This window comes from Papio anubis, chromosome 17 (assembly GCF_008728515.1).
Source record: "Papio anubis isolate 15944 chromosome 17, Panubis1.0, whole genome shotgun sequence".
Taxonomy (NCBI): domain Eukaryota; kingdom Metazoa; phylum Chordata; class Mammalia; order Primates; family Cercopithecidae; genus Papio; species Papio anubis.
In genome coordinates this window covers 42,539,270-42,678,588 of record NC_044992.1, presented here as the reverse complement: position 1 = coordinate 42,678,588, position 139,319 = coordinate 42,539,270, and the positions used below count along the sequence as shown (strand labels likewise).

At 53.3% G+C, this 139,319-nt stretch overlaps 4 protein-coding genes and 1 long non-coding RNA gene across 8 annotated transcripts; 2 read left to right on the top strand and 3 right to left on the bottom strand.

Annotated features, from left to right (window-relative positions):
- Positions 1-43,305: 43,305 nt before the first annotated feature.
- LOC116271056 (integrin alpha-3-like) lies at positions 43,306-68,473 on the top strand. 2 transcript variants are annotated; one of them, XM_031657566.1, is made up of 23 exons: positions 43,306-43,882; positions 51,175-51,302; positions 51,623-51,702; positions 55,149-55,398; positions 57,660-57,746; positions 58,143-58,350; positions 58,822-59,018; positions 60,715-60,803; positions 60,943-61,079; positions 61,247-61,333; positions 62,259-62,326; positions 62,399-62,535; positions 63,125-63,274; positions 63,379-63,476; positions 63,770-63,917; positions 64,175-64,243; positions 64,839-64,918; positions 65,000-65,077; positions 65,619-65,721; positions 65,871-66,053; positions 66,241-66,363; positions 67,069-67,182; positions 68,114-68,473. In XM_031657566.1, the coding sequence occupies exons 1-23, from the start codon at positions 43,683-43,685 to the stop codon at positions 68,231-68,233; spliced, it is 2,934 nt and encodes a 977-aa protein (XP_031513426.1). In that variant the 5' UTR covers positions 43,306-43,682; the 3' UTR covers positions 68,234-68,473. The 2 variants fall into 2 exon arrangements, with proteins under 2 accessions (XP_031513426.1, XP_031513427.1); XM_031657567.1 differs by lacking the exon at positions 43,306-43,882 and adding an exon at positions 43,957-45,331 and having other exon boundaries at positions 68,114-68,471.
- A 15,631-nt stretch (positions 68,474-84,104) lies between these two features.
- PDK2 (pyruvate dehydrogenase kinase 2) lies at positions 84,105-97,760 on the top strand. The gene is made up of 10 exons (XM_031657565.1): positions 84,105-84,277; positions 91,765-91,836; positions 92,281-92,465; positions 93,195-93,284; positions 93,477-93,554; positions 94,563-94,639; positions 94,726-94,824; positions 95,018-95,125; positions 95,695-95,808; positions 96,368-97,760. Exons 1-10 carry the CDS (start codon positions 84,210-84,212, stop codon positions 96,506-96,508), a joined length of 1,032 nt encoding a protein of 343 aa, XP_031513425.1. The 5' UTR covers positions 84,105-84,209; the 3' UTR covers positions 96,509-97,760.
- LOC103878762 lies at positions 84,775-88,669 on the bottom strand. Its single transcript, XR_639082.4, has 2 exons — positions 88,252-88,669; positions 84,775-85,110 (listed from the first exon to the last, which is right to left on the bottom strand). It is a non-coding gene; the product is annotated as an uncharacterized LOC103878762 (long non-coding RNA).
- Positions 97,709-116,193, bottom strand: SAMD14 (sterile alpha motif domain containing 14). Of its 3 annotated transcripts, none has more exons than XM_009190206.4 (10): positions 115,827-116,193; positions 111,249-111,303; positions 104,520-104,686; positions 103,775-104,066; positions 102,377-102,464; positions 102,204-102,278; positions 101,939-102,098; positions 100,572-100,691; positions 100,309-100,464; positions 97,709-99,428 (listed from the first exon to the last, which is right to left on the bottom strand). In XM_009190206.4, the coding sequence occupies exons 2-10, from the start codon at positions 111,289-111,291 to the stop codon at positions 99,273-99,275; spliced, it is 1,257 nt and encodes a 418-aa protein (XP_009188470.2). In that variant the 5' UTR covers positions 111,292-111,303; positions 115,827-116,193; the 3' UTR covers positions 97,709-99,272. The 3 variants fall into 3 exon arrangements, with proteins under 3 accessions (XP_009188470.2, XP_017806040.2, XP_017806039.2); XM_017950551.3 differs by lacking the exon at positions 115,827-116,193 and adding an exon at positions 111,423-112,722 and having other exon boundaries at positions 111,249-111,341; XM_017950550.3 differs by lacking the exon at positions 115,827-116,193 and adding an exon at positions 111,423-112,722.
- A 3,819-nt stretch (positions 116,194-120,012) lies between these two features.
- On the bottom strand, positions 120,013-137,935 carry PPP1R9B (protein phosphatase 1 regulatory subunit 9B). The gene is made up of 10 exons (XM_021928993.2): positions 136,052-137,935; positions 132,021-132,153; positions 130,523-130,643; positions 128,167-128,271; positions 126,994-127,129; positions 126,331-126,483; positions 126,165-126,218; positions 122,261-122,490; positions 121,841-121,937; positions 120,013-121,671 (listed from the first exon to the last, which is right to left on the bottom strand). The coding sequence occupies exons 1-10, from the start codon at positions 137,420-137,422 to the stop codon at positions 121,618-121,620; spliced, it is 2,454 nt and encodes an 817-aa protein (XP_021784685.2). The 5' UTR covers positions 137,423-137,935; the 3' UTR covers positions 120,013-121,617.
- Positions 137,936-139,319: the final 1,384 nt, after the last annotated feature.

Below are 139,319 nucleotides of genomic sequence, written 5' to 3'. Positions count from 1 at the left end.
CTCCCTCTTTTTTGAATTCTGGTTTCTTTCTGTCCTTCAGGCTGAATAATTCCAGTTGACTATTTTCAGGTTTGCTAATTCTTTTTCTTTCTTTCCTTTTTCTTTTCTTTTTCTTTTTCTTTTTTTTTTTTTTTTGAGATGGCGTCTCACTCTGTTGCCCAGGCTGGAGTGCAGTGGCACGATCTCAGCTCACTGTAACCTCCGCCTCCTGGGTTCAAGCGATTCTCCTGCCTCAGCCTCCTGAGTAGCTGGGATTACAGGCACATGCCACCACGCCTGGCTAATTTTTGTATTTTCAGTAGAGACAGGGTGTCACCATATTGGTCAGGCTGGTCTCAAACTCCTGACCTCATGATCCACCTGCCTCGGCCTCCCAAAGTGCTGGGATTACAGGCGTGAGCCACTGCACCTGGCAGTTTTGCTAATTCTTTATTCTGGCTGTTTAAATCTGCTGAGGAACACCGCTTGTAAGTTTTTCATTTCAGCGATTGTACTTTCCAGCTCTAGAACTTCTATTTGGTTTCTTTTTTAAAATATAAATTCTGTCTCTTTATTGATATTCTCTGTTTGTTTAAACATTATTCTCTTGGTTTCCTTTAGCTCTTTGGGTATATTTAAAACAGTTAACTTAAAGTTTTTGTCTAGTAAGTCCAATGTCTGCACTTTTATGGTATGGTTTCTATTGATTTCTTTTTCTCTTTTCTATAAATTGCCTTTCTTATTTCTTCATATGCCTTGTAATTATTTTCTTGAAAACTAGACACACTGAATATTATAAGATGGTAACTCTGAAATCAGATTCTGCACCCCATTTGCTGTTGTTGCTTACTTCAGGCTGCAGTCATCAATTTGTTTATTGACTTTTCCAAACTAGCTTTGTAAATACTACATTTCTTGTCATGTGTGGTCACTGAAGTGTTTTCTGTTATCTCAGTCATCAGCTAATGGCCTGACCTTAAATGCTGCTTTATTTAGCAGTCTCTTTCTTCATTCCATAGTACTTCGGTTACTATAGTTTTTTTTTTTTTTTCAATTCTAGAGATCCAAAAAGTTGATTCCGTTGGTTGCTTCAGTAAATAGACCAATTCTTGGAGCTTCCTACTCTACTATTTTCCATAATGTCATCCCTGCTTTGTTTTTAAAGTTCACTCTGTTCAAGATATATTGTTTTAGTTTGTTTTATTTTGTTTTGTTTTGCTTTGTTGAGACAAGATCTCACTCTGTCACCCAGGCTGGAATGCAGTGGCACAATCACAGCTCACTGTAGCCTCGACTTTCCAGGCTCAAGAGATCCTCTCACATCAGCCTCTCAAGTAAGTGGGACTACAAGCATGGGCCACCATGTCCGGCTGTTAAAAAAATATTGTTTTGGCCAGGCGCATGCCTGTAATCCCAGCACTTTGGGAGGCCAAGGTCGGCAGATCATGAGGTCAGGAAATAGAGACCATCCTGGCCAACATGGAGAAACCCCATCTCTACTTAAAATACAAAAATTAGCCAGGCATGATGGTGCACGTCTGTAGTCCCAGCTACTTGGGAGGCTGAGGCAGGAGAATCGCTTGAACCCAGGAGGTGGAGGTTGCAGTGAGCTGAGGTTGTGCCATTGCACTCCAGCCTGGTGACAGAGTGAGACTCTGTCTCATAAATAAATAAATAATAAGAGTAATAATAAAATTATTATTATTTTTGTAGAGACAGAATCTCCCTATATTTCCCAGGCTGGTCTCAAACTCTTGGACTCAAGCAATTTTCCGTGCCTTGTCCTCCCAAAGTGCTGAGATTACAGGTATGAGCCACCACACCTGGCTCGTGATACATTGTTTTTTTGTTGTTTTTTTTTTTTTTTTTTTTTGAGACAGAGTCTTGCTCTGTCGCCCAGGCTGGAGTGCAGTGGCCAGATCTCGGCTCACTGCAAGCTCTGCCTCCCAGGTTCACGCCATTCTCCTGCCTCAGCCTCCCGAGTAACTGGGACTACAGGCGCCCACCACCTTGCCCGGCTAGTTTTTTGTATTTTTTAGTAGAGACGGGGTTTCACCGTGTTAGCCAGGATGGTCTCGATCTCCTGACCTCGTGATCCGCCCGTCTCGGCCTCCCAAAGTGCTGGGATTACAGGCTTGAGCCACCGCGCCCGGCCGATACATTGTTAAGTGAAGAAAATCAAGGTGTAGATATGTGTGTACGGCATGCTACTATTTATCTAAAGGTGAGGGGGGTGGATATTGGCTTATAAATAGTGAATGTAAAACCACAAAACTTAAAAAGAACGATTATACACCTATCCCTGATGAGTATAGATGCGAAAAAAATCTTAACAAATTATTAGCAAGCAGAATTCAGTATTATATAATTAATTATACACCATGACCAGGTGGGATTTATTCCAGGAATGTAAAGATGGCTCAATGTTTGAAAATTAATCAGTGTAGTCCACCGTATTAGCAGGTTAACGAAGAAAAAAAATCACATGGTCATATAAATTGATGCAGAAAAAGTATTTGACAAACTTTTAACACCCATTCATTATGAAAATTCCCCCAAAACCAGGAGTAGAGGGGAATTTCCTCGACTTGATAAGAATATCTACAGAATATTTATAGGTAACATCATACTTAATGGTAAAAGACTGAATACCTCATCCCTAAGATCACAAACAAGGCAAAGATGTGCACTTCACCACTGCTATTCCTATTTGCAGATGACATGGTTTTCTACAAAGAAAATCCCAAGGAATATACAAAAAAATACCTTCCATGACTAATACGTGAATTTAGCAAGGTCAAAGGATATAAGATCAACATATAAAAATTAATTGTACTTCTATATATGGGCAATGAACATAGAAAAACTCAAGTTAGAAACACAATACTATTTACATTGCTTTAAAAAAGAGAGAAATATTTAGGTGTTAAGCTAACAAAAGATACAGGACTGCAGATGTCAACTGGGATATTTCATTTACAATAATGGATTGTCATTATTGCAATTCTCTAAGGGATGCAACTTAAGTGTACAACTTAAGTGGGTTGTAATCGGGGGCTTTAGCAGTCTGCCTTTGATTTTGCCTATGGATTGAGATAATGCTAGTTTAACTTTTAACACTGTGAATGTTGTGACCATGTTTTCTAGAGTTCAGATAATGAAAACAAGAATTACTATAATACCAGTGCCAATGATTACCATACAATATAATACCAATGACATCACTGACTGTATTATCTTCACAAAAGATGGAAGGACACATACATTGAATTGGGTACGTAAAGAACCAAAACAGAATTCTGCAATATGCAGAGAAGAATCTGAGTTTGGGCACAGTGAAGTTGGGCATATGAAAGCACACATGAAAACTAAATCTCACAAGTCCAGGATAAGACAGGCAAGTACTTCTACATCAATAAAAGGTTTTTTATTTTCCAAAAAGACACCAATCCTTGGCCAGAAGTGATATCTGCTGAATTGGCTTGTTCAGGACAGTTCTCCAGGTGGCCTTGGACAGAATTGATTTTCCCTTCTTTTTTACTTGTAGTTCTCAAGAATAATTGTGTAGAATGTACTGGGAGAGTAATATCCTGAGATAAGGAAGAATTGGCTGGACAGCTCAGGTTCTGTTCCAAGTCCTCTTCAAAACAAGATGACCTTCAATGCTTTGGCTCAGCAAGTACCATATCTCCAGAGTATAAAACCCAGGGCGGGCTGGTTTCCAGGTCCCTCTACTAGGGTGCAAGTGAGGCATGCACAGATGAGATTCTAGCCACCATATGGAGCTTTCCTGAGTTTTGGGGGACTGTGTTAGGCAGCTTTTATGCTACTATAAAGGAATACCTGAGATTGGGTAATTTATAAAGAAAAGAGGTTTAATTGGCTCATGGTTCTGCAGTCTGTGTAGGAAGCATGGTGCCAGCATCTGCTTCTGGTGAGGGACTCAGGAAGCTTACAATCATGGTGGAAGGCAAAGAGGGAGCAGATGAATTACATAGTGAGAGCAGGAGCAAGTCTGTGGGGGGCAGGGGAGGTGCCAGGCCCTTTAAACAACTAGATCTTGCATAAACTAACTTGAGTGAGAACTCACTCATTACCATGGGGATGACACAATTCATGAGGGATCCACTCCCATGATTGTATGAAAATACAATCATCTCTTCCCAAAGTCCCCCAAAGTCTTAACTTGTTCCAACATCAAGTCCAAAATCCAAAGTCCAAAGTCTCATCTGATACTCAAGCCCAAGTTCCTTCCACCTATAAGCCTGTAAAATCAAAAGCAAGTTATTTACTTCCAAGACACAATGGTGGTACAGGCATTGGGTAAACATTCCCATACCAAAAGGGAGAAATTGGCCAAAAGAAAGGGGTAATAGGCCCCATGGAAGTCTGAAACCTAGAGGGCAGACATTAAATGTTAAAGCTCCAACATAATCCTTGACTTCCTGTTCTACATCCTGGTGTGAGGGGGTGGGCTCCTAAAGCCTTGGGCAGCCCTGCCCGTGTGGCTTTGCAGGGTGCAGCCCACATGACTACTCTCATGGGTTGGACTTGAGTGCTTGCAGCTTTTCCAGGCAGAGGGTTCAAGCGCTGGTGAATCCACCATTCTGGGGTCTGCAAGGTGATGGCCCCCTTCCCGCAGCTCCACTAGGCAGTGCCCTGGTGGGGACTCTGCGGGGCTCCAACCCCAGATTTCCCCTCAGCATTGCCCTAGTAGAGTTTCTCTGAGGGAGCTCTGCCCCTGCAGCAAGCTTCTGTCTGGGCACCCAAGCTTTTCCATACATCCTGGAAATCTAGGTGGAAACTGTCAAGCCTCCCTCATGCTTGCATTCTGAGTAGTGGCCCAAGCTGTACCTGGAGCCCTCTTAGCCACAGCTGAAGCTGGAGCAGCCAGAATTTGAGGAGCAGTGGGACCCTGGGTCTGGCCCCTGAAACCATTTTTTCCTCCTAGGCCCTGTGATGGATGGGCTATCTCCAAGGTCTCTGAAATGCTTTCAAGGTCTTTTCCCTGTTGTCTTGGATATTAGCACTTGGCTCCTTTTAGTCATGCTAATCTCTCCAGCTAGTGGTTGCTCCACAGTCTGCTTGTATTCTTCTCCTGAACTTCCCCTTTCTCTGCCACATGGCCAAGCTGCAATTTTTCCAAACTTTTACACTCTGTTTCCTTTTTAAATATAAGCTCCAACTTTAAGTCATTTCCTTGCTTCCATATATGATCATTGGCTATTATAAGAAGTCATGCCACTTCCTGAATGCTTTACTGCTTAGAAGTTTCTTCCACCAGATTCCCTAGGTCATCACTCTTAAGTTCAAACTTCCACAGATCCCTAGGGCCTGGATAAGATACAGCCAAGTTCTTTGCTAAGGCATAACATGGGTGATCTTTACGCTAGTTCCCAACAACTTCCACATTTCCAAGACCTTGTCAGCCTGGCTTTTGCTGTTCACATGTTTATCAGCATTTGGGTCACAACCACTTAACAAGTCTCTGAGAAGTTCCAAACTTTCCTTCATCTTGCTGTCATCTTCTGAGCCCTCCAAACTCTTCCAACCTCTGCCCATTACCCAGTTCCAAAGCCACTTCCACATTTTCAGATATCTTTATAGTAACACCCCACTTCTCAGTGCCAATTTTCTGTGTTAGTCCATTTTTGGATTGCTATAAAGAAATACCTGAGGCTGGATAATTTATAAAGAAAAGAGGCTTAATTGGCTCATGATTCTGCATGTACAGGAAGTGTGGTGTCAGCATCTGCTTCTGGTGAGGGCCTCAGGAAACTTACAGTCAGGGTGGAAGGCGAAGAAGGAGCAGGCATGTGGGTGAAGAAGGAGCAGGCATGTCCCATGGTGAGAGCAAGAGAGAGAGGAGGGAGGTGCTAAGCTCTTTAAATAATCAGATCTCATGTGAATGACCAGAGTGAGAACTCACTGAACTCATGCAGCCCTTCAAGAGGGATCCACCTCCGTGATCCAATTACCTCCCACCAGGCCCCACCTCCAACGCTGGGAATCACATTTCAACATGAGATTTAGAGGGGATAAATATCCAAACCATATCAAGGACCAGCTCCAAATGAATTCTGTGCTTCTGCTCTCCCTCGCTGCCTATCTGTAAGTAACAAACCTGCATCAGTAACTTGTGTATGTGAGTGTTCTGTTTCACAGGACTTGGGTCTTTGGTAAAAGTCCAGCCCCAAATGCAATGAGCTGAAGTGGTAACCAGTGCACAGTGGACCTTCTTTGCAGCTTGGGCATGCCACGCAAATGAACAGGACTTATCATTTGTTCCCTTGATTGCTCTGAGACTGAGTTAAGTTACATTTCCTGATTCCAAGGTTGCAACTGAAATATCCTGTAGGGGCGAAAGAGTTCCGATTTTGCCGTATCATGCTTTCCACAACACATCAGGCAATCCATCCGATCACAGCAGCAACACCAAAAACGATCCCCTCCACTCTCAGGTACTGTAATTTGAAAAATGGAGTTTTGGCTGGCTGTGGTGCCTCATGCCTGTAATCCCAGCACTTTGGGAGGCTGAGGTGGGAAGATCATAACTTGAGCCCAGGAGTTTGAGACCAGCCTGAGCAACGTAGCAGGACCTTGTCTCCACACACAAAAATTAGCTGGGCATGATGGTGTACGCCTGTAATCCCAGCTACTCGGGAGGCTGAGGCAGGAGAATTGCTTGAACCCAGGAGGCAGAGGTTTCAGTGAGCCGAGATTGAGTCATTGCACTCTAGCCTGGGTGACAGAACAAGACTCTGCCTCAAAAACAAACAAACAAACAAACAAAAATTTAACTGTTCATCTTACTGTCTATGCAGATTTTCTAACAAATTCACAGAAAAACGTAAGACAAAAGATTGTTGATATCTTATCCAAATACAAACCAAACCTGGCCCATCTCATCTTGCATAGTCAGCCGACAGGGCAAACACAAATTCTAGCAAATATCATTCAGTCTATAAACTTCTTACTAAAAAATAAAAAAGATCCCACCTGCTAAATCCTGCACACCTGTACACAATATCATGAGATGAGGGATGATTTACTGACCTATGATATTGAGGCTTTCATAATGGAAGCCTTTTGTTTTTTGTTTTGTTTTGTTTTTGTTTTTGTTTTTGTTTTTGTCTGTCTGCTTTTTGAGACAGTCTCCCTCGGTTCACTGCAACCTCCACCTCCCAGGTTCAAGTGATTCTCCTGCCTCAACCTCCCGAGTAGCTGAGATTACAGGCACGTGCCACCATGCCTGGGTAATTTTTGTGCTTTTAGTAGAGAAGGGGTTTCATCATGTTGGCCAGGCTGGCCTCAAACTCCTGACCTCAGGTGATCTGCCCACCTCAGCCTCCCAAAGTGCTGCGATTATAGGCGTGAACCACCACACCTAGCCTCATAATGGAAGTTTGAGGTCACTTCTCAGTTTCTCCAAAATGTGCAGAAGCAATTTATTAAAAGTTTTTACTTTATGATTATTATTATTATTATTTGTGAGATGGAGTCTCGCTCTGTGGCCCAGGCTGGAGTGCAGTGGCAAGATCTCAACTCACTGAAACCTCTGCCTCCTAGGTTCAAGAGATTCTCCTGCCTTGGCCTCCAGAATAACTGGGATTACAGGTGCCTGCCACCACGCCTGGCTAGTTTTTGTATTTTTGGTAGAGATGGGGTTTCACCATGTTGGCCAGGCTGGTCTCAAACTCCTGACCTCAGGTGATCCGCCTGTCTTGGCCTCCCAGAGTGCTGGGATTACAGGTGTGAGCCACCGTGCCTGGCCAAATTTTTTACTTTATATAAATGCAAGGAGATAGCTTAGACATGTGCCTCCAAAATGCTTCTCATGGTTGCTATCCATAGCAAAGATGTTAAAATCTTGACCTGCTGTTAAATCACATTCTGAAAGGGCGAGATAAAAAGAGTGTTCTTTTCTAATTTGGAAATACATTAAGGATTAAGGATGAGAATGGAGAAAGGGATTACAGTAACGTAGAAATATGTTCTTTCTCCAAAACCTTCTGATGATCTGTGAAGAGGCTGTAAGGATGAACTGACTGCATCAGAGATGTTCCATGCCATGTGTAGGTTGTGACAGAATATTCATACAGTAAAACAAAGTGACTTATATTTTGGAAATAAGACTGCTTCAGAGTTTTGAAAAAAAAATCCACCAGAAAAACAGCCAAATTAAATAGGATTTCGTTAATTTCTTTACTAAAATTAAATAGGATTTCCTTTAATTTCTTTACTAAAAAAATGTTATTTTGAATCCAACTTTGATTTCACAAGTTTGAATTTTTTCTGGGCTTTAAAAGCATTTTCCCTTAGAAAGAAGAGTTAAACTTCTGATGATATCCAAGGTACTTCCAAGCATTTAAAAATGACAGACATTTTAGACATTGATAGTCTATAAGATAGATTTACACCTTATGGACATAAGATGCAAAGGGCCTGATTGATAAACACATTGCTGCTCCACCAAAACAAGCCTGTAGACGCAAAGTAGATGAGCATTTTTGGTCCAGGTGTGGTGCCTCACACCTGTAATCCCAGCACTTTGGGAGGCTGAGGCAGGTGGATCACCTGAGGTCAGGAGTTCAAGACCAGACTGGCCAACATGGTGAAACCCCATCTCTACTAAAAATACAAAAATTAGCTGGGCATAGTGACGCATGCCTGTTGTCCTAGCTACTCGGGAGGCTGAGGTAGGAGAATTGCTTGAACCTGGGAGGTAGAGGTTGCAGCGGGCTGAGATCACGCCACTTCACTCCAGCCTGGGCAATAGAGCAAGCCTCCATAAAAAATAAAAACTAAAAATAAATAAAAATAAAGTAGATGGACATTTTTGAAGAGCTATAAACTAATTTCTACAAGCCTAAACACCTGCTGTGGCTAGTTAGTATAAAATTCTAAGTATTCCAGGCTCAAATGTTTTCGTTGCGAGGATATTGAGTTTGATATCATCACATTGGAATGACAACAGGAATCGGTGTAATACAGGCTTGACAACAGCAGAACTGCAGGTCTAACTGGCTCTTACCTTTGATTGTCTACAGTTTTCCCACTATCTAAAAGAAATAAAACATGTCCCAAAGGCTGCAGGCAGTTAGGAGTGTTACCAGAATAGAAAACAGGAAGAGTCATATGATCTTACTATGGCATGGGACACAAAGAAACATGTCACTGATCAGGTACACAGTGGCTCACTGTAATCCCAGCACTTCGGGAGGCCAAGGCAGGAGGACTGCTTGAGCCCAGCAGTTCATGATCAGCCTAGGCAACATAATGAGACCTCATCTCTACTAAAAATCAAAAAAATTAGCTGGGGATTGTGGTCCATGCCTGTAGTACCAGGTACTCAGATGGCTGAAGTGGGAGGATTGCTTGAGCCTGGGAGGTAGGGGCTGCAGTGAGCCATGATCATGCCACAGCACTCCAGCCTGGGCAACAGAGCAAGACCCTGTCTCAAAACAAAACAAAACAAAACAAAACATGTCATTGCTGTTTTAAAAAAAATTAAATATGGGTAATATCTGTTTAATTAGTCCTATTATATTTGTGTTCTCCTTTTACAAAATCTTTCATGTATGTATCTTAAGACTACACAGTAGTGGCCAGGCACAGTGGCTCATGCCTATAATCCCAGCACTTTGGGAGGCCAAGGTGGGGGGATCACGAGGTCAGGAGATCAAGACCAACCTGGCCAACATGGTGAAACCCCATCTACACTAAAAATACAAATATTAGCTGGGCGTGGTGGCACGCACCTCTAGTCCCAGCTACTCGGGAGGCTCAGGCAGGAGAATTGTTTGAACCAGGGAGGCAGAGGTTGCAGTGAGCCGAGATCACGCCCCTAGTGGCACTCCAGCCTGGCGACAGAGCGAGACTTCGTCTCAAAAAAAAAAAAAAAAAAAGCACAGTAGTATAGACTATAGAATTTAAATACCTAGTAAAGAGTTATAAAAGAGTTAAAATAAGGCTGGCACAGTCGCTCACGCCTGTAATCCCAGCACTTTGGGAGGCCAAGGAGGGCAGATCACCTGAGGTCAGGAGTTCAAGACCAGCCTGGCCAACATGGTGAAATCCCATCTCTACAAAAATACAAAAATTAACCAGACATGATGGCAGGCACCTGTAGTCCTAGCTACTCGGGAGGCTGGGGCAGGAGAAACGCTTGAACCCCAGAGGAGGCGGTTGCGGTGAGCTGAGATCATGCCACTGCACTCCAACCTGGGTGACAGAGCAAGACTCCATCTCAAAATAAATAAATAAGTAAATGAACAGAAAGAGACTTTATAAAAAGTGTTTATTCACACATATCATTTGTTTAATTACCCCACTATTAATTAGTACTAATTGCCTCTTTTAACTTGTCCTATTGTTGTTTTGTTTAAATAACAGCATTTATGGATCAGAAAAGTAAATAATAAAGAATAATGTAGAATTTCAAATAAACACCTATTTTCATATTTTTACATTAAAGTAATAAAATGTGTATATATGACATATAATATTATTATGCTTTTTATGTTTTGTCTGGTATATCTGTGTCCCACCTGGCTCTCTAAAAAGTTGGTCATTAGAGAGTGAGGGGACTCACTGTCTCTGCCAGCCAGCACCAGGGTAGACCTCACTTTGAAGAGCTCAAGGAGTGTCACCAGGTCCACACTGTCTCTCTGGGCCCTTGGTTCGCCTCCCAGCCTGTGCTTGTATTATCCTCACCCAGCAAGCCTAGCAATGAAAGCGTTTCTGTCCCAGGCACAGGCTTGAGATAGAGTCTCATTGGGTGCCTTTGAGTCACACACCTGTCCCCAAACTACTTGCTGTCTCCAAAGGGAGTGGCAGAGCCTGGATCATGTGGGATCATTGCTTTCAGCGTGAGAGGGCAGCTAGAGGGAGGCACCCCCCTCACACCCATTCAGAGAGTGGAGAAGCAGTTCTCTACTGGGAAATCAAGGCGCCTTTCTCAGAAGAGGGAAGACAGGCTGTCCATTTCCCCTTCGGCAGGGAGCCAAAGTGCTTTCTGCTAAACCATTTTTGGCCAAATTCCTGGAGCCACACAAACATTCATCCATCTTCACACTTACAGTATTCTATGGAAATGATCTATTGATGTGCCTCGCTTGCTGACTGCACAGTGAGCTCTCAAGGACAGGGAGGGCATCTGGCTCCCGCTCTGTCCTCAGCACCCTGTCCTCAGCCAGGCACTTAACAGGTGCCCCAAGATATCCTTGGGTTCCTCTTCGTGTCTCTGTTCTCAACTCCCAGTTCACACGTTCCTTGCACAGTCTCTACAGATGTGCACAGCCTTCACATCTGTAGCGCAGCACACACCTTTCCTTTGAGTCCAGAGCTGTGAGTCTTGCCATCTTCAGGACTCTAAATTGAATGTCCCACAGGTGGCTCAAACTTCACCCGTGGGCAATTGAACTTGCTGTCTTCACCCTATTCTCCTCCTCCACTGTTCCCTTTGTCAGTGACAGCTCTATTGTTCATTCAACCAACTATACTGTCATCCTCCACAATTGGTCAATGCCCAGGTATCATTGGTCCTGCCTCCTGTATACCTTTCAAATCTTCCCTCCACCCCCATCCTCTTCATTCCACTGCCCTGCACTGCCCTGCCCCAGGCCTCAGCCTCTCTCCCTGGATGGCGTGCAGGTATCCTGTGCCAGAATCTCCCCTAGAGCAGCGATACAAGGTTCCAGCCCAAAGCCCCTTGGTGCCTCCCATTAACTTCACACTCAAGCCCAAACCAGTAGCACGTCAGCCTCCAGCCCCACAGTTCTGCCCAGCTCTGGGGCTCCAGCCCTTCCAGGAGCCTTGCATTTCCCTGGGAGCGCATATGCCTCCCTGTCTGATCCCTTTCTTCAGGTGGCTAACTCCCTTTTGTCCTGGGAGACCAGCCTTACTACCAAGAGGCCCCCCCATAATACACAACCTGGCCCCTCACACTGAGAGCCCTGCCTCTGAGCTCCTGCGGCCCTCTACTTTTCTCTTCCCTGCCTTTTCCCACATTTCATTCATTCGTTCACTCATTCATTCATTTATTCATTCATTCATCTTTTCAGTGGTGCATTGGATTGTGTGTCCACTGTTACACCCGACAATAATTTGACTTATGTGGTAAAGCTCCTGTGGTTAGACAGATGACCCCTACCTACCAGTCTCTCCCTCTGGAGTGTAAGGGCCAAGAGGGCAGGGATGACATCCCTTATCTCCGTGACTCCAGCCAAGGTTACTCCGGGCCTGGCACCTAGTAGGTGCTATCAATTGTTCAATGAATGGATCAGCAGACCAGCTACAGCAGAGATTAACAAACTTTGTAAAAAGCCAGATAGAAATTATTTTAGACTTTGCAGGCCATGTGATCTCTGTCTGAATAAGAAAGCAGCCATAAACAGTACATAAATACAATTTTGTTTACAAAAGCTGGATTTAACTCGTGGATTGTAGTTTGCTGACCTTTGAGCTACAGGAATGAACTTCCTGCAGCACTTGGGAATAGCTTCTGCCCCCCACCTTCCTCCCCAGTGAGACCTGCTCCTGCTTTCTGTCCCCTTCTCAGCCTAGCCCCCATGGCTCTTCCTCCCACTCTCCAATCTTACTTTCTGCCCATCCTCCACCCCCCATTCCCAGAGCACTGTCTTTGTCGTGTCTCCCTTTTCAGACTCAGAGCTCCTTGTGGACAAGAATTTAGCTGCTTTTCCCTGACCTCCTCCAGCCCAGCCACCTGGATTCTCCATCACTCCCACACTCACATGATGATCAGCCCTATGGACAAGGCAATGACAGGCAGATATTTACTATGAATAGCACTTCCTCAGCTGAACAGTTGGAAAGCACATTTTTCTGCATGTTTTCATTCCTTTGTCAGCCCCTGTCTCTTCTGCCTTTCTCTGGGTTCCCTGAGACCTTTCCCCTTGAGATTCAGCCCATCTCGTTCCTTCCCTGGCTAATGCATGGGGCATCTATGTACAGCCTTGGTTCCCAGGAAGATGGCGGGCTTGTCAGACTTAGTTGCTGTGATGAACTCTCTCTCTCTCTCTCTCTCTATATATATATATATATATATATAGAGAGAGAGAGAGAGAGATAAAGAGAGAGCCTAGCCCCCATGGCCCTTCCTCTCACCCTCCAATCTTACTTCCTGCCCACCCTCCATATATACATGAGAGAGAGAGAGAGAGAGAGAATATATACATATATATAGGAAAATAAGGCAGCATGGCTGGGAGGCAGGAAGAGGAACAGGGTGACCCTGGGATCCACCTTGGTGGTGGCAGCCCAGGCTTCTGCTGTGTGGGGACCCGTGATGCTGGCCCTGACCATGGCTGCAGTTAGCACAGTTGCCACCAGGTGGCAGGCATGCCCATTTCTAAAGGACAGGCTGCTGGAACTGGGATAACTCGTTGGTTGATGGGTTTGTTTATCCATCCATCATTTATTTATTAAATCGTTTTTGATTCCCCCAAGCATTTTTGACTCGTATGTGCCAGCAGGCATTGTGCTAAGTGTGAGGAGGAACCAAAATTGGCCCAGAAGAGGTGGCTGTTGTGGGCACTTCACAGGGCCCTCTCCCTGCTCAGCAGCACCGCGGGAGCGCCCGGACCAGAGTGGGCCATGGCGAGTGGGCCTGAGGGTCAGGCCTGCAGCTGGCGGGGCCTACTGCCTGGATCGGACCCCACGGCAGCCACTCGGGCTGGCGGCCCCTGCCCTCCGTTCTGCAGCGGAGCCAGCGGGCAGTGGGCCCTGAGAGAGGTTTGGCTGGCCTCCCGTGCTGGGCTCAGGCCGCCCGCAGTGGGGCTCAGGTGCAGCCGCACAGTGGTCCCTGGGGCTGAGGTTTTCTCCATCTCTGTTCTTCCTCCAACCAGGCTCAACCTCAAACCACGAGTCCACCCCTCTGCCCCCCTTTCTCCCTTCCTTCTGCTCTGTTCTGCAGCGTTTCTCAGACGTGTACATCTCCAGGGCAGAAAGTGGATCCTTGGAACAGGACTGGGTCTCGGGGCCTCGGGGTCACCTTCTGCTTTCCTTAAGCCTTGCTGCTGCCCCTCCCCTGCTTCCGGCTGTGGGGCCAGCGTTCAGCCAGAAGCATCCAGTCTTGGCTGTTGGCTCTGTCCCCACATGACGCATAGCCCCACGAGGGCAGGGACCTCAGCTGATTCACTGTTGAAGCCCCAGGACCTTGCACAGTGCCTGCCACAGAGCAAGCCTCAACAAAGGTGGGCTGCATCACTCAAGGAACGGGAGCGAATGCAGCTGGGCAAAGAGGAGGGCCACAAGCGTCTATGGGAGGGCGGGCAGGCGTGGATGCTGCAGGACACATCAGAGCGTGCCCACGCGCCCTGAGACTGCCCTGCATTGAATTGGAGGAGCTCCTGGACCCACTGCAGTGAGGACCATAGGAGCCCCAGTTTGCTACATGGGACTCTAAATCCAGCAGGGGTGGAGTCATTTTTTGGGGCCCCCAGAGGACTTCCTTGGCCAGCAGCTGCAGTACCCAGTCCTCCAGGAGAATGCCAACTGCCACTCTGTATTGCTTCCCTCCTCCCCTTTCCTGCTGCCCCAGCTTCCCTGGCAACTGGGAACACTGCCCCCCACCCCAACTACCAACCCAGGCCCCGTGCCTTCTGACTCACAGCAGCTCAGCAGGAAAGCATCTGGTCATGCCCACAACCCTGGCATCTGGCCCACATGAGTGGCACCCCTCCCCAGGACCTTCCACACAGTTTCTATATTAGGGTAATGTCATTGAAATCTCTCCCACCCCGCCCCCAAGAAACCCCCCTGTGATGCGTGGGGATGGCATGGCGCCCCGCCGCACGCCGTGCCAGGTGGAGTGGGAGTCCTGATCCTACCGGCTCATCACATTCCGCACATTCCCAGTGGGCAGGGTGGGGGAGGGGCTGGCCAGGCAGGAAGAATGCCGCTTGCCTCTGACATCCTGTGTCTGGGTTTGCTTCATCCCCACCCTCCCCACCTGGGCTCAGCTCCCCTTCATGTGCCTCCTGGGCCCTCACACCTTGGACCCCCTGTCTAGCTCCCGCCTCTCTGGGCTGTCTTCCCTTTTCTGACCTGTCCTTCTTCTCCATTTTCTCCTCCCTCGCTCGGCCCTCTCCTCTCTGTCATCCTGGAGTCTGTGGTGAGAAGTGGGGAGACCAGGCCAGCTTCTACACACAGGGCCACTCTCCCTGTCCTAGACAGCCAAGCACTCTGGGTTTGGTATGGCCGCAGCTCTGCGCCATCTCCTTGTGCATCCAGGACTTGCCCTCTCTGGCCATGGGCTCCCAGGGTCCCAGTCCTGATCTCTAAGCTCCGCCCAAGGACCTTAGTGGGGATGGAGCAAACCCCGATGGTCTAGGTCCCCATGCTGCCCTGGGGAGATTTCTCCCTAAATCCCCCTGCCAAATGGCGCAGGACTAGATTTGAGGGTCATCTGCTCACCTGCCTCCCACCCCACCTGGACCCTGCTCTTGCTGGAGGAGGGGCTGCCTACCTACCTTCTTTACACACATCTGTGGGCATTGGGTCCAGTACCTGGACAAAGTTGTCCCGTTCCTGAAATACCCACATGCCCCTCCCTCTGCCCTCCAGTCACCTCCCAGCTTCTGACCACAGTGCAGTGGCCGAAGTGGAGCTGGGCTCCAGGAACCTTGAGTTCCAGTTCTGGCTCTGCCACTTACTTGCTGTGGGACCTAAACTAGTCACCACCCTGCTGTGAGCCTCAGCGCTTGGGGGAATGACAGGAATATACCGGTAGCCTCATGCTCCAGAGCCAAAGGGGACACCCAGCAGCCGCAGACCAGACAGATGTTCTGACCAGGTTTTGATGGAGGACATAGAGGGAGTCGCCAGAGAAGTGGTCCCCTTTTGGAGACAACTCTGTTTTGTTTATTTCTTTTCTTTTTCTTTCTTTTTTTTTTAGACTGAGTCTCACTCTGTCACCCAGGCTGGAGGTAGTGGCATAATCTTGGCTCACTGCAACCTCTGCCTCCCAGATTCAAGCGATTCTCCTGCCTCAGCCTCCGGAGTAGCTGGGATAACAGGCACCTGCCACCACGCCCAGCTAGATTTTTGCATTTTTAGTAGAGACAGGGTTTCACTATGTTGGCCAGGCTGGTCTAGAACTCCTGACCTCATGATCTGCCCACCTTGGCCTCCCAAAGTGCTGGGATTACAGGCATGAGCCACCACCCCTGGCCTGTTTATTTCTATACTTATTTTTAAGAGATGGAGTCCCGCTCTGTCACCCAGGCTGGAATGCAGTGGTGCCATCATAGCTGACTGCAGCCCTGAACTACTGGGCTCAAGTGATCCTCCCACCTCGGCCTCCCAAAGTGTGCTGGGATTACAGGCAGGGTCCAGCTTCTGCTTTGCTTTTTTTTTTTTTTGAGATGGAGTGTCGCTCTGTTGCCCAGGTTGGAGTGCAGTGATGCAATCTCGGCTCACTGCAACCTCTGCCTCCCGGGCTTAAGTGATTCTTGTGCCTCAGACTCTGGAGTAGCTGGGACTACAAGTGTACCACGATGCCCGGCTAATTTTTGTATTTTTAGTAGAAACGGGTATTTGCAATGTTGGCCAGGATGGTCTCGAACTCCTGGCCTCAAGTGATTTGCTGTTCTTGGCCTCACAAAGTGTTGGGATTACAGGAGTGAGCCACCATGCCTGGCCCTGTTTTGCTTTTTAATTGAGCAAGGAGCAGGCCACTCCCAGGGGTTCCCCAACCTCAAACCAGTGCTCCCTACCCCAGCCCCTCAGACTCTTCTCTTATCAGCAAGGTATATCTGAAAAAGTAGTACTATGAAGAGTATCTGAAATACACACACACAGTCCATCAGGTTGAGTGGTGAAATACTCAAAGCTTTCTACTATGATGAGGAGGCAGCTGAGGAGCCCACTCTTACCACTCCATCCAGCACTGCACTACAAGGGAGGCCTCAGGCAGGGGAATAGGCATCGTAAGAATTGTAAAGGGAGAAAGAGAACTGCCAATATTTAGATGACATAATGGTCCATAGACAAAATCCCTCAAAATATACAGACAAGCTATTAGAATAAATAAGTAAATTGAGTAAGCTCACTAGATACAAAAATCAGTATAAAAAATCAAATGTTGCTGGGGTAGGCAAAGATTTCTTTTCTTTTCTTTTTTTTCCTTTAAATAGAGATGAGGTCTCACTATGTTGCCTGGGCTGGCCTCGGACTCCTGGGCTTAGGCAATTCTCCTGCCTCAGCCTCCTGAATAACAAGATTTCCTAAACAGGACACAGAAAATACTAACCATAAAGGAAAAAACTTGATAAATTTTTCTCCATTGAAATTAGAATTACTAAGCCGGATGTGGTAGTCCACTTCTGTGGTCCCAGTTAGTAGAGAGGCTGAGGCAGGAGGATCCCTTGAGCCTAAGAGTTTGAGTACAGCCTGGGCAACATAGTGAGACCCTATCTCCAAAAGTGAAAAAAAAAAAAAAAAAAAGGAACCAATCAAATGTTTTTCTACCAATGTACAATTAGGGAAAGGAATTAAAAGGACAACATCGTTTATACACCATAAAAATATCAAATACCTAAAAATAAATCTAACCCAAACAGTGAAAGCTCCCTCACTACACAGAAAACTTCAAAACATCTTTGATAAATACTTTAAAATACTTTAAAATCTAGGCCAGGCGTGGTGGCTCATGCCTGTAATCCTAACACTTTGGGAGGCGGAGGCAGGCAGATCACTTGAGCCCAGGAGTTCAAGACCAGCCTGTGCAACAGAGCAAAACCCCATCTCTACAAAAAATACAAAAATTCATCTGGTGTGGCGGCGTGTGCCTGTAAGAGGCTGAGGTGGGAGGATCACTTGAGCTCAGGAGGTAGAGGCTGCAGTGAGCCATGATTGTGCCACTACAGTCTAGCCTGGGTGACAGAGTAAGAACTTGCCTCAAAAAATAAAAAAAAATTAAAGATAATCTAAATTAATGTTCACGGATTGGAAGCCTCCACCTTGTAAATCCTCCCCAAATCAATCTATAGACTCAATGCAATTCCAATCAAAATCCTAGCAGGAGTGTGTGTGTGTGTGTGTGTGTATGCACACATGTAGAAATTGATACGCTAATTCTAAAATTTGTATGGAAATGGAAAGGACCAAGAATAGCCAAGACATTCTTCAAGAAGAGCACAGCTTTGAGACTTCCAGTACTAGATATTAAGACAACGTGGTATTAGTGCAAGGACAGAATAGAGAGCCTTGAAGTGAATCCACTCAGATGTGGTGATCTGATTTCCGACAAAGGTGATACTGCTCAGCTATACTGGGGAAAGGGTAGTCTTTTCAATAAATGGTGCTGGGCAATTGGATATTCATGTGGAAAAAAAGGTATACTGATCCCTATGTCACATCATACACAAACATAAAATTCTAGATGGAATATAGATCTAAATATAAAAGGTAAAGCCACTAGAAAAAAACAGAATATCTTCATGACCTTGGGTAGGCAAAGTTTTGTTGTTGTTGTTTGTTTGTTTGTTTGTTTGCTTTTTGAGACAGGGTCTTGCTCTCTCACCCAGGCTGGAGTGCAGTAGTATGATCCTAGCTCGCTGCAGCATCAACCTCCCGGGCTCAAGCAATCCTTCCACCTCCACCTCAGCCTCCTGAGTAGCTGAGACTATAGGCGCATGCCACCACACCAGGCTAATTTTTGTATTTTTTTGTAGAGACTGGATTTCACCACATTGCTCAGGCTGTCTCGAACTCCTAGGCTCAAGCGATCCTCCTGCCTCAGCCTCCTGGGTAACTAAATTTCCTAAACAGGGCACAAAAAGTTCTAGCCATAAAGAAAAAAAAAAACTTGATAAATTATTCTCCATGAAATTAAGAACTTCTAAGCCAGGCACTGTGATGTGTGCCTATAGTCCCAGCGACTCGGGAGATTGAGGCAGGAGGATTACCTGAGGCCAGGAGTTCAAGCTGCAGTGAGCTACGATTGTGCCACAGCACTTCAGCCTGGGTGAGAGAACAAGATCCTATCTTTATAATCAAAATAAAATAAAATTAGAACTTCTGTTGATTAAAAGTCACCATTAAGAAAGTGAAAAGGGGCTGGGCATGGTGGCTGACACGTGTAATCCCAGCACTTTGGGAGGCCAAGGCAGGTAGATCACCTGAGGTCAGGAGTTCGAGACCAGCCTGACCAACATGGTGAAACCCCGTCTCTACTAAAAATACAAAATTAGCCGGGCGTGGTGGCGCGTGCCTGTAATCCCAGCTACTTGGGAGGCTGAGGCAGGACCTCCCTGAACCTGGGAGGTTGCAGTTGACTGAGATCAAGCCATTGCACTCCAGCCTGGGCAACAAGAGCGAAACTCTGTCTCAAAAAAAAATAAATAAATAAAAAGAACGTCAAAAGGAAAGCTGCAGAGTTGCAGAAGAAATTTGCACCACAAAAGGCTTGTATCCAGAGCATATAAAGGACATTAACAGACCAATAGGAAAGAGAGAGATAACTCAATAGAAATGGGCAGGCAACATGAACAAGCCTGCCACAATAAGGCTTTCCAAATGCCCTGTAATCATATGGAAAGATGCTCAATATCGTAAGTCACTAGGGCAATGCAAAAGCTGCAATGAGCTAAAATGAAAAAGACTGACTTCTGAAGATTGGCAGGGGTGTGCAGCAAATAGGGCTCTTGTACCAGCCAGTGGGAGTGTGGGTTGGCACAACCGCTTTGGAAAACTTTATGATAGGATCAACTAAAGCTGAGCATACACAGCCCCTATGACCAGCAATTCCATATCTGGGCATGTATCCAACAGAAAAGTATTCATTGTGCCCCAAAAAACATGCACAAGAATGTTCACCACAGCACTACTGTCAACAGTCCTAAACTGAAAAAATCCAGATGTCCATCAGCAGTAGACTGAATAAATAAATGGCGGTGTATTCATACGAGGGTGTCCAGCAATGCAAAGAAACAAACTGTAACTACAAGAAACAAGATGGGCGAATGTCATAGGCTTAATGTTGAGCAAGAACCGCCAGACACAAAAGAACACATATTCTATGATTCTGCTGATCAAAAGTTCAAAAACCAGCAAAATGCACATATGGTGGTAGAAGTCAAGATGATTACTACCTTCTAGGAAGGAAGAAATTGGGAGGAGATTCAAGAGGGCTTGGGGGATACTGGAAATATTAAATTTCCCAACCTGGGTTCTGGTTACATAGGTGTGTCCATTTGGTGAAAATTCATCCACTTTTCTGTCTATGTGTTACACTTCAATAAAACATTTCCATTAAAATAAAATAAAATGGTGGCCCACAGAGACTCATGAACTTACCCAGAGTCACGCAGTTCTTACACAGGAAGTTAAAAGTCTTAAGTTCTTATTCCTTCTTTGTTCTTCACTCTGTAAGGTCCTGGGCAAGTGACCTTCTCTTTCTGGGGTTCACTTTCCCCAACTGTGTGGAATAGAAAACACACACACACACACGTTATTGCAAAAGCTGGCAGGAGAACTAGGAAATACCTTGCTGGGCTCTCTTGGGATGTGAAACAGAGAGAGAAAGAGAAAGGATCTAGCTAATAGCCTGGGAGAACTCTGGGTTTCAGAAGACCACTCAGGAGAGAATTCCTGAGGATAGATGTGGAGAGAGAGAGAGAGAGAGAGAGAGAGAGAGACAGACAGACAGACAGACAGAGATAGAGACAGAGAGAGACTGAAAACCAAGAAAATAAGGTGGTTGGCAACCAGAGGGAGGTGGAAACATGGGCTTGGGAGCTGGATATTCAGTGATGGGTGGAAAAGTAGCCCCTTCCTCCTCCATCACCCCCATCCCTCAGGAATGATCCCCCACCCTTGCTGTCTTGGGTGAAGAGTATTTAGGGAGGAATTAAAGGGAAGGGGGGCTGCATTCCACACCTGGGTTGACACAGTTCAGAGTGAATAGCCCACAGGTGAGAGGCAGAGGGCAGTGGGAGTGCAGCAAGGACAGGTCAGGGAAGCCAGGGTGAGGGTGACACTCACACCACTCGAGCGCGTGTTCCCTTTTTTTGAGCCAGACACTCACTCTGTCACCGAGGTTGGAGTGCAGTGGCGCGATCTCAGCTCACTGCAACCTCCACCTCCCTTGTTCAAGCGATTCTTCTGCCTCAGCCTCCCGAGTAGCTGGGACTACAGCCACCCGTCATCATGCCCGGCTAATTTTTGTGTTGTTAGTAGAGACGAGGTTTCGTCATGTTGGCCAGGCTAATCTCGAACTCCTGACCTCAAACTCCTGACCTCAAGTGATCCGCCTGCGTCGGCCTCCCAAAATGCTGGGATTCCCACTGCGCCTGGCCCGGGTGTGTCTTCTAAACGTGGGAGCGGAAGGAGAGCCTGGAGGTTTGGAGGACTCAGGTGCCCAGGTGGCGGAGCCTTGGTTTTCACATAAAAGCAGCAGGGGAAATTAGATGTGGTTTAGGGCCAACCCAGCCTAGTGAACTTTCTCCAAGCCCCTGCCCACACTCACTCAGGGCTGCAGAAGGTCAGCCCTGCTGGCCAGACATGAACACAGACTCTTGGAGAGTGTCGGAGGCCAAAGGCCAAAGTGGCTAGAAAAGGCGATGGCGGTTCTCCTCACTGACATCTGGAGGCTTGAAGGAGAGCTCTCCCCACCCCACCCATTCCCCACCCAGAACTGTCCTTGGAGGGAAGGATTCTGATCCCCAAAGAGGCAAGGGATTCCACGCAGGTCCCAGTCCCCAAGGAAGAATAATCTGGCCCCGAGCAGCCAGGAACTAGTGGCCTGCTGATTGCAACACATCAAGGAGCAACTGATACTGAAGGCCAGGGAGGTGACAGGGGAGAAAGAGGTTTACCCATAATATCATCTGCCTCTCACCGTTTGGAGGCTGCAAAGATTCTAAAGGCTTTGATTGGGCTGGGCCTCACCTGTGACTGAGCTGTCACCAGCATGACCACAGTCCACTAGCAGGAAAACCACTTTAGTGCCTGTACAGCATAGATGAGGCCTGGAGAGGCTTCACCACATACCCAAAGCTGCACAGTTGGAAGGTCATGGGCTGCGGGGAGAAGAGGCCAGCACCCTGGGGGAGCTGGCAGGAATGCTAGGAGCTGCTTTGCTCCTGGTGTTGAAGGAGGCTCCAGGCTGGGGGATGAACAGTGGTGAACATAGCCCCCAAGAGAGATGGGAGACTGCTTTGATGAAACCCTCCTCATCAAGGCTTATCTCCAAATGCCACCTCCTCCAGCCAGCCTTCTCAGATGTCCTCATCAAAGAGGCTGTCTCCTTCCTCATCCTCATCCTCATCCCCACCCCCCCAGCACACAGACCATACCAAGTCCTGTCTCCCAGCCTGAGTGGAGCCCTGCCCTGCCTGTCTCCCCGCAGCACTGACTGGCATCTGAGTAGCAGGGGTGGATGGGCTCCACTGGCTGTCCTCCTCAGGGAGCCTCACATGGACTTTGAGCAGGGTAGCTGCTCACCAGCACTTAGCCCTACCAGAAAAGAGCTCCAGGCACCTCTGCCCAGCCCCAAGCTCTCCTTGGGAAAGCTGCATGACAGGTGAGGTCCAGCCCAGCCCAAGGCTTCAGAATCTCTGCAGCCTCTAAACGGTGAGAGGCAAATGAGATTGTGTGGGTAAACTTTTCTCCCCGCTCATCTCCCTGGCCCACAGTATTGGCTCCCCAGCCTGCTGCCTCCTGGAAGACTTCCTGAGGGAGGGAAAGAGGGTGGCAGAGACCAGGAGCCAGCGAGAGACAGAGGATCTTCCGGAAGCTGGGAGAGGAAAAGGAAAACTTGGGGCTGGGCAGGGGTGTTTGGCTCTCCCATGATGGCCACACTGCCCTCCAAAGCCCTGATGCCAGGGTGGACCTGCCCTCGCTGCCCCGGCTCAGGACTTGCAAAAGGTGTGGAGGGACCAGCCAGTTGCCCCATCCTGGATGGGTAGGAATAGGGGACCCCCCTCTGCCTCGCAGTTCCCACCCTCCCCTGTGGTCCAGTCCCAGCCTGGAAAGTCCTGTCCAGGGGAGGAGAGGTGGTGAGTGAGCAGGGGTCCTGTCCTTTACAACAGCCTTTTGCCCCCAAGGGGCCTAGAGTCTCTCAGGCTGACAGCCCCTCCTGGGCTGGCCGGGAGGCAGAATGAGGGCTCCCCAGGGGGCAGATAAGACAGCGTCCCTCATTGTCCTCAGGGGCTGTATGGGGCAAGGGAGCAGGTGTTCACTGACTTAGGAGAGGCTTGGTTGAAATCCAGGTTTATCTGCTTAAACCACGTCGAGGGGGAGAGGGAGGCTGTTTGTTCCTATGTTTCCACCCCAAACCTCCCAGGGCAGGGCAGGGCAGGCTGAGGGCCTGGGCTCTTGACACTCCAAGGACGTCAGTCGCTGCTTCACCTGGCCGGGTTTCCTTCCTCCCACCAAACCTCTTTTGAGTGAGTGGCACCTGGATTCCTGTCCCAGCCTGTCTGTGCAGACATGAGAGATGAAGAGAGAAGGGGACAGAGAGACAGAGGGAGACAGGAACAGGAGGAGGAGGTGGGTCATGGAGGCAGCTCCAGTGAAGCAGGGGAGAAGACTCCAAGAGGGACTTGGGCAGGGTCCTGGGAGTGGGGCCCGGCTGCCCAGCTTGGGAGGGGCAACACAGGGCTGATTGTCCGGGGCCGCCGCAGCCTCCCCAAACCCTCCAGTAGTTTGGGTGTGGGATGTGGCTGTGTGCCCTGGGAGGTGGCCGGTGGGCCCAGGGCAGTGTCCCCACTCCTGTCAAGCTCCTTGAGTATTTTTTCCTGTCAGCTCTGCCTCTAGGGACCGCTTCCCGCCCAGGATGTAAGGCAGGCAGCAGCTTGTCTGACCCAGCCTGGGCCTGGGGGAGCCCCCATTCTTGGTGGCTGGATAATCTGAACCAAGGAGACAAGAGAGACTGCTCCCCGCCCCTCACTTCTCTACCTCTCCTTGGAGAGCCATAAGCATCTGGGGTGCAGCCAGATTCCTGCCAGGCGGGTGGGCTGGGGGAGGGATTGCGGCAGGCAGCGGGCTACCGTTCTCCTGCACCGCCTCCCAGGCTCTGGCCTCCTCTGGCCGCCCCTCCCTGTGTCCAAGGCCTGCTCGCCTGACTGAGACGTGAGTAATGGACACAGCACAGGGCCTGACCCAAGGGCTTTGGCTGCAGGCCCAGCACTAGGAACACTATAAATATTTGGGGGAATTAATGATGCTCCTTCTCCGCAGCCAACTCTCTCCTGCAACCCAGAAGGCTTATGGGAGGAGGCCACGGTGTCCATCCCTCTGCCTCCAAGCTGAGACAGCATCAAGGATATAGGGGTCCAGACTGCTGGGTCCTTGACTGGGTTTGGCCACAGACAGGAGAACCATCTTTGTAATGCAGCTGCACCATCTCAGCCATCCCCCTGGCCTCCAGGCCGGCCAGCATCTCCTCCAGCGTGGAGACCCCAAGCCTTCTCTCTCAGGCACAGAATCCCCTGTTAATGGATGTTCTTTCTGAAATCCAGCCTCTGCCCTTCCAGGATCCCCTTCCATGGCTCTGGGATGGCAATCAATGGGTCTGCCCTTTGGGTAGTTAACAGTGCTCCTCACCTGCTCTGCTGCACTCCCTCCTGGACAGCTTCTGCCTGCTGTCACCCTGTCCAAGGGCCCAACCCTGGTGGATACCCCTAAACTCCTTGGGGTCCCCTTCCCGCCTTAGTAGAAGCCTGGAGCGGGCATGGCCTCTCTACCTTTCCTGACATTTCCCCTTCTTCTGTGGCCTCAGATCGAGACAAGGATGTCGTTTGAAAGAAGCCTCTGGACACTTACCATACCAGGCAGCTGGGAATTTTGAGGTCATCTCAGGGCACTCCCTGTCCCCACTCCTAGGGCCCTGAGAGAGGCTGTGAGTGCGGGGCTGTACTGGGCTGGGCTGTGGAGCAGGAAAGCTGGAAGAAGGCAGTTGTATGTGCTTTTCCAATCTTACTCCCTTGTCCAGAACTCAATTTCTAATCTCGTTTCATGAGACTCCTTTGACCTACTTCCTTGGATAATATTGAGCAAGTTATTGAACTCCTCTAAGGCTCAGTTTCCTCATCTGTCTAATGGGGAAATGAGGATTTTTTTGAGCATCAGATAAGATATGCATGCAAAGCACTTAGCACAAGGTAGAATATGTAGTAAGTACTCAACAAATGGTGACCAGTATGACTCAGACTTTTAAGACTTAAAGGCCAATTTTCCTTCTCCAAGTTCCCTCAGCTCCAACCTCCAGGTGCGTTTCTCATGGCCTGGGAGAAAGAGAGCTGTTCTGGAAGAAGACACCTCGAAACGGGACAAGACACTCTGCTCCAGCCTGACTGGCCCTGATCGGGCCAACCTGCTTCACCCACTGTTGCCCCCACTGCCAGGATTATCATAGGCCCCCAGATCCGGTGCCTTCCTCCCACACCCACCAGCCTGACCAGGCTGGTGCCTATCCCACTTCCAGGAAGAGGGACATAAACACAGCTGGGGTGGACGAGGGCCCCCAGCATCCTCTCCGGAAGCAATGAAGCAGCCAGGGGTTCCAGGATGCATCAGGGAGAATCTGGGAACTCCTAGGACTCAGGTCAGGGAGTCCAGGGAGAGGAGAAGCTCCCCTTCCTCGAGCTGAAGAGAGAAGTGGCAGGGTAGTCTCCTCTGAACACTGTGTTTGGATCCCTACCACCCCCACCTCCACACCTGGTGGATGTGATGTGGTATCTCATTATGGTTTGAATTGCGTTTCCTCGATGACTAATGATATTGAGCATCTTTTTGTATGTCTATTGGCCATTTGTATATCTTCTTCTTCTTTAGATAAATGTCTATTCAGATCCTTTTTAACCACCTCACTGGCACAAAGCCACTAGACTGTCCTCCCACTTTCATGTCCCCACCACAGCCTGGCTTCCCTCTAGGTGCTTCCCTCTATCAGGGCCTTTTCCTGCTTGAACCTTCAATGGCTCCCCACTGCTAGCAGCCCAAAAGTGTGAAAAGTGGCGGGGTGCAATGGCTCAAGCCTGTAATCCCAGCACTTTGGGAGGCTGAGGTGGGCGGATCACGAGGTCAGGAGATGGAGAACATCCTGGCTAACATGGTGAAACCCCGTCTCTGCTAAAAATACAAAAAAATTAGCCAGGCGTGGTGGCGGGCGCCTGTAGTCCCAGCTACTCAGGAGGCTGAGGTAGGAGAATGGCATGAACCCAGGAGGCGGAGCTTGTGGTGAGCCGAGATTGCGCCACTGCACTCCAGCCTGGACGACAGAGCAAGACTCTGTCTCAAAAACAAAACAAAACAAAACAAAAAAGTGTGAAAAGCGTTTTGTGAGAGGTTAGAAGAGGTTCTTCTGAAGATGATTCCATGGTTAAACCATGGTCAGAGGTTTGGAAAACCTCTAACCCACTCCAGGACTTTGCCAATGCATATTAGCATCTAAAAGGCTCAGAGAAGTCCCAAAGCAAACAATCCTCTCTTTTTTACTTGTTTAGAGACAGGGTCTCGCTATTTTGCTAAGATGACGCTGGATTCAAACTCCTGGGCTCAAGGGATCCTCCTGCCTCAGCCTCCTGAGCAGCTGGGACTACAGGCACGGGTCACCACACCTAGCAACAATCCTCTCCTTAACCCAGCATTTCCCAAACTGGTCTGATGATAGATTCACACCCCCTACTTGTATTTATTTTTTACAGTTTTATGGAAATATAATTCACATGTCATACAACTCATTCATTTAAAGTGTACAGTTTGGCCAGGCATGGTGGCTCACACCTGTAAGCCTAGCATTTTGAGAGGCCAAGGCAGGAGGATCGCTTGAGACCAGGAGTTGGAGACCAGCCTGGGCAAAATAATGAGATGCCATCTCTACCAAAAACAGGTATTTAATTTTATTTTAAGTTCCGAGGTACATGTGCAGGTTTGTTACACAGGTAAACACGTGCCATGGTGGTTTGCTGCACCCGTCACCTAAGTATTAAGCCCTGCATTAGCTATTTTTCCTGATGCTCTCCCTCCCCTCGCCCTGTCTCCTGCCAAGCCCCAGTGTTTTCTCCCTCCCTGTGTCCATGTGTTCTCATTGTTCATCTCCCGCTTATGAGCAAGAACATGTTTGGTTTCCTATTCCTGCATTAGTTTGCTGAGGATAATGACTTCCAGCTCCATTCATGTCCCTGCAAAGGACATGATCTCATTCCTTTTTGTGGCTGCATAGTATTCCATGGTGTATATGCACCACATTTTCTTTATCCAGTCTATCACTGATGGGCATTTGGGTTGGTTCCATGTCTGCTATTGTGAATAGTTCTGCAGTGAACATACGTGTGCATGTATCTTTATAATATAATGATTTCTATTCCTTTGGGTATATACCCAGTAATGGGATTACTAGGTCAAATGGTATTTCTTGTTCTAGGTCTTTGAGGAATCGCCATACTGTCTTCCACAATGGTTGAAGTAATTTACATTCCCACCAACAATGTAAAAGCATTCCTATCTCTCTGGGGCCTCACCAGCATCTGTTGTTCCTGACTTAATAATTGCCATTCTGACTGGCATGAGATAGTATCTTGCTGTGGTTTTGCTTTGTATTTCTCTAATGCCAGTGGTAAGTTTTTTTTTGTTTTTTTTTTTTTTTGTTTTTTTTTTCTTGAGACGGAGTTTCGTTCTTGTTGCCCAGGCTGGAGTGCAATGGTGTGATCTCGGCTCACCTCAACCTCTGCCTTCCCGCAACCTCCGCCTCCCAGGTTCAAGCGATTCTCCTGACTCAGCCTCTGGAGTAGCTAGGATTACAGGCATGCACCACCATGCCCAGCTAATTTTGTATTTTTAGTAGAGACGGGGGTTTCTCCATGTTGGTCAGGCTGGTCTCGAACTCCCTACCTCAGGTGATCCACCTGCCTCGGCCTCCCAAAGTGCTGGGATTACAGGCATGAACCACAGCGCCCAGCCAATTTAATGGTTTTTAGAATATTCACAGATATGTGCAGCTATCATTACAATCAATTTTAGAACATTTTCATTACCCTGAAAAGAAACCCTACATACTTTAGTTATCACCCTCAAATCACCACCCTTCTTTCTCTGCTCTCAACCCTAGGCAACTACTAACCTGCTTTCTGTCTCTGTATTTGCCTGTTCTGAATAGTTTATGTAAATGAGGCCATACTATATGTGGCCTTTTGGACCTGGCTTCTCAAACCCAGGATCATGTTTTCAAGATTCATTCATGTTGTAGCACGTGTCAATACGCTACAATATGTGTCAGCACTTCATTCCTTACAGCCAAATAATAGTCCATTGTGTGACTGTGCCACATGCTGTTTACCCATGCACCAGTGGATGGGTACTTAGATTGTTTCCACTTGGGGGCTATTATAAATAATGTTGCTGTGGACATTCATGTACAGGATTTTTGTTTGTTTGTTTTTTGAGATGCAGTCTCACTCTATGACCCAGGCTGGAGTGCAGTGGCACAATCTCAGTTCACGGTAACTTTCACCTCCTGGGTTCCGGGTTCAAGTCATTCTCCTGCCTCAGCCTCCTGAATAGCTGGAATTACAGGTGTGTGCCCAGCTAATTTTTGTATTTTTAGTAGAGACGGGATGGGGCCAGGCTGGTCTCGAACTCCTGATCTCAGGTGATCCGCCTGCCTTGGCCTCCCAAAGTGCTGGGATTATAGGTGTGAGCCACCACACCTGGCCCCCATGTACAGGTTTTTGTGTAAACACATGTTTTCATTTGTCATGTGTATATACCTATGAGTGAAATTGCTGGGTCACATGGCAACTCTATGTTTAACCATTTCAGGAAATGCCAGACTATGTTTTGAATCAGTTGCACCATTCTACCTTTCCCCCAGCACCGCTGAGGGCTCCAATTTCTCCACATCTTCACTAACACTTTTTTTTTTCTTTTTCTTTTTCTTTTTTTTTCTTTTTTTTTTTTCTGAGATGGAGTCTCGTTCTGTCACCCAGGCTGGAGTGCAGTGGCACGATATTGGCTCACTGCAACCTCCGCTTCCTGGTGTAAGTAATTCTCCTACCTCAGCCTTCCGAGTAGCTGGGACTACAGGCATAAGCCACCACATCTGGCTAATTTTTGTGTTTTTAGTGGAGACGAGGTTTTGCCATGTTGGCCAGGCTGGTCTCGAACTACTGGCCCCAGGTGATTCGCCCACCTCAGCCTCCCTAATTGCTGGGATTACAGGCATGAGCCACTGCACCTGGCCATTGCTAACACCTTTTATCTAACTTTTTGCTTCTAGTCGTCCTTGTGAGTATGAGGTTGTATCTTATCATGGTTTTGTCTTGCATTTCCCTGATGGCTAATGGTATTGAGCATTTTTTTAGTGTGCTTATCGGCCATTTCTATATCTTCTCTGGAGAAAGGTCAGTCTATTCAGATCCTTTACCCATTTTTAAATTGGGTCGTCTTTTTACTACTGAGTTATAGGAGTTCTTTATTTTGATAGAGGTCAGTTTATCTATTTTTTTCCTTTGTTGCTTTTACTTTTGGTGTTATATTTAAGAAACCATTGCCAAATCCAAGATCACAAAGATTTACTCCAGTGTTTTCTTCTAAGAATTTTATAGGTTTAGGGCCCAGGGCAGTGGCTCATGCCTGTAATCTCAGCACTTTGGGAGGCCAAGGTGGGCAGATCACTTGAGGTCAGTAGTTCAAGACCTGCCTGGCCAACTTGGGGAAACCCCGTCTCTACTAAAAATACAAAAATTAGCTGAGTATGTTGGTACACGCCTGTAATCCCAGCTATTCAGGAGGCTGAGGCACGAGAATCTCATGAACCTGGGAGATGGAGGTTGTGGTAAGCCGAGATGGTGCCACTGCACTCCAGACTGGGCAACAGAGAGAGACTGCATCTCAAAAAGAAAAAAAAAAAACTTTATAGATTTAGCACTTATATTTAGGCTATATTAAAACATAGGCTTCCATTTTGAGTTAATTTTTGTATATGGCCTGAGGTAAGGTAACTTCATTCTTTTGCTTGTTGATATCCTCCTAGTATCTTTACAAAACATCCCTTAGCATCTTATGGGACTCTGGTGCTCCAGGAAACACTAACTGGAAAATGTTGATGAGGTCCAAGTTTCTTAGTCTGGCACAAGGCATCTCACCATCTGCCCCCAACTTGTCTTTTCCCAATTTCTCCAGGCTGGTCTCTTGCTATTCTCCAGATTTGCACTGGGCTTTCCTGTCTCTGCGCCTTAGTGTGTGCTGTTCTGTAGGTCACCCCCACCCCATGCACACATCTTTGCCTGCAGAAATTCATTCATCCTCCAAGGAAAAATAATAGCTAACATTTATTGAGTGTTCGACATGTACCTGACATTTTTTCTAAGAACATTATTTGTGTTACCTCATTTAATTCTTGCAGTGACTCTATGAAGCACATACTCCTGTTGTACCCGTTTTACAGATGAGGAAATCAGTGCTCAAGGTGGTCAGGTAACTTGCCCATGGTTATGCAGTTATCAAGTGATGGGGGAAGAATTTGAACCCAAGCAATCTGACTTGAGAGTCCCTGCTTTTAACAAATCATTACTCTCCTATCAGTCTTTGCTTATCCCTGCAACTCTGTCCACCACTTTATTTGTACTAAAGCATGTTTACTGAGCTTCACCCTGTATTTCACTGAAATAACAAGTTAGTGAGTGAGTAAAAGAATGAATAGAACTGGATTCTCAGAGTTGGAAGGGACCCAGGTAGTGGTATGCATTCCAGCATAACCACCCGACTTGATGGATGGGGAGGTCTCTGCAACTCTCCAGGGTCACAAGGTAGGGACAGAGGCCACATCAGGACCCAAGTCTCTGCCCCTCCTGCCAGGCAGTGTTGACACCATGCTGGCTGTGCCTCCATGCCGCACATTACTTGAGTATCTCCTTGAGACTCCAATCTGAACTCAGTCCGAAGCAAACAGGACAAGACCCCTGGGACTCTGCCCTGTCTCCCTCCTCCAGGGAAGGGGGGTTAGGCCTGGCAGAGCTGCTCCTGGGCTTCAAGACCCTGCTGGTTCCTCCCCCATGCAGGGCCATCCCTGGGGTCTCAACCTAGCTTTCTCTGTTTCCTTGGAGGGAGCATCGGGAATGAAAGGTGGCAGGCAGCCAGGGGCACAGGGTGGGGCGGGAGGAAGGGCCCCAGGTCCGGTTCATTTCCTGGCACCGTTGTTTGCTGCATGCCCCTGGCTTCTGGTGGCTGTTTCCACCACGCCCACAGCGTTCCTCCCTGGCTGAGTGGGCAGCTGGCCTGGGCTGGAATCTCCCACATCCTCGGCCCCCGTTGTCTCTCCGCTGGGACCGCTCTCGGAGCCCAGCAGATCTGGGGGAGAATTCTGCTCCTCACGCTGCACATGACCTTGGGCGTGCCACTTTGCCCGTCTGGGCCTTTGTTTCCTCTTCTGGAAAAGGGGAAAACGTGACTGATCTCACAGGCTTGTCATGAAGAATCAAGGATAATATACATGAAGGGCTGGCACAGTGAGATTCCCAATAAAAACGACTATCCCTTTTTCTCTGCCTACCTCTCCCCATTTCCCCCAGTCTTCCAGGATGCCCACTTCCGGCTGCCTCCCCATCCCTGTGTTGGAGTCTCAGTCTGAGCCCTAGGTAGAGCCTCTTCTGGAGCCCTCTGTGATGGGAACACCTTCCCCAGGTGCTGGGCCCTCTGCTCGCTCTTGGGTACCCATAGAAACACCCACGCCTCACAGCGATGGGACCTGGGGGGACCGACGGGGACATCGTGAGTGTTTCAATGGACCAGGGGAGGTTCAATTTGACATCATTCATCTCCATCCAAGCAGAACACTGTAGTAGCAGCCATTGGCAGGGTGGAGAAAGAGGATCTGAGCTGGCTTTCCTAGAGGTCAGAGTTCTTGGTGGAGAGACAGCCACTGCCATGCCATGCCACCATGACCGCCATCATCCCAGTAGGAAACAGGCAAATAGGACAAGATCCCTGGGACCCTGCCCTGTCTCCCTCCTCCAGGGAAGGGGTTTGTTTTGTATTTATTTTACTATGTGCTGGGCACTGTGTGAGATTCATTGACTCGCCACAGGGTTTCTATGATTAGGGTGCAATTATTAACTCCATTTTACAGATAGAGAAACTGAGGCATGGAGAGCTGAAGCAACTTCACCCAAGCTAACAGGTGACCTAATGTGGCGCATGCTCCATCAGAGGGAGAAACAGAGCTATGCTGAACTGGAAAGCATCTGCTGAAACTTGGGAAGCCTGGAAGGTGGTGGATTTCAGTTGGCCTTGAAGGAAGGGGAGCCGTCAACAAGCCGGAGGAAGCTAGAGTGTTGCAGGGAGAGGACAGGGAGAGGGCAAAAAGCTAGAGTGCTCCAGGGCCTGGAGAAAGCGGCAAGCAGATGTTTGGGGCACGAAGACCTGCCTCACAGGCCGGGGTTGTGTGGAGAGTGGAGGACAAGGGCTGAAGGTGAGCAGGGTGGTTTGCCAAGGACCTCAAACTCCAGGCTGGGGAGCTGGGCTTTGGGTTTTGTTCTGTAAGGTATCCAGGGTTGGGTTTTGAGTGGGGTCAGATCAGGGAATGAGATGGCCTCCTGGAGCCAGGTGACAGTTGACTTGAAGGGAAGGGAAGGGCGCCGTGTGCTGGGCCCAACGCCAGGTGCTTCCCATCGATGGCTCAGTTAACCCTCCCCACGGCCCTGAGAGTTGGGCATGGCTATTACTACCTCTTTGCAAATAAAGAAACTATGGCTCAGAGATGACCAGAGGCCAGTTAGAGGCTAACGTGCATTGGGGTGGGAGGGACCCCACGGCCTGGGAGTGGGGCCAGGACGCAGGCCACGATTGCACACTGGCAGGGACAGTGGGTGTGCAGTGCCATGAGGGCTTCTCAGGGCATCTGCAGGTGCAGAAAGGAGGGAGGGACACTCAGAGAATGAATGAAGTATGGACCCCTGGAGCTACAGCCAGGGTCACCAAGAAGCTAGAGCGAGAAGAGGGCTGGAAGGAAGCGCAGAGCTGAGGAGCTAGAGCCCACAGTGCAGGTGGTGAGAGGACTATAGAAACAGGGGATTAAGGCCAGGCGTGGTGGCTCACGCCTGTTATCCCAGCACTTTGGGAGGCTGTCTCTCCACCAAGAGCAATGGATCAATTGAGGTCAGCAGTTTGAGACCAGCCTGGCCAACATGGTGAAACCTCATTTCTACTAAAAAAATACAAAAATTAGCTGGGTGTAGTGGTGGGCGCCTGTAATCCCAGCTACTTGGGAGGCTGAGGCAGGAGAATCACTTCAACTCAGGATATGGAGGTTGCAGTGAGCCGAGATCACGCCACTGCACTGCAGCCTGGGTGACAGAGCGTCAGTCTCAAAAAAAGAAGAGAGAGAGAGAGAGGAGAGATGGAGGGAGGCAGGGAGGGAGGAAGGCAGAAAGAAAGAAGGAAGGAAGGAAGGAAAAAGAAAGAAAGAAAGAGAGAAAGAAAGAATTGGGGATTAGGAGGGTTATCTTGGGTGAGCCTCCTGTGGTCTCAGCCTGACCACACAAAGCCAGGCTGGCACAGCCTGGTCAACATCAAAGCCAAGGCCTCAGGGAAAGGCCTCTAAGAATTCTCCTGTGTTCACGGGTTTGGCATGGACCACCTTGTGGTCCCTCTGGGCTTCAGTCCCTCGTCTAGCTCCAACCCTAGCCCAGGGCCTTTGGCAACTTGCCAGCTCCACCTAGCAGGCCCTAGAGGTGCTAGAGATTTCCTGGCTGTCCTTGCTGCTGCCCTCTTCCCATGTCCCCTGCATCCCCCCTGCCACCAGCTCCTCCTCAGCGCCTCCCCTAAATGTCCCTCAAGCCTATCTACATCTCCACAGTCCCTTGCCCTGCAGTAGGATGGCCCCTTGCCCTTCCCATTTTCACCTCCACATTAGCCCCCAGATGGATCTCCTTAACTCCCGATCAGAGGGAGCATTGGGCCCACAAAGGCTGTCGGCTCATTCTCTTGTGTGAATCCATCAGCTCCCCTCAGTTCCAAGGCCAGCAAGCCAAAGCCTAAACTCGGGCAGGCACCACTGTTTCCCTGAGCATGTCCCTATGTCCCTCATGTTGCTGTGCTGTGGTTTCTGCCCCATTACCCTGCTCGTGTTGCATCTGGCTCCCCCTCCCTTCTCCCTGCCATGTGGTGGGCTGGGCTCTCACTCTGCCTCTGGGTCACACCTGCCAGAGACGCTGCCCAGGGCAGTTCTGCCATTGAGGGTGTGGCCCTGACACCCCCCAAGCCCCATCTGACTCCTCCACTCAGAGGGGTCTCTGACATCCATGACAAGGTGGGAAAGGGGTCCTCCACAGGAAGAAGGCCAAGGCCCTGGGCGATTGTTTTCCAAGGATGCGAAAGCCCCTTCATCATTGCCCTCATCCTGCTAACAGCCAGAGAAGCAGGTGCCACGGGCCCGGCTAGAACCCCTGCCCACCCCACCTGCCCCCACTAAATAATTATTTACCCCAGCTCTTCCCCATGCTCTGGCCCTCCTGACCCCTGACCACCTTAATAGTTGCCTGACTCATTTGTACCTCAGGGCCAGAGTCTCTGTGGGCGATGCTGTCACATCCTGCCCCTCCCTGCCTGGGAGCACTAGGGGTACTCTGCCAGGTAGGGCTCCTGCATTTAAACAGGAGCCTGCAGGAGGTAAGGCCCAAACCCATAGGAGGGCTGCCTAATAGTGAGCATGTCTGTGATCCTGGCAGGAAAGGAGAGAGCCATTGTGGGGATGGGGAACTTTTGCTGTCTCCCAGATCAAGCTCCCTAAGGGCACCTTGCCCTGGACATCAGACCTGGGGTCCCAAGAACAGGGTGTGTGCCTTCCCTCAGTCTGCCCTAGGAGAGCTAACTCCTTAGCTTGGCTGATACTTGCAAGCAGGTTTCAAACCAGCAGTAATTAGTCCCACAGGGGTGAGGTCAGCAGTGAGGGGCTTGTGGGAGCTGTGATGAGGGATGAGGGCTGGGAGGAGGCTTCAGCCTGACTTACTGAGGACCTTGGTCCATTCAGAGCAGGCAGGGAGGAGGAAGTGAGTCAGTGGGCACAGCGATTCATGCCTCAGAACTCTGACTTTCTTTTTCAACCCACTGAGCCAAGACGTTTGTCCCAACAGGATCCAAGGGTGGGGGAGGGGACGGGAACCAAGGGATATTAAAGAGACAGGGCCAGCCTCTTATTCGCCTGCACTGGGCTCCTGTTTTAGTGCCATAGAGTATGTGGTGATCGATCTCAGCTGGACACACCGTGGTTGAAGACCTGCCATATGATGGAGAAGCTGCCATGGGGGCTGGGAAACACAAGTGTCAACAACTGAACATAACCACCACCACTTAGGGGGAGAGCGGCTGACTTCTGGGCCCCAGTTCTTTTTCAACAAACCCATGAATTTGGCATCTTTATGTGGAATTTATAGATGAGGAAGCAGGTGAAGGGACTTGTCCAAGGTCACAGTCCCACTGGTCTAATCGTACTGCAAGGCCGAGTGAGAAGTCAGTGCGAGTCCTGGACAACTCAAGAGTGACTAGGGATGGTGGTTGGCGTGGGGGTGGGAAAAGGCTTTACTGAGAAAGTAGAAACTCATGAAAGATTTCGAAGAACAAGTGGAGATTTTCCAACTGAACAAGTGAGGAAAGGGCATTCCAACCAGAGGCACCGGCGTGTGCAGAGGTTGGGTGGCATGGCTGGCCTGGTGCTGTCATGCTGGACCTCTGCTGAATTTCAGTGGGGATGGCACCAGGTTCAAGAGGCCGAAGAAGAGACCCAGAGTCAGTGAACGAGATATAGGTTTATGGGGAGCTTACATGCAGGGACAGTCCAGTAGCAGTGGGCCAGACAGCACCACAACCGCTTGCAAAATGCATGGCATTTATATAGCTTTTTCACTTAGTACCCTGCCCCGGCAACCTCTAGCTGGCAACCCACACTTAACCCAAAACAAAAGACCTCAATCCCCAATCCCCTCCATGGCTCAAATTCCATGAGAGATGGGCCGGGGGCTTAGATGTTCCTCATAGATAAGAAATGAGTCTCTGGGTTGGCCACTCTGATTCCTTAGCTCCAAATTATGAATGCAGATTTTTCTTAAGTTATTGTTGTCAGATGCATCTGCCATGCAGGTGTGTTCGTGGAATCCTTCTGGGATTGGGGACCAGGCACCGAGACAGAGGCTGTGACAGGAGGAGCCCCTTGTTGAGGAAGAAGGGAAGATGCTAAGTACTTCTGGATACATGGAGTCCAAGGAGCCTGCGGCCAGCCGGAGGTGACTGGCAAGAGTTAAACATCAAGGCTGGAGCCTGGCGGGTATCATCAGCATGGAGGAGAATGTTAACGAACAAGGGGTCAACTGTGGAGACATGAGAGATGAGAATCACAAACAGACGCTCAAAGTGGACTGAGGAATCTTGCAAGGGGGAGAGAATTCTAGGAAGGAGAGGGTAGAGAGGAGTTTAAATAAAATACAGATGGAGAGGTCAACAGGTCGCTGCTGCCACCCTAGAAAGGTCAAAGGGAAAGGGGCCAAAGTTGTCCATAGCATTTGCCCATCAGAAGAGACTGGTGCCCGAGGAGAGAAGGAGGCTCCAGTGAGATGGAGGGGGATGAAGGCAGACTGGGGAGGTGGAAAGGGTCACGGTAAACCTAAGGGCAGGATCCCTACTCCAGGAGAGGGTGGACAGGTGACTCCACTCAAAGGATGTGACTTCTAGGCTGTGACCTCCTGGGAGAATAGAGGGTAGCCCAGATGACTGGGGGTGGAGAAACAGCAAAAGTCTGGAGGCAACAGCAAGACTGGCTCCATCAAGGAACTGCAAGGTGCTCTGTGGCTGGGGTGAAGAATTAGAACAGGTGAAGGGCAGTGGTGGGGAGGGGTGGAAAGATGAGCAGGGCCATCTCAGGGATGGTGTTGTATCCTGAGGGCAGCAGGGAACCATCAGACGTACCAAGTAGGAAAGAGACTCTGGTAGATTTGTAGGAACCCCACTCTGGCTGCCACGCAGGTGGTAGGGAGAGTTGGAGGCAGGGAGGGCAACAGGAAGCACTGGCAGTCATCCAGGGAGAAAGGACAGAAAGGAGCAGACACACTGGCAAGACAGCAAGAAGGCAGAATCAGGGGGACACAGTGATTGGCTGAGCTGGGTGAAGAGAAGGAGGAGCAGACATTCAAGCTTCCAGTGGGGATGAGCCCCTGGAGCAGAGCACTTGGGTGCCCCACGTGATGGTGCTTGAGGAACTTCCAATTAGGAACTTGGATTCAGGAACTGAATCCACGGGGCCAGAACTTGGGAGGGTGCTGATTTGGGAGTTATCACCGTATGATCTGAGTGATTCAGAGCCAATAAGATGGGCTGGGCATGGTGGCTCACACCTGTAATCCCAGTACTTTGGGAGGCTGAGGAGGAAGTTCGAGACCAGCCTGGCCAACATGGTGAAACCCTGTCTCTACTAAAAATACAAAAACTAGCCGGGCGTGGTTGTCCATGCCTGTAACCACAGCTACTCAAGAGGCTGAAGCAGAAGAATTGCTTGAAACCGGGCGGCAGAGTTCGCAGTAAGCCAAGACTGTGCCACTGCACTTCAGCCTGGGCAACAGTGAGACTCCCACTCAAAAAAAAAAAAAAAAAATAGCCAATAAGATCATTTTTACCTAAATATCAGTAAGGCACAATGGAGAGGATTTCCCACTTTGGTATTTTAGTCTTCATTTCTACCTGAGCAAATAACCATGTTTCATCTAGTGTACGGCAGCAGATATATTCCTGCATCCATTAGTATTGCATTACGAAGAAGGCAATGAAACTCAGCATTGATGAGCCATGAGGATGATGGCCCCGAATAGAGCAGGTCCAGGTTGGCCAGCCACATGGATTGACCCAGCCAGAAGTATGTGCCATGTCCAAGATGGACACTACCATCATCCATTCACCCAGCTACTCCCAAGGGCCTTACTGACCCTGTTTCCAACCACAGGACCAATCACAGCCGCTGGCGGAAGGATAAATACAGATACACTTCTCACTCCTGCCCCTGAGGAGCTGACTCTGGAGGAAAGTCCATCATTGTGGAGTCGGAGAACCCTAGGGGTGTTACCAGCCACACTGGGGAGGTGTTCATATCTCCTGCACCTTGAGCATGTCAGTATTTTCAACCATAGCCAGGGAGGCATCTATACCTCCTAGGGTTATTAGAAAGTAACATACATAAAAGGCTGCACACATAGTATGTGCTTAATACATATTTGTTCCCTATCTATATTCAAATATACATAAAACATTCAGACATGCAGTCACATAGGCAAACACCTGTGAATTCATAAGGGCATGTTTTGATCATCATACATGTAGGAACCCTCTACCCCCAGTGGAGTGTCTAGGGAGTTAGTGGGTGAAAGTAGATGAAGCCCTGCCCCCGATCTCCCCAGATTTCCCACCTGAGCACAGAACCCTGCCAGTAAAGAGGCTTCTCCACAGGAAATGGCAAAGCCCTTGGGGTCTGGTGACTCAGCCCTGACTCAGCCATGTGGCCTCCTGGGCACCAAAGGGCCACCTTGACTTGAGGTTGAGAATGCTGTAGGCACAGCAGAGTCCTAATCTCCCAGCCAGGAGAGAAGGGGACTCTGGGGGCCAGGGCAGGGCATGTGCAATAGGGCCAGGCCTTGGGCAGTAGGAAAGGAAGAGAGAGACAGAGAGGGCTGGCAGGCAGGAAGTCCCCGGATGTTTGGGTCCTACTCACCACGCCCTCATAGAGATCACTGCCTATTAATCCCCAAAAAGTCTCTGCGCTTTCCCTCCTTCACTCCCAGCATCCCTCTCGCCCCACACCTGTCCCTGAAGCCCCAGTCAAATCTTACCCCAGTCAAATCTTACCCAAGAAACCCCTGGGCCTTTCTTACCCATTCCCTCTCTCCCTCCCTCAGCCCCTGCTCCTGCTCAACCCACCCCTTGGCCAAATTATTACACCAGCTGCCTTCTCCCACAGCCCAGTATCTCCTGGCAAAGTCAACTTCATGCAGCAGCCAGAATGTTCTGACAGCCCCCTTTCTCCCACAAGCACCACCCCTAACATACAATGCAAAATGGGTTTAGCCTGTTTAAATGTGAGAGCATCCAGAACAGGCGGCCACATCCTGGCCTGTCAATGAATGCTTGAGCCTGGCGGATTCTGAGCCAGGGGAATCGCCTGGACTAGGCCTGCATCTGGGCCACAGGAGAAGGAAATCTGATAAGCCCATTCAAGCTTCAGCACTCCTCCCTCCCTCCCTCTTCAGTAATTTGCATTTTCAATTCAAGTCAGATAGACACCTGAGTCTCAGTCCAATAGCTGGGATTTGGTACACTTTGTTGAACAGATATTAGAAGGCTTGGGACACAATGAATGCAGATTGGGGAATAGTAAGAGATTTCTCTCCAGCCCTTTCATTTCATACATGGGGAAACTGAGGCCTGGAACAGGAAGGTAACTTGCCCAAGGTGAGAAGGCAGAAGAGAGCTTGCACTCAATTGAGGGGCACAGCATTACAATTCCTCATTATTTTTCCAGCAGCTGCCCGTGTGCTTCACGTCTCTGTGCTGATCTGCCCCAGAGAGGTGAGGGTGTCCCCTGGTGTGCTCCGTTGTTCTGGGAGAGTGAGATGAGGGCTGGGAGAGGGCAGGTAGAGGAAGACTTGTGGGAACACAGCAAGTGCTAAATAAACAGAAGCTGCCTTTGTGGAATATTGACACTGTCATTGTTCCAGCTGGGAAAACTTCACCTGAACCAGGACCCAATTCTTCTGCCTTTCTTCTGCAGCTCCTTTCTTTCCCTGTTGTCCGGATACTCCTCCTCCAGGGAGCTTCCTCCACCCTCCAGCAGAACCCACCGTTTGCACGTTGTTACGGTCACCTACAGAGGCAGATGGATCCCATCCAAGGTTTGGTTTGAATGAAGACTGATGACACCACCCAAACACCAAGAGACTATGAAAAGGTTTATTATTTACATAATGGAGGTCTCCAGGGGGAGCAGGGTCGGCCTTTCAAGCAGGCCCCAAATGCCTTGGGAGAGCCAGGAAGGAGACTGGCCTGGGTTTGTATTGTGGTTAAGGAGTAAGGGTTCCCTCAGGAAGGGGCTTGTGAATATTCCCCCCTCAAACACCAAAGGAGGGTGCACCCAGACTTTCTTATCAGCTTGTCCAGGTATAGGGCACAAAGAGGGAAGGGTGAGGCTTAAAAGCTGTCCGCAAACATCAACAAATGAACTTAGACTCCTCATTACACATATGATTCCGGTGCCCTTGTTTCTCTGTCTATGTTTCTAGGTGGGTCTCTTCACCATGGGGAAGGGTTGACAGATAAAGAGTTGACATGATAAAGTCAACTGAATGATGAGATGATCCTACAGATGACAGTGCCACTGAAACCAAAGGACCTCGAGATTTCTCTCTCTCCATCTCTCCAGCTGAGGTCCTTCTAGTCTCCAAGTCTCCCTCCACCCCCACTCCATCTCCCCACACTAGTCTGACACTCCCCCACATTCTTTGGCTTAGGCCCTCCCCCTACCAGTCGCCCCTGCTCTGCTTCACATTCCCTCTGGACACTCCCCTGGAGTGGAAAAACCATCCCTCATCCCTTTCCGGCTCCCAGTCCCAGGATCGGACATGCTGGTCATTCCTGTTTGGGATGTCCAAAGAGATAAGGCCTGGCATGGGGCCGATCTGTCATCGCAGGACTCTCAAAGCTGTTTCAGGCAGGATCCTCACCCACACGGCGTTTCCACCCTAAGCCCCTGCCCTTCTTGCCCTGGCTGGCTCCCCTTCTCCAGGAACATAGTAGAGGACTCAGGAGCCAGGCAGAAAGCAAAGATCACTGTTCAACTTCCATCCAGGTCAGCTTCCTGTTCCTTGACCCCACATGTCTTCTAATCCCTGGAGGCCCTGGGCCACAGAGCAGACCATGAGAGAGGCTGGGTGGCTCTGGAAGTCACAGGTCAGGAACAAATCCTGTTCTAAGGAACGTCAGAGACAAGTGTCTTCTTCCCAAACACCACAGAGAAAGCTGTTATCGCAGCTGCTTTTGTTTAGGCATGTCTAGCTGTCTGACATCCATCTGCCTGGAGTGTGTCTCTTAAAGACACAGCTGTGGTCAGCGGCTTCCAGTCCTAGCTCTGCCTCCCATAAAATTCAGATCTTGGACAGGCAGGTAACCTCCTGAGGCTCTGTTTTCTCCTAAGTCAAATGAATATGATAATCCCCACCTCACAGGGAGGCCGGGAGGATAAAATGAGCCTGCCTGTGAAATGATTTGCAAACTGTAGAGCTAGGCCGGGACCCTTTCCCAGACTCTGAATCTAATTTTGTACTCATAAGAATTATGAGTACAGAATAATTTTATTCTTAAAGAGAGCCCCAAATTGCACAAGCTTCAGACTTCACCAAACTTGGATGTGCCCAAAGTAGTGTATAAATATTAATTATTAGCATAAGTAGTTAAGGGCTCCAGGATCAGATACCACAGGATGAAAATCCTAGTTGTGTGACCTCTGCCAAATTGGCTAACCTCCCTGAGCCTCATTTTTCTCGTTTTAAAACAGAGATAATACTCCAAAGATTGTTGTGAGGATTTAACATTTGTGAAGCATTTAGCATAGTTCCTGCTGCATATGTGCTTAATACATGATGTTTTTTCTTATTAAGAATAGATGGAGAAAATAATGCTTGGGGAGGCCAGGCGGGGTGGCTCACCCCTGTAATCTCAGCATTTTGGGAGGCCGGGGGTGGGAGGGGGGTGGATCACAAGGTCAGGAATTCGAGACCAGCCTGACCAACATGGTGAAACCCCGTCTCTACTAAAAATACAAAAATTAGCCGGGCATGGTGGCAGGCGCCTGTAATCCCAGCTACTCAGGAGGCTGAGGCAGGAGAATCGCTTGAATCCGGGAGGCAGAGGTTGCAGTGAGTGGAGATCGCGCCACTGCACTCCAGCCTGGGAGACAGAGTGAGACTCCATCGTCTCAAAAACAAAAACAAAACAAAAAACAAAAACAAAACAAAACAAAATGCTCTGGGGAAAATGGGTCTCTGAGCTGCAGCAAGAGAAATGTGAGTTAGAAAGAAGGAACTAAATTACCCTCTTTTTTTTTTTTTGAGAGGAAGTCTTACTCTGTTGCCCAGGGTGGAGTGCAGTGGCGCGATCTCGGCTCACTGCAACCTGTGCCTCCCGGGTTCAAGCGATTCTCCTGCCCCAGGTAGCTGGGACTACAGGCATCCGCTACCACGCCCGGCTAATTTTTGTAATTTTTTAGTAGAGACAGTGTTTCACCATATTGGCCAGGCTGGTCTCGAACTCCTGATCTCGTGATCCGCCCGCCTCGGCTTCCCTAAGTGCTGGGATTACAGGCGTGAACCATCGCGCCTGGCCAGCGTAACCTCTTGAAGTTCCCTTTCAATTTGATTCCTTGGTGGAGGAGACCTTTAGGCTCCGCCCACCTACCGCCACCTGGCGCTACCCACCAAACACCTGATGGGGGCTGACGTCCAAGCCCAGTCTCCAAACACTCTGTTCAAGCTTGGGTAGGAAGAGGGAGCCTCTGGGATTCTCTGGGCTGGGCCCTGAAGGCAGGAGTGGACGAGAAATGGGTACGGTCTAGGCTCAGCTTCCTGGCCACGCAGTGCTTTCTGTGAAGGAGGGACTCATTTCTACATTGACAGTCTTATCCCTTGATACCAGAAGTCGCAGGGAAAAAAATGCTTTTTGATAATTACAATTAGAGACATTTGGTTGTTACCACTGCTAAATATGTCTGTCTTTGCTGAGGGGCCAATCTCAGCTCGGATCCGGATGAGTGGACAGGAGAAATAAATCTCTGCAAACACAGCGAGGAGCCTGGGTGAGAGGAAGAACTCCCAGGGACCGACAGCCACCTCTTGGGGACTCATAGCGCTACGGAGGCGAGTTCAGCATTCCAGCCAGCCGCGCGCTGAAGTCTGTTCCCAGATGCGCCAACGCCAGGTCTCTCCAGCGGGCTAGCCTTTTCAGCAGCAGCAGCAGCAGAGGCAGGAAAGCAGCCGGACAAATCCCACCCCCGGCTCCGCCGGTCACATCCATCTTGCTCCCGAGACGACTCTTTCCCAGAGAAGCGAGGGGCGGGGAGGGGAAATCTAAGCCTTTGGGTGTTGCCGACAGGTGTTTGGGGGAGAAGGCGGAGCTGGGGTAGGGAGGATGAGGAGGGAGGGGCGGTGCTGCCCCTTTAAGAGGCGGTGGCCGAGCCGGGACCTTTTTCTCTTTCCCCGGAAGGAAAGCGCAGCCCGGGCTGGGCTCGCAAGGTGGGGAGGTGCGGGACTGGGCGTGGAGAGGCGGGGCGCGCTCCGCAGGACCCCTCCCTCCTGTCCTCCTTGCGGTCGACCGGTGCGCTTGCCAGATCCGCCGCGAAGCCGGGATCGAAGGCAACAGCGCGGCCAAGGGGGCGCGGCCGGGACAAGCTGGGGGCCGGTTGCCCAGGGCAGGGACGGCGGCGACCCGGCCGCTGGGGAGGCGGGAAGATAGACCCACGGATCTTAAGAGGGGATCCGAGAGCGCAGCTGTGAAACTGGCTGAGGCTGGGGGCACGAAACCGATCAGCACTACGGAGCGCAGCGGCCGGCGGGTTCCAGTGTCCTCCGGCGGCGCGGGGAGCAGGTGAACAGGTCCTCACGCCCAGCTCCGCGCTCTCACGCGCTCTCGCCCGGACCCCGCTCCCGCTCGCAGCCATGGGCCCTGGCCCCAGCTGCGCGCCCCGCGCCCCACGCCTGATGCTTTGCGCGTTGATGGTGGCGGCCGGCGGCTGCGTCGTCTCCGCCTTCAACCTGGATACCCGATTCCTGGTAGTGAAGGAGGCCGGGAACCCGGGCAGCCTCTTCGGCTACTCGGTCGCCCTCCATCGGCAGACAGAGCGGCAGCAGCGCTACCTGTAAGTGAAGCTGGAGGCTGTGGGGTGGGAGCGAGAGTGTGCGTGCGGGGGATGCGGGTCCGGAGCGGAGTCGGAGTCCGGGGCAGCTGGCCCTTGGGAGCCAGGATTAAGGGGTCGGTACCCAGGCGGCCCACTGGCTGCTGGGGGTTGGCGGGAAGTGGAGGATTGGGTGTGAGGTCGGGCAGTAATCATTGGCAAGTGCTGACGGGGCCAGAACCTGTCTGGACGTCACCCCTCCGCCCTTTAGATCTCTCCTGAGAGCGGAAGTGGGGTCCCGGTGACTGAGTCCTCTCCCATTCTGTGAACCGAGTACCCAGCACTAGTCTCTTCTCTCCAGGGCTGGGAGCTGGGGTAAACTGCAAGATAAACACCCAGCGGACCCCCCTTCCCCTACGCTTGGGGGAAAAATGAGCATATGCATTTAAGCACCTCGCTGGTAGTCTGCGGCCACGCCAGCCACACCCTCTGCAGAGCCAGACTGGATGGCCTTCTCAACCGCTGGCTTGGCGGATGGAGGGTGAGGTGATGGGTGAGTCTGGGCGTTTGGAGCTGTCCATACGCTCCCTCTGACGCCTTGAGGATAGCGGCAGTGGAAGAGAGAGGAGGACTTGTCCCAGCTCTGGCTGCGTCTCCTCCTGCCCACCCCCAAGCAGTGGCACTCTCCCCACAGACATCCTCCCTGCATTCCACGGATTCGTGTTGGATCTTCAACCCTGAGTGTGTTTGTTTTGGTTTGAAGAGGGAAACAGTGTTTTTCTCTTTCTTCTGTTCTCCTTCCCCAACAGCTGCAAGGAGGAGGGGAAGAGCTATGCATAGGGGAGGAAGGAGGAGGAGGTTGCACCCAGCCGCCTGGATCCCCCTCACTCCACCAGACACACTCATGCCCAGTAGCATGTCCAGGATTCAGAGAGGTCTCTCTGCTGTGGCCTCAGAGCATGCCGAGGTTGGCGGCTGGGGAGGTGAAGCTGTCCAAAGAGGGATGGTGGTTAGGACAGGTTAAGCAGGTACCATCCACCTCTTTGGGCTGGGTGATCTGCCCCCTCCTAGCCTCTACCCCCACCTGGCCTCTGACCCCACTGAACAAGAAGATGTAGTCACATTCAGGGTACACTGAAATCTCTCCCTGCTCCTGTTGGGGCCTGCAGAGATTGAGGAAGTTTAGAATGTCCAAAGTCCAAACTCTGCCCCTGCCTTGGTTCTGCCCTCCTGACCTAGCCTGCCTACCTGGACTTAACCTCAACTCCATCTTGCTCTTGCAGAGGCTAGGGCTACCACACCCTTCCCAGCCTGGCCCCAGCAGCTGCCACCTGGCCTTAGCCAACCCTCTATCTTTTGGAGATCCTGAGCCACCAGGAGCACACGTTTCTACATCAGCACTCTCTCTGCCCTAACCAAGAAAAAGATTTTCAGACTTTCAATGCCAAATCTGCATGATATAAGATAACATAGGTAAAGAGATCAGACTGGAAAGAAAGAGTCGATAATGATTCCTCAACCCCTCCCCCTTTTGCCTGGTGACCTTGAGCAAGGTCCCCTCCCTGGGCCAGGTTCCCCTCCCTGGACCAGGTTTCCCCCAAAAGGGGTTGGACCTGGATCTAGTGCTCTTTCCCACTGCTGCTGGCCTGTGAGAGTCAACTTGATATGGTAGAGGGAGAAGAGGCTTGGAGGTCCCATGGCCAGTGTCCTGTCTCAGATCTGTTACCAATACCTGAACCTGAATTTCCTTACGTGTTGGAGGGAGGGGAACAGCATGCCTTCTTTTGGGATGTTAGTGGGGCTGTAACGAGATGAAGTGTGTAAAATCCTCTGCACATGTGCCTTTCTCCAAGGAACACCTGAAGGCTCTTGCGCTGAGGCCAGAACCTGGATGCATCCTCATTACCCATGAGCCCCCTCCAAGGTGGCTGAGCAAAGGGGTTCTACTTTTCTCTCTGGGAAACTGGAGCTGGCATTCAGCCTGCCAGGAGCCCAGAAGGTTCTAAAGCTAATGAACCTCTGAGGGGCAGGAGTTCTCTCCCTTGAGTATCCTCAGTCTTTCCTAATGGTGGTTCTGTGTCTTGGCCCTTCATCTCACTGAATTCAACCCCTCGGCCATTCAACCCCTCGGCCATTTGGGAGAGCCAGCTGGGCTTAGCTGCAGCCAGCTGTGTAGCCAGATGCAAACAGCTGCCTGAGTGCACAACTCAGAGGAACTAACTAGTAAGACGAGCTGCAGCCTCATATTCTGTTAGCCTGAAAGTCTCTTTGGAAAAGCGGGATCGTTCATGGTCTTGGATAGGCTCTTAAACTGGGGTTCACAGAAGGTTTTCAAGAGATGCAGGGACTCCCTGAAAGTATACCCCAAATCGTAGTATTTGTCCACTGCCCTGTGGGTGGGAGGAGGGGAGAGCACAGCTTTCTTGTTCTCCATTCAGAAGGCCTCAGAAATGGTTAGAAACCCAGGGTGGGACCTTCTTTGCTGCCCCATCACCTTCATCTCTGGACTGGGGTTCCTGGCCCACAAGATAGGGGGCTCGCCCTAACCCAGGGCCCAATCTGCTACTCTGTGGAAATGAGGGGTAAGGAGCAGGCAGAGGACCAAGTGCTCTGGGCTTCTTGGCAAAATGCATGAGGGGTTCCTTGGAGGGACAGGGACTGTTCTCTGGGAGGTGGTTACTGACACCATCTCTTCTCCAGCACCTGCTCTGACATTCCTTCCTGGGAATCCAGGCATTCTGGTCTGGTCTGACCCTGTGGGCCTATGGGGATACCGCCGGTCCTTCTCTTTCTTTCACTTTTGCTTGGAAATGAGGGTATCTGGGAAGCCCAGGGCAGGGTGGCTCCTAGAAATAAGGTCATGCCTGAGGTACACAGGATCCAGGCTCACCTGCCATGCTGTCCTAACCTCATGTTTCCCTGGGCAGGGTGGGTGCCTGGCAGCCTCCAAGGCTTGTGCCAGCAGAAATGGGCACAGCAGCTGTGGCTGGAGGCAGAAGGCCTGCACTTGTAGTAGGTTTTACCCAGTGACCAGTCTAGGCCAAGAGGCTTTCAACTGGGCAGGAGTGGGAGAAGCCGGATCTTGTCGAAAAAGAAGCAGCGAAGGGGGCTTGGTCAGAACTAAACAAAGAAGGAAGAGGATCCCCTTTGCCGTAAGAGGGATTGAGGTTAGATGACACTTAGAATGCCCTCGGGAGTCAAATATAGGAAAAGTACTGAAGAGCCAAGGAAAGGGAGAAGAACTGAGAAAAATGGCCTTGTTCTTTTTTTATCTGAGGCTTAGCCAAGGCTCTTTTTCCTGCCCTTTCTCGTTCTCTCTCTCCCTCCAGCTTGTTGCTCTGGTTCTAGGGCTGAGTCACCAGTGGGGAGGGGGGCTGGGTGGGCAGCAAAGGAAGAGTAGGGAAGGATGGGGAGGGCTGCAGTTTCAGCTCCACGGAGCGGCCTCTGGGGAGACGGCTAATTCGGGCAGCAAGGTTGGCATAGAGCTGGAATCCAGGCATCCCAGAGCCGCCCCTGCCCCCTCTCTGGGGCTCAGAGGTGGAGCAGGCACGCTCCCCACCTGCCTCCTGGCCTGGGGTGGGAGGGGAACACAGGAGGCTAGGTACCCAAGGAGTGAGGCCTTGCTGTGTTGGCCTGAGTGCTAGATCCTTTGGCCCCCTCTGGAATCCTCCCATGGAGCCACCAAGTGCCTTCCCGAGGTGACAGAATCTGGGAAGGTGAATCTTACAGGCTGCTTCTCTGAGCATTACCCCACCCCAGTGGGGGCCTTTCTCCTCTTTGAGGTGAGCCAACCTGGTACCTTGAATTCTCCTGGATACTATGCCCCGCCTTTCTTTGATTCTTCTGCTTTCTCCTTGGCTGTTCCATTAGCTTTGAACTGCCCCAAGGGGAGTGATAGGGCAGGGGTGAGGAAGGGCTTTTTCGGAACTTGGAGCTAAAGGCTCCACAGAGGCCAAGAGGGGCTGTTTGGCTGGAGCCAACGGGAGGGTGAGGAGGCAGCTGTTGGAAAGCCCTTGAGTAGTCACTTCACCCATCCCACTCCATCTGGGGGGCTGGGGGTCTCTGCTCCCCCGAGTCCAGCCTGACTCCAGGAGAGGGGCAGTCCTATCTCGTGTCTTCCTTGCTCTAAGAGCTGCATCTAGGCATCTCTCTACCTAGTCTCCCTCCTTCTGGCTGCAGCTGAGGGGATGGGCTCAGTACCGCTCTGGAAGGGGTCAGCTTTTGGATTTTGTGATCTGGACCAGACCCAAAAGTAGATGGCCGGCAGAACTGCTCATTTGCATAATTATTTGCATTTCATTTGCATGTCAGTAAGGTCCCGCTCACCTTCAGGATTCTCCAACCCTCACCACACACACCTGGGTATGTGTGGCTGCAGGAAGCTGGAACCACCCTCCGCATACCACCTTCCCCCATCCATGCGCAGGCCTCTGGCTGTAGACCCATTGGATCCTGGGCTGGGAGCCAGAGGGCCTTAAAGGGCCTCTGAGTGGGCCAAGTGGAAGCTAAAAATACTCTGGGGGGGTGAAGGGGGGCTCCCTCTGGAATCTCTGAGGAGGGAGGGGCCTGGGATGTGGGGCTGGGATTAGGGCACTAGCCCTGCCCCACCCTCTATCAGTAGGCATAAGACTGGTTCCAGGCAACAGGCAAGAGGGTATAGGTGGTAAGGGGAAGTATTTCAATCTCATTGACATGCGTGCCCAGCTCTGCCTGCTCAGTTCCTCGGGAAGTTCAGAGGAGGGGGTCCCTTAGCCCCTTACTGGCTCAGTTGAGGGGGCTGGGAGGGCATGGAGACCCTCCTGCTCAGCTGCCTCCTGTATGATAACATGCTCAGGGCCGTAGAGTGGCTCTAGCTGCCAGCACTCCTGTCCCCACCCCAGTGATCACCTGGTATCCTCAAGCCATGGAAGTCTTCTTATGTCTGTCCCCTGCTCTCTCTAAACCACCAAAGGAGTCTCTTCTTTTCCCTCTGATCCAGGTTCCCTAACATGCCAGGGCAGAAATTCCTGGGTCCAGCCAGGCACAGTGGTTCATGCTTGTAATCCCAGTACTTTGGGAGGCCGAGGCGGGTGGATTACCTGAGGTCAGGAGTTCGACATCAGCCTGGCCAATATGGCGAAACCCTGTCTCTAGTAAAAATACAAAAATTAGCTGGATGTGGTGGCGCGTGCCTGTAATCCCAGCTCCTTGGGAGGCTGAATCAGGAGAATCACTTGAACCCGGGAGGCGGAGGTTGCAGTGAGCGGAGATTGTGCCACTGCACTCCAGCCTGGGTGACAGAGCAATACCCTGTCTCAAAAAGGAAAAGAAAAAAAGAAATTCCTGGGTCCCTGGAGGGAGGGCTGGGGTCATGCTAGGGCCAGTCCTGATGCTACAACAAATCAGACCAACAATGCTCATACTAACTATGGCTTCATATCAGAACACCCTTTTGCAGAATAGACCTATCTGTTCCTCCAGCAACCCTGGAGGTCAGCGGGAGAGGGGCTGCCGGCATTTTACAGATGAGGCACTCAGGGCTCAGAGGAGGAAAGGAAATTGCCCCTTCAGGCAGAACAAACCCTAGACCCAGGTCCGTGGGTTCTCAGGCTGAGCTGCTCCTTTCCCGCAGGCTGTGGCTCCCTTCTCTCATCTGTCAGGCACGCCAGAGAGCGGACGTCCATGGGTGGTCAGGCAGAGGATTCATCGAGACCTTCCCAGCCCAGACAGAAGTGACTCTCCAGGCCTGGCTGCCACCCTGGCCTCCTGCCAGCTTCCCTGGCCAGGAAGCTTCACCCTTTCTCCCAGGAACACTTCCCCAGGGTGAGGTCTGAGCTGTAGTCTTAAAGTACAGGCAAGGTCCCACCCCCTTCCCAGCAGCCTCAGGCAGTACATTCCTAACTCCCAGTGGGTGGAGACACCCCAGGCCCCAGCATGCCCAGGCCCTACCCCGCCTACTCCCTGCAGCCCACACTCACAGGTCCCAGGCAGGAGCTACAGGCGTGGCTGTTGCTTGGCACTTCCAGACTGGCAGAAGGCCCAGAGCCCAAGTTCTTAGCTGGGAGCTGTAGAGTGATAGAGTTGCTGGGGCCAAATGGTGGGGCACCTGGGAGGTGTCTCCCACCTGAGAAGGCCAGGGCCATCAGGATTGAGCAGGGAGGGGCTCCTGGCAGAACATTTAGAGGCTGCAGGGAGGTGATGTGGGGAGAAGAAAGTCTGGTAAAACTGAGTTCTCAAACTGGGGTACACTAGATTCCACCAGATGGTATGTTGTGGGCAGAGGAATCTACCTTTTTAACAAAGATCCCTGGGGTTTCTGATGACCCAAGGCTTGTCCTCTAAGATGGTATTTCAGGGCCAACCCCTGCCTCTCTCTGCTCCAGCCACCCCTCTGGTATGGGACAGGTTGCCAGGGTCCTAAGCATCCTTGTAGGAACTTGCTGTCGGCATCCCCAAAGATGGAATCTGGGCAGGCTGGGGGCAAGGCAAGAGCCCTTGCCCACCCCACCTGCTGCCCGCCCACTGGGAACTCTGCTCTGGGGCCACATTGTCCAAAGTGTCAGGTACTCATCCCAACCCCTACCTGTGTGTCTGTCTTAAGGTCACTGGAGAAGGATATTGGACATCACCCAGGTCACTTAGGGGCCCAGGTCTCCAAGATCTGAGTCCCCAGATGGCTTCAGGAGGAAAAACCCAGGGCTCTGACAACCCAGCCCCCTAAGTTCTCCCCTCTGAGCCCACAGAATTTGAACTCTCTGCCAGGATTCCTCATCTTGCTGTCTTCTGGTCAACCTTCATCTCAAAAGCCAAAGCGTTGCTTCCAAAACTGAGATCTGGCCATGTCATGCCCCTGCCTAAAATCCCTCTGCGGTTTCCCCTAAGGCTGTTCCCAGCCTGCCTTTGTGTGCCTCCCCAGAGGCTCCTGGACTCCAGCTATGCTGAGGGCCTTGCAGGTCTCTGAATCACCCTGCTGGCTCTTGCTTCCTGGCCCTGCACATGTGTGCCTTTGCCCACGTGGCCTTCTCCCCTTCTTCACCTGGAGAACCCTGGTCATCGTTCCCAGACTCAGATTAGGTCACCTCTTCTGCTGGCCTCCGTGACTGCCCCCTCAGCCCTGAGCCTTAGCTGCTGTGCTCCCTGCTTCCCCCTCCCGGGGCACTTCCTTCCAGTGTCTTTTTTCCTTGCCTGCCTTCCCTTATGCTGGACACTTCTGGAGGGCAGGAGCTGGGGGTCTCCTGGCACCAACAATCTGTAAATGTATGTTGAATAAATAGCAAGTTGTTTGAAGTGGGGCTTGAGGAGTCTGAACCCAGACCCACCTCCCTCCCTATCCCCAGGCTCCTGGCTGGTGCCCCCCGGGAGCTCGCTGTGCCTGATGGCTACACCAACCGGACTGGTGCTGTGTACCTGTGCCCACTCACTGCCCACAAGGACGACTGTGAGCGGATGAACATCACAGTGAAAAGTGAGGGGAAGAGGCTGGGGAGGGGTGCCGGGTCAGAGGTCTGGCAGAGGGGTACCGCAGAGAGAATGGCCTAGAGGAGATAGAAGGCCTCACCCAGCTTCTAGTCACTTCTTGTCCAGCTGGGAAGAGGGTGCCCTAGAGGAGAGTGGGGCTGGATGGGATTGGTGGAGCTTAGAATAATGACGAGCTGGAGAAGGGGAATTGGGAGGGCTGTCCTGTGGGTGGAGGGCCCAAGCAGGACCCACCCCTGCCCTCTGGAGGCTTTGGGCACTGAAGTATGGGTGAGGTTCTCTGGTTCATGATCCCTCTGGTGCCCACAGGTGACCCTGGCCATCACATTATTGAGGACATGTGGCTTGGAGTGACTGTGGCCAGCCAGGGCCCTGCAGGCAGAGTCCTGGTAAGTGGATGCTCAGTGTCGGCTCCCCTACCTCTCCCTGGCTCTCTCCTCATCTCCTAGAGCTGGGAGGAAAGAAGAGGGCAGCAGGCGGGTCCACGGCGTGTGTGTGCTGGGGACTGCACACAAGTCCCTTCCTGTGGCTGTGCATCCCTCGCTCCCTGCACTCCTGGGGAGGGAGGGAGTATCCTGTGCTCTCCCAAAGCCAGGCACGGCCTGAGTTCTCTGACTCATCCACTTCCTCCCCATGCCCACACTGGGTGCTCAGCCTTCGTGGGAACAAGCCGAGGGAGCTGAGGGAACTGCGAGGAGGAGAAAGGGCAGAGAGGGCCCCAGGCGGCTCAGCACTGGCTGGCGCTCCTTCCTGGGAGGCTGACTGCCGGAAGAGGCGCAGCCCTGCTGACCCTGGCTCACCCAGCTCTGGTCTGGGGGCTAATCAAATGTGTCACCTCCTGCCCACATTCTACAGTGCCAGCCCCTGAGTTCTCCATTTCTGAGTCCCAGATAGACATTCCCCCCACCGCCCCATTTTTTTCTCTCTCTGTCTGTTTTTGTTGTTGTTATATTCAGAAAGGATTTTATTAGTTCACACACAGAAGAGTTCTGGTTAAGGCTTGCCTTGCTCCTGGTGCTAGTATGATGCCACCAGGATGTGAGGTATCTCAGGCACTTAACTCTGTGTTCTTCGTGTTGCCTCCATCTTTGATAGGCAGTCTTTTCGTGGTGCATGAATGCAACAGCTTCAGCTTTATCTTCTTTGACCTTCAAGTTCTGTAGTTCTGGTAGATATCTGATTACAACTCATTAGCTCTGACTATTTCAGGTGCTCTTCTCTGAAACAATTACTGTGGCCAAGAGAATGCAATACTTATGCTTTCTTCAGACATGAATTATCAGTATCCAGATAGGCACATAAACTCAGTCTTAGAATGTGCTTCTTTGATGTCAGGTTTTTCTCTTGCCTTGATAGTTTCACATGGCTGGGGAAGCCTATCACGGTGGAAGGCAAGGAGGAGCAAGTCCCATCTTATGCTGATGGCAGCAGGCAAAGAGAATGAGGCTCTCTCTCTCTCTTTCTCTCTCTTTTCTTTCTTCTTTCTTTCAAGATAGAAGACTCCTAGCTGTGTGCGGTGGTTCACACCTGTAATCCCAGCACTTTGGGAGGCTGAGGCTGGTGGATCACGAGGTCAGGAGTTCAAGACCAGCCTGGCCAATATGGCGAAACCCTGTCTCTACTAAAAATATAAAAAATAAACCAGGTGCAGTGGTGCCCACCTGTTGTCCCAGTTACTCGGGAGGCTGAGGCAGGAGAATTGCTTGAAACTGGGAGGTGGAGGTTGCAGTGAGCCAAGATCACATCACTGCACTCCAACCTGGGTGACAGAGCAAGACTCCATCTAAAAAAAAAAAAGAAGAAGACTTCATCTCTCAACCAGGCTGGAGTGTAGTGGTGCCATCTCAGCTCACTGCAGCCTTGACTTCCCAGACTCAAGTGACCCTCCAGCCTTAGCCTCCCAGGCTAATTTTTTAAGTTTTTATAGGGACAGGGTCTGACTGTGTTGCCCAGGCTGGTCTCAAACTCCTGGGCTCAAGTGATCCTCCCACCTTGGCCTCCCAAAGTGCTAGTGCTAGGATTTCAGGCATGAGCTACCATACCTGGCCCTATTTTTCTTTTTCTTTCTTTCTTTCTTTTTTTTTCTTTTATAGATGAGGTCTGGCTCTGTCACCCAGGCTGAAGTGCAGTGGCACGATCATAGCTCACTGTAGCCTTGAACTCCTGAGCTCAAGTGATCCTCCTGCCTCGGCCTCCCACGTAGCTGGGATTATAGGCAAGAGCAACAATGCCTGGATTTTTTCTCATTTTAAAAATTGATGTGGCCAGGCTAGGTGGCTCATTCCTTTAGAATGAGGCAGGAGGATCGTTTGAGCCTAGGAGTTTGAGACCAACCTGGGCAACATGGCAAAATTCCATCTCTACAAAAAATATATAAATTAGCCCGGCATGGTGGTGTGTGCCTGTAGTCCCAGCTAGCTGAGAGGCTGAGGTGGGAGGATCACTTGAACCCTGGAGAGAGAGGTTGGAGTGAGCTGAGACCATGCCACTGCACTCCAGCCTGGGTGACAAAGTCGGACCCTGTCTAAAAAAAACAAAACAAACAAACAAACAATGGAAAAAATTGATGTAATGTTTACATATAGTGAAATGTACAGATTTTAAACTTCAATGAATTTTTACAAATGTATATACCTGTATAACCAAAAATATATCTTAAAATCACTCCAGAAGGTGCCCTTGTAACCCCTTCTAATCATTTGCCACCCCATAAGCCATCGCTGCTGTGATTTCTGTCACCTTTGAACACTGTTAAAGCTCCAGGTTGGCATCAGTTCACTGAAATGCTTTTTTGAGACCCCTGTTATGGATGGCTGTGGTCTAGGAGCCCATTTAAAGTGATTCTGCACCCTGGATCCTTTAGCAGTTATTTACACCATTCATTCAACAAATATTTGGTGAGCCCCTACTGTGTTACCAAACACTGTGCTATTCCTAGAAGCTTAGCAGTGACTAAGGCAGGCTCAGGCATCGTGCTGGTAGAGCTCACAGCTAGAAGGGACCACAGAAAGCAAGTAAACAAGAACCAGGGCCTATTTTTGGACTTTGCCTGCCTCCAGGCTGTTTTAAGTCACCCTATTCTGGCCCATCAGTTTGCCCAATAAATATATACTGAGCAGCTAAAGTGCACTCAGAGAAGCTGTGCATAGATTCTCCCCTCTGTGAAGCAGCACAGCATGTGCTTAAGAGCTCAGATTTTGGAAGCAGACAGGCTTGGTTTGAATAGTCTCTGCTTCTCTCTAGATATGAGATCTTAGGCAGGTTAACTGAGCTCTCTGTGCCTCAGTTTATCTAAAATGGGGAAAATAATCATTCCTACACCATAGGGTCACTAGCAGGCTTAACACTTAATATGTGAGGAGCTTAGAATTGTGCCTGGCATATAGGAAGCACTCAGGAAGTGTTAGCTGCTGCTATTACTATTACCGTCATTGTAATTATCATTTTAATAACGGTCCTTTCATTAAGAGGACAGGGTTATCTGGAAACGGCAGAGCAGTAAGTTCCTTAATCTCTCTGTTACTAACCCCTTCTAGACCAAGAGCCTGAACCCCACAGTCTCTCATCCTTCCCTGCTTTCCCTTTGCTGAGATCTGCAAGCCACTCTCAAATCCACACTTTACAGCTTTCCAAAAAGTGTTCCTGACCCTCAGAGCAGATTTCTAAATTCTGGAAAGGAGATGCAGGTTTAAGTATCACTGGGAGAAGAAGGAGAAGCCAGGAGATCTCCTTTGACTCCTGTTCAGCAAAGCCAGAGGCTTACAGGGTAAAAGAGACAGCTGACCCGGGTCCCTGTGCCTGACTGAGGCTGCCTGTGTTTGGGGGGGGTCCCCAGGTCTGTGCCCACCGCTACACCCAGGTGCTGTGGTCGGGGTCAGAAGACCAGCGGCGCATGGTGGGCAAGTGCTACGTGCGAGGCAATGACCTAGAGCTGGACCCCAGTGACGACTGGCAGACCTACCACAACGAGATGTGCAACAGCAACACTGACTACCTGGAGACGGGCATGTGCCAGCTGGGCACCAGCGGTGGCTTCACCCAGAACACTGTGTACTTCGGCGCCCCCGGTGCCTACAACTGGAAAGGTGGGGACCATGGGGCATGGGGGAAGAAAGGAAGAGCAGAGACCACCCACCCCCAGTTAGCCACTGGGACAGCTGGCCTAGACCATCCACACTAGAAACATGACCTCGTGCCAATATCAGCAACCACCATGACTTCTACTGTTTTAAAGCACCTACTATGTGCCAGGGGCCTTATACATATGATGTCAATCAATCTTTTTCTTTTCTTTTTTGACATAGGGTCTCACTGTATCACCCAGGCTGGAGTGCAGTGGCACACTCATGGCTCACTGCAGCCTTGACCTCCCCAGGCTCAGGTGATCCTCCCACCTCAGCTTCTTGAGTAGCTATGACCACAGGCATGTGCCACTACTAGGCTAATTTCTGTATTTTTTGTAGAGTTGGGGTTTCACCATGTTGCTCAGGCTAGTCTCGAACTCCTGGGCTTAAGCAATCCACCCTCCTCGGCCTCCCAAAGTGCTGGGGTTATGGGCATGAGCCACCACGCCCAGCCTCAATCATTTTTAAAATACTCTTATGAGGCAAGTATTATTATATCCATTTTACAAAAACAAAAATGAAGACTTAGAGAAGTAAATTGCCCAAGGCCAACAAAGTTATGAAACCTGGATTGGAATACAGGTCCACCTGATTTCAGTTTAACCATTTACAAACTAATTCTAAAAATAAAACATGCTCCTGGTAGAACCACTACATAGTACAGTAGGATTTGGTAAAAATAAAGTGTAAAAGTGTTCTTCTTCCCCCACCCTTCTTTCTATTCCCTAATGTTAACAGTATATTGCGGGTCCTTCTAGATTTATTTTAGAATAATAGGTATTGACAGGTGCAGTGGCTCACGCCTGTAATCTCACCACTTTGGAAAACTGAGGTGGGGATCACTTGAGCCCAGGAGTTCAAGACTAACCTGGGCAACATAGGGAGACCCCGTCTCTACAAAAAATTAAAAAATTAGCCAGGCGTGGTGGCACACGCCTATCGTCCCAGCTACTCAGGAGGCTGAGGTGGGAGGATTGCTTGGGCCTAGGAGGTTGAGGCTGCAGTGAGCTGCGATTGTGCCATTCTCCTCCAGCCTGAGCAGCAGAGCAAGACTTTATCTCAAAAAACTAAATAAATAAATATCACTACTTTCTCTCTTTCACTTATCAAAAGTCATGGGCACTTTTTCATGTTGATATATGTAGGACCATCATTTTAGAGGGTACAGAGTATTTTCTTGTAAAAGACGATGCTTGTAAAAGACTACACTACACATGGTCTCACAGGGGGTGTCTGACTGCTTATACTCCCTCCATCTCTTTGCCTCCCTCCATCACACAGGTTGTAGCAATAGTGACCCCTTTTCCCTTACTGAACCTTTGTTGTTGCAGAATCAGCAGGCAGAGGAGCCTTGAATCTCCTCTTGACCAACAGGTAGCCCCAGGCATAGTCACAGCTCTGGGCTCACTGAAGGCTGAGGCCTCTGCCTCCTCTTCTGCTCCTGCCTCCCACCCCCTGGTCATGTCACACCTTGGCAGGGTCACAGATACTCTCCAGCAGCAGCCCTGGGTGCAGGGTCCAGCTAGGCAGCCCAAGTTTGGGGTCAGGACCAGAAAGAGGTAATGGTGTGGAGTCTGACCTCAGTGTCTAGAGAGTGGGGAAAGCCATCTAGCTTCTAATATCCAGGCGCCTGAATGATTAAGTTCTAGCCATGGCTGTAACAACCAGCTCCCCATGGGATTATGAGCAGGGTCAACTTGCCTCCCGAGTCTCACTTTTCTCATCTGCAAAACGGGGGTCATAATTTCACCTCGAAGAATTGTTAAAATAGGCCAGGTGCAGTGGCTCACACCTGTAATCCCAGCACTTTGGGAGGCTGAGGCAGACGGATTACTTGAGGCCAGGAGTTCGAGACCAGCCTGAACACTGTCTCTACTAAAAATACAAAAATTAGCCGGGCATGGTGGCACACGCCTGTAATCCCAGCTACTCAGAAGGCTGAGGTAGGAGAATCACTTGAATCTGGGAAGCTGAGGTTGCAGTGAGCCAAGATCACACCACTGCACTCCAGCCTGGGCAACAAGAGCGAGACTCTGTCTCAAAAAAAAAAAAGAGGAAAAAGTAATTGTTAAAGAGGATGTGATTTATAAATGGCAAAGTGCTCACCAATAAAAGGGGTTATTATTATCCTTGTTGGGTGGGGATGGGGGTGGGCTGGACATGGTAGAGGAAACCAGTGGTGACTTATACCCCCTACTCTCCCTCCCTCAATCCCTGTGAAGGAAACAGCTACATGATTCAGCGTAAGGAGTGGGACTTATCTGAGTATAGTTACAAGGACCCAGAGGACCAAGGAAACCTCTATATTGGTGAGTACAGTAGTGGTAGCCCATCGAGTGATAGAGGGGAAGGGGGCTTAGTCCGTGGTGGAAAGGTGAGGCCAGAGTGCAGTTGTGACTAATGGCATTTAGTTAAACTAGCACATGCAGATTGACCAGCACCTGTATGCCAGGCCCTGTTCCAAGCTCTCAAGATGCAAAGTTCTTGCCTTTAGGATACTCACAGTCCAGTGTCCAGGCAGAACCAGGGCTGGGATGGGGCATGGCTGCTGGCCATCTAGAGTCTACTTACTTGCCCTACTTGGAATAGTGGGATAGAACATCATGGTGGGGGGCAAACCAAAGGAGGGGATAGGGAGATGGGTCCAGAGTAGAAAGAGACAAAGTTGACTGGGACCTTGGTTGAACATCTTCCCTCTATCCCAGGGTACACGGTGCAGGTAGGCAGCGCCATCCTGCACCCCAAAAACATCACCATTGTGACAGGTGCCCCACGGCACCGACATATGGGCGCGGTCTTCTTGCTGAGCCAGGAGGCAGGCGGAGACCTGCGGAGGAGGCAGGTGCTGGAGGGCTCGCAGGTGGGCGCCTATTTTGGCAGCGCCATTGCCCTGGCAGACCTGAACAACGATGGGTGAGAATCTAGGGACATCCTCTGGGGCCAGGAGAGCGATGGGTGGGGGAAGGCTTACCTAAGCCAGGTCAGGGGAGTGGAGGATTTGCAGTTGTACAGCTGTCTGCATGTTGTTTGCAGGGGTTTGCAATCAGGCTTTATGGGAGTCTGGGCATTTGCACATGGCATTTGTGGGACACCTGCATATGCTTGTTTCTGCTTGGGATTTGTATGCTTCAGTGGATGTGGGTTGTTTGGGTTTGATCTGTGCCTGCATGGCATCGCCATGACATATGTCTTCTATCTGGGGAGTCATACTGGCATCTCCATGTCCTTCCCATGCACATGTCCTTCCCACCCATGACCTGTGGCCAAAAGAGCCATTTACAGAGCCCTGTGCCCTGGCACAGTCACGCCTGTCAAACAAGAGCTATGCTGCGTATTGGAGGCTGACCTCACACTCCCATTTCCCTCTCCTTCTCTCCTGTGCAGGTGGCAGGACCTCCTGGTGGGCGCCCCCTACTACTTTGAGAGGAAAGAGGAGGTAGGGGGTGCCGTCTATGTCTTCATGAACCAGGCGGGAACCTCCTTCCCTGCTCACCCCTCGCTCCTTCTTCATGGCCCCAGTGGCTCCGCCTTCGGCTTATCCGTGGCCAGCATTGGTGACATCAACCAGGATGGATTTCAGGGTATAAGCCAGCACCCCTCCCCCAGCACCCCTGCTGACTGAGCGCCAGCTGCACACCAGGCTTGACAGGGCCCACAGATGAGACAGGATTGGGCCGGACCTGGGGAGCTCGCAGCAGTACTAGAGAGAGGATGTGCAGGTGTGCAGAGGGAGCAACAGAGGCAAGCTCAGTGGCCTCCTGGAGGAGCTTGCATGCTGCTGTGCAGCCAAGGCTGGGCTGAGAGTGCACAGTAGAGAACTGATGGAACACAACATGGGCATGGAAACTGGCCTGGTATACTCAAATCTAGCGGGTGTGGAGTTTTCACATCAGAGAGGAGGCTGAAGAGGGAGTGGAGTGGGGTGGGGTGAGAGTGGATGCTTTGAAAGCCAGGCAGAGTATCTTAGGGATTTATATTTGGGTAATGGTGATGGTGGGGTGGTGGGGCATCCAGAGAGAGTTTTAGGGCACGGATGTGATATAATAACTTTGTACCCTGAAGGATGATTCTGGAAGGGGTATGGGATGAGTGAGTGCAGGGGTGGAGCAAGGCTAGGGGAGTGAAGATCAAGAATGTAATATCTCAGGTGAGGGATGATAAGGAATGGGACAAGGTGGGAGCTCTGGGTATAGGGGTCCTCATAAGTGTTCTGCAGGACTTGGGAACCAATCGGACCTGGGGTATCAGGGGCAGGGGCAGACCCAGGGCTGGAGTCAGTGCCACAGGGGCACCTGGCTTATCTGAAAGTCACTTTGCTGATAACCTCAGTTTCCCAGGACATAGCTGAGAATGAAGAGGAAGGCAAAGGAGCCTCTGAAGACCCAAACTAGGTGCCAGAAAGTTCAGTCAACAGAGGCCAAGCGTGCACTGTGGAAGTCATTTGGTTTCTGCCTGGGACCTGCTTCCGCTCTCTTTACAGGGCTTACTAACAAGCTTGGCTTGCTGATTCCCTAGGCCTTATCTGATCCAAAGCTGCAAACTGGGAAGAGTTCAGTTTAAGAAGATAACCCAACACTTGGGGTTTATTTGTGGAGATAATGATTAGAATGTTAAAAGCCTTGACACTTTCAGTGATGTTCGCTGTAGTGTTATGGTTAAAATCCCAGCCACTGCTGTGAGACGGACCTGGGCTCAAATTTCCTCTTCTCTACACTCACTGGTTGTGCAACTCTGGGTTTTTGGAGTGTCTCCTCATCTATAAAGTGGGGGGACAGTAGTACCCACCGCACAGTACTCTCGTGAAAATTAAATGAATAGCTGGGTGTGGTGGTGTGTGCCTATCCTAGCTACTCAGGAGGCTGAGGTGGGAGGATCACTTGAGTCCAGGAGGTTGAGGCTGCAGTGAGCTATGACTGTGCCACTGCACTCCAACCTGGGTTACAGAGAGAGACACTGTCTTTAAACACACACATGCAAACACACACACACACACACACACACACACACACTGAATGCTTGACAACTATCTGGTAGAGTCACCTCCCATCTCCTGAACCTACTTTCCTACCCATGATAGGAGGAAGCTGGGCTTCAGATGGTCCCAGTGTTCATCCTGAGCTGCAGAGCTCTGCTCTGTCCCTGATGCTCTGAGCATTGCCCATCCATCAATCAGGCCAAAATCAATTCTGTGCTGGGCTCCATGGCCTGGAGCACAGAGTTAGGGAGACGTGGGGCCTGGAGTACCTGGGTGACCCTGTCTTGCCTTTTCTTCTGCAGATATTGCCGTGGGAGCTCCATTTGAAGGCTTGGGCAAAGTGTACATCTATCATAGTAGCTCTAAGGGGCTCCCCAGACAGCCCCAGCAGGTACAGAGAGACGGGGATGGGTCTGCTGCCCCCACCAGCTGAGATGGGCCTTCCTTGCTTTCCTTCACCGACCCCTTCCCTGTAGCCCCCTGGGCCCTGCTTCCCAGAGCCTGCCCCCACCACTTTCCCCTGCCCCCAGGTAATCCATGGAGAGAAGCTGGGACTGCCTGGCTTGGCCACCTTCGGCTATTCCCTCAGTGGGCAGATGGATGTGGATGAGAACTTCTACCCAGACCTTCTAGTGGGAAGCCTGTCAGACCACATTGTGCTGCTGCGGTGAGCCAGGAGGCCAGTGAATAAGGGTCTTTCTCTTCCTCATCTTTGTCTGCACGGATTCCCATCTCTGTCCATGTTTGCGCCAGCTCCTTGGAAGCCTGGGCCCCAACTCTGGCCTGGGGCAGGCAGGAGGCACTGATATCTGTCTGGCGCTGTTGTCTCTGCAGGGCCCGTCCCGTCATCAACATCGTCCACAAGACCTTGGTGGCCAGGCCCGCTGTGCTGGACCCTGCACTTTGCACGGCCACCTCCTGGTGAGATTGCTCTGCCCACCCATTCCTCTTTTATTTATAGGCAGGCCAGGAGGGGCCCCAGCTCCCAAACCCCTCCCCTGGCCTCCTGACATCCCACCTTTAGAAATTTGATTCTTAGGGCCAGCATTTGCCCTCTCTACCCAACCTCATTAAAAAGCAAAATTCCTTGCAAGAGGTAATGAATGAATTAGGGGGCAGTAGAGTATAGTGGTTCAAGGTGGGAGCTCTGGACGGCCTGGTTCAAACACCAGCTATGCCAGTGCAGGGGTGGGGATGGGCTCTGGGAAGGGGGATGCATTTAAGTGCATGGATATGAAGGAGAGTCTCCTCAGGCGAATTATTAATCCCTCTTAGGCTCCGATTTCTTGCTTGTAGAACAGAATTGATAATAACTGATTCACAGGGTTGTTGTGATAATTAAATGAGACAATATACAAAAAGTCCTTAGCACAGCACTGTGTATACCCTAAGTGCTGAAAAAAACGTTAGTTGCTAAGAAAATGACAGTAATGATGGCAATGACCCCAAGGTCTTTATGTGAATGAGGATTTTGGATCAGAAGGCAAAGGCAGACAGAGCAGGGAAATGGGGTGGGTGGTACAAGGAGACCTGGACTGGGGATTGGTAGACCTGGGTTCAAGACTGGGATGGGCCACCTGCTGACTGAGGACTTTCAACAAGTTCTTCTGGGCCCTGGGCCTCAGTTTCCCCATTAGTGACCTCTAACCCTGTTTTCTTTGGCTCTAAGGGGAGTGGAAGGGAAGGGGCCAGGGATACCACAGACCTGCTTTGTGGACTCCCCAGTTTTGTCCCTGCCTCTCTCCAGAAGGGCCTCGGTTTCCTTTTGCCCAGTACAGAGGCGAGAGCTAGGGCCTGGACGTGTGTGTCCCACTGTGACCCGCCCTCCTGTACATCCCTCCAACAGTGTGCAAGTGGAGCTGTGCTTTGCTTACAACCAGAGTGCCGGGAACCCCAACTACAGGCGAAACATCAGTGAGTGCTGGGGTGCAGCATAAAAGGGGTACACTCCCCTGGCCCCTTGCTGACCACCCTGTCTACCTGTAGCCCTGGCCTACACTCTGGAGGCTGACAGGGACCGCCGCCCGCCCCGGCTCCGCTTTGCTGGCAGTGAGTCTGCTGTCTTCCACGGCTTCTTCTCCATGCCCGAGATGCGCTGCCAGAAGCTGGAGCTGCTCCTGATGGTGAGGGAGGAGCAAGGGGCAGGATGAGGGCTCCCAGGTCCCTGGAGGAGGTGGCCAGTGTCCCCCTAGATCAAGGGTGAGGGACAGGGGTCTCCCCAGAGACAGAGATTGGGGATGTCGGTTTGGAAGGCTATCAGTGTGTAGGAGTACAGTGTACAGCACCCACACATGAGGAGAGATGGATACCCTTGGGGTGGGGATGGGGCCAAAGGGCTTATTACCTCCAAGAAAAGTGAGGGGTGTGGGAGCTCTTGGCTCATCCCACCTCTGGGAAAAGGGGTCCCTGAGTAGGGAGCAAGCTCAGTCCGTCTCTGGGACATCAGGGTGGAAGGGGACAGCTCAATCTGGGGACCCTGTGAATGGGGAGGTGAAGGGACCTCTGAGGAGGAAAAGCCCTGTCTCTCCTCTTGGAGGGTCAGGATGGTAGGAAGTCGCAATTTGGCGACCGGACTAGAGGGAATTCAGCCTAACTGTCAGGTTTTCAGGGTGGAGGGGGGTCCAGCTCTTCTCTGGGGTTCAGGGTGGTGTGAGGATTCAGCTGAGGCAGGGAGCAGTGCAGGGCCGGGTTCAGCTCACCCTCTCTCCCCAGGACAACCTCCGTGACAAACTCCGGCCCATCATCATCTCCATGAACTACTCTTTACCTTTGCGGATGCCCGATCGCCCCCGGCTGGGGCTGAGGTCCCTGGACGCCTACCCGATCCTCAACCAGGCACAGGCTCTGGAGAACCACACTGAGGTGGGTGGGGCTGGGGCCTGGACTGGAAGACCAGGGGCCAGGAGGGCGGCGGGGCGAGAGGGCACTGGGGGTGGTACAACCCTCACACCTCCGGCCACCCCCAGGTCCAGTTCCAGAAGGAGTGCGGGCCTGACAACAAGTGTGAGAGCAACTTGCAGATGCGGGCAGCCTTCGTGTCTGAGCAGCAGCAGAAGCTGAGCAGGTAGCTGTGGGCCGCGGGCCGCGCTAATTGCCCAAGGGTGGGGCGGGGCCTCATTGACTGGCAGGGTGGGGGCGGGGCCTCATGGCACGACGAGCCTGAGGGACAGGGCTTTAGCGGGAACAGGTGGAATGGTCAGAAACGGGGCTTTCTTCTCTAGGTGCGACTAGAGGGCGGGGCCTGGCTATCCCAAGATGGGCTTTTCTCACCTAGGAGACCCCAGGAGTGGGGCCTAGTTGATCCACGAGGGCCCTGGGGGCGGAGCTCTTGGCTGAGTCCTGGGCTCCTACTCTTAGGCTCCAGTACAGCAGAGACGTCCGGAAACTGCTCCTGAGCATCAACGTGACGAACACCCGGACCTCGGAGCACACCGGAGAGGACGCCCATGAGGCACTGCTTACCCTGGTGGTGCCTCCCGCCCTGCTGCTGTCCTCAGTGCGCCCCGTGAGTGCCCGCCGGCCGGCCCAGAGCCCAAGCAAGGCTCCCTGCGTCTTTGCATCCCCATATGCGTGTCCTGTGCAGGTGTCGTCGTCTGCCACGTGTCCCCCTCCTCTGGTCTGGGCCTTCTCGGGGAACTTAGCGTCTCTGCTGCTTGGAGAACCCGGCTCTAAAGCTCTAGGGCTTCTGACCCTGCACCACGGAGGAGGGAGGAGAAGCCCTACTTTGACCTGACCCTGACGTTATTCGCCTTCTTTCCTCAGCCTGGGGCCTGCCAAGCTAATGAGACCATCTTTTGCGAGCTGGGGAACCCCTTCAAACGGAACCAGAGGGTGAGCACTGGCCACATCCTCCCAGTTCTCCTGGGTCCCAGGCTGCTCCTCTGATGAGCTCCTTGTCCTTCTAGCCTCTGCCTGCCTGCTTTCTGGGCTCCCTCGAAGCAGAGAGCCACAATGCAGGAGGGGAGACCCAGTAGAGGGTGAGAAGAGGCCCAGAAACTAAGACAAATGGGGCTGCTAGGGAGCTGTGCACAAAGCTAGAGCAGGTGGAGGGGAGGAAACCAGTCTGACCAAGCACCAACTGTGTGCCAGCCCCTGAGCCCAACACTGTGCTTCTTTGATATGATATAATTCTCACAGCCTTCTGAGGAGCAGATGCTCTTTTACAGAAGAGGAAACACACACTTAGAAAGTTTCAGTTACCTGCTCAAGGTTATGTAGCTCAAAAGTAGCAGAGATGTGACCCGCCGGACAAAAAGGGAAAGGGAGACAGAGGCGAGGTGGAGAGGTGGAGGCCCCTCGCCCAGAACAGGAGGAGGAGGAGAAGGCCAGAAAGCCAACTAGAATAGTGTGCAGCCCCTCCTTCCCCATGACGTCACCCCCGCTAGGCCTCAAATGCTACTCTCTGCCTCCCTGACCCTTGTGGTAGATGGAGCTGCTCATCGCCTTTGAGGTCATCGGGGTGACCCTGCACACAAGGGACCTTCAGGTGCAGCTGCAGCTCTCCACGTGAGTGACCTCGAGAAGCCAGTCTGGGTTGGGGCTGAGGTATCCTGGATCACCTTCCTACCCCCTGCATTTCTTCTGAAGGTCAAGTCACCAGGACAACCTGTGGCCCATGACCCTCACTCTGCTGGTGGACTATACACTCCAGACCTCGCTTAGCATGTGGGTACCGCTCTCCACCACCCCCACCCCAGCCTGCTGTGCCTGAGCTAGGGTTCCCTATCCCCAAGGTATCTCCCAAGCTCCTCTGACCCCTCCCTTGGCCCAGTGTCCTCAGGCCTCCACTTCCCCTAGGTCATCCTTTCCTTAACAACAACAATCACTGTCATTATTATTACTATTACTGTTCCAGCTGTAAAGCAGGCAGAGGTGGAGGAATCAGCAACAGGGCTAAGGTGTTGTCCCTGCCATTTTATAAGAGCTCATTGTGCTAAGGATTTTATATACATCATCTCAATGACTTCTCACAGCAGCCCTGTGATACAACAGCTGTGATTAAGGCCATTTTACAGATGAAGAGACTGAGGCTCAGAGAGGATAAATAGCTTGCTTGAGTCCATAAAGCTGGTAAATGCAGAGCTGGGGTTTCTATTGAGGTGCCTGATGTTGGAGGGGCTACAGTTAACCAGCTTTGTTGCCCACCACCTCTGCTGGGGCCCTGGTCTCCTGTCCCCTGTGACTCCAGGATCCTTCCTACCCCTAGGGTAAATCACCGGCTACAAAGCTTCTTTGGGGGGACAGTGATGGGCGAGTCTGGCATGAAAACTGTGGAGGATGTAGGAAGCCCCCTCAAGTACGAATTCCAGGTAAGGGGCTCGCCGGGGTCCTGGGCTGGGGACTTCTAGGAAGGATGATTTTTATTTTTTCTGGGGTCTGAAGGTGGGAGGGTTGGGGGTTGGTAAGATGGAGGTGGTTTTCCAGGAGATAATGACTATGACACATCTTTTGCCCACAGGTGGGCCCAATGGGGGAGGGGCTGGTGGGCCTGGGGACCCTGGTCCTAGGTCTGGAGTGGCCCTATGAAGTCAGCAATGGCAAGTGGCTGCTGTATCCCACGGAGATCACCATCCATGGCAATGGGTCCTGGCCCTGCCAACCACCTGGAGACCTTGTCAACCCTCTCAACCTCACTCTTTCTGTAAGGACACTATCAGGGATCTTTCATTTGCATCTCATTTGCTTGCTACCGGGCAGAAGGGCCAGTGTCTTCCCCTCCCTCCCCTCATACCTCTTTGGTAAGCTGTCTCTCCCGCCCTTTCCCCTCTGGCAACCCTGCTCCCAATTCTTCCTCTGCCCTGCCAGCAGATCTCCTATCTCCTCTCCAGGACCCTGGGGACAGGCTGTCATCCCCACAGCGCAGGCGGCGACAGCTGGATCCAGGGGGAGGCCAGGGTCCCCCACCTGTCACTCTGGCTGCTGCCAAAAAAGCCAAGTCTGAGACTGTGCTGGTGAGTGGCCAGGGCGAGGTTGGAGGGGATTGCACCCACCCCATCACAGGGTGCCTGGGCACCAGGGTCACACAAAGCAAGGGAGACCTCAGTGTGATGAGGTGATGAGGCCCCCGCTCTTGGAGCTTCCAGACAGAGCAGGGAGCCTCATCTGCCCTCAGAGGGTTCCCCACTCTGATGGGGGAGCATCGAAGACAAGGGACCAAAGGAGGAGACACTGGCTCTGCTCCAAGGAGCCCCAGCCTGTTGGGGGCGATAGAGCTGCTCAGAGCCTTGGTTGGCAGGAGGCAGTGTCGGGCAGGGCATGGTGGGTGGTGCGTGTGCCCTCTGCAGGAAGGGAGAGGAGAGCCGGCCTGGCAAGCTGGTTGAAGCCTAGCTGGGTGGAGAGTGGGAGGGAGGTGGTGTCCCAGAGGCAGGGAGCTGGCTGGGAAGCAGGTGTAGGAGGTTAGGCCCTGTTTACACAAGCAGGGGCCAGATTCCATGTTATCCATGCGCCTGGCATTATATGAGCTTGGCCCAAACAGTGTGTCTGAAATGCATAACTGTGAGGTGGCGGCGGGGGTGTGCATGAGTGAAAGGATGTCAGACCCCTTTGGGTCACCCAGGGGTGAGACAAAGCCTGGGAGGGGCAGGAGGTAAGAAGTAAGGCACGAAGAATCTGGAGACCTGGACTATGTCACATTTCGTGTTCCCTGCCCGCCTCAGACCTGTGCCACAGGGCGTGCCCGCTGTGTGTGGCTGGAGTGCCCCATCCCTGATGCCCCCGTTGTCACCAACGTGACTGTGAAGGCACGAGTGTGGAACAGCACCTTCATCGAGGTCAGTGCCTGGGTCTGAAGGTCTCTCCTACCATCCACCCTGGTGGGGAGAACCACAGGGAGAGGGCGAGGCCAGGGTCATAGCAGGGCTGTGTGTGTGCGTGTGTGTGTGTGTGTGTGTGTGTGTTATTTGCGTGTCTCTGCATGGATGTGTACGTGTTTGTCCCCAGCCAAAATGACCTCTCTTGTGTCCATTATTCTGTTGTGTATCCATTGCTTTCCCACCTCCATGCCTTTCCCCAGGGTGTTCCTTAACCCTGGAATGCTCGTTTCTCCCTCTTTTATCTCTGTGTGTAAACCCCTATTTAGTTTTCAAGGTCCCTGTCAGATGCTTCACCATCAGTGAGGTCTTTTCTGGCTTTTCCAGCTGAAAATGACCTCTCTTCCAACGGCCACCCACCTAACTTTCTCAGAAGCCACACACACCATTTATCACGCTCGACTCTGGGTTGCAGTGCCTCATGTGCCCACTTTCTCATGCCATCTAGACCAAACTTTTTCTGTACATGACTAGATTAGAAATCTTTTCAACTTGGCGGGCCACAGAGTTTCTGTTGCAACTACTCAGTATTGCCAGTGCACCACACAAACAGACATAGACAAATGAATGGGCGTGGCTGTGCGCCAGAAATACTTCATTTACAACAGCAGGTGCCAGGCCAGATTTAGCCCACGGGCCTGACCTAGACTGTGACCTTCATTGTTTCGGTTGTCCCCAGCATCCAGCACAGGACCTGACGCACAAATGAATGAACAAATAAATGAATGATGTGCGTTTGTGTGTGGAGGGGAGGCCTGGCTGACAGATCCTTTGGGGTTCTGTTTAAGGATGCTACCTGGTGGGAGGGTGATGGGGTGGGGATGCTTAGGGTTGGAGGGAGGCTCAGAGGAGTGTCAAATGTTCCTCTTGACCCACCCTACTCCCCATCCAGGATTACAGAGACTTTGACCGAGTCCGGGTAAATGGCTGGGCTACCCTGTTCCTCCGAACCAGTATCCCCACCATCAACATGGAGAATAAGACCACGTGGGTGAGTGCGCGTGTTCACTAGAACAGCAGGCTCCAGCCAGAGCTTGGGAGTACAGGGCATCTTTTAAGAGCACATTGACGCACTTCAGCCATGTGGTTCTCAATCTTGGCAGCACGATAAGAGTCATCTGGAGGAGTTCTGGTGTCTGGACTGCACCCAGAGCAATTAAACCTGAGTCCCTGGGAGTGGATTCCGGTATTGCTGTGTTTAAAGATCCCCCAAGTGATGCTAATGTGCAGCCAGGGCTGAGAACCACTGCATTAGCTTCTTTGATCTGCACATGTCTCCATGAAGAGTAGGGCTGGGATCGCTTCTCTATTTTATGGCTGAGAGACTGAGGCCTAGAGAGACTTGAGTGGCCTCCCCAAAGTGTCACAGCTTGTTGGGGGCTGGAACGTAGGCCTCCTGATTATCTCACCCATTGTCACATCCACTATGGACCTGTGAGCTTCTGGCCATAGGCAATATGTATATATAGAGAGAAAGGCAGGACATTTAGGCAGAACAGAGGGAAGTTCGACCGTGAGAATCTGGTCAGTATTAACAGATGATATCATCATCTACATGGCAGAAAAGATAATCAATGAAAAAGCTATTATTTTATTTTATTTTGCTTCAGAGACAGGGTGTCACTCTGTTGCCCCAGCTGGAATGCAGTGGTGTAGCCCCAAAATCCTGGGCTCAAGAAATCCTCCCACTTCAGCTTACTGAGTAGCTGAGACTACAGCCATGTGCCACGATGCCCAGCTAATTTTATTTATTTATTTAGAGACAGAGTCTCGCCCTGTGGCCAGGATGGAATGCAGTGTTGCAATCACTGCAAGCTCCACCTCCCTGGTTCATGCCATTCTCCTGCCTTAGCCTCCTGAGTAGTTGGGACTACAGGCGCCACCACCATGCCCGGCTAATTTTTGTATTTTTAGTAGAGATGGGGTTTCACCGTGTTAGCCAGGATGGTCTCAATCTCCTGACCTCATGATCCACCCGCCTCGGCCTCCCAAAGTGCTGGGATTACAGGCATGAACCACCGCGCCTGGCCTAATTTTTTATTTTTGGTAGAGATGAGGTCTCACTGTGTTGCCCAGGCTGGTCTTGAACTCCTGGTCTCAAGTAGTCCTCCCACCTCAGCCTCCCAAAACACTGGAATTACACCGGCCCAAAAAGCTATTAGACCCAATAAGAGAATTCAGGAAGTCCAAGAAGTCAAAAACAAGATCAAAATACCCAAACCCCTTAGGTTTCCTACATGCTATAGCAATAACCAATCAAAAGTATAGTTGAAAAGATCCCATTCAAATTCATCAGAAAAGTGATAGAGCATCTAGGAATAAATACAACAAGAAATGTGCAACAAAAACTTGAGTAATGGTTAGAAAAAAGTTAGTATTGTATTATCAAGTTGTCAGATCTTCCCACTCAAATTATTCCAGTCTCAGTAAGATTCAGGAAACTTAAAAAAGAAGTTCCCAAACTTGAATCTGAGTTGCATCTAGAAGAATAAATATAAAATTGCTAATAATTTGTTGTTAAAGGATGTAAGTGAAGATATGTGGGAGATACTTACAGGGAGATGAATACAGGGTTGGCTATGTACATTATTGTACATTTCCTAAGATAAATTATTGTAGTATAGAAGAGGTAGAAGAAGGGCCAGAAAGATCAGTGGAACAAAATAGAACTTTATGATACAGATGGCATTTTTAATCCATGGAGAAAGGTAGATTATTAAGTAGTGTTGGGAGAACCCATTTGGAAAATAAAGACAAACCTCTACCTCACACCATAAACAAAAATACAGAGTTAGATTAAAAAAAAAAAAAAAATATATATATATATATATATATATTTATATATATATATATATTTTTTTTTTTTTTTGGGATGGAGTCTCGCTCTGTCGCCCAGGCTGGAGTGCAGTGGCCGGATCTCAGCTCACTGCAAGCTCCACCTCCCGGGTTCATGCCATTCTCCTGCCTCAGCCTCCGGAGTAGCTGGGACTACAGGCGCCCGCCACCTCGCCCGGCTAGTTTTTTGTATTTTTTTAGTAGAGACGGGGTTTCACCAGGTTAGCCAGGATGGTCTCGATCTCCTGACCTCGTGATCCGCCTGTCTCAGCCTCCCAAAGTGCTGGGATTACAGGCTTGAGCCACCGCACCCGGCCTTAGATTAAGTATTTACATGTAGCAAATTAAAACCTAATATGCGAGGATACAATATAGAGAACACTTTAATATAACTTTTAATTACGGAAAGAGTGAGCTATAAACCCAGAAGTCACAGGAAAATTTTGATAAATTAGACTCTGTGAAAATTTAAATCTGTATATAGCAAAAAGATAGTAAAGAACTAAAAGGGGCTGGGCACGGTGGCTCATGCTTGTAATACCAGCACTTTGGAGACTGAGGCAGGCAGATTGCTTGAGCCCAGGAGTTCCACACCAGCCTGGGCAACACGGTGAGACCTTATCTCTACAAATAAAAACAAAAATTAGCTGGGTGTGGTGATGCGTACCTGTAGTCCCAGCTACTTGGGAGGTTGAGGCAGGAGAATCGCTTGAGCTCAGGAGGTTGAGGCTGCAGTGAGCCATGATCATGCCACTGTACTCCAGCCTGGGTGACAGAGTGAGACCTTGCCTCAAAAAAAAGTAAAAAAGAAACTAAATGGGCAAATGATATACTGCTTTTTAAAAATGTTTACAGCATATATGACAAAAAATTGATATGTATTTTTTAATATATAAAGGATATCAATAGGCGGCATACATGGGGTGAAATACAAATGTTCATCTTGCTCATAAAGAAATATAAATCATAACAACAAGATTTTTCTTGCCTATCAGATTGGGAAATATTTTTAAAATTAATGCTGGCCAGGCGCTGTGGCTCACACCTGTAATGCCAGCACTTTGGGAGGCTAAGGCGGGTGGATCATTTGAGGTCAGTTCGAGACTAGCCTGGGCAACATGGTGAAACCCCATCTCTATTAAAAATACAAAAATTAGCTGGGCGTGGTGGTGCATGCCTGTAATCCTAGCTACTCAGCAGGCTGAGGCAGAAGAGTCGCTTGAACCTAGGAGATAAATGTAGTGAGCCAAGATCTCTCCACTGCACTCCAGCCTGGGTGACAGAGTGAGACTGTCTCAACAACAACAAAAAAAGAATAATGCTGTCTGATGCTGATGAGGTGGAGGGAAATGCTATTGACTTGGATGATGAATTGGTAGATCCTTTTAGGAGATGAAGTTTTCAATGTCTATTAAAATTTAAAGTGCCCATTTCCTTAGATCCAGCACATGAGAATATATTGTAAGGAGCTAATAGGACGAGTATACAGAGATAAATATATGGGGATATTTTCGAGAATTATTTATAATGGCAGAAAACTGGAAACAATCTAAATGTCTTTCAGTAGGAGATTGGTTCAATAAATTATGGTACATTTCCTTCAATGACTATGCAGTCCTCAGAAGAGATTAGGCTGATCATTATCAATTGACCTGAAAAGATGATGCTATTAAGTGAAAAAAACAGGTCGCTGGCTAGGCATGGTGGCTCGTGCCTGTAATCCTAATACTTTGGGAGGCCAAGGTAGGAAGATCACTTGAGCCTAGGAGTTTGAGGCTATCCTGGGTAACAAAGTGAGACCCATCTCTACAAAAAAAAAAAAAAAAAATCTAGAAATGATCTGGAAGTGGTGGCACATGGTCCCAGCTACACTGGAGGCTGAGGCAGGAGAATCACTTGAGCCCAGGAGGTGGAGTCTCCAGTGAGTCATGTTTGTATTACTGCACTCCAGCCTGAGCAACACAGTGAGACCGTGTCTTAAAAAGAAAAGAAAGAGGCTGGATGCGGTGGCTCACGCCTGTAATCCCAGCACTTTGGGAGGCTGAGGCGGGTGGGTCACCTGAGATCATGAGTTTGAGACCAGCCTGGCCAACGTGGTGAAACCCTGGCTCTACTAAAAATGCTGGGGTGGCAAGCGCCTGTAATTCCAGCTACTCGGGAGGCTGAGGTAGGAGAATTGCTTGAACCCAGGAGATGGAGGTTGCAGTGAGCCACATCGCGGCCACCACTCCAGGCCTGGGCAAATAGTAGAGCACTCTATCTAAAAAAAAAAAAAGAAGAAGAAGAAAGGAAGGGAAGGAAGGAAGGAAGCGAAAGGAAGGAAGGAAGGAAGAAGGAAGGAAGGGAAGGAAGGAAGAGGGAGGGAGGGAGGGAGGTTGCTGAAGAGTGTATAAAAGTGATGATCCCATTTATGTAGATCATATTATTATTCCATATTTAAACTATGCAAAGAGATTCACCAGAGATTTTCATAGAGACAGTAATTTCTAGAGATTAAAATTACATTGGGAACCAGCTGGGCATAGTGGCTCATGCCTGTAATCCCAGCACTTTGGGAGGTCGAGAGGTGAGTGGATCACTCTTGGAGGTCGGGAGAGTTCACACCTCAGCTCGGCCAACATGGTGAAACCTGTCTCTAGTAAAAATACAAAAATTAGCTTTCAGTTGTGGTGGTGGGCAACTCATAATCCCAAAGCTACCTCAGGAGGCTGAGGCAGGAAACTCTGCTTGAGCCCAGGAGGCAGAGGTTGCAGTGAGCCGAGATTGTGCCACTGCCTGGGCAACAGAATGGAACTCTGTCTCAAAAAATATATATATAGTATATATTTATAATATATATCAGATATATGGTTATATATTTATAATATAAAATATATACTATATATTTCAATATATATTAATGTTTAATATATATTTAATATATATTATTTAATAATATATTAAACATATTTATTATTAATATACAAATATATTTATAATACATCATATATATTGTATATTTAATATATATATAAGATATATATTATATATCTAACTGGGAACCTTTTAGCTTTTTATATCATCTTGTATTTTTAAAATCAATGCAACATAATTTTAAAAGAAGTGAAAAATCATGTATAGTCAGAACAACACGGCCGGGTGCAGTGACCACACCTGTAATCCCAGCACTTTGAGAGGCCAAGGCAGGTGGGACGTACTCCGAGGTCAGGAGTCGAGACCAGCCTGACACATGGTGAAACCCCATCTTTACTGAAAATACAAAATTAAATGGGCATGGTGGTTACGCCTGTAATTCCAGCTACTTTGGGAGGCTGCAGGAGAATTGCTTGAAGCTGGGAGGAGGTGGTTGCAGTGAGCCGAGGTTGCGCCCACTGTACCCCAGCCTGGGCAACAGGAGCAAACCCATCTCAAAACAAACAAAACAAAAACAACTCATATGGGCCATTACACATCCATTTATCCCTGTGTACAGAGAATGGGACTGGCCTGCCAGGCAACGGCTCACGCCTGTAATCCCAGCACTTTGGGAGGCCGAGGGCTGGATCTCTGAGGTCGTAAGTTCAAGACCAGCCTGACCAACACATGGCAGGGAAACCCCGCCCTTACTTCAAAGTACAAAATTTGAATGGCATGGTGGTGCACGCATGTCCTAGCCATTCTGGAGGCCGGAGTGGTGAATCACTTGAACTTGGGAGGCTGGAGCTCAGGTGAGCCGAGATTGCCTCTGGGCAACAGCCGAGACTCTATCAAAAAAGAATGGGACTATATGTGAACCTTTGTGGGTTTTTTTTTGGTGAATATTTATGGAGTGCTTGCTTGGTGGTAGCGGGTGGTGTTGCTGTGGCAGTTTTCATATGTCATACTTGGTTTCTACAGCAAACTCATGAGATAGGTGACACATTCCATTTTACAGATGAACAACAGAGGTTAAGTAACTTGCCAAGGTCACAGCTCTGAAGGTGCTGGGCTAGAACCCAGGTAGTTCGGGCTCCAGCACCCCTGCATTTGGCCGTTCTGCTGTTCTATGAGGCGGAGCCATGACCCCTCACTGTGATGCAGTGCAGCATGAGATCCAGAGGGGTGCAATTACTTGTCCGGGTCACACAGCTCACAGGTGCTGAGTTATCCAGGCCTGGTAGTGTGTAGGTCACCACTCAGACTCCAGGCCACCTCCCAGATCTGAGGCTGCTCCTCTGGAGTCAAGTCTGTGCCTGTGAGAAGCAGCACTCCACTGGACCTACCGTTGGGGTGGGGCAGGCAGAGACTTTTTCCAGTCCCAGGCTGCCCCCCACTGGCAGCAGGACAAACAGCAGGTGCTCAGCCCAGCTGGGATAGGAAGGGGGGAGGATGGGCTCATGCCTAAGGAGGGCTGAGCCCCTCCCTTCTGCAGCTCCTGTGGACATTGACTGAGCTGGTGGAGGAGCTGCTGCTGGGATCGTGAGCTGTGGCTGGTGCTGGTGGCCAAAAGCGGGCTGCTGCTCTTGGGCCGACTGGCCTCCTGCTGCTGTGAGGGCGTTGCAGCCCAGCCCCACTCCTCTCAGCCCGACCTTTCTCACCAGCACACTCACTCAGCCCTTCCTCCAACCCACCTCTCACCATCCCGGTCCTCCCTTCCATCCTCACCGTGCCTCCTCCCTGTCCTCTTTCCACCTTCTCCCACCAGCTTACAGGCTCACCCCGCCTGTTAGTGTGCTGGGAAAGGGGGACCCAGGAGCCTGGGCCGACCACACGACCAAGCTGGGACTGAGCCCCCAGCCCCAGCCCCAGCCCCAGCCTCCCCAGTCCACGAGTGCTGCTGGTGAGGACAGCGCAGCTTCCCCTGATGTGGCCCATCCCTCACTCCCCTTTCCCCTCCCCTGCGCAGTGGCTTCTTCAGCTCAAGACTCTCACGCTTCTGTAAGGAAGCAGGCGGCGGAGATGAGCCAGCTCGCCAGAGACAGAGAGAGGCTGGACTGACGACCAGAGGGCAGCCCCCCATCCCCGCCCACTGCACACGGCCTCCTGCCCCCTTCCCCTCAGCCCCACAGCTGGCCGGCTCTCTGACTCTGTCCTGTCCGCTTCCTTCTTCCCCTTATGGCCTGTTCCTCATTCTGTCCCCACCACCACCTCAAAGATCAGGCCACTCTGACTCCTCCCTCCAGCCTCCCCTGGTCTGGCTTTCATCAGCTCTCCCCCCTGAGCCCTTGGTGGCTCAACCCTTCTCAGGGAGCCATAAACCTTCTCTGTGATGACCTTGCTTTCTGGGATTGGAACAAGGTCAAGGGCAAGGCCAGGCCCCATCTCTAAAACCACAGGCATGTCCAGAATATTTCCTACACTTATTTCCACCTTCCCGGGGAAGGAGGGGAGCAGTAGAGACCTCCTCCTGGGAACCAGCCTGTTTCCCCTCCCCTTGAGCAGCCCTTTCAGGATAACAAGTGGACTCCACTCCCAACATTGTGATTAGCTTAGACCGTGCCAGTCTTCCTGGCCATTCCATCCACTGGTTCTGCCTGCCTCCTGCCTCCATCTGCCTCTTCCTCTCCTCTCTGCCTTCCTCAACTCCTCCTTCCTCTGGGGCCTGGGTGGAGAAACCCTGTTCTCCATCTCAGTGCAGGGAGATGGGATGTGTTCCAAGAGTTCGGCTTTGAGGAGTGCTCTCAAGTGGGAGGGGGAGAGAGGCCTGCACCTCTTCCTGGCTGCTCAAACTCTGGATGCCATAATGTTTTTCTCCTTTCCCTCCAACTCCAGGGACTTCTGGTGACCATACACACGTGATCAGGCGCCTAGTGGCACTCACGTGCAGGATCCGAGGAGTGAGCGCTACCCACCCCTCCAGGGAGAGCACCCTACTCAATTAAGAAGCACTGGTGACCAGCTGGCAGACTCGGACCGACATACTGGACATCCTCCCTGATCCCTCCCCCTCCCCAGTGTCCCTTTTCCTATTTATCATAAGTTATGCCTCTGACAGTCCACAGTGAGCCATCGCCTTTGGCTGGCAGCGGCAGGTTGGCTTTAGGCACATACACTGCCAAGTGCACGCACATACTGTCTGGCTCCTGTGGGATCTCCCCTGCAGGAGGGCCAGCTGTGGACCTTTACAAGGCCGAGCACACTGGCGTGTCCTGTGCCCTAGACATCATCGTGAAACTGCCCTGCCGTGGACTGTGCTGGCACATCATGGATGGTGCATGGGCTCGCCGTGTCTCAGCCCCGCCTGCGCCAAAACAAGCCAGCAGCCCCGGCCCGAGCCGGGAGGAAAGGCCCCCTGCAATGGTGACACTTCCCCTTTTCACACTGGATCCATCTGAGCCACAGCTCACTGGATTGGAGCCCGCGTCGTCCAGTCCACAGGAGCAGCCCCCGAGCCCCGGCTGGTGGGCCTCACTGCCACCCATGCCAGAGAGCCGTCCCGCCTAAGGTTGTCCATGGGGCATGCTCACCCAACAGCAAAGGAACTAGAAAGAAGGTCCCAGAACGGCTTTCGCTCCTGCATTCTGTGAAGCTCTCTCCTTGGCCACAGACTGAACTCAAGAGGAGTGCAGTCGGAACTAACAAAGACAGGCAAATGGGCGCAGGTAGCCTGGGTCACAGCTGGGTCTGCCCTGCAAGTAATGCATGGAGCCGCCATTAGAGAGGGAGGGACCACTCCTGGGGCCAGACAAGCTGTGAGATACAGAGATGCCACTTCTGATTCACCACTACCAGCCAGCCTCAGAAGGCCCTGTGAGAGACCCCACAAGACCACGGAGGGAGCGACGCTTGAATGTAGAACAGGCAGCTGGCCATGCACTGGGGTCCGGGAGGTGGAGTGCCCTTAGTTATCCTTAAGCTTGTGAGCCAGCTCTGGCTCTGTCCCTCCCCCATGGGCTGTGTCCTAAGGCCCATTTGAGAAGCTAAGGCTAGTTCCAGAAAAACCTTTCCCTGACCCTCTGCCTTGTTACAGGCTCCACCCCCGCCTCTTCCATGGTACTGTAGCAGGCGTTTCCTCCCGTGGCTTCTTTGTACATAGGCTTCTCACGGCCACTAACAACAGCTCCCATAGCTTGTATGCAGCTGCATTTCCACCCACTCTAGCCTTTACCAACTCCTGGGTCAATGCCGATACGATATCATCCAGCCAACACCTAGGTAGATGAAGCCAGGTCTGGGGACTTGGCGGGTTTGAGGGTAAAGATTGATGGAGGTGACCGGGTGCAGTGGTCATGCCAATCCCAGCACTTTGGGAGGCCAAGGTATGTGGATCACGGAGGCCAGGAGTCTCGACCAGCCTGGCCAACATGGCTAAACCCTGTCTCTACTAAAAATGGCAAAGCAAGCTGGGTGCAGTGGCACATGCCTATAATCCCATGCTTGGGAGGCTGTGGCTAGGAGAATCACTTCCTGGAACCCAGGAGGCAGAGGTTGCAGTGAGCCAAGATCGCGCCACTGCACTCCAGCTTGGACGACAGAGCAAGACCCATCATATCTCAAAGAAAGAAAAAAAAGATTGATGGAGGTGGTCACTGCCCCTGTGCTCTCAGAAATCCTCCCCATCTAAGAGTCTGTCATGAGGGGTGAGCCCTGGGGACCTGATGGGTCCCAGAACGCCTTCTTTGGAGGACAGTGTGCTGACCCCTGGAGAGGCAAAACAGGCATGGAGGTGGCAGCATGCAGGGTCAGGAAGAGGCAAAAGCTACTCAGCTATAGGAAAAGAGGCAGTCCTGGCAGGCTGTGGAGGGAGGCTGGGTGAAAGGGTGGAGGGGAGGAGAGCCTCAGTCGTGGGCTGAATTCAGGTAAGAGACTGCTTTTCTGTCTTGGTTTCTCCACAACCACCACCAGGCCAAGAAGAGATCAGAAGGTAAAACCTACTGATCCAGAAGGCTGCAGAGACTGAACTGGACACAATACTCAGCCTCCAGGAGCCGGAGAGAGCTCTATTCTTTGGAAGCCCTTTGGGAGTGTTCACTTGGCTATGTACACAGCATGTGGATCAGGCTTTCGCTTGCTTCCTGCCAGTCCTGGGTTCCCAAAGCAGCTTCCTCCCTCTGCCCTCGGTTTGTCCCTCCCTCCACACAGGCCTGGGGTGGAATGGAGTGCGCCGTTCCCCCCTGTGACTCTGTGAGCTGAGCGCGGCCTAGGGTCCTTCTGTTAATTTTCTTCCTCAAGGCTGTGAACTTTGGGTGATTTCACTGGAGGCTGGAAATTGCTACCCAGAGAAGCCCAGAGGTAGAAGCCAGGTCAGATATGCTCACAGCTCACATCCAGCTGTTCTGGGAGGCCCACCTGAGCCTGGGTGCCTCTAGCCTCCTCGTGTGGTGGCAGCTGCTCCACCTCCTCCACCAGTGCCAGCTCACAAATGTGGGTTCGGGGCCCACTGTGTGCCCTTTCCTCCTTGCCTTCATGTTTGGATTTTGCCCCTTCCCAGGGTGACTGACAATGGAATGTCCACTTTCCTGGAAAACCGTAGCCCCTACCCGGGAGCTGCCAGGCTCGCGAACCCAGTGAGTGGAGACTACACTCTTTATTTTCTAGAATCTGGGATCCACTTGATAACACGTAAGTTGTCAGTCGGGCCCAGTCTTGTGCTTATGCCACTTACTGCTTAAGACAGGGTGTTTACACATTCCTCTGGCCAGTTTCACAGACCCCCCCAGTCTCCTGTCAGCCACTGCTTGAGGAAGACCACACACACACACACACACACACACACACACACACACACACACACACTCTTGAGGATAAGTCGTTTTCAGAACTAGCGTAAGCTAAGCATATTATGAAAGAAACATAACTGGCAGAGATGTAGCAATGCCCGCTGTAAAAGAACCCTCTGCAATGCCAAAGTTTTGAGCTCCTGAGAGTCCCCACCAACCCATGTTACACATATAGTGGGAGATTTTGGGGAATCTGGGGGCAGGGTGCGGTTTACCTCAGCATCACCTAACTAAACTTGACTATGATGTACCTACATCACACCACTGTTGTTGGGCACCCTGCAGCAGGCTCTGCAGAAGGAATTCTTATCCAAGCAGAGCCCACATTGTGAAGTCCAGCCTAAGGTAGGTGTGGTCATGGAAATTCTTTCCTTCTCCTACACCTAGCCTTAGAGGCTATGGTCTTTTCCCTTGTTACTTTAATTTTGACAATAACAGTGCTTACATAATATTTATTGTTAGGCACAGAAATAGGCTCCTTTTTTTGAGACAGGTCTCTACCTGTCACTCTGATTGCAGGTGCCATGGCATGATCATGGCTCGGGTTCACTGCAGCCTTGACCTCCTGGGTTTGGCAATCTTCCTACTAGCCTCCCAAGTAGCTGGCACTATAGGTACCTGCCACCACACCTCAGTTAATTTTATATTTTTGTAGAGACAAGATCTTGCTATGCTGCCCAGGCTGGTCTCAAACTCCTGACTCAAGCAATCTCACATCTCTCAGCCTCCCAAAGTGAGGGCTGTGGCTTTTTGTATGTATTCTATATATTCTTCAGGTACTTGAAAACTGCACCTTCACCTCAGCATCATCAATCACGCCCCATAATTACAGCCTTACCGGATGTTTGGTGGTTCTCTGTGAATATCTCTGTGGTATGCTCCCTGCTCACCCTGTCTTTTCACCCTGTCCTCCTACTACATGCTGAGCACTGCCTGATGCTGAGATAGAGCAGTGAACAAGACAGATACAACACTCCGCCCTTGCCCCTCATGGAGCTTAAAAGTCTAGCAGGAAAACAGATCAGTCAAAACAATTTTCACTCAATTGATAAGAGCTGCCCATCGCATTCTTTTAACCCCTCCTTCCTGATTTGTCCAGAAGCTTTCAGCCAATTCCTCCTTTCCTCGTGTAGTACCTGTTTTAATGGTCCTGATCTTTCCTTGTCCTCCCTTATGGGCCTTAGGGTTCCCAGTCTGATGATATGACCCAGACTACAATATTTGTCAAGATCAGGAGGAGACCAAGAGCCCTTTTGAAGGTGGTTTCAAGTGACCCAGCTTAGTAAGATCAGGGAAGGCTTCCAGGAGTGAAGGATGGTCAAGCAGCTGAGACTCAAAGAATGTAGGTGTGAAGTTAAAGAAGTAGAAATGATCCAGACAGAAGAGGTGCATTTGCAGTGGCTTAGAGATCGGGGAGGCTGGTTCAAGGCAGCAGACAGGTATGGCTGGGAGTCATGGGGAGAGGAGAGTCTGAGAATTACAAGCAAAAGCCACCAGTGGACAACCTGAAAGGTCTCGTACAAAGAGAAGCTTACTGATAAGCGCCAGGCACAAAGTGCCTCATACCTGTAATCCCTGCACTTTGGGAGGCTGGAGGTGGGTGATCACTTGAGTTCAGGAGTTCAAGACCAGCCTGGCCGTAACATGGTGAAACCCTGTCTCTACTAATATTACAAAATTAGCCAGGTGTGGTAGCACACTGCTATCCCAGCCAATACTTGGAAGGCTGAGACAGGAGAATCTTTGAACCTGGGAAGTGAGTGGAGTTTGCAGTGAGCCAGGGTTGTGCCACTGCACCCAGCTTGGACGACAGAGTGAGACTCCATCTGGAAAAAAAAAAAATAGCCCATTGAAAGGCTGTGAGCAAGGAAGCACAAGGTCAGATTTGCAGTTGAGAATGATCCGAGTCTTGGCTTTCTTATCTATGAAATGAGGCTAAGACACAAAATAGAGAATTAAAATGAGATAATGTTCTGCAGACAGTGCCTGGCATATAGCTTATTATTCTTCCAGCCAAGAGGCCCTTCCATTTGTGAAGTTTCAGAGGTTCAGACATAATCATATTCAGTTATACTAATTATTTACTTTATGTAGTTGGTCTCTCGAAACGTGAAATGAAATCATTGAGGAAAAAGCCATTTCTTGATCCTGTCTGTGTTCCTGTTCCCAGCAGAAAGCCTTAACACATTTTAGGCTAATGTCACCGAGCAAAGAAAGCATCAAAGTGGCGGGTCGGGCCCTAAGCCCACGACGTGTCGCCGATTAAAGAGGGCACCAAGCCTCCAAGAGAAGCGGGCTGCTGATGAAGGACGGCTCCCGGCCCCCAGAGACATCTCACCTCCTGGAATCTTGTTTCTATAAGGAAGCCCGGTGCGAAGGAGGTGGCTTTCAGGTGGTCGCGCTTAGATGTCCAAGGCTTTGCGTTCGGTCAGATGAGCTATGGCGCAATAAAATGAAAGTGTTAACTGAAAGTACGGACGACAATCCAGCCACCATATCGCTACTACTAGTCGTGACGTTTTACTCTGATGTTTTTCAATTGGAAAGCAACCCACCTTTCCTGAGCTGCGTTGATCTTTGCGGAAGTGGGTGGGCTGCACATATACGGGACGGATTCGTAGGCTCGCACCCTGGTTCCGAATTTTATAAATATTCGCAGTCTGGGTCACTGTCATCCGGACTGGAATCCCCAAGACTGTTAAGGGAGGGCATGGGTAAAGATGATGACAGGTGAAACAGGTACTTTGAGTTGGAGGAAAGGGATTGGCTGAAAGCTACCTAGACAATTCTTGGAAAGGAAGGGGTTAAAAGGGAGCCAGGGTGAAGGAGATGCAAGGAGATAAAGGAGGGAAAGGCAGGCGTGGAAGAGGAAACGAAAGGGCTGGCGGGGCTCTGGGAAGGAAGGGGTTAACCTCGGCTTGCCTCGGGAGGGAAAGACGTGTGAACACAGGGGAGGGATCTGGTGAAATTAAAACAATAGTGTGGTGGGAATGGAGGGAAGGGGTGGAACGACGTCGAGGCGCCAGCCGACGAGCCATCGGCTGGGCCTTGGAGTGCTCGCCAGGCAAGGGAGGAGGCGGCCGCGAATCTCGTCGCTGGGGCCGAACGGTGCGCGAGCGCTGCCAGCGCAGGCACCAGCCTCCGAGCTGCGGCTGCCGCAGCCATGCGCTGGTCCGGGCGCGCTGCTCACCGCGTCCCTGGCTGGGCGCCCAAGTACACATAGAGCACTTCAGCAGCCTCTTCCCTGTCCCCGCTGTCCATGAAGCAGTTTTCGGGACTCCCTGCCGGGAGGGCGGGAGGCGGCTGGCAGCGGAGGGACTCGCGGGCGCTGGGAGGTGCAGCCGGGGCCAGACGGAGGAGAAGAAAGGTCTCTTGAGTGACAGAGGAAGGGTTGTTTGGAAAGGTACAGGCAGGAGTGAAGCTACGGGGAAGAGGGACGGGCCCCACCGCCGCCATGCAGCACCCGCCACGTCCCGGCGCTCTCCCCGCCTAAGGCCTCCCAGCACAGCGCGCAGCGCCATGCCACCGCCGCAAGCGGCGGTGCAATCCGCACTGCCGTGGCCGTCCCCACCGGCGAGCAGGAGCCTCCCACCGGCGCAAGTTCCCGCCCGCCGCGGCGGCGGCGCGTGCCGGCGGCGCGCCGCCCGGCTGGGCACCCGACCGCACCAGCGCAATCGCACACCCCCGCAAAGTGAGCACGCCGCGGCTGCTGCAGCGCCAGTGGAGATGCCAGCGGGAGAGAGTGCCCTGACTGGCAGGCATCCACCCACAGAAGCGAGCTGGACCGTAGCCGCCCCAGCAGGGCGACACTTGAAGATCAAATCTGTTCCGGCCTGGCAGCCTCTCCCGAGCTGGGCAGGGGCCCCAGGCACCGTGATGTGGACTCAAGCTGCCTATACCTTCTTCCCTTGGCTGCCCTGTAGGGTTGCTAGGTCAGGATCGCGCCCAGCTCACCAGCATTCCTGGGGGCGGCCCTGGGGCAGGAGGAGGCCAGCCAGTGTGGCGCTGAAACGGCATTGTGTAGCCCCGCCTGTCTACAGTATTTCCATGGTGCCAGCTGGGAACTGCGGGTGGGGGCAGCCAAGAGTTGAGTGAGCAGTGCCTCGGCTTGCAAGTAAGCCACAATGGGTGCTTAATGGGAGCAGGGAGGTGGCAGCCGAGACACAGGGCACCCTTGCTCTTCGGTGACTCATCTCAAGGTGCACCCCTGCCCCAGTCTGAGCTCCTGAGCCTCCTCCATGCAGGAAAGCCTCCTGGGCTCACTCCTAGCCCCCAGCCGCTGGTCCCTGCCTTAACTGCACCCCTGTATTGCATGGTGAAAAACACCACAGTTGGGGGCTCACAGTACAGTTTGGTCAACTTGTAGTTTTATGGGAGAAACTGAGGTCTTCAAAGGGATGCGATGGCGTCGGCGCTGTGGCTCGCCTGTATCCCAGCACTTTGGGAGGCCGAGGCGTGGATCACAAGGTCAGGAGATCGAGACTATCCTGGCTAACATGGTGAAACCCCGTCTCTACTAAAAATACAAAAAAAACTACAGTCGGCGCTGTAGCGGCGCCTGCAACCAAGCTACTGGGAGGCTGAGGCGTGAGAATGGCGCGGAACCCGGGGTCTTGAGCCCGCACCGAGCCGAGATCGCCACTGCACTCCAAGCCTGAGATACAGTGAGACCTTGGGTTCACAAAAAAAAATAAAAAATAAAAAATAAAAAAAAAAAAAAGGATGATGGCATGGCCTGGGTGACAGAGTTGCAAGCAGAGCCTGATAGACTGGAACCCAGGGCCTCTCACCCTGGGCCAAGGCCTTATTCGGGCCCCCACCCTCTCCATCTTGATGCCAGACAAGGACCGTGGCATTTGGACTCCTGTTCTTGGGCCCATTTGCCTCATGGATGGGCATTAAGACACAGCAGCCCCACATGGGCATTCAGGCCAGGCTGGGTGAGGTGGGCTGGCCAGAGACAATATTGGGACACCGCAGTGGTGGTCTGGCCATAGTCCCCCTCAGCCAGAGCCCAGTCCTAGGTAGGGATGGGTTTCCCAGGCTCCTTTGCCTCCGGGATCAGCCCCTCAAAGTGAGTGTGCTGGGAGGGGAGGAAAGAGAAGTGAGGTGACTGAGGCCAGAGGCATTTCCAAATGGGCCCAGTAGTGGCCCTGCCACTGTGGTTAAAGGCAAGCAGGGTTCAGCTGGGGGTGAGGAGAGGATGCCACCCCCTGGAGTGTTAGGCACAGGGTGTAGGTGTTTGAGCCCTGCAGGGGATGGGGAGCCTTGCTGTGCGCCCCTGGGCAGGTCAGTTGCTCTCTGAACCCCCAGTTAATGAAGGGTTTAGCTGACCTGGCCGAGACATCCTTTGGCTTTCATAGTTGGTGGCTCTGTGGCTCACGTCTCTTTCTCCTGCCAGGATCCAGCAATGCCTGTGAGAAAACCTCCTTCACCTTCCTCAGGCAGGAGCTGCCTGTGCGCCTGGCCAACATCATGAAGGAGATCAACCTGCTTCCCGACCGGGTGCTGAGCACACCCTCTGTGCAGCTGGTGCAGAGCTGGTGAGACCCCTGGCTCCGTCCCTGCACCTCCCACTCCATCGCCAGTGTGCCTGGGCTCAGGGATGGAGTCTCCAAGCTTTTAGCAGCCTTGAGGGTGGGGTGGGGACAGACAGGAGACACCAAAGCCCCAAGAGCTTGGAGTTGCCTAGGGTCACATGGGAATCTGAGGCCAAAGCAGGACTGAGGTCAAGCTCCTAGTCTCCATGTGTAGCCCTCTTACCACCCACCTTTCTTTGGAAACCCAGGATCCACCCAGGAAAACATGGTTTTCACAGCCAAAACCCCAAGTTAGGCTGATGTCAGCGTTAGCTACCAGCCCAGTGCTGGAACTCGAGTGGCTGTTAGGCAGTATTTATTTGGGGGTAACTTTTTGGGAAACAGAAACAAGAAGCAAGTTTTCAAATAAACTATACAACCCAAGCTGCAAGATAGACTGTTTTGGATGTTGGAAAAGACTCAGATACACACAGGGATGGCACAGTGCCTTCCCGCAGAGCTTTGGAGGGGCAAAGACCAAAAGTTTATTGCGCACTGCAGCAGGAACAGAGGGAAAGGCTCAGCAGGCTTCACTCAAGAACTCAAGTAACTGGATGAAATTAGCCAAAGGCCAGTCACATGAAGAATAAACAAGGGTGTCCCCTGTCGCTGGGCGTGTAAAATAGCTAATCCTCATTGACTTTGGTGGCACCCATGCGGACATCTTCTGTTGTTTCTTCTGGACTTGCAGTATGATATGGCTGTGATTTCCTTGTAGACTCAGGAGCACATGCCCGCATGTACTCTGAGCCTAAAGCCATGCGAAGTCACAGCAGCTGCCCTCAGGGGCCTGTGATCTGGAAGGAAAAATACGCAGGCAGGGTGAACTGAGTCCAGCATAGTGCTAGGAGCAGGGAGCTGCCGAAGAGTTCGTTTTATTTAAATTAGGAATGCAAACATTATTTTAAAAGAACATTGATACTTTTCCTTTATTGTGGAAGTATAACAGGGTCACTTGACACTTGGAAAACGCAAAATAGTAGATAGAAGAAATTGCCAACCACTCCCCTCCACCCCCTAACGGAACACAGCTCAGTTTCACAGATGTAGTGGTGCCTTTCCGCACTGTTTTCTATGCACGGACCTGTGGATATGGGGCTTATTGTAATTAAATGAGATATGGTGAGGGGTAGTGTTGTACACACAAGGCCAGGAGTGTAGTGGATACACCATGAATGTTGGTTGAATGACACGTTGTGGGGCAGTTGCCATGGACATGCAGAGGAGGTGACTTGTCACTGGACCTTACAGGGTACCTAGGCAAGCTTAGAGCTACAAGGAAGGGAAGGGCATTCCAGGCTAAAGGAATAGGCTGGGCAAAGGTGTGGAGACAGGAAGGGGCCTGGCTAATGTAGCTGGGAACTGACTTTCTGGAGATTGTGCTGTTAGTGTGGGCTGTGAAGAAGGGGCGGAGGCATGAGGCACAGAGCCTGATTTTCATGGAACCCAACCAGGTCACCCCTTGCTGTGCCCTGCCTCTCGGAGGTCCAGGACCTCTGAGCCAACCAACACTTCCCACCGTGGGTGGTGTGGAGTGGTGGGAAGGAGACAGAAGGTGCCATCTGTTCTCCCTGGCCCTCCTCTGGCTCTATCCGGCTGCCTGACCTGGCTGCCTCTCCACCTGGTCCCTGACTTCAGGGCAGAACTTCTCAGGCCCCTCCCTGCACACCGTGTTCCTGGGAGAGCTGAGGGATGCAGGAGGAGGGCACAGGGCTGCTGAGCTTCCCATGACTCCCCCAGGGGCCCCTGCAGAGTCCCTTCCTGAAAAATCAGTGACGCAGATAAGGGGTTGGCCTGACATTCTTCCACAAAGCTTGCAAGTAATGTCAAGTAACAGTGGGAGGGAATGAAGTTAGACAAGAGAGAACACTTCCTCAATGAAAGATTCAGCTTAGAGGAGAGCAGGCCGAGGGATTGCTAAAGCATCCCAACATGCTGAAGAGACAGCCTGCCAAGAATGTTTCCAGAGAGAATGAGCATTGGCTGCAGCAAGAGAGACTGCAGTGTGAGGACAAGAAGGACTTCCCGACAGGGTTGAGGTGGCTGCCTGTGAGAGAGTGGAGACCTCTTTCTCCAGGAGGAACAGCCTGCCAGCTGGAACGATGGAGGTGGGCAGGTTCTAGGTGCCTGAGAGGAGGAAGGGAGACTTTACCAGGGAGCTTGGCAAGAGGGCCTCTAGCCTGAGTCTGATGAGTAAGGAGCAAACCCTCTTTTCTGGAAAACACAAGAACCCTCAGCAGATGCAGTTATTAGTGGTCATGGTTCATCTGTGGTCACAGAAATGGAGTTTCTACTCTGCTGGGGAGAGGTTCTAGGCAGAGTCACTGTGGGCGAGCTGAGAATTCCTGGTTCTAAATAACCCTGATACGTTATTTCAACCGGACAGACTTGCGATAGTGGGCCCTGTTTTGGTGGAGACTGGACTGGGAGGGAAAGTCCCACCCAGTTTGGCCTCGGCATGCGTGACTTTGAAGCTTCATCCTGGGCAAGCCATATGGCATCTCTGAGCCTCAGCTTCCTCATCTGTAAAATGGGGACCCATTGTGTTTGTAAGGGCCAAGGGCCAGTGCTAGATGTGAAAAGTGTGCAGAACTCTACCAACACAAGCCACGTCCCCAGGCTGCCAGGCAGCAACACCTCCAGCCCACAGATGATGTAATTGTGGTGTGGTTTCTTGGGCAAGGTAGTAATAAATTATGATAATAACAAAAACAAACACCTCCAAAGGCTGGCTGTGTCCCAGGAGCTGTCCTAAGTGTCTACACATATTAACTCATTTCATCTTCACAACCTTATGAGGTAGTCCTTGCTATCATCCCATTTTCTAGATGAGAAACTGAGGTTCAGAGAGGTGAAGAAAACTTATCTGAGATCACTCAGTGAGTAGATGGTGGAGTTGGGATTCGAACCCAGCTGTTATATGGAGACTGGATTCTTGAAGGGAAAGAAGGGAGCCTGCGTTCTGGGCGGTGATGTGGAGTCAGAGATTTCCAAGTTCATGTTGCAAGTCTGTGGGAGATCAGAACTCACTTTACAGAATTGTTGACAGCTGGTGTTGTTAGAGACCAAAAGGGACAAACCCGGCTCCTCTCCAGGCATGGAGTCGTGGGGATGTGCTTCCAGAAAATGCAGGGTTAAGCAGGAGCCGCCGAGTAGAATCAAATGACAATGACTCACTGCTATCACTAACAGGATATTTGTGGGGGCTGTAGGTGGGAGGTGATATGGCCGGCACCTTCGCACAAACCTCCCTTGCTTGTCAGCAAGGTGTGTGGACCCCACACAGAGGGTGTGGCTTGGGTGCCCAGGACCTGCTAAAGCCAGATGAGCTCTCCAAATCCGTCAGCTGCTCCTTGCATGGCCGGAGCAGAACCGACCACTTACTACGCATGTACTCGAGGCATCATCTCCTGTTCTGTACACCCAGGCCCACGAGGTGCTTATTCCTGTGAACCCCATTTTGCAGATGGGGACCTGAGGGACTCGGTGGCCTCTTCAGGGCGCAATCAGCAGCGGAACCCAAACCTGCCTGGCTCAGAGGCTTCGGAGGCAGGACACCGCCACCTCTCCCCCAGGTGCAGCGAGCACCCCCTCCCCAGCCTTTCCCTTGTTCACACCCTGCTCGCCAGCAGCTGTGGATATGAGTGCACAGGGCACACCCTCACACACACCCACAGGCACGCACATGCCACATGCACACAATTACACACACTCGCCCGCTGGCTCAGCACCCCCTCTGCTCCCACACGGGGCTGCAGGGCCCTCCTCCCATACTCGCTCACCCTCTGCTCCCGCCCCCACCGCCCATTCTCAGCCCCACACTCTCACCAAGGCCCCTGGCTTCTGCCTGCATCCCACACCTCCTCCTTCCCAATCCTGGGGCTCTAGACTGGTTCCGGAGCCCTGGAAAGCAGGGTTTGGATGGACCTCCACATTACCTTGGGCTGGGCTTGGGAGCTCCGAATCTCACCAAGGGACTCCTGGGGGCCTTGATTACTGTAGAGGTCAGCAGGCCCAAAGACCCCAGCCTCCCTGCAGGCCCGGGGAGGGGTGGGGGCAGTGCCTCTCCCGTCTGTTGGTGCCTCTCTGTCACTGCACCACTGCTTTGAGGTCTCCCTTATATATTCTGTCTGGCCTGCAAGGGGTGGGCAGCCCAGAGGCCAACACCACTCATCCCCAATCTCTCTTCTTAGGACCAAGAACCGGCCCAAGGGTGACATTTGGTGTACCAGGCCCCTAAGGGGCTTCAGGGCAAGGCCAGGGACCTCTGGGAAAATCCTCATCCTCTCCCCTCCATTTTAAGAGTAGCCCGGGCCCCCTGCCCTGGAGGAGCCCTGGCCCTGTGAGAGAGGCTGGCAGGCGCTGCCCGCTGTCACTCCATGCCAGTGCCCTTTGCTCCACTTCAGTGGCCACATGACCAGGTCCCATTTCTGCCCTCTAGGGTTGTTGAGCAGCCACAAAAGGGGTGGTGCCAGCAGCTGGGGCACTCTCCCTAAGTGAGACTGGGACTTTGACCGTGCCCACCCCCACCCACCAACCAGCACAGTCAGGAAGTGGCTTAGCCTCCCAGCTCCCACCTGCTTCATCCCCACCTGCCCCCTGGGAAGGGGTCCCAGGCCCCACTCTGCAGTGGGTCTCCTCTCCCTCCTCTCCCCACCTGCCCCTAGCACTGCCTGCATGGAGGCCCTCTCTCCCCTAAGAATTATGTGAGCATGAAGGTCTATCCTGGGTGCATTTAGGGAGCAAGGGATTCGGAGCCATGTGGGCCTGGGAGAGAGAATCTCAGCTCTGCGTGTTAACTTCCTCATCTGTAAAATGGGTCCAGCAGTAGTGCCTACCTCCGGGGTTCTTGCGGAGGTGAAAGTGGGGCATGAGGGAAGCACAGGGTGGACCTGGCCATTGATACCCAGTACATGCCACCATCACCATCAGCAGCAGCATCACCGTCAGCGCCAGTGTCGGCTGTTGGCCACGTGGTGTAGACTTGGAGTCTGCGAGAGCTGGGTTTGAATCCCAGCCTGCTGCTTACTGTGTGGCCTGGGGCATATCACCTAACCTCTCAGTGCTGGTCTCATCTGCAAAAAAAGGGAAATACCTTGTGTTCATCAGGGCTGTTGGCAGAGGAGAGACCCTGTGTGGGACTCGGCACAGGTGGGCGTTAGTGGTCGCTATGTTATTCTCCAGGGAGACAGGTCTTAGGAGTGCCAGCCTGATCATCTGCTGGGTGGGGTGGCAGGGATGGTGTTGGGGGCTGAGATGAAGGCTGATCTTTTCTGCTGTCAGGGCCCCCAGCGCCCTCAGCAGCCACAGCTCCTCCTCTCCGGCTCTGTGCAGAGCTCTGGGTAGGGAGGGGTGGGCGGTTAGCTCTGGGCCTGAGACAGCCCCCTTCCTGTGGCAGTGGGGCAGGTCTCCAGGGCATAGGGGCTCAAACATGCTGTGGTTCAGAGCCTACAAGCAGTGGGAGAGTATCAGATGCCGCCTGGGGGCTCAGAGGATGCACGCAGCTGTCCACGATGTTTGAGCCACCAGCCATAATAAGAGCAAGCATTTAGAGAGTGCTCACTATGTGCTAGGCACTGTGCTAATCATCACATGGAATTCTCACCACAAAGCAGTAAATACGTATCACAATCCCCATTTTCCTAACGAGCAAACTCAGGCCCACAGAGGCTCCTTGACCTACCCAGGGCCACACAGCTCCTGGTGCTTAAAGAGCCAGTTCTGGGTCCAGAGCTCGTTCTTTCACTCTCTTCTCTGCCAGGCAAGAGCGAGAGCAGCAGACGCTAGGTTTAAGGGGAAAGGCATTCCTAGCAGGGCATTCACAGTGCAGAGGGCACTGTGTGAACAGAAGTGTGGAGGTGAGAGTCGAGCGGAATCAGCACCCTGGGGTGGCAAGAGCGCTGGAGACTCGGGACTTCCTCATCCCACTTACTAGCTATGGGACCTCTTCACGCCTCCCTGGGGGAGGCTGTGCGTGGGACTGATTCCTGCCTGTCGTACCTGTTACAGATTACAGTGAAGGTCAGAGCACTGTGGACGTGGGAATGAGTCCTCGTGTGGTGGGGCCTTTTCTAGAAACACTGTTGGGCCCCGGGGGCCTCGCCGCTGCAGGGCTCTAGGCAGCCCCCCTTCCTCCTGGTTATAAGTGTTTCTGCCAGAGAGAGGCTCTTCCTGCCCTCCCCAAAGGAACAAGCCACAGACTGGGCATGTTAGCAGGGAAACAGGTCATGGCTCCCCAGGGCATGGGGCACAGTGGCTCCAGCTCGGTACCATCTGCCACCACAGGTGGGCCTGACTCCCTTGCAGAAGGAGGCCTGCTGCTGTCCCTGAGTTCAGGGCTTCTTTTTTTGCGGGGGACAGAGTCTTGCTCTGTTGCCCAGGCTGGAGTGCAGTGGTGCGATCTCGGCTCACTGCAGCCTTTGCCTCCCAAGTTCAAGCAATTCTCCTACCTCAGCCTCCTGAGTAGCTGGGATTACAGGCATGCGCCACCATGACCAGCTAATTTTTGCGTTTTTAGTAGAAACAGGTTTTCGCCATGTTGGCCAGGCTAGTCTCCAACTCCTGACCTCAGGTGATTCACCCGCCTCCGCCTCCCAGAGTGCTGGGATTACAGGTGTGAGTCACCGGGCCTGGCTGACTTCAGGGGTTCTTGATGCTTCTTTTAGAGCATCAAGCTCTTCTCGCAGCCCAGGGAAAACTGGCCTCCCCATCAGGCCTGTAGATGGGAGGGGCGGCAGGGCATCACCTACTCCTACCCGGCCTTTTGCAGGAGAGTGAGCTTCTCTGGACTCTCTATGGGTCCCAGCCCCACCTGGGGACAGAGCCAGGCACACCTACCCCACCTTTGGGTCCTTCCCACCTGCCATTTTAGAATCCAATTGCCTAGGCAGGTGCCTGGCCCAGAGCACCCCAGCTCAGGGGTCATTCTGGGAGGCCCTGTGCTGGCCACTCTGTCAGGGGTGACTCTGGGAGGCCCTGTGCCGGCCCCTCTGCCATTGTGTCCCACTGGATGCAACAGTACCCCGGGGGGGAGAAACATTAGGAGCCGTTTCCACGCTGGGGTTCAGAGAAGTTGATGCACCTGCCTGCCTTCCCCCACTGCAGGCGCTAGGTCCAGTCTCCCCACCCCATCTCAGCCTCAGTCTCCTGATCTGTGAGGCCTCTTGGATGGGATCATCTCCAAGCCCCTTCTGAGAGGACTGTTCTAGGATTCCAAAGCAAAGGTGCTAAACGGGGGACCAGCACATTTGAAGTTTTCTTGCATAACTGACTGGGTTGTCAGGGAGACTCACATACAAATGAAATGGATGGAGAAAAATAGTGAGGCGGCTTGTGGGCAGCTCTGTGTGGGGCCCGCGTAGGAGCAGGACAAGAGCGAGGCCCAGCTGAAATGGGTGAGGAGGGGCTAGCCACCTGAAGCTGAGGCTGTGTCCCCTCCCGCCCCCGCACAGGTATGTCCAGAGCCTCCTGGACATAATGGAGTTCCTGGACAAGGACCCCGAGGACCATCGCACCCTGAGCCAGTGAGTGGGGGCCCTGGGTGGGGAAGGAAGGCAGGTGTTGGCCAGGGGCATCTGGGGTTGCAGCCCCTGGGGCAGAAGTACAGCAGGATGGAAGAAAAGACGCCTGCCCTCAGGAACATCCAGTCTGAGACGGGAGACAGACTCTGCTTCAGAGAGCCCCAAGTTTGATGGGAGAGACATGGACTCCATTCTCACTGTTCCCTGAGCCTGGTGGGCAAGACCCAGGCCCTGCCCTGGGGAGGATGAGAACTCTGGGCTTTGAAGTGGGAAGCCTGCCGGCAGGCAGCTAAAAAATCAGAGTGGGCTTTGGGAGGAGCAGGGAGGGCATTGGGAGTCCATCAGATTGGGAAGGGTGGAGCAGGTGAAGAAAGACACTGGAGAGGGGAGTCAGAAACGGAGGGGAGTCTGGGGGTATACCATGTGAACACCTGCCCTGCCCCACAGGTTCACTGATGCCCTGGTCACCATCCGGAACCGGCACAACGACGTGGTGCCCACCATGGCACAAGGCGTGCTTGAGTACAAGGACACCTATGGTGATGACCCCGTCTCCAACCAGAACATCCAGTACTTCCTGGACCGCTTCTACCTCAGCCGCATCTCCATCCGCATGCTCATCAACCAGCACAGTGGGTGCCAGCCACGGTGGCAGGGTGTGGGGGGCGGTGCTGGGACCCAGGGCCGAGCTGCTGAGGGGACCTAGGCCACTCTTCAGAACCCCACAGAAGGAGTCTTTGAGTAGTTAGTCCAGTAACTTTGGAGTTAATGGCTCCGACATGGAAAAATAAAATTTTTCTTTCTCATTCATTTTCCATTTCAAAAACGTTTTGTTTTCAATGTTTGCAAAATGTAAAATTATGTCACATCTTTAAAAGAATGTTTAATTTAGTATTCATAAAAACTCTCATTATGTTCAAAAACAATTTGTTGTTTAGAGTTTCTTATTCCAGGAAGATTCACTATGATTTTTGAGAAGTTGTAGCCAGTCATAAGTGAAACAAGTTCCTCATGCTCAAATAATTTCCAAAGCAAGGTGGTAGGAGTTCTCTTAGAATGTTATAGTCAAAGAAAAGAATAAATGCAATGTGGAGATGTGATGTGGGGAGAGACCTCTGAAAAGATGTCTGTTTCAGGTTTGCAAAGGTCCAACGCAAAGCTTTAAAAACGGCCTGAGCCAGGGCTGGAGGTGTCAGGGGTCAGGGAAGGGAGGACAGAAGCAGGGGAGCGGGGCAGCTTTAGGACTGAAGCCTACAAAGGCATTGGAGGTGAAAGTAGAGGGAGGGGGAGAGCCCAGGGGAAGAGGGAGCGCTGGGACAGACTGCAGCCCAGCCAACAGCACCCTCCCTTCCTGCCTGCAGCCCTCATCTTTGACGGCAGCACCAACCCAGCCCATCCCAAACACATTGGCAGCATTGACCCCAACTGCAACGTCTCTGAGGTGGTCAAAGGTGAGCCATTCCCACAGTGCCTGGCCCGCAGAGGAGTCCCAGGGACCCCTCCAAGCTTACCTGGCCAGAGGGTGACTCGTTCCTCAGTGAGGGGTGCTATGGGTTTAATGCTGGTGGTCCCCAGTGTCAATGTCAAGAGGACTGCCTGCTGGGTGGGCCACCCATGCCCTGAATGACCCCATCTTCTCTCAGATGCCTACGACATGGCTAAGCTCCTGTGTGACAAGTATTACATGGCCTCGCCTGACCTGGAGATCCAGGAGATCAATGGTGAGTGAGCGTGGCTATGTGTGTGTCTGTCTTGGGGCTGGGGACACAGCAGGGCAAGGTGAGATGGGGAGTGAGGAGATGGACTGTTTTCTAGACAGGGGAGAAGCAGAGTTATTATTGTATTATTAATTCATTTGATAAATATTTGGACGGGGCACAGTGGCTCACATCTCTAATCTCAGCACTTTGGGAGGCCAAGGCAGGCCAATCACTTGAGGTCAGGAGTTTGAGACCAGCCTGGGCAATATGGTGAAACCCTGTCTCTACTAAAAATACAAAAATTAGCCGGGCATGATGGCACATGCTTATAATCCCAGCTACTTGGGAGGCTGAGACAGGAGAATTACTTGAACCCGGGAGGCTGAGACTGCAGTGAGCTGAGATCATACCAATGCACTCCAGCCTGGGTGACAGAGCGAGACTTCATCTCAAGCAAATAAGAAATTGAGTGAATGAATGAATGAAAGAGTAAGCAAGACAGAAATGGTCACCGTTCTCATGCAGCTTACATTTTTTGGTGCTGTGAAGACTGGGAAATGGGGCCTTCAGCCAATTAACAAGTAAATAAACAAGACCATCTCAGATCATGATGAGTGACAGGAAGGAAATAAAATGGGGTAACTCAACAGGGATGGGGAGGAGGGGCATGTTAGATGGTGTATCAGCTTGGCTGCTTCCCTAGAACTCCAATACCAGTGGCTTACTTACGAGGGAGGTTTCCCTCTCGCCAGCCTCTAGCTGGGGAGGTCAGGGCTGGCTCCCCACCCCTGATTCAATTCTAGCCTGGAGGAAGAGAACAAGGGTGTGGAATGCAGGGCCCAAGAATTGAATGCATCACTTCCATGAATCACCGGCTAGGCAGCTCAAGGGAGGCTGGGGATTTAGTCTCTTGCTGGGTAGCCATGTACTCAGTTAGAACCTTGTGGGAGGGGTGCCTCCTTTGGGTAAGGTGGTTGAGCGGTGACCTCCTGACAGTTTCCTGACCCTTGTTCTTGACTTGCCCTGCAGCAGCCAACTCCAAACAGCCGATTCACATGGTCTATGTCCCCTCCCACCTCTACCACATGCTCTTTGAGCTCTTCAAGGTAAGGAGGCTGGGAGCTGGTGCTTTGCGGGGAGCGTGGGTAGGGCTGGCTTCTCCCATGCTTCTCTTACCTCTGCCCCTCCGCAGAATGCCATGCGGGCGACTGTGGAAAGCCATGAGTCCAGCCTCATTCTCCCACCCATCAAGGTCATGGTGGCCTTGGGTGAGGAAGATCTGTCCATCAAGGTATGTGACCCTTTGACCTTGGGGACCAGGGAGCAGTAGTGGAGGCTTCTCTCCTGCCAGGAGACGGGCTCTCCTTTTCTCCTACATGGTGGGCAGATCTTGGGGGTGGGGAAGACCATGAGAAGGTCAGGGTACCGGGCAGGGTGGGGAAACTGAGCTGTAGAGAATCCCTGACACATCCCTTCTCTCCCAGATGAGTGACCGAGGTGGGGGTGTTCCCTTGAGGAAGATTGAGCGACTCTTCAGCTACATGTACTCTACAGCACCCACCCCCCAGCCTGGCACCGGGGGGACGCCGTTGGTGAGATGGCTTCACCCCAGCCCCTCCCACCTCCTGAGGGAGGCTTCTCTCCTCCTCACTCACTTCCCCTGCTCACTCAGCTCCTGTGTGGCCGTCTATGACAGTCACCTGTCTTGAATCTGGGCCCCGCGCCTCCCGCATCTCCCCAGTCTGCACACATCTCACCTGTGTCAGATGTATCTCTGTCACCTTTCCCCCATCTTCCCTCTTCTCTGTGGCTCCCAAACCCCCAATTTCTACCTTTCTGAAGTGTTGTCCAACTTGTCAGCACCTCCCTGTTAGAGAACTTGAGACTCAAAGGAGCCACAGGGCCTGCTCTGACCTCCTGGCCCTTAAGCGGAACTCCTCTCCCTGCCCAAGCCTCCCTCCCACATTCATGATTCCCTCATTCACCCCACACCCACTTCTTGCCTCAGTGTCCCCTCCCGCATGTCCCCTCCCCACTCCAGCTCTGGGACCCCCGCCGTGTGACTCCAGCTCCATACCCTTCCCTCCCTGCGCCAGTCCCTGCAGCTCCAGGAGGCCCCTGCCAGCCTCCTCATCCTCACTGCCTTCCTGCCCCGCTGCAGGCTGGTTTTGGTTATGGGCTCCCCATTTCCCGCCTCTACGCCAAGTACTTCCAGGGAGACCTGCAGCTCTTCTCCATGGAAGGCTTTGGGACCGACGCTGTCATCTATCTCAAGGTGAGGGCCCTTCCTGCAGAGCCCGGCTGGCGAAGAGGTTTGCTGATGGGACCTGGGCAGGCTTGGCCAGCTGCGAGCCTTCCTTTCCACCCCCCCAGTCCTTCCCTGGCCCCAGACTCTGAGAATCCAAGCAACGCTACAGTTCCTCAACCTGAAGAACCCTCAACCCCCAGACATGCACAGCTTGTCAGGGAATTTAGGGGAGTCCGTGGTCTATGATTAAGACCCCTGTGCTGGGAACCCTTGACTTGTTAGACCCAGAAGGAAGGGGACACCCTAGATCTTGCCATTCAGCTCAGAGGAGAGAAGACTGAGGCCCGGAGTCGGTGACTTGCTCAGGGTCACACAGCCCAGCCTCCTCCCCCTCCTTCTCCCTCCCTTAGAGGGAGCTGCTTTCTTGAATGGGCAGGAGGGGGACACAGGAGAGACCACCCTTTCGTGGGTCTTTGCAGGCCCCCGTGTCTGGCAGCTGGGCTGCTGCTGAGCTGGGGTGGGGTGGTCTGCTGAGGAGTGGACAAGGCACAGGGAGGTAGGAGGGGCTGACCCTGGCACTCCCCAGGCCCTGTCCACGGACTCGGTGGAGCGCCTGCCTGTCTACAACAAGTCAGCCTGGCGCCACTACCAGACCATCCAGGAGGCCGGCGACTGGTGTGTGCCCAGCACGGAGCCCAAGAACACGTCCACGTACCGCGTCAGCTAAGGGCCGCCACTCATCTGCACCTGAGAGGACGGACTGCCGCCTCTGGGCCCCACCACCACGGTGCCCCTCACCGTCCTCCTGGGGGAGCAGGGGGTGGGTTCTCCCTGATGACCAGGCTCTGTCTCTATAGAAGTCACTGCGGTGATAGGTCTGTGATGGTCCCTAAGTGCCAGTCCATCTCCGTGGAGAGCCCTCGGTGGCTTCCCCATCTCTGTGGGCGATGCCTGAGGGTTGGGGATGTCTCCACCCTGATGGGGTGTCCCAGAGACATTTCCCCATGGCAGTCCTCCTCTCTGAGACCAGGGCTGTCACTTTTCTGCCAGGGGTACTGGGTCCCCCTCAGCACCCTCCACAGCCCAGGCCTTCCAAGTGGATGCTCCGCTTGCCTTATTCTCCCAGCCCACAGAGGCACCCTGGGCTTTGGCCTGTTGAAGAGGCTGGGTGCCCTCCAGACCTGGGGACTGAGTGAAGAAAGGGGTTACACCCGTGAGTGGGGAATGAGGCTGGTCCTGCAGCCTCTCTCTCCACTCGGGACTTTAAGGTCGGTGGCAGAGGGGGTGGCTCTCACAGGGCCCAACCCTAAAGTGGAGGAACCTTGTTAGACCCAGAGCTTGCCACCCAGCCAAGCTGCTCGAGGCCCTGCAGCAGCCTTGGCAATGTCTGTGCCACCTCCCAAGCCCTCCCAGCATGTCCTCACGTGCTCATGCCCATCCGCCCCTCCACAAGCCCAGTCCATCCTGCCTGAGTTCCAGCCCCCAGCCCCCACTGTGCCCAGACACGTGTGCTCAGGGTGGCTTTCTCCCAGGACCCTCTGTGTATATAGTTAGTTTTATAACCCTGAATGCCCCCACCCTTCCCCTAAGCACACGGGGGTTAAAGCTGTGTGTCCCTCCCAGTGGCTGTGGCAGTGACAGTGACACCCACACCCACAGTAAAGAGGAGACTGAATGAGACTGGCCTGGCTGCATCCCTGGGGGAGGGGATCCACATGTGGGCGTGTACACACGCACACTGCAGCGCCCTGTGACCACCACATGACGCACTCGGGACGTCCGGTCCAGCTCAGGACCGTGAGTAAAATACTGGGCAAAGCCATCTGTGCAGAACGCCGGATGGCCCAGCACCTGGTGACAGACCTGTTGTCCCACCACACTCGGCCCAGCAGAATCTGGCCAACCCAACAGCTGGAGCAGACAGAAATTCTGGTCACTGGCACATCATAAGTGTTTATTGAAATAAATTGAGAACTGCCTCCCCTTCGCATGCAGGTGGGCACCCACTGTAGCTACTGATGGCTTTAAGGACGTGGGTGCATTCCAACCTCCCATGGCCCTGCCACCAGGCCCAGATGGTGCCAGTGTCCTCATATCTGTTTCCCTCCGAAGCCCCTCTCCCAGCACAGATAGCAGAGGGGGGATAAGGACTGAGTCCCAGGTACAGGGTGCTGGCTGTAAGCCACAGCCCCTGGGCAGGAATGAGGGAGCCAGCATGCATTGGTGCCATCCGTCGCTCTGGGCAGATGGGAGGAACTGGAGGGGTTTCCAAGCAGGAGCCCCCCGGCCCCATCGGTAACTCTGACTAGTGTCCTGGAAGCGGGGCTAGCTGCTGACCAGCGCCACACATGGACACTTCCTCCAAGGACATTTCGTAAAAAGGATACATGCTGTCCCGAGGCTGCTGGTAGACTCCACCCCCATCCAGGGAGCTGGCCCCAGCCCTCAGTGTGGCCCAGCGAAGCAGAGCTTGCACCGCCTGCCAGTTCTGAGCCCACTGATTCCCTGACAATGCCTGGGGCAGATGGAGTGCTGATGAACCTTTCCAATCTCGCAGCTGCCAGGGACCCCCAGGTTTTGCCCCTCTGCCTGGCTGGGGTGACAGCTGACCAGGTCAGCAGCTCCTAGGCTTTGGCTGGTGGAAGTGGTGTCCTCTGTCCCTATCAGCTCCTGTTTGCTCAGCTCCCAAAGAGGGCTCAGGTGCCCTCTGAGGAAGCAGCAGGAAGTGAAGGGAGTCCTGGCTTGGAGAATGGGTCAAAGACCAGGTTTTGAATGGGCCCTGAGAGGCAGACCTGTGTGGATGTCATCTCGCCCCCTGGAACCCACAGGACAGAGGAGGGGAGTGGGAGAAGGGGGTGTTCATCTTCCCCTCTTGAGTCCTGGCAAAGACTGCACTCGCCCCAGGCTGCTTTCTCTGCTCTCCTGTTGAGGAGTTTGGCTGGGAGTCTACCCTGAGTGCAACTTGCTGCAGCGGCCACTGGCCTCTCAGGGGAGCAGGACAGAGCTCTCCCACCACACAGCCCCCTGGGAGAGTGGAGAGGAGCAGCTCCCACACCTACTTCTGCTGAAATGCCCAGCCCAGCTCTGAGCCCTGGGGCCCAGCCTCAGGGCCTCTGGCAGGCAAGCAGGCAGGCAGGCCTCCTAGCTCCCCTCTACCCCAGCAGCACGGTGGCCTGAGGGCAGTGGGACAGCCTGACCCAGGCTCCCAGACTTGCCTCGGCCCTGGCCTCTCTGCCCTCTCCCCTTCATCTGCTCCTCCCCCAGGAATTCTGTGCCAAACAAGTCCTCAAAATAGGATTTATTACTAGGCCCTCTCCCTGGGGTCTCCCTTTCTGGGGGCTCTGGGTCTAGACCAAGTGACAGGGTAAGAGAGGGCATGTCCGCCCTTGATCGTGGGACCAGGCTAGCCCAAGCGCGGCGCCCAGGCCCAGCCTCCCTGGTGAGGCCTGTGCCCGCCGAGCCAGCGGCCGCCAGCGCCTGTGCACCCTCCCCTAGCTCTTCTTGGCCTCCTGCTCTCGGCGCCGGAGCTTCTCCCGCTGCCGTGCAGCCTTCTCCTGGGCCTTGCGCTCCTTCTCGGCCGCCGCTGCCAGCTCCTTCAACTTGCGCTTCACCAGTGCCCGGTCATGCGAGTTGCTGAGCCCCAGGCTCTGGGGAGGAGTCCAGGGTGAGGGAGAGAGTCCCAGAACCTTCCCAGTCCTGGCCCCCCACGCCCAGGCTCCTTTTGCCCCAGGTGTACTCTGGAGCTCCGAATCCTCCCTGGAATGGAGCCTCCGCCTCCTACACTGTGACCTGCCCGTGGATCAGAACCCCCAGAGCAAGAATTTGGAATGAGTGTGGTTGGGAGAGATGAGGGTTGAGGGTATTAGGCGCTTCCTCCTCCTCCCCTACCATACCTCCACTCAGGATTTCAGCCTTGGCCTGGCCCTGCCCAACCTCCTGAGGCCCAGAGATGGGGAGTCACTTGCCAAAGGTCACACAGTTAGTCAGTGCCCAAGGACCCTCCTCACTTCCAGAGACTTCCTGGGGGCTCTTTTCACCATCCCTGCCCCCAAGCAATTCAGCAGAGAGCAGGAGACAGGCTGGGAACCTCCCAGCTTAGAGGTCAGAGACCACCCACCCCCTCCCTACATCCTCCCTCTGCCCACCATTACCACCAGCCTCTGAGACAGAATCAGACCAAGCTGACCAGGGGGAGACATGTGGCTTCCCATGACACCAGGAAACTCATATGCATCAAGGGTCATCCTAGAGGGCAAGGTCAGCCTGGAGACCAGGACTGGAGCTTGAAGGTCACACTGAAGTCATGGACTAGAGTTTCAAGTCAAACTAGGGATTCATGCTACAACACAAAAGATTAGACCAAGGACCTTGCCTAGAGGTCAGAGGTCAGGGTAGTGGCCACAGATGGAGTGAAAAGGTCAGCCCAGGAGACTGGGCTGAGGGTCAAAGGTCAGGACAAGGACTTCCAATCCTTGAAAGTCACCTCAAGTAACTGGGCTGGGTCATGGCCCTTCCGCTCTGACCCACCTTTAGTTTGCTTCCATCCAACTGCAGCAGCTGTGGCCCGTCTACCTGCCGTGCAGCAAACTCGGCAGCATACTGTTCCAGGTTGAGGCTCTGCAGCCACTGGCCCACCTGCTGGCTGGTCCAATGGTGGACAGGGGGGAGGGGTTCATCCAGGAACTGGGCAGAGACCAAGGACAGTGAGGGGGAGGCTTGGCTTGTGACCTGAGCACCTTGCAGAGTCAGAGGTCAGGACTCTGTGGGTACCCTGGGCCAGCCTTGCTCACCTCATCTGAAGACTGAGACAGCGTGTGGTAGGGGTAAGAACATTTGACCTCCTGCCGGGGCCCACTGGGAATCTTGGGGCTGCTGCTGGGGGGTGTGGAGTCATCACTCAGGGTGGATTCCTAGACAGAAGAGGGTGCATGCCACTGAGGAGAGTTCACCCCCAACCTACCATCCCTATCTGGGTGGAGCCGAAGTCCTGGACTAGGCACCAGGAGTTGCTCAGTGCCCCTGTGCGTGAGCCAGGAGCTGGGCCCGCACACAGGACACGATAACTCATGTCGGGCATCAGGACCTAAAGCTTCCAGGAGAGCAGGCAGCCATCTGGAGCACATGAGGTTAGAACCAAGCCAGGTTAGTAGGAATGGAGGCGGTCTCAGGCAAGGTGTCACTTCCTACAGGCAGCCCACCGGGATTCCCCCAGGCTGGGTCAGGCGTCTCTGCTCTGTGCCTCCCACCGAGGCTCTAGTACCCCAGCTAATAAGTGCCTGATTAGAGGTCTTTATCCTCACTGGACTGTGAGCTCTAGGAGGGCCTGGGTTTTATCTTGTTCATCATGGTGTCCCAGTGCCCAGCAGAAGGGAAGAAAGAAAGAGAAGGAGGAAGGAAGGAAGTTCCAGGTTCTTTCTCCCCCGAATTCCCAGCTTCTGATTTTCTCCTCTGCCCAGCTGAACATAAGAAACAGAACCATAGAACAAGTACTGGGCTGGGGGTCTTAAAGTTTGGCACCTACATCTGTGCCAGTCTGTGGGCAAGCCCCTTCTCTCTGGGCCTGCCTTTGCTCATCTGTACAATGGAGATGAGCGTGCCTTCCCTCCCTACTTCACTGAGCCTTTGTGAGAGTAAAGCAGAAACGCGTTTGGGGCTTTGTAAACTGTAGAGGGCACTCTGAACATAAGCAGATGCTCATCATTGCTTCTTTTACTCGGTCTCACATCACATAGGTTGTAAACTTTCAGACCACTAGGCTGGGGTCCTGTTCTTCTCTATATCCCCCAGGCCTCACCCTACCAAGCAGGTGGCCCAGCTCCTCACACAGGAGTGGGGTTAGAACTGAGTCGGGCAGAAGAGTTAGCAGGAATGAAGGAAGTCTCCAGCTGGGGGAACAGTAGGGAATCAGTGTTCAGTGATTTGCTGAATGCATGAACCAGTGACTGAATCGAGGAATGAACTCCTCAGGATATGAAAGAGTGGATGAGTGAATGAATGAATTCAGAGAATGCATGAAGTAACGGATCACTGCATGGCTCCATGGATGGACACATCGATTCCAGGAATGTCTGAATCCCAGCCTGAGCCAGGGTGAAGTATGCCCTCATGTCACCTGAGACTGGGGGCCAGTTTGGGGACAAGTAAGCTATGGACTTACCTGGGAAGCTGACTTCTTAGGGCTGAAGCCCTCGTGTTTAGGGGAGCAGGCAGGGGAGGTGGTGCTACCCGAGGATGCTGAGCCCTTGCCGCTGTCTGTGAACCAGGAAAAAGGCAGGAACGGGGAGACCCCTGACCTGCCGGACCCCTCCACTGACTCCCTGCAGAGAGAGTGTCCAGCATGGGTGTGGGTATAGAGGGGAGGACCAGGGCACACAGGGAGCCGGGGTGGGAGCTGTGGGTGGGCCGCCGTGGGCACTTCTCACCTGCTGCCCATGGACAGGCGGTTGCTGCCTTTCTCCTTCCGGCTCTTGCCTGTGGATGCTCGGCGCAGGGTGACCCTGTGGGGAGGAAGCAGGAAGTGGAGCAGCGCTGCCCACTGTGCTACCCCTTACCCCAGCAGCTCCAAACCGTGTGATCTAGCCCTGCCTCCACTCACCCCAGGTCCAGGAACTTGCGGCGGGTCTTCTTATCCAGGCCGATGGTGGGGCTGGCGGGCTCGGGAGGACTGGCGTCACGGCTGTCATCTTTCCAGGGAGAGAAGGAAGGAAATTGCCTGTCTGCTGCCCTGCCTGCCTCCTTCGGCTGCCAGTGTGCGCTGGTAGAAATTCTCTTGACTTGGAATTAGGCAGCCTGGCTCTGGTGACCTTCACTAGCTGGGTGTCCTAGGACAAGCCACTTTATCTCTCTGAGCTTCCTCCATTTTAAATATGGGGATAATAACATCCACCTACTTCATGGGACCCAACGGGATGCTTATGACAGCCTTTTACAAGCTATAAAATGTTCCAAAAAGGTAGGAACCACTACTACTCAATTTTATCCTGGCCAACTTTTTTTTTTTTTTTTGAGACGGAGTTTTGCTCTTGTTGCCCAGGCTGGAGTGCAATGGTGTGATCTTGGCTCACTGTAATCTCCACCTCCTGGATCAAGCAATTCTCCTGCCTCAGCCTCCTGAGTAGCTGGGATTACAGGTGCTCGCCACCACGCCCAGTTAATTTTTTGTATTTTTAGTTGAGACAGGGTTTCATCATGTTGTCCAGGCTGGTCTCAATCTCAAACTCCTGACCTCAGGTGATCCACCAGCCTCGGCCTCCCAAAGTGCTGGGATTACAAGCGTGAGCCACCACACCCGGCCTGTCCTGGCCATCTAAACAGCCTTCCGATCTTGGCTCAAATGTCATTTCCAGGATGTTCCCAGACAGGCCAGGCATCCTGGTGTATGCTCTCCTGCCACGCTGCCACACACATTTCCCAAATAGCACTTGTTATAGTTTGTAGCTAGACATTTAGTTAGGGGATGATTTGATTGGGTTTTTGTTTTGTTTTGTTTTTGAGGCAAGGAGTGATCATAGCTCACTGCAGCTCAGAACTCCCGGGTTCAAGCTATCCTCCCACCTCAGCCTCCCAAGTAGCTGGTTCTACAGGTGCACACCACGCGGGGCTAATTTTGTAATTTTTTTCTGGAGACGGTCTCGCTGTGTTGCCCAGGCTGGCCTCGAACTCCTGGGCTCAAGCGATCTTCCCATCTCAGCCTCCCAAGGTGCTGGGATTACAGGCGTGAGCCACCAGCCAGGCCTGACTCGATTGTTTCTCCACTAAACTACTATGATGATAAAGGCTGCATGTGTTTGCTCACCTGGCTGTCCCAGAGCCCACAGGGTCTGGCACTTAGTATGCGTTCGGTAAAGAATGGGCGAGCCGCGGCGTTCACTCTCCACCTCCCTCAGCCACTCTGCCCAGTTGCCCCTTCCGCGGCTGCGGTGCGCGCCGGGACCGGAAGGGCTGCTGCGCCCCGGAGCGACCAGCAGGCGGTGCAGCGCTGGCCGCCTCTCACCTTCGCTGTGCGGCTCTGCGCGCGGGTGGCGGCGCACGAAGCTGGGGGAGCTGTCGGAGGAGGGCGCGGAGCGCGGCGGAGAGCAGGAGGCGGCGGCGGCCAGGCCCTCGTGCGAGGCAGCGTTGTGCAGGGGCCGGTAGCGCGTGAGCGGCGAAGGCGGCGGCTCGTCCTCGTCCAGGCTGCGCCGCAACCCCGGAGGATCCAGGCAGAAAGAGCCCCCGGCCGGGGACCCCGGGCCTGAGTGCAAAGGCGAGCGCAGCCGGTGCAGGGGGCTCCCGCAGCCGTCGGTCACCTGGTCGAGGAGGCAGGCGCTAACCGAGAACCCTCCGCCTCCCTTCCCGAAGGAGCTGGGAGACTTTCACCCTGTAAAGTGCGGGCCCTGAGGGTCCTTCCGGGGCCTAGAGGGAGGGTTTCCTCATGGGGGGTGGCTGGAGAGTGAGAGGTGGGAAACAGGAGCTTTGAGTCACATAGGCTGGGGCTGAATTCCCCCTCCTTCACTTACAGTGACACTGTTACTGGACCTCTCAGGGCCTCAGTTTCCTCAGCTGTAAGATGGGGCTAATAATATCTTCTTTACAAATGATTAAGTGAGCCAGAAGTGAACTGCAGCTAACACTTGTTAGCATTACTAGGTCAGAAGTCTGGGGATGTGGTTTCCCTGGAAAAGCACTTTGGAGAGTATCCAGGGGTGGGAGGAGTGGGAGGGGTGGGAGGGTGTATGTGTGTTTTCCTAACTTGCCCCAACCTTGCCTCCGGGCCCGTCGGAGCCTTCACCATCCTCTGCGGAGCTGGCACTGTCTCGAAGCCTGGAGCGGGACGGCCGGTGTCTCCGGCCCTTGGCCAATAGTTGGGCCCGGGCCTTGTGTAAACTGCTGTCCAGTCTGGCCGTCTCTGGCACAGCCAAGTCCAGGTCTGCGAACCGGGGGAAGGGAGCAGAGACCAGACACATGAGAGGTGATGGCAAGCCCAGAGGCCCACCTCAGGGGCCACCTGCACCCACACCTCAGGCATTCAACCCGTGTTCTTGAGTGCTGGGAGTACAGACAGATGAAAAACAGGGTGTCTCCCCGTCTCAGGTGGGAGTGGGTGAGTGTTCAGGGGAAGCAGACATGCCAGCACTAAAATACAGCACGGTGTGATGAACCCTCACGTAGACACGGAGGAATGGCAGCCCTGTTTGGATACATCAAAGGAGGAAACACCAAAGCTGGGTTTTAAGGTCTGGGTAGGAGGTTGTAAGAGATGAGGTGGGAAAAACAGGTATATGCAATGCTAGGAAGTAGGGAAACAAGGGTGGTACCTCCAGGGACAGCTGGAGGGTAGCTTTGTGGAGAGAAAGGTTGGGTGATGAGGCTGGAGAGACGATGGAAATAATGGCTACCATTTAAGAAGCACTTACTACACATCAGACAGTGTACATACATCATCTCTCACTCAAACAACCTGGTGGGGTTGGGACAGTTACTGTGCACACTTTACAGCTGAACAAACTAAAACTTAAGTCACTTGACTAAAGCCACCAGCTAGCAATGGTCCAGGATTTGAGCCTGCCTAGTCTGGTTCTAGAGACTGGCCCTACTGGGGACACTGACTTGCTGTGCCATGACAGGGTCTCACTCAGAGATAGCACTGCTGAGCATCTAGAGGGCTTGCAGTTGGAGTGGAGCAAAGAGACACCCCCAGAATCCAGTGGCAGTGGCAGGAAGGAAAAAGTCCCATCGTCCCCTGAAATTTCTCTCCTGCCCTGGGTCTGTGACCCAGTGCTAGGTCTTGCACAAGGACACGGAGGAAGAGTAGGCAGACCCAATGGGTCCAGCATAAAAGTCCTTATTGCTCATAGCTCCGCTTGTCATGTGCTGTACCTCGGAATGAAGCCCTCATGCTGTACCAGTCCTGAGCTTGGCACTGGGGTCTCCAAACAGAAAGAGTCTTCCCAGGCTTCAAGATGGGTCAAGACCTTTCCTCCCTACTCCACCCACCATGATCTCAGGGGCTCTGTTCCATCACCCATACCCACCTGGCCTTGTCTGATCCTCTTTCCTGTCTGTAGACAACCCCTAAGCCACCCCAGTTGCTCTCCTGACTTAACTACCACCTATTTCTATTTCCAGCCTTGACCCCCTCCCCTGAATTCCAAGCATGGGCACTCAGGCACCTGCCAGGGAAGTTACCATGTCAAAAGGCCCAAGGCATCTCAAGCTCAACTCATCAAAATGAACCGATCATGTAACCTCAAACCAGCTTCTCCTCTCTTCCTTGACTCAGTAAAAAGCCCCCTTGTCCACCCAAGTCGCCCAAGTCAGACAGCCCTAAGCTACCCTTCTCTCTCAGCCCCAGACCCAGTTGGCAATTCATGTGTCTAACTGTCTAGTTGACACCTCCACTTTGATGTCCACCAGGGGTCTTCAGCCTACATGTGCTGCAACCTCCTGATCTCTACGCCCCAGAGCTGCTCCTCCCAGTCTTGGTGAACAGTAGCTCCATGCTTCTAGTTGCTCAGCTGAACCCCTGGAGTCATTCTTCACTGCTTTCCCTACCATCCTACAAACTGATTCATCCACAATTCCTGTTAGCTCTACTTTCAAAAGATAGCTAGACATATTGAAATATTTATGGTGAAGGGATATGATGTTTTGGACTAGGTTCCATATAATCCAGGGCAATAGGCTAGGGAGGGTGTGGATGGAATAGATATGAAACGAGACTGGCTGTGACTAGGTATTGTTGAGGCTGGGTGGTGAGTTCTTGAGTGCTTGATAGAGTACACTCTGCTGTAATCTCTAATTTTGAATCTGTTTGAGATTTTCCATAATAAATTATTGTTTGTGCAAATGTATACACATACTCCTATATATGTGTATATATGAAGAGAAAGGGAGAAGAGCAGAGGAAGGGAGAGGAGAGGAAAAAAAAGGAGGGAAGAGGATAGGAGGAAAGGGAGGGAAGTGAGAGGGAGAACTCACAGTCTCTTAGACCAGAGGGTCTAAACTGCCATCATCTTTTAGCCTGGATTATTACAAACAGCCTCCTAGCTGGTCTTCCTTCCACCTCCCTTTCCCATCTACAGTCTATTTTCAACACAGCAGCCAGAGTGATCCTGATCAAACATGTCAGTTTATATCACTCCCCTGCTCAGAACCCTCCAGTGACTTCTATCTCATGCAGATTAAGAGCCAAAGTTCTCCCAGTGGCCTTCCAGAGTCAGCCTATGCTCGCTTGCCTCTCTGAGCACTACTCCTGTCCCTCCACTCCAGCCACCCTGGCCACCTGGCTCGTCCTCACACAAGCCAGCCTGCACTGCAGGGCCTTTGCACCTCCTCTGCCCTTTTTCTGCAAGACTCTTTCCACAGATTTGTGCACGGTTCTCTCCCTCACTTCCTTCAAGTCTTTACTTAAATGCTTTCTCTCACTGAGGCCTTCCCTGACCACCCAACTTATAATAGCCCCCCTACTCCAAAACCCCACTCCTTTTTTTCCTATATCATTTCTCATTCTCTGGCATGCTATATATTTTGCTTGTATCATTTAATGTCTCTCTCCACCCGTTAGAATGTCAGCTCCATGAGGACAGGTTTCTGTTTTGTTCACTGCTGTACCACAGGCAGAGAACAGTGCCTGGCACACAGTAGGTGCTTAGCACACCCTTTTAATGAAAGAAAAAAGTTCTGTTGATTGGCCTCCTCACACCCATGGAACCTGGGCTCTCCTCTCCCTCTGGACTGAACTGCCTTAGCTCAGGCCTTCACCTGAGTAGAGGGGAAACTACCCCCACCTGCCACCCCCTGCCACCCCAAAACATACGACTCTCCCTCCTTCGCTCCCTGCCTCCGGTCTGGCTCCTCCTTGTACCTTCCATGTGACTAGAAGAAACTTTCTGAAGCACATTTCTTTTTCCCTCCCCTCCCCTCCCCTCCCTTCCCCTCCCCTCCCCTTCCCTTCTTCCTTTGACAGAATCTCACTCTGTCACCCAGGCTGGACTGCAGTGTCATGATCTTAGTTCACTGCAACCTCTACCTCCCAGGCTCAAGCGATTTTCCTGACTCAGCCTCCCGAGTAGCTGGGACTACAGGTGTGTGCCACCACGCCTGGCTAACTTTTGTATTTTTAGTAGAGGTGGGATTTCGCCACATTGGCCAGGCTGGTCTTGAACTCCTGGCCTCAAGTGATCTGCCCACCTTGGCCTCCCAAAGTGCTGAGATTACAGGTGTGAGCCACCACGCCAGGCCTGAAGCATATTTCTGACCATGTCGCATACTCTCCTGCTTTTGAAACTCTCACAGAAGGGGTCTCAAAGCTAACTATATAAAGTCCATGCTACTCAGCCATCTATTCAAGGCCTGAGGGGCCCAGCTCACCCTTTCTGTGTTCCCCACAGATTCCTCCTCTTATATGACCATGGCTAAGAGCACTGGCCTTGGAGCCAGATGGCCAGGCTGAAGCCAGTTCTATCACTTGCCAGTTGGGTGACTCTGGGCAAGTTACTTCCTTTTAGGTGTTAGCTTTCTCATGTGTAAAATGGGATTATACTAGCACTATCTTCCTTATAGGGTGGTTGTGAGCATCAGATAAAATAATCCACATACAGTGCTTCGCCATAATGCTATGACTTAGTACGAGCTCAAGAGGCGCTCGCTGGTGATGGCGTCTGTGGAATCAACTGAATTGCTTATACTGATACCTATATGTGTACCTGCCCCTGCTTCGCTTCCCACCTCCATCCCTGTGCTCCATCTCTCTCCAGCCCTTCTTTGTCTGGCTAATCAACTCTGACACAGCACCGTCTGGCAGCCGCACCACACTACCATATGGTCACGATATGGTCGGGATATGGTCTCCAGTGACTGTCTCCTCATGCTGGCCTGCAACCTGCAGAGGGTGAAACCCTTCCCTGTCCACTGTGTATCATGAGAGCCTGGTGCGGCTCCTGACAAGGAGCAGGTGCTCAGGAAGTGTTGAAGCAAAGTCACACTTCCATGGACCAGTGCATGCTTTGGCAAAGATGGACTCCAGACACACACGGGTGCTGATGAAGGTCACCTCCACGCCCATGCCCACATCCCATCACGTCCACATTTCAATCCTCTGCCCAGCACTCCCCACCATCTAGTATGTTCCTTGTTTATTTATGTGTGCTTTGATCATCTGTCCCCCTACTTGCCCCTGCAGGAAAATTTGAGCTCCATGAGGACAGTGATTTTGTCTGGCTTGTTTGTTGCTGTCTCCCCAGAGCCAAGGACAGAGCCTGATGCATATTAGGAGCTCTATAAATATTTGTCGAATGAAAAGACAGGGGGAGACTGGGAGGCTACTACCTTAAATGTGGCAGCCAGACTGAGGTCTGCTATAAAGAGCTGAGGTTGTAGAAGGAATAAAAAGAGCTTTCTAAGGAGAGGGAATGGTGCAGCCTTGGGCTTGGAGCATCTGGGGAGCAGCGAGGGGGCCAGCACAGCCTGCAAGGGGACAGGAAGGGTCTGGGGGAGGGTGGACACCTCCAAGAGGAGATTGCAGTTGTCCAGGGGGCAACCTGCTGGTGTTTCCAGTCCCTGGGGCTGTACTGGCGGAGGGAGCCCTCTGTTCCCAGCCCCTGACAGAATCTCCAGGCACTGCCTGGAAGCAGCAGCAAGGATTGAAGGCTGAACCACAGAAAAATAAGAGCTAATCCTTATTGAGCTCTTACTGTGCTAGGCACTGTTCTAAGTGCTTTACAATTACTCAATTACTAGCTCATTGGAGCCTCCCCACAGCCCTACAAGGAAGGGACTCCAGGAATTCCCAGGGCAACCTTAATTTGCCCGAGGGCAGAAAGCTGGTGAGGAGCCCACCAGGGTTACAGACAGGCGGTCTAGCTCTGTTAGTAAGCATTAACCACCCTCTCTGAAGCAGAGATGGGAAGGAATTTTGAGTCTAACCTCTCGTTGTATGGATGGGAAAACTGAGGCTCACGTAGGATAGAAGGACATGTTTGGCCGAGGCGACAGAGGGAGTTAAGGAGAGTGGCTCCCAGGCCAGTGGTCTGGCATCCTCTACCCTTCTGGCACCTAGCTGGTGCCTAACCAACTCAAAACAGGGAGAGGGGCCCCTTGCTCCTGACTCTGGGCCATATCAGCACCATGGCCATCTTACCTTGGAGGGGCTGGGGAGCCAGGGGACTCCTAAGGGGCTTGGTGGTTTTGAGGCAAGGTGGGGCCAGCCTGTCCTGGGTCCTCTGCTCTACGAGGCTCTCCCTCCAGCTTCTATCTCTTCCCTCTTCTCTGCTCCTACCCTCCTTCCCTATCCTCCTCCCCCATCTCTCTCCCTCTTCCTCCTCCTCCCAGCCCTGGGCAGTGGGAATTCATAAATATTTAATGGCCTTTCAGGTCAGGAAGCAGTGAGGACCCAGCTACCTCACCAGTGAGGAAAACAGGCAGGGGTTGCATGTTAGAGGGTAGGGAGGTGGGGGAATAGGGGCAGAAAAGCCCAGGGAAGGGAGAGCTCATTTCTGTCAGGCCTGGGCTTAAGTCTGGCCTGAGTAGGAAGGCAGTTCAAGGCTAGGGAAGCTGGAGGAGACTGGGATGGGAAGCAGCAGTTCCTGGCATGGCCAGGGGAGAGAGGGAAGAAGGAAGAGATGGGGAGAAGGAAAGCAGGGGAGGAGCTGGGGACCCTCTGGCATAAGAGCCCCTCGAGGAGCAGGCCACTCTCCCCCTCTCCCTTATTCCTCCAAGTTCCTTTGCTCAACGACTCCTCCTGACTCCTCCACCCGAATCCCGCTGGGAAACCGGCTTTCCGCCCCAGTGCATGCTGGGAACTCTGCCCAGCTGGGGTGGTCTCTTTCTCCAGTCCACACAAGAGAAGACTGCAGGGGGTAAATGATGGTACCGTGGTGTGTGCATGCACCCCAGTGTGTACTGAGGACGTGGGCGTGCAGGCCAGCATGAGGGGGCCAGCCTGGGGGTATTGAGGCTGTGTGTGTTATACATTTGATTTCAGCACACATACAAGCAGGGTGAGGTCCCTTGCACTTATTTATGTGACTTGGAAAACGTGTGTCATTTGGGCTGGAGTTTACAGGTGTATAAGATAGTCACTAAGAGCAGGAAGTCTGGCAGTTTGGGGTTCTATTCCCAGCCCTGCCACTAACTAGATATGTGATCTTGAAAGCAAGTGACTTCAGCCCTCTGTACCCTACACTCCCGGTCTGTAAACTGGGCTTACTTCTAAGCATTATTGTAAGGGTTAACGAATACATTGCATGTGAGATGGGGGTGCTTAACCTAGTATCTGGCATAAGATAAGCACTTAATAAATGGGGACACTTATTATAACTGGTGTGTCCACTAAGATAGTGGTGACAAAGGGTCAGGCCACAATACACACACACACACACACACTGAAGTTAAAAAAGAAGCGCCCTATCCCCCTCAATGCCTGGTGGCCCAGGAAGGAAGTACTCTATGGCTGTGTCTATTGACTAGAGATAGAGCCACACAGAACTTACCAAAAACCTCATCCACGGGTTCTCGGAGCTTTGAAGAAGCCATGACTCAAGACAGCTGGGGAGGACAAGAGGGGAGAGAAAGAAAAAGAGAGCCTGGGTAAGAGATTCAGGCTGGCCGAGGCAGGAGAGATGTCGAAGGCTACCTGCTCCAGGCCTGTTGGCTCCTCCCCTTACCTTAGAACCCTTCTTTTAGCCCCTGGAAGAGAAGTCATTGGAATCATAACCCAGATCATGGGCGCTGGGGCAGGAGGTATAGTAGGAGGGTGGGGGCAGACGTAAATCCAAGGCACAGACACAAGCTGAGCCCTGTGTTCCTGGTGTCCTGGTCCACTGATTTGCTGTGTGCCTTCACGTGGGTCACTGAACTTCTCCCCTTCACTGTCTTGGGCCTTCGCATCATTAGCATCCCCTAAAAGCTTTCAGTCATCAACTGTCCAATCAAATCTGGGAGAAGTCATGGAGATTATTAAATCCAATCCTCTCATGTTACAAATGAAGAAACAGAAGGGGGAGTGACTGGCCCAAGATCACATAGCAAGTTAATGGCAAAATCAGGACCAGGACCCAGGTTCTCCCATCCGTCTACCCACCTATGCACTCATCCACCTACTTGCTTACTCATCATCCATTCACTCACCCATCTATCTACCCATCCAACCATCCAACATCTGCTCCCATGCACCCAACATCTGCTGCCGTCTGTCCATCCACCTATCTTTGCATCCATAAATTCTCCATCTCTTTTCCAATCCTGCCTCCCTCTTCCCTACACCCCCATCACTGGTGCCCTCACCACCTGCCTTTCTGAACATGAGCTGTTCAGGAAGCTGGCACCATCAGCAGGGCCACTGTTCCAGACATAGTTCTCACAGTTCTTGACAGACTCACAGATGTAGGAGGGTATGAGGAGTACACACAGCACACAATGGACAGCCAAACCTCTATGATGCAACTATGTTCTGGGAAGAAGTGTGAATGGGTAGGGTTTTCTTTTTCTTTTTTTTTTTTTTGGTTCAAGGTTTTTTGGTGGGAAGCAAGAAGGGAGGGCAGATAGGGAAGGATATATGTAGCTGAAACCATTTGAATAGACTTTCAAGCAGATGTAGGATTCCAGTAGCCCTAGGGAGCCCACTGGTCAGGAAATACTGAATCGGGGGAGAGTGAGGAAGCTCAGGGGCCACTGATGGTTTAAGGCAAGGGGACGCTGCATGGCTGAGACTTGACCTCCAATTACGTCTAACACTCAGGTCCCCAGGAGAATGGCAAGACACTGAGCTAGATCATACATGTGTCAGATGTAGGAAGGCTAGGCCACACGCCTGCTGGGGTCTTTTCCAACTCTTCTTTTCCATTATTACATAGACATCATCTACCTTTACTGTGGCCAGCCTTGGGAATTTTTTTTTTTCTTTTTTTTTAAGACGTTGTCTTGCTCTGTCGCCCAGGCTGGGGTGTAGTGGTGCTATCTTGGCTTACTGCAAGCTCTGCCTCCCGGGTTCATGCCATTCTCCTGCCTCAGCCTCCCGAGTAGCTGGGACTACAGGCGCCCACCACCATGCCTGGCTAATTTTTTTGTATTTTAGTAGAGACAGGGTTTCACCATGTTAGCCAGGATAGTCTCGATCTCCTGACCTCATGATCCGCCCGCCTTGGCCTCCCAAAGTGCTGGGATTACAGGTGTGAGCCACCACGCCAGGCCCAGGAATTTTCATATCCCCACTTTACAGATACATATCCCCACTTTACAGATGTGAAAACTGAGAAACAGGAGATGAGAGGAAGAACTAAAGCCAGGCAAAGTTGATGCATGCTTATAATCCTAGCTACTCAGGAGGCTGAAGTGGGAGGATCACTTGAGCCCAGGAATTCTAGACCAGCCTGGGCAACATTGTGAAACCCTCATCCCAAAAATAAGTAAGTAGCTGGGTGTGATAGCTCATGCCTGTAATCCCAGCACGTTGGGAGGCCAAGGCGGGCAGATCACCTGAGGTCAGGAGTTGGAGACCAACCTGGCCAATATGGTGAAACCCCATCTCTACTAAAATTACAAAAATTAGTTGGGTGTGGTGGTGCACACCTGTAATCCCAACTACTCAGGAGGCTGAGGCAGAAGAATCACTTGAATCTGGGAGGTGGAGTTTGCAGTGAGCCGACATCGTGCCATTGCACTCCAGCCTGGGTGGACAAGAGGGAAACTCTGTCTCAAAAAGAAAAAAAAAAAGTAAGTAAATAAGTAAGCAAATAAATAAAAGCAAAATAATAATAATAATAATAATAAAAGAGGCAGAACTCAGCCTTGAGCCAGGGCTCCTGCCCCTCTGCACTATCTTAGGTGATGATCTTCAGTTAGGGGTGGAGGAAGGGATAAGCGCAGAGGGAGGGAAGCTGCTCCACACTGACCAGGGCTGGGAGAAGCATCAAAACCACCTCCAGGCTGGGCGCAGTGCCTCACGCCTGTAATCCCAGCACTCTGGGAGGCCGAGGCGGGCAGATCACCTGAGGTCAGGAGTTCGAGACCAGCCTGACCAACATGGAAAAAACTGTCTCTACTAAAAATACAAAATTAGCCGGGTGTGGTGGCACATGCCTGTAATCCCAGCTACTAGGGAGACTGAGGCTGGAGAATGGCATGAAGCCAGGAGGCGGAGGTTGCAGTGAGCCGAGATGGTGCCATTGCACTCCAGCCTGGGCAACAAGAGCGAAGCTCCATCTCAAAAAAAACAAAACCACCTCCAGATTCCATAAATGCCTGGGGCTGAAAGCAGAAAATGAGCTGTAGGAAGGGGTCATCAGGGAAGTAGACCCTCCAAGAACGCTCCTGCCATTCTTGAACTCCGGGGGCTACTAGCAAAGATCTAGAACATTTCTTCCTGTCCTGACAGGCCAGATGGGAAGGGAGGCTGACCCTAAGAATTAACCACATTTCCTCATTCAACCCACAAAGCCTTATCTGGCTAGGACCCAGCTGCCACCTCCTGCAGGAAGCTGTCCTAGGTAGCCTTCCCTCTCATTTGTCTGCGTAATTTCTAAATCCACCCTTCTCTAACTACTGGGAAATGGGGAATTCTTCATACTTCATTGATTCCTTAAATAGGTCTTATCTCCCCCCCACCAATCAGATGGGTGTTCAGAGAAGAGAGGGTCAGACTAGTCCCGTCAGACTAGGGACTCTGAAGACAGGAACTGCCTCTCCCATCAGAATGGAGGCTCTCTGAGGGCAGTAGTGTTGTCTCCTCTCAGCCTCTGAGAATGAAGATCCTGTGTTCTTTATTCAAGAGCCCAGTCCAGGGTCGAGATCCTCTACTGGCTGGAGGCCTCCTCTTTCAGGCACCCTCTGGGCTGGATCGGGGTTTCCTGCTCAAAGTCACTCTGGGTCCATCCTGATTCAGCACAACTGCTCTCTTTTCTTCCCTTCAACAACTAACTTCCTGGGGTGTGTGCGGGGACTCTCCCTACATTGTCTCCCGGGGGTCACCAGACCCCTCCCACCCAACCTTCTCCTTCCAAAACTGAGCCTAGAAAAATTAGACACCAAACCCCGCCCCCACTCTCATGCTCACACACACCCCGCACACTCACACACACATTCAACCAGGTAACTGCACAGGGGTGGGAATGAACCGGTTCCTCTGGATACCCTTCCCCCCGAGGCTTCCAATCCCGGAGAAGGAGCACCAATGACCTTTGACCCTTTTCTGAGAGAAAGGGAGGCAGGTGAGCTCACAGCCTCTTGGGACTCAGGGGAAGGAGAAAGAAAGAAAGGGCGCACAATTCCTGGGGAGGGAGCGGGAGCGGAAGGAAGTGAGGAGTAGGAAGAAGCAGAGACAGACACACAGACTGGCGGAGAGTCCACAGGGCTGCTGAGAAGAAAGAGATCACACCAAGAGTGGGGCCAGGGGAAGCGGCACTGGGGATAAGGGATTCCGCCGCCCCGAGTGACGCCCGAGGGTGGGAGAGAAGGGAGAAGCCCTTCGGGCAGGCGAGAGGAGAGGGCCCCTGAAGAGGAGAAAGCCACAGAGAGAAGTGCAACTGGGAGAGGCCGGGAAGAGGTGGATGGGAAAGGAGACTGGTGGTCGGGGAGGCAGTTGTGGAGCCAGAGAGGTAGTCCCGCCTTCCCATATCGCCGGCCGTCCACCGGCTTCAGGCTTGGGGTAGTCCTCAGGAGTCGGGGACCCCCTCAAAGCACTGTTGGAGATGGGGTGAGGTTGGGGATAGGGCACCTACTCCACTCCCAGAGCCCTTCTCCCCCGTCAGAGCCCGGTGGCTAGTTTCTCTCCAATCCATCAGCACAACTCCCCGCCGGGCAAGAAAGAGTTAAACCCTCTCCCCCTCCCCCCACACCAGCTTTTTATTAATTTCTCCGGGCGTCGGGCGGGAGGGAGGGGATTAGGGCCATAAATCCTATCTCCGCCCCCTCCCCTGACAGCCCGGCACCCCAGCCCCGTGCGGTCCCCCTAGGGATAGGGGAAGAAAGGCCCTTGGCCCTTGGCCCTGCCCAACCCCACTCAGGGTCCCACCGCGGGCCCAAGTGGCCCCAGCCCCAGTTCCCGGTCCACCCTAGGGCGCCCGGCCCCTCACCTCCGGCATCGGTCATCTTCAGCGTCTGGCGCCCCTGGAACCCCTCAGGCCCATGGTGCTCGAGGCGGGGGCCGGGCAGGAGAGGGGTGGGGGGACCGTCACCCCGGCCGCGGGGGGCTCCGGGCGGGCTCGAGCCGCTCCATCCCGGGGGTGGGGGTGAGGTCGGCAGGAAGGGTCCCGGAGCCGGGGGTGAATGGAGGGCGGGGGATGTGGGGAGAGGGAGCAGTTTCGCTGGAAGCAGGAGGCGCGGGCGGGGCCGGACCAGGAGACCTGACGGGAGGATGCTCCGTGTGTGTGTGCGTGCGTGTGCGCGTGTGTGTGTGTGTGTGTGTGACAGAGAGAGAGAGAAGAGCGAAGAGCGAGCGCCACCTCCCTCCCCGCCCCCGCCGCCCGCCAGGCCTGGCCGGACGCGGGGCCCCCGCCTGGCAGGGCCGATTCGCGCCGCGTCGCGTCGGCCGGGGTCCGCGGGGGTCCCCGGGGAAGGGGCGTCGGGGGACGGGGGGGCGTGTGGCGGGGAAGCCGGGAGCCCAGGAGACAAAGAGCGGGAGGGAGCGAGGGGGCGGGGGCGGGGGAGGGCGGCGGGGAGGAGGCGGCCGGGCCGGGGGAGCGGAGTTGCCGCTACTTCTCTGCCCGCGGGAGACGCGGCGCACCGGAGTCTGCGCGGGTGGGAGCGGCTGCGGGGCCGCCCCGCCACGGGACCCATTCCGCCTCCTCTGCTGGGTCTGTCAGGGCTCCTGATTCGTTCATTCATTCAACAAACGTCCGCCGAGCAGCCGGGGCGCCGAGGCTGGAGCGGACAGAGGTGAAGAGAACCCCTCGCCCTGCAACCTGGCTCAAGGCCAGTGGGCCAGTCGGGGGCGCAGACGAGTGGGGAGGCCCTCACGAGCTCGGGCGCCATGGGCCCGGCTCACAGAGGGCACTTCTCACCGGAGGGGAGAGCGCACCCTTGGCCCAGCCTGGGTCCCGGCGGCCGCAGCGGGGGCTGGGCGGGGGGATTCCCAGAGGAGGTGATGTGTTGGCTACAACTGCGGGTCGGGATAGGGAAGTGCCAGCGGGTGTTGGGGGTGGGAGGGCAAGAGGGGAAGATAACTTGAATCTGGGGAGGTGCAGGGGGCTTGCACTTTATTCTACCAGCCGCCCCCCGCCCCACCCCACACACACACATGCACACACACAAATAACAGAGGAGGGAGGGGCTCAGGTGTGCATTAGGAAGCACCCTTGGCTCCTCTGGAGACAGGGTTGCAGAGGGCACCCTGAAGGCAGGAAGACGCTCTGGAGGCTATTGAGGGCCGGTGGCAGTGGGCATAAAGATTACAGATTAAGCTGAAAGCCCTTCAGGATGCAGGCCTGAAGAAGCTGACACTGAAGAAGCTGACAGGATTTGGGGACCTGCTGGACTAGGAGGTGAGGGAGGAGGGGTCTAGGATGACTGTGGACCTTGGCTTGAGGCAGGGAGCCCTGGAGCAGGTGGGGGTGGGTACGGATGAGATCAGACTTGGACCCGGTGAGCTGGCAGCAGTGGCAGGCCAGCCATGGGAGGCAATGTAGGGATCCACAACCAGCTACCGCATGTCACAGCTTGGCAGGTGCCAGGCACTCTCAGATCATCTATTGTCACCCTCACAATAAACCCACAAGGTGGGTGTTTCCATTACCCACTGCCTCAGAGAAGACAGAGACTTAGAAGAAGGAAGGTGCTTTGCTCAAAAGCAAGTGGTGAAAGGCCAGGCGCAGTGGCTCACGGCTGTAATCCCAGCACTTTGGGAGGCCAAGGTGGGTGGATCACCTGAGGTCAGAAGTTCAAGACCAGCCTGGCCAACATGGTGAAATCCCTGTTTCTACTACAAATACAAAAATTAGTCAGGCATGGTGGCATGCCTGTATTCCCAGCTACTCTGGAGGCTGAGGCATGAGAATTGCTTGAACCCAGGAGGTAGAGGTTGCAGTGAGCTGAGATTGTGCCACTGCCTTTCAGCCTGGCCAACAGAGTGAGACTCAATCTCAAAAACAACAACAACAAAAAAAAAACAAACCAAAAAGGCAAGTAAGTAGTGAAGCTGGATTAGGGGTCTAGAGTCAAGGGAGAGGTGTGGAGTCTATAGGACAGAGTTCCCTGATGGCCCAGAGGACTCTGCAGTCTGAGGCCTCTGGGAAGTGGCCTGTTGAACCCCGACAATCTTGTGACTGTGAGTGAGGATGGAATTAACAGCCTTTAGGGTCTGAGGGTATCCTAGGGATTTTATGGGAGTTTGGGGGTCTCTGGGTGTCTTCAGAATCTTCTGGCAGCCAGGAGGCTAGATTGTAGAAATCTGGGGAAAGGGTGACGTCTCTGTTGACAGCTGTGGGGGCTGCATCTGGGGGTCTTAAAGGGGGATGTGCTTTGTAGGCATCTGGTGAGCTCTGGGTGGTGGGCTGGAGTGGGACTGATTATATAGCCCCTGTACATCCCAAGGGGGTGGGGAGATGAGGGGTATGTTTGCTAGGCCATAGGACCCAGGAGGAGCCCCTGTTCCCCCTATTCCTAGTGAGGCCTAAGCTTCTGGGAGCTGGGAAAATACCCCTTATTGGCAAGTGTTGGCAAACCTACTCAAGCTTCCAAAATTGGGCGAGTGGGGGGATAAGGGAGGTTTAAGGTGACAGGCCCACTTACAGTCACTTGATGAAGTCCCAAACATGGACATACTGTGTATCATAGGCAAGTCATAGCTCAGGCTTGAGAAACTCACAGCAAAGCCACACACGCCTCCAGCCACACAACACACTTGGGCTTAAATGTGAGGGGCTACATGGCCCACCATTTGAAACAAACAATGTATAGGCCCCTCACCTAACACACAGGACAGATGGGGAGTGGGGGAGGGACAGAGGGACCCCACCCTGGATGCTTAGCCCCAATCAGCCCAGCAGAAACCCTCAAAACATTCATGCCTGCCTCCCCACCCAGGAAGGTCACGCCACTTCACTTCTTGGCTAGGTTTCCTGAGCAGAGCCTTGGTGGCCCCAGGGTTCAGTGACTTCTAACTCTGGAGCTATGACCTGTGACCCTGTGGTTTGGTGGTCTCTGATCTTGGGGATCAGACACCTTGATCTGTCTTTAGCATCCTCAGGGCTCCCAGAGTGTTCCAACAATCGTCCACATAGCCAAGATGCCTTGGGAAGAGCATTCACCATCCCCAGGTTTCCAGACAACCCTCAGGTGGGAGGCAGGTTTGGACTGGCCTGAGGTGCAGACCTAGGGTTTTTGAGGGATAGCTGTGGGAAGCCAGAATTCAGCTTAGCATGAATGGGACCTGTGTGACACAGCCATCTACAGGGGATGCTTCTGGAGCAGACTGTCCCTAAGGGTGCTGGCCACCCATCTGGATGTTGTCAAGGACCCACCAAGGTGACCTTGAAGGGCCCTGAAGTTGGGACTTCACTCCTTATGGCAAAGGTGAGAATCCCCTAGTGCCACGCCACTAAGTGCCAGTGCCTCCATGCTTCAGGTCTCTCACATCTGTACACCAGCACCCCGGCAAGGAAAGACTGGCCCTGGGGCCTGCCAGAAGCTCCTGCCCCATTCCCTGCTGGCTCTCACCCCTCTGGGACTTCACCAAAGCTTGTCCCTGGAACCCTGGCACCTAGACTCCCAGACCCATTAGCATTCGAGCTGGTGAGTCAGCACACAGGCTTGCTGGCCCAGCACAGGGGCTGGGGCTATTTCAGGCCACTTGGCCCGCCTGAAAAGGCAAACAGATTTTCTAGGACCCTGGGGACAAAACTGCCAGGCGGTCACCTCCCACTCCCAGCTATCTTTTGATCCTTCACCTGCCTCACATGGTGTGCCTCTTGAAAGTGTCCCCACAGTTTAGAGGCCTTCTGGGGGAGGGACTTGGGGTTCACCTTGCTGTATTTAGCCCATCCTTGGAACTTCATGGAGGCCCTGAAAAAGGAATACAGACTGAACAAACTCGCTAGAAACCCTCAGCCCTGCCCAGGAGGACTGGACAAAAAGCATAGGTGCTGCTGGGTGGAATGGGGGCAGAGAAGCAGTTTGCTGGAACCGGGAACGGGGGCGGGGGACACTGTAGGAAGTTCCTCAGGGTTAGAGGCAGCACTGGTGGGAGGGGACCACTGGGGCAGCCTGGCATCCTTGATCCCTGCCCACTCCCCACCCCTGTGAATCAAGAAACCAGGCAGCAAGGCTCTGGGGGCTGCTTTTATGGGGACGACCTGACAGAGGGCATGGTCCGTACAAAACCGGGAACAATACATACATATATATATTATATACAGAGACGCGGTCCTCCGGACGGCTGGGCAGGGGTGGCCGCTGGCCCAAGCAGCTGGAAGTGGCCCCGCCCACCCAGTTCCGCCCCCTCCATCTGCCGGGGTGAAGTGCGTGGGCCCAGGACTGAGACGGCCAGCTCCTTCAGGGGATGGGGGTACATCTGGGGATAGGAAGGGGTGGGGACAAGAAATACTGATCGAAGTCATGGTCTATTTACAGGGGACAAGAAGCCAAAATGGATGGGATAGGTGCTCTGGTTTTAAAAAATGAACAAAAACCCAGTTAGGGCAAGGGCATGAAGTGGCAAAATGAGATGGATTTTGAAAGGGGAGGGGACCTGGGGGGGGTCTCACCTCCCTTGGTCCAAGCCCCAATTTGGGGTTAAAGTGGGGAAACAGAGTCGATTTCACTTAGAAGGCAGGCTGCCAGCAGGGCAGCCCTGGTCTCCAAAAACATGAGTAGTAGTAAAATTTTGCCCTCCAGTCAAAACATTGGAAAAACAGTAGGGGGTGGGGGGTGAGGCTGACTCCCTGCAATGTCAGTAGGCTTCCAGGCATTGCCCTGGGCTGGGCAGGCAGGGCGGCACAGGATAGGACCTGGCTCTCCAGGGAGAAATGTTTCCCTTGCCTAAGACCAGGGTCTCTGTAGCCAGACCCCCTGAGCTGACAGCCTTTCCTCCTGGGCATTCCCAGCCTTGACCAGGAAACCTGGACCCCAGAGAGGCCACATAACAGTTCCAAGAGGAGGTTATGGCTATTTGGCACCTGGGAGAGGGGAGGCACAAGGAGAAATTGAGGGCTGCTGCCCCAGGAAATGGGGAGCTGGGGACCAGGTGTCCTGAACTCTCCCTTTTTCCTACTCTCACTCCCCTTTTCCCGAAGGACACATGAGAAATCAGTGCAGGGCCAGGGCCAGGCCCAGCCTCCGGGCTCTGGGGTGGACTCTATCCCTCCCAGGACAGGGAACAGGGATGGGGGAGGTGTTGAGGCAATGCCCCCACCCCCCAAGCAGGAGGGTCGGAATGCAACAGAGACAGCACAATGATGGGGGAGAGGGAAGGGCCGAGAAGGTAGAATCTCAAGTCAAGAGGCCCAGGGGCCACCCAGGTGCCCCATGGGCAGGGAGCAGCCTCCAGTTGGCAGATGCTGGGAGAGCCCCAGCCCCGTTCCAGTCCAGAGACAAAAGCTGGAGTGTGTAAAGTCTGGCAGCTTGATGTGCAGGTGCTTGTGTCCATCGACCACCAGGCCAGCCCTTGGCAGCCCTCGGCCTCTGTGCCTCAGCCCCATGGGGCAGGAAAGAGGCCGCCCTTCCAGCCACCTCTGTCTGCCCAGGCCATCTTAAGGGGGCCTGTGATATGAGCCCTCTGGTCCCTGAAGCTGGGGGAGGTGGGGTGGAGGGGTGGGGGGGAGTCGGGGCACCTGTCCCCAGGCTGGTAGGGGGAGGGGTGGGGTGTTGAGGACAGGGGAGGGAGGACAATGGGAGGGGATTAATTATTGTCCTGTCAAGGAATGATTCCTGTTAAGTAGAATTGGAATTCCTCAGTGTTTGCAAGTTTCCTTCCAGTTCTGAGATCTGGAAAACAAAGGAGGGTAGGGGGTCAGGTCTGGACACCAGGCATGATCCCAGCCCCTTCCATCCCCCTGGTGAGGACATGGCATCCCCTCCCTCCAGGACCCACAGGGTAGGGGCTTCAGTGCTGCTCCCTCCATTGGGCCCTGCCCACAGGGCGCCCCGGGCCCACCTTGTCCAGGAGCTTGTCCATCTCCTCCTTTCTGGCCAACTCTGACTCCTCCAGAACCCGACGCTGTGCAGTCTCCTTTTTCAGGAACTCTATCTCCCTGGGCATAGGCAAGGGACAGATGGCAGGTAAGGGTGTGTGGTCTGGCTTCCATCCAGGATGACCCAGGTCCTCAGCTCTACCTGGGCAGCTCTGTCCTCCCCTGTTCTCAGGTTGGGAGGCCCCAGGTTTTCCCAAAGCCTCTGGGGGTCTGGCTGTGTGCTGGCTCTGATGCATGTCATTCCAGGCCGGGTGTCCCACCATGGGGCCCTCCAACTTCTGTGCTCCTTGCCTCCCTACTCAGCTGGAGGGGTGGGGAGGGACTGCCCCCAAAAGCCTCTCAATGCTCCCTGGGCCCAGGCCGCCCAGCCCCCAGCCACATACTTCTGCTGGTAGTCCTTGATGAGGCGCTTGGCTTTGCTATACTTGCGCTCCAGGGCCTGGTACTGCGCCTGAGTCTCCCGCAGGTGCTCGTCCACAGCCTGGCACAGGCTCTGGGCCTCGCCCCAGTAGCCTTCCAGTTTCTCCATGCGCTCCTTGTTCTCCTCCACACTCTGCTCCAACTGCGCCTTCTCCACCCGCCAGCGCCCCTTCTCCTGCTCCAGGCTTTGCAGCTGAGAGAGGAAGGCACGGCCCTGGGTTGGTGGGGGCCAGCAGGAGCCAAAGGGTACCCCCATCCTAGCACTGGTGCCAGAGTCGCCAGGGGATTCCTACAGTTGTGGAGTCCATTGCACCCCAACTACTAACCCTCTTTGACTGAGCCTGAGAACTGAAACCCAGAGAGGAAAGTAGAGCTGGGCCTCAGAGCTCCCACCAGACTCCCTGTCACTGCACCCCTCTCACAGGGAGGCTGGAGGCTTCGGTTTGTCGCTGATACTCTGACTTGGGGCAATGCAACTAATGTTCCAAGCCTCAGTAATCCCATCTGTCAAATGGGAGTGATATGTGCCTCCCAAGCTCACAAAAGCTCTAGTGAGACAGTACATGTGAAGTAAAAGGGCAGATGAGGGTCACCATCACTCTCTGTCCCCTCTCTGCAGCCCCAGCCCTGCTCTGCTCGCCAGTCTCTGCTCCTGTGGCTTCCTGAACAATCCTGGTTCCTCTCCCAGCTTCCAGGTGACCCCAGCACAGACCTCCAGTCCCCCACAGCTCAGTTCTGGATCCTCTGTTCTCTCTATACTCACTGTCCTGGGGCACTGGCCCCTCTCCCACACCACCTGTGTGCACTCTGAGCCACAAATCTCAAGTCCCAGCCCAACCTTGCTCCCAACTCCCAGCTTTAGCTCCCAGCTCCTCCCAGGTACCATGCCCCAGACCAGACCCCCGCAGCTGCACAAACCTATGCCTTCTTTCCTGATTTGCTCTTTTAAAAGGCGCCACAACCTCACAGACATGTTGGCACTCAGTCTCAGGCCCCTTCCAGTATTAGCTGCAAGCATCCCTTGCTCTCTATCCCCCAGCCGCACAGGCCTTCCTGCAGATCCTCACAGACTTGCCACAGGGCCTCTGCATGTGCTGTCCCCTCTGCCTGGAATGTCCCCCATCTACCCTCCTGCTTGCCTAATTATTTCCCTCTATCTCACCCTTTGGCTCTCTACTCAGTGTGTCACTTCTCCAGAGAAGCCCCAACAACTCCCTGCAACAGCATAGCCCTATCCCCACCTCCACCCAAATCAGGTTCCTCCTGCTTTAGCAGCTCAGGAAGCCTGTTCTCTCCTACAGAGCCCCATGCCAGTGTGTGACAACACAGTCACTGGTTTGCAGATGCACAAGAACAATGGTCAGCTCTGGCTTTGCCCATCAGGGTGATGGGAACAGTACCAGACATCTATAAGGTACCCAGAGGAGGTCTGTAAGTGGAACGCACAAACAGACCTTTGGCGTGTCCCTCCCCTTCATACTCTGCATACACCCCAGGAACACAGCCTGTCACTCTGACCCCGGAAATGCAGTGCTCACCCACCCTTCCTTTCCAGACCCTCTGCCAATACTCTGAGCAGTCCTGGCCTACCCCTACCAGAACACTGTCTGGGCCCCTAACCAGTTTGCCTGCCTCCCAGCACTGCCCACTTTCATGCCCTCCCACTTTGTAGGCAGTGGCTTTCCAAAAAATCCCAATGGCCACATACTCCATGCTATCTATAGGACCAAGGCCAGAGTCCTTAAAGGGGAGGCAGGACACTGCAAGCCAGAGCCTACCCTGGCAGTCCAGCCCTGCCTCCACCTCTCCCCGACAGGCATGCTGCCACCTCCTGGCTGGCCTCCCCCAAAGCCAGCCTCCATGCTCCACAGAGCTCCTCTCCCTGCCAGGAATGCCCCTGCTTCTGCCCCAGCCATCCAATCCCCGCCCTCCTCTCCTGCACACCTCCATGTGGGAGGGTACGCACACTCCCATGTCTGCAAGACCCCTATAGATCTGTCTCTCCCCACCATGGCAGAAGCCCCATAGGTACTGGGACTCCTATAGTCTAGGTCCCAGCAGGGACCCCATACAGACTTTTAATATGAAATCTGTATATCCACATGCCTGTGAGGGTGCTGGCACCTGACATGCTTGTGTAAGCATCTGTGCAAGCTACACGTGTGTGTGTGTCATGTGTCTCCATGTGGTGTCAGCGTCACACACAGTCACCATGTGTGTTGCTTGCCCAGGTGAGAATGTGCATGTCTTGTCACACTCTTCCTAGACCAGGTGGTCTGAGAGATGGCCATGCCTGTGTGTTTCAAAGCAGATGGGTGCAGAGTGGGTTTGCGTATCCAGGCTGATAGCCCCGAGTGTAATGTCACATGAAGTATAGGTCCACTGTCTCTGTGACCATGTCTGTGTAGAGTAGGTGTCTCTATGTGTCTGGGTGTCTGGGTGAGGGGGTCTGTGGGTACTATGTGCCTGGGGCCAGGCTGCTATGTGTCAGTGTGTGTATTTCTGGGTGGTATTTATCAATGGGCTTATATACAGCAGACATACATGGGACAGCACAAACACAGAGACACCTAGAGTGGAACTTAGCATGCTTCGGTATCACAGCTAATATACTGACTTTTTTCTTTTGAGATAGGGTCTCATTCTGTTACCCAGGCTGGAGTGGAGTGCAGTGGCACAATCACGGCTCATAGTAGCCTCCACCTACCCTGGCCCAAGTGATCGTCCCACCTCAGCCACCCGAGTAGCTGGGATCACCGGTGTGCGCTACCACACCTGGCTAATTTTTGTATTGTTTGTAGAGATAGGTTTCTGCCACGTTGCCCAGGCTGGTCTCTAACTCCTGGCTCAAGCAGTCTGCCTTGGCTTCCCAAAGTGCTGAGATTACAGGCATGAGCCACTGCACCCAGCCTACTTTGACTTCTTTTTTTTTTTGAGACGGAGTCTCGCTCTGTCGCCCAGGCTGGAGTGCAGTGGCCGGATCTCAGCTCACTGCAAGCTCCGCCTCCCGGGTTTACGCCATTCTCCTGCCTCAGCCTCCCGAGTAGCTGGGACTACAGGCACCTGCCACCTCGCCTGGCTAGTTTTTTGTATTTTTTAGTAGAGACGGGGTTTCACCGTGTTAGCCAGGATGGTCTTGATCTCCTGACCTCGTGATCCGCCCGTCTCGGCCTCCCAAAGTGCTGGGATTACAGGCTTGAGCCACCATGCCGGCCTACTTTGACTTTTTATTGAGCACCTATTATGTCAGACATTGTGCGAAAGACTTGACATATATATATATATATTTTTTTTTTTTTTCTTTTTTTTGACATGGAGTCTCACTCTGTGGCCCAGGCTGGAGTGCAGCGGCGCAATCTCGGCTCAATGCAAGCACCGCCTCCCAGGTTCACGCCATTCTCCTGCCTCACCCTCCCTAGTAGCTGGGACTACAGGCACCCGCCACAACGCCCGGCTAATTTTTTTGTATTTTTAGTAGAGACGGGGTTTCACTGTGTTAGCCAGGATGGTCTCGATCTCCTGACCTCGTGATCCACCCGCCTCGGCCTCCCAAAGTGCTGGGATTACAGGAGTGAGCCAGCGTACCTGGCCAACTTGACATCTCATTTAATCCTACAACGACCCGGTGGTGTTGGTGCTATTATGACTCCATTTTATGGATGAGGAGGCTGAGGCACAGAGAAGCAAGTGATACTGGAGCAGATGGATCCAGAGCTTCAGCTCTTAATATATCCTCTTGCTTTAGAGCAGCCTGTTCTGTGGGTGCCTGTGCCTAAGTGTCAGCATGTGCAGGTGTGAGGGTAGGGGGACCCTGCTCCTCAACACACGCATGTACGCACACAAACGCACACGCATACACACCCTCACCTTTCTTTTCAGCTGCTGTATCTCTGCCTCAGTGACCGCGTGCTTGATCTGGAGCTGTTGGGCAGAGGGGTAGGCACTCAGCTCCGGCGGGGTGGGGTAGGCAGTGCTGAGGGCAGGAGACCTGCCTGCCTTTCCCTCCACCATTCCAGGGAGCCCCTCCTCCCACCTCCTTGAACTTGTGCACCAGCTTCTCGGGCTCCATGTCCACAGGGGACAGTGCATCCTCGTTCTCTGCTAGCTCAAACACCTCGATGGCCATCTCACCACCCGGGAACGTGGGGCTCAGCTCCTCATCCTCGTCAGTGGCGTACTCTCCCGTCTGCAAAGGGAGACCGGAGACTGTGGGCCCTCCCCACCCAGCTGCCCTCAGCCCTGATGACCAGGGCTGGGACCAGTCTGCCCATGCCAGACAGACAGCTACCCAGGAATGTGGTTCGTGCCTCCCGCTTCAGCCTGAGGCTGGACCAGAGACACAGTTTATGTCTTCCCCCAACAGCCTAGTATTCCCCTGATGACAGAGGCAGTCAGTTCCCCATCAGCCTGGGTCTCTGAAGAAACAGCCTGTACTGTCTTTCCCCTTCTGGATCTATCTCCCTTTCAGATTAGGTCCCCCAAGGCCAGGGGCTATACTCTCCTCTCAGACTTGGGACTCTTTGAGAGGACTGTGTATTCCTTGTCCGACCTCTGAAGACAGAGTGTGGCTGAAGGACAGGGAATGGCACTGTGGGCTTTTTACCAGGGCAGGGGAAGCAGTAGAGGCAGATGACTGTAACGCTTCATCTATCCACCAGGGGGCGACCACGCGGCCAGTCAGGCAGGGACTCCCTACCTCCTCGTCATCCTCCCCATACTGGGCGTATCTCTGCTCCATCATCTCCCGCTGCCATCGCTCCTGTTCCAAAGTCTGCTGAATTAGCTGGGCCACTTCGCTCTGCTCTCCCGGCCGCTCCCGGCCAATCATAAACCTGCAGGGGCACCAGCATCACCCGCTGCCTCTGTCCTCAGCCAGGTAATGCCACCATCCTCCCTGCTGATGCTCCCCTCTCCAAGCTCAGGCCCTCCCAGGGGAGGAGAGATGAGAGGGCTGAGTCCGAAGGCTGCAGTGTTAATAATGAATGGGGGAATGGGGGCCCTTATCAGGTTTCCTTCCCAAGGGAGGCAGGAAGGCCCATTCACCCCTCTGGCCAGTACTGCAGGAGAGAGACTGTTAGCCAGCCTCTAGGCTGGGCTGCAGGGTACATGCACTCAGGAGGCTCTTCCCCTGCCACAGGGGAGAAAATGAGGCAGGGAAAGGTGAAGATGACCCTCCCAGCAGGGATGGGCTGCGGAGGTGTTTCTTGGGTATGCTCCAAGCCCCTGAGCTTCAGGAAGGGGCGGGATGATGGCAACTGGAGATTAGGATGGAGAGGAAATAGTGGAACTTCCAGGCACCAGCCCCTCCTCCCGGTGGCCACCCACATCCTGTTTCTCTCCACCACCCTTTCCTGGGGGTAGTGCCCCTCTTGCAGGGGGGCAGGGAGTGATCCCTGAATGTTAAGCCAGAGGTAGAGTGGACACAGGGGGCTTCTGATCCAGTCCCCTTGGTTATAGGCCTGGGGAGGAGTCTTCCCAGGATGACACGGGGCTGGTCGGGGGGAAAGATGAGGTCCTAATGAGGGGATCCCAGTGTGGTTAGCATTCACCCTGGACGTCCTAGTTCTTCAATCAGTGAGTCGGGGACAGGCAGGGGGAAGGAAAATAAACCCTAGAGGACAGTTTGGAGGGGTAGTGGACAGTGGGCCAGGAAGGCTGAGTACTGGTGGCCAGCAGTGGCCAGGGAGCTGGGATGAGAAGGCAGGTGTGAGGCAAGGGACTCCAGGCACAGCAACTCCTGCAGCCAAGGAGTCAGCAGAACCTCTGTGAGCTGGAACACCAGAACCTTAACTGGCTGTAGACAGGTGAGCAGAGTGCCTGGACGAGGACCTCCTGCCCACTCCCACGCCCCACCCCTCTGGGCTCTCACCGCACTCGGCCCTTGGTGTTCCGGAGCACAGACGCCGCGAAGCTCTGGGTCACTCCCACCAGACTTGTTCCATCCACCTCCACCAGGAGATCATTCACCTGGATCCTAGGGGAGTGACATTGGTTAAGGGGTCACAGGGGAACCATGGAGCGAGGGTAGAGGTAGCCTCCTCCCATCAGAAACTCCAGGCTCCCCAGCCCGAGTACATAGTGAGAACTCATCTCTACAAACAATAAAAAAAAAAAATTAGCTGGGTGTAGTGGCATGTGCCTGTAGTCCCAGTTACTTGGGAGGATGCGGGGGAGGATCACTTGAGCCAGGGAGGTCAAGGCTGCAGTGAGCTGTGCTCACGCCACTGCACTCCAGCCTGGGCAACAGAGTAAGACCCTGCCTCAAAAACAAAACAAAACAAAACAAAACAAAAAAACAAGAAAAGAAAACAACAACAAAAAACCTCACAGGGACTTTGTCCCCACAGGGACCTGATACTTTGTCTACTTGTGTAACATTCACGAGGCCAGAGGATTCAGTGTCAGCCAGGCCCACCTGTGTGGGCAGTGAGAGCCAGGCAAGCAAAGCAGACACAGGCGTCCAGGACCAGGAGAGGCGGCAGGCACACTTCCTGTGACAATCACACTCTTGTCCCCTCCTCCATCATACTTGACTGAGCGGTATGACATTCTCAGAGTTCATCTCTGCCATGCACACTGGCCAGGGGCCCCACGGCACACAAGTGACAGCCACCCTCTTACGTGTACATTTCTGCACAGAATTGAGTGCACAGATGTCCTCCCAAGTCCCCAAGACTGAATGGCACTCTCTCAAGTTCACACACTGTCCCACACACACCTGATACAGGTGCACCTCCTGACACACTCCAGTTGTGTCCCCTGAAGCCCGTGTTCTCCACACAAGGGGAGGTTCAGTCCGGCCTGCCGAGGGAGATGGAGGGTGGGGGGCCTCTCAGGCACCTCCCTCCTCCACTCCACCTCCCTGGCAGCTCCAGGCCTTCTCTCAGACTCCCACACGGAAATGGAGGAAATGGCCTATTGTCAAGAGCTCACCCCAACACACGCCACTCCCAGGTGGGCATGAGTGAGTGGCCACGGCCACCATGCACACTCACTCCTTAGACAACCCACAGGCAGCAATGGGAAAAGGCTATGGAAGTTCACACTGGGAGGGGGAAGGGGTAAATGAAAGGGCATCCTGTTCCCTGCCCCTCTCCCTGCCACCCGGGCCACAACAGGTAGAAGCCCCTTGACAGGGCAGCCCCATCTCTAGCAACAAGATCCCAAAGTCACCCAGCTGCACAAGGATACCTGCTCACCTTTGTCACATGGAGGGGGTCTGGGTTTGAGGTATCACCACAAGAGATCCCCAATGTCAACCTCTAACTTACAGCCACCTGGGGGATGCTCTACAGCCCTTCCTACTGCCACTCCCCACACCCCTGCAATACAAAGCTAACACAGGGGTCCCTGGCTGGCACACAGCTCCAGGATGCCCTCCCTGAACCTTCTGTCCCACAGAACTCACCCCCTGCAACCACGGATGCTCGATAAAGGCATGCACACTCACAAGCGCGAAGACAGCCAGTCTCCAGAGCCACCGCCACCAATGTGTCTAGTCACAGCCTCTTGGCCCCTGCTCTCTATGCCCCAGCCACACCTGCCTGCTCGTGGCTCCACGGCCTGGAACCTCTGCACTCACTCCCTCAGCACAGCTAACTCCTGCTCAGCCTTAGCTCTCAGCCCCAGCACTGCTTCCTCCAGGAAGCCTTCCCTGATACCCAGAGAGGTTAAGCTCCCCTATTGTATGCCTTCACAGCACCCTGCATTTCCCTCCATTTCACCACTTTTTGTGTGTCTACTTGTTCAATGTCTACCTCACACTACACGGCACACTTCTCAAGGGCCAGGCCCTCACCACTGACTCCCCAGGGCCCAGGACCAGCCCAACATTGTCAGAGAGTCAATGTTTGTTAAGCGGAAAAAAAAAAAGCTCAAATATACTCCAGGCACACAGGTTCCATGCCTGTCTTCTCCCTACCAGGGCCCAAACCATACTCCAGACCAGGATGCACAACATACGCCTGCAGCCCCCATGGTCACCAGTCCCTCCTGGAGAACGCACGCTCCCTGAGGGCATGGGGGCTGACTGTGCTCGCTGTTGTATTTCTGGGGCCTGGAACGGCACCTGGCAGGGCAGTGCTCCCCGAACATCTCAGCTGCACACACAGCACAGAAGTCTCCCAGAGAAGGCCCACCCCACCCCCAGCTCAGTGGCTCACCCCACCGAGGATGGCCAGTCGGGGAGTGAAAAAGGGTTGGGCAAGACTGGGGAGGATTGGTACCTGCCGTCCCGATGGGCCGCACCACCCTCCGTCACGGTCTTGACGAAGATACCCAGCTTCTCCAGGCCCATGTCCGCCCCAGCACCCATGCCAATGATGCTGATGCCCAGGCCCTCGGAGTCTGTGGAACAGAGAGTGGTGAGATGACAGGGCTTGTAGGGGACATACAAGACTCTCCACCCCGAATTCCAGGGCACAGACCCCCATCAGGAAGCAGTCCCCATTAGGGGATGTCCCACAACTGAAGAAGGGGTATGGCTCTGTCCACCTTCTTTGCCAAGGCAACTAGGCGGGCTCCTGAGCCACTCCCTGCCCTTTGTCCCTTCCAAAGAACCAATGGGTAGAAGAGTGTGCCAAAGGTGGCACAGGCAGGTAAGACTGTTGTATATGCAGACCAGGGCGTGTGGCCGGGATGGGGGTGGCCAGGATGGGACTCAGCCCTAAGCCTTTGGTCTTCTCCCTCTTAACCAGTCTCATCTGTACTCACAGCTTCAAGGACCAAAGACCTCCAGATTCTCTCTCCCCTGAGGTCCATTCCCCTATCCACACCTGCCCCTGCCTGACTCATGGGCCTCTGACGTCCAAACTAATGACCTTCCCCCACAAACACTCCCTCAGGGCGGATGCCACCACCACCTGCCACCTGCCAGACCTGGGAGGCACCTGGATTCCTCCCTCCCACTCACAGCCTCCACCTGAGCCAAATGACCCCCAGATCCTGTGGATTCTATCCCTGGAGATCTTTCCAGTCCACCCACACCCGTTCTGCCATCTTCCTGTCCACGCCACAGTGGCCTTTCTCCATTCACTTGTGATCCCCTCCCTACACCACAGCCTGGCGTGGTCTTTCTAGACCTTTCCTGTGCCTCGAAATGGCTCCCAGTCCATCTTAGCAACAAGACCACGTGGTCTGCAAGGCCTCATTTGCATGCCCTTCTTGCCCTCCCTGTGAAAATGCAGCCAAGCCCCTTTCCTGCCTACTCCCCTAATTCCTCCTCACCAGAGTGCAACTCAAGCCTCACTTCCCCGGGGAATGCTCCCAAGCACAGTCTGGTTAGGTCACCTGGTTAAACGCTTTTACAGCAGCCCCTCCTTACCTTCCCCAGCCCCTATTCCAGCACCTAAGGGTGCAATTAGATGTGACTGTGCCTTCCATGTCTGCCTTCCCCATCCATCTCCCCAAGAGCCCATCACTGTGTCCCCAACACAGAGCCTAGGACCTAGCACACAATACCCTACAGAGACCTGTTAACTGAATGTGCAAATGTGGTTCCATGACTGGGGTGGTGGGGGTGTGGCTTGGCCTGGGTCCGAGTCCCTGTTGGCTCTGGGTGCCGACAAGGGAGAAGCAGGGAAGGTCACCAAGGGCCCGAGTCAGAGGGAGAGGCCCAGCAAATCTGTGGGAGCCCCTGAGGGCACAGGGCAGGAGCTGGCGCCAGAGATGAGACCCGGGTCAACCCCAGCTGTGCCCAAGTGGCCTGGCCTCCTGGCCTCTCACCCTTTTCCAGCTCCACAGGGAACAGCTCCAACCTTTCCACCCGCTTCTCCAGCTCGTACTCAGCAGAGGCCGCCATGGGATCCACATCCTCGTTGCGACGATCGTAGTCCTCATTGGAGTAGGTGCTGAACACCTGGGGAGGGAGGCAGCTGGTCAGAAAGGCCGGCAGGAGGACAAGGGCAGAACTGGCATGAGGAGGCTGAGGAGGCAGGCCGAGTTACCCACCCCATGCCTCCCCATGACAGCCCTGAGATAAGGCCTCGCCCAGCCCCAAGAGACCCCAGCTCTGAGCAAAACAAAGGCCCTTATAGTTCTGGAGCCCAGGTTCAAGACAGAAAGGGACCCAGCCTTGGTTGACCCGCACTGCTCTTCTCTCTGCAGCTCCAACCAGCATGAGCATGATCTGCCATAGGCACAGAAGGGGAATCCTGGAGAAACGTCCAACTCAGGAACCCAGACACCCAGATAGAGAGAAAGTGAGAGATAGGACCTAGAGAGCCAGACAGGCGAGAGGGGACACAAAGACAGACATAGAGAGGAAGGAACAGGCTGAGCAGAAGAGGGGAAGAGGAGGAGGGGAGAGAGGACAGAGAAGATGCTGGAGGATGCCAGATGGGGAGAGAGGGGGGAGCGGGTGTGAGACAGCAGAGGGGGAGGGGAGCAGGAGGGGTGGAAGGGGAGAAGTACCCAGGACTGGCTCTGAGTTGCCACTCAGGTGGATTTTGGAGCAGGGGAGGGAAGCAGGAAAGACCACCTCTATCCCTGTGGAGAAAAGGCACGCCCTCCACCCCCAGGAGCCCCTCAGGTGGCAGGAGCAGGGGAAAAAGCTGGGCCCTGCGGCCTGGCCTGCACACCCAGGCTGTTCTCCCTCCACAACTGCAGCTCTGAGGTACACCCCCTGGCCCCCATGTGCTAGGGGGCCCAGGAGACTGAGGAGGGGACGGCCTCTGACACTACCCACAGTGAACCCAGGTGCCATGGGGCTCCAAGGGCAGCCCTGCCTTGGCATCTCCTGTACCCCTCTGTTGTCTCTCTCCCGTGTCTCTCAGCAAAAAAGGGAATTCCTCAGCTCTGACCCTCTCGGAAGGACAGAGAAGGTGGGGCTGGGCTCTATGGGAATGTCTAATTCTGGGCCCAGGCAGGGGTGCCCCCAGTGGGAGGTTAATGAGCACCATTTGGGGTACCATGACATGCTCAAGCTTCATTGCCTGCAGTGACAGGTTGGCACCACTTGGAGCCAGGCGGGGGCAGGGAGGGATGAGGAGCAGTACTATCAGATGGCTGAGTCTCAGCCCCAAGGAGTCAGACTAGGACCCCATCTCCCCCAAGGGCCCTTGGCAGGGCCCTGTCTCCTCCAGGAGCAGACCTTGTGGGCACCCTGGCAGGCAGCAGCACTCTTGTGTCCCAGCCTTTGTCTGGGCTTACTCTGTGTCATCCCCACCCCCTACCAGAGAGGCTCACTGCCACAGTGGGAGAGGGAGGGGGTGCTCATAGGACTAGAAGGCTTAGGTGGGAGGGACCCCTCTGGTCCCTTAGCTCAATTTCACAGCATCAGAGAAACTCCGGCTCCAGCCCTTAAAACTCATCTTCCATTGCACCCTTTGAACAAACAGGCTGCCCACCTTACACATAGTACAGGGCACCAGGCCCACTGCCCAAGGTCACATGGGTTAAACTGTGGCCAGGCAGGATGAGACTGCACCCAGCTGGGCCAGGTGGGTGGGTCACCGGTGACTTTGTTTCCACTGCACACATGCCCCAGGCTCTGGGACAGGGCTGGTGTGAGCTTGGACTCAGCAGTGGGATTTGGCCCACTTTGCATTGCAGTCCCCTGACTCTCACCCCCTGCTCTGGGAGACAGGGTCCCTTCATCCTTCAGTCTCTACAGTCTCCTGGGTCAACCAACCCCTCCCTGACAAACAGGGTCACACATACCCACTGTGACCTCCAAAACACACCCTCACAGCCTGTCCTGGGCTGCACCCTGCCCTCTTCTCTCAGCCTATCAAATCCTGTTCCCTTTCTGGTTCTGCCCCCTGCAGGAATCCCAGGCCTGGGCTCAGAGGCCCCAGACCACCTCCTACCCCTCCTCGGGTTGCCCACCATGATATGCCGGTCTAACAGAGGGCCCTACGTGAAGTCCCACCTCCCCCAGGCCAATCTGGAATTAGGTTCTCTGCCCTCAGCAGAGGCCTCCACCTCCAGAAGGGAAACAACTGGGTCATCCATGGGGCCCGGGACCCTGGACTTGGCATCAAGGCAGGGGCAGGAAGAAGAAAAAGTGGGGCCCCTGTGCCAGGGTGGGGAGGAGGAAATCCCCAGTGAGGCTGAAAGCCAGCCACACCGGGCCGCCACACACCCTGGCTCTCACACAGGGCGGGCCAGCTCCAGAGTCACCAGGGAGCCGGGAAGCACTGCTCCAAATCATGTGCTATTTTTTACCAAAAAATCAGGGTAAGGCGTCAAATATAGACAGTCAGAGGCCCAGACCACACTCCATCTCCGAGGGCATCTGGCTGCTCGCAGAATTAGTGGGGGTGGGGTGGGGGGATCCAGACTCTGCTTCAGAGTCCCAAGAAACAGTACAGTCCCCCATTCCCTTCAGAACCCCACTGCCTTCCAGAGGGGAAAGCGGTTGGGAGAGGACCCCCCAGGACCCAGCCTAGGGGAGGGACTGGCCTGGGAGGGGAAGAGCAGCCACTCACTTTTAACCTTTCAGGCCTCCTGCTGGGGTGGGAGGTGGGAGAGAGGCAGAGAGAGGCTAATATTCCGGTCCAGTGAGAGGAAAGTTGGGCAGCTTCAGAGTCCAGGAGTAGTTATGGAAACGGCAAGCAAACAGATGGTGGTTTGGCTAGGGAAGGGTAAAGGCCGGGCAGGGTCCAGGCCAAGGAGAGTCCAGGGACCTGGACACTTCCATGGGGCGGACCTGGGGCCGGGTGCAGCTGAGCCTGGGGTGGTGAGAAAGAACCCTGCAGGCTGAATGTGCCAGCCAAGAGTGGAGGGTGGTGGGAAGTGGGGGGAGGGGTGGCCTGGGGTTTTTGATTCCCCCCAGGGGATGTCCCCTCCCCATCGGCGCTGTTCTGAGGACCTCCAAGCTCTGGCATAACCCACACACCAACCACCAGTAGTGGCAGTGGGGATGAGACTCCCAAAGGGGCAGCTCCCATCCCTCTTTCAGGGCTCCTAGAGAATGTGGCAAGAACACTTGGGGCCTGCCAAGGCCATGGGAGTCTGTCCTATTGAGCAGCCAAGAGCAAAGGCATGCCCATTACTGCCAGGCACCCAGGGGGATCCTAGCCCCACCTCCTCCCCTCCATGCCTGCAGAAGGCCTCTCCCCATCAAGGACCACACAAAGTGCCCCTCCCTGTGCAACCAGGACGGGGCAGCTGGCCTGCAGGGACCCCCAGGGAACACGGCGCCAGCCAGTCACATGGCCACAGACCAGCTCACCCTCACGATCTGCTTCCCTCTTTCACTTCTGCAAACTTGGGGTGGGGTGCAAACAGAATGGAGGAAGGGCTGCCGTCCCCTGCAGCTTCGTTTTGAGAAGTTCCTGGCTTTCCCCTTTCTCACCCCATCCAGCTCCCATACAGGAGGAGAGCACCTCTAGCCCCCCTCTACCCAGTGAAGGGCAAATATCTCTCCTGAGGACACACACACCCCTTTCACTCTACCCAAGCCCCAGCCTCTGGCAGCCTCTGGAGTAAGGAATGTCTGGGCAAGGAAGGCAAAGCAGGTGTCCCAGAACCTGCGTGGGGCAGGACGGGTTCCGCGAAGTGGCGGGGCGGGGCAGCAGGCGGAGGAACCTGAGGGCAGGTCGGGGCAGGCCCCCCTCCTCGCACACCTGAAAATCCCTCTCTGACAAACAGCTGGAACTCCCCCACGCCCCCCTGAGGGTGGGAACTTCTGGGAAGGGGGCTGGGTGGCAGGGGCTGACTCAGCCTGCCAAACCCGGCTGGCTGGCGAGCCGGGGGCGGCCGCGTGCACGTGGCAGGGGCGGCGCGGGGGCGGGGAGGGGGGGCTCACTTACTTGGATGGGCGCCGTGCTGAAATGGATCTTCCGGCTCGGGGCTGGGTCCTCCTCCTCCGACAGCCCCGGGATCTCCACGCACCCCGACTCGGGCTCGTAGGGGGGCTCCCCATCCTCCTCGTCTTCTTCGTCGTCCTCCTCTAGGGCACTGCCCCCAGAGTCCTCCCCGAGCCCACTGTAGGCGCTCACGTCCACCAAGTCCGCCTCCGAGAAGTCCTCCTTCTTGGATTCATCTACTTCCTCAGGGGCCACGTCCGGGGCCCGGCCATTGCCCACCCCCCTCTCTGGCGGCGCTACCGCCGCCGCCTCCTTCTCCGGGGCCGCTTGGGCCTTTGGCTGCTCGGGCGCGGGGCTGGCTGCGGTTGTCGCGGTGCTGCCATTCTCCAGGGCCGCGTGGACCGTAACCTCGGCCTGGATCACCTCCCCGGGCGCCGACTCGGCCTCCGACTCCCCGCTCTCCTCCACCTCCACCGGCTTAATCTTGCGCACCTCCCGGGGCTTGGGGGGCGGCCGGGCAGGGGCCACTCGGTGCTGCGGGGGCTGCTGCCCTCCGGGGCAGCGCTCTTTCTCCGCCGGAGCATCCCCCGACGGGGCGGGCGGCGGCGGCGGCGGGGGCTGGAACACCCGGGACCGCTTGCTGACCAGCTTCGAGTTGACCTGGGGAGCCCCTGCGGCCCTGGGGAGCCCGGGCCCGCGGTGGAGGCCGGTCCTCGAGTCAGCCTTCTCGAAGACGGCGCTGAGCTGGCTGACCGTCGGGGACACGGCGTCAGCGTCCAGCTTGTCCAGCGCCTCAGTGCTGCCGTTGAAGCGCACCACGACGTCCAGCTTCCGGTCCTGCAGGCCGGCGCGCTCCTGCCTCAGCAGCCGCCGCGCCGCGGCCTCCTTGTCGCCGCCTGCGGCCGCCGGGGCGCTCCGTTCGAACAGCTTCCGCGTCTCCTGCAGCCGGGACGGCGGGTGCGGCGGCGGCGCAGGCTGCGCGGAGGGCGCGGGCTTGGAGTCGAAGCGGCTCACGCGCTCCGACACGCTGGTGCCCAGCTTCAGCAGGGCGCTGTGGTCCACGTTCTCGTTCAGGCTGCTGGCCCGCGGCAGCGACAGGCGCACGCCGCGATCGGACGCCCGCGGGGCCTCGGCCAGGCCCGCGCCGCCGCCCGCCTCGCCCGAGGGCCCCGCCGTCGTGCCCATCTGCAGGAACATACTTTTGATGCGGTGGACGTTGGAGCCATATTTCTTGTGGTGGGCCCCCTTGGGTGCCTCGTCGGGCCCGGGCGCGTCGGGCGGCTTCAGCGCCTGGATGCCCGCCTCGTAGGCGCTGCGGTGCGGGGAGGCGCTCCGGAGGGGACCCCCGGGCCCCCGTGGCTCCGTCTTCATCATGGTGGGGGGAGCCGGGTTCGCATCCCCTTGCTCCCCGCTCCCCCCCTTCAACAGGCGGCTGGCCAAGTCGGGACCACCGCCCCCTCCCCCCGATAAAAGAAACCCCAGAAGGCCTTTTTTAGGGTCCCCCCAAAACCGCTGCCAAAAACAGTTAATCCCGCTTTTTTAAAAAAATGAAAAAAAAAATCTCCAAGCGCCCTGTGTGTGGGTCGCCTCCCCCAGTCAAGCTGCCGAAGACAGCCAGCCCCGCTTCAAAAGCCCAAGCGGCCTGGTACGGTCGCCCCCACCCAAATTAGCAAAGCGGCGTCTGGGGCCGGTGGGAGCGCGCGCCCTGCCCGCGAAGCAGCCGCGGCGTCGCCGGCTCACATCGTCCGAGGCGGTGTCAGTGGGGCTGGCAGCCCGGGCGTCCCCCAGTCCGGCCGGAGGCCTCGGCTCTCGGGGGGCCCGGCACCCCAGCGCCCATGGCTGCTCTGCCGGCCCGGGCCGCTCCGCCGCCGCGCCTCCCTCCCTCCCTCCCTCCCCCCCGTGCCCCGAGCCTCGGTCTTTCTCTGGCTCTGCCCGAGCGGCGGCTGCCGGAGACCGAGCGGCTGCCCTTCTCGCCGCCGCCGCTGGGGGACTGGCACCTCTGGGTCCTAAAGGGATCGGATTTCCGGGGCCGGAGCCTGTGAGCCCTCCCCTTCCCCTCCACCCGAACGGATCCCCTCCCCTCCCCAGCCTTCGCTGAGAGCCTTCCTCTGCCCCCGGACATTGGCCAGCCCTCTTCAACCCTTCCATCACAACCTCTGACTGCGGCTTATCACAACCCACAGAACCGCACCCCCATGAAATATTGGGCGGAGGCAGTACATCCACGATGGTCTCAATGTGAGGGGAGGGGGTCTGTGGGGAGGGGCAGAGGTTCATTCTTCAGGGTCCTCGGAGCTAGCTCTTCGGTGTGCTTCAAGGCTTTAGCATCAGAATCGCTGGGCGCTTGGTAAAAATACAGATTTCTGAGCTCTCCCTCGAACCTTGTGTAGGAGAATCTCAGAGGCTGAACCCAGGAATCTGCATTTTAACACTTCACTACAGGGACTCTTTGGCACCCTTGGAGGTGTGAAACCTTGGCCCAGTGCTGGTGACCTTTCGATGGTGGGGGAGGGGTCGTGAAGAAAGGAGGTGGACCCCGTCATCCAAGTAGCAGGGGATCATCAAAACTGCTCCTTTAGACGTCTGGAGAGGATGTCCTGTCGCCTGTCTGCTGTGCACCCGTCTTCAGGCCCCTACCCTGGCACTCCTGCCTCTCAAACCGGAAGGAAGGGTTTGGGAGCAGGAATTCTAGAGGCCTGGGGCCAAAGTTTTCCCAGTGAGAGCTCTAACTTGGGTCTCTGATTTAAAGGATCCTGGCGACTGTGTTCCGGTGGGGGTGGGGGGTGGGGAGGGTGACAGTGACCTACACATCCCCTGTCCTGGCAACCCAGAAAGCTGTTTGATGCTCTCTGCACCCCCCACATACACACCTAAGGTGCTGGTGCTTCCTGGGCCCTGGGTGTGAGGGTCCACCCTCTGGACAGGTCCAGGTGAGCGGGTTCAGTCCACACATCCCAGAAACTGGTGAACACAATGGGCCCTAGGACCCAGAGAACAACTCAGGCACAAAGCCTCCCCCCACTCCCAGCTGCTTCCTGCATCTCAGGCCTTTCTGCGGCCTCTGCCTCCTCCCCCGCCCTCTTCCCCTCCATCCTCTTCCTCCTTTTCCTAATCTCCCACTCTCTCCCCCCTGGCCTGGAAGGGCTGGCAAAGGGAGCCCTCTTACCACTCCACTGCAGGGGTGTATGTGGGTTTTGTGGGATATTAACGCGTTACCATGTGCAAAAGAGCTTAGAGTACAGCGTGGGGGATGGGGTGTGGGGAAACCGCC

Bases quoted from the DNA above. Each gene is read 5' to 3' on its own strand.
- PPP1R9B (XM_021928993.2), bottom strand. From the start codon at position 137,422: ATGATGAAGACGGAGCCACGGGGGCCCGGGGGTCCCCTCCGGAGCGCC. The intron at 127,130-128,166 runs GTGAGAGCCCAG...GTGCCCCTGCAG, and splicing joins AACACCAAGGGCCGAGTGCG to GTTTATGATTGGCCGGGAGC. The intron at 121,938-122,260 runs GTATGTGGCTGG...GCCTATGCCCAG, and splicing joins ATCAAGGACTACCAGCAGAA to GGAGATAGAGTTCCTGAAAA.
- SAMD14 (XM_009190206.4), bottom strand. From the start codon at position 111,291: ATGGCTTCTTCAAAGCTCCGAGAACCCGTGGATGAGGTTTTTG. The intron at 102,099-102,203 runs GTGAGAAGTGCC...CTCTCTCTGCAG, and splicing joins CGCCTGTCCATGGGCAGCAG to GGAGTCAGTGGAGGGGTCCG. The intron at 100,465-100,571 runs GTGAGCAAGGCT...GTCTCTGCCCAG, and splicing joins TGTCTCAGTCTTCAGATGAG to TTCCTGGATGAACCCCTCCC.
- PDK2 (XM_031657565.1), top strand. From the start codon at position 84,210: ATGAAGGAGATCAACCTGCTTCCCGACCGGGTGCTGAGCACACCCTCT. The intron at 93,285-93,476 runs GTGAGCCATTCC...ATCTTCTCTCAG, and splicing joins CGTCTCTGAGGTGGTCAAAG to ATGCCTACGACATGGCTAAG. The intron at 93,555-94,562 runs GTGAGTGAGCGT...CTTGCCCTGCAG, and splicing joins GGAGATCCAGGAGATCAATG to CAGCCAACTCCAAACAGCCG.
- LOC116271056 (XM_031657566.1), top strand. From the start codon at position 43,683: ATGGGCCCTGGCCCCAGCTGCGCGCCCCGCGCCCCACGCCTGATGCTT. The intron at 51,703-55,148 runs GTAAGTGGATGC...GGGGGTCCCCAG, and splicing joins GCCCTGCAGGCAGAGTCCTG to GTCTGTGCCCACCGCTACAC. The intron at 64,244-64,838 runs GTGAGCACTGGC...CCCTTGTGGTAG, and splicing joins CCTTCAAACGGAACCAGAGG to ATGGAGCTGCTCATCGCCTT.